Source organism: Sarcophilus harrisii, chromosome 5 (assembly GCF_902635505.1).
Source record: "Sarcophilus harrisii chromosome 5, mSarHar1.11, whole genome shotgun sequence".
NCBI classification, from domain to species: domain Eukaryota; kingdom Metazoa; phylum Chordata; class Mammalia; order Dasyuromorphia; family Dasyuridae; genus Sarcophilus; species Sarcophilus harrisii.
The window spans coordinates 53,437,301-53,581,479 of record NC_045430.1 but is presented as its reverse complement, the minus strand read 5'-3'; the positions used below and the strand labels follow the sequence as shown (position 1 = coordinate 53,581,479).

The following is a 144,179-nucleotide window of genomic DNA, read 5'->3' as shown; positions in this document are numbered from 1 at the left end:
TGAATTGTTTGCATTTTTGTTTTTCTTCCCGGGTTATTTTTACCTTCTGAATCCAATTCTCCCTGTGCAACAAGAAAACTGTTTGGATCTGCACACATACACTGTATCTAGGATACACTACGGCATAGTCAACATATATAGGACTGCTTGCCAATTAGGGGAGGGGGTGGAGGGTGGGAGGGAAAAAACGGAACAGAAGTGAGTGCAAGGGATAATGTTGTAAAAAAATTACCCTGGCATGGGTTCTGTCAATAAAAAGTTACTATAATAAAAAAAAAATTGGTAAAAAAAAAAAAAAGAAAGAAAGAAAGAAAGAAAGAAAATAAAAAAATTTAAAAAAGAACTTATTTGAAACAAAGATGCACAGAGTTAAAATGAGTGACTGGAACAGTATTACTATGTTTTGGATGAATTAAAAAAATAAAAATAGCATTCAGGATCTTGAACAAGAAAACGATAAAAATAGCAACAACAACAACAAAAAACAAAAAACCCATTATACTTAAAGGAATCATAGGTAATGAAATATTAGCACTTAGCATATATGAACTGAATAAGCATGTTAAGGAAAAGTTACTTTAATTACCTGAATAAATACCAAAATTATATTAAGGGCCTCAACAGTTCTTCCATTGAGTCATATGTCAAGACACTATTTTTTTTTCTTTTTCTTTTTTCTTTTTGTATTTTCTTTTATTTTTTATTATTATAGCTTTTTATTTACAAGATATATGCATAGGTAATTTTTCAGCATTGACAGTTGTAAATCCTTTTGTTCCAACTTTTTCCCTCCTTCCCCCCACCCCTTCCCCCAGATGGCAGGTTGGCCAATACATGTTAAATATGTTAAAGTATAAGTTAAATACAATATATGTATACATGTCCAAATAGTTATTTTGCTGTATAAAAAGAATCGACTTTGAAACAGTGTACAATTAGCTTGTGAAGGAAATCAAAAATGCAGGTGGACAAAAATAGAGGGATTGGGAATTCTATGTAGTGGTTCATAGTCATCTCCCAGAGTTCTTTTGCTGGGTGTAGCTAGTTCAGTTCATTACTGCTCTATTGGAACTGATTTGGTTCATCTCATTGTTGAAGAGGGCCAGGTCCATCAGAATTGATCATCAAATAGTATTGTTGTTGAAGTATATAAAGATCTGGTCCTGCTCATTTCACTCAGCATCAGTTCACGTAAGTCTCTCCAGGCCTTTCTGAAATCATCCTTCAAGCCACTATTTTTGATTAGACTTTGTATCAGGTCCAGACTCTGCCCCTTCCCAAATTTTTGCACGGGCTGCATAGCCCAATTTGGTCCTGTCCCTTCTGAAGTATAGGTGATGCCAGATTTTTTATTCTGAATGGACTGCTAGGTAGTAGACTTCATCCTCTATCTCAGTTCCTGTTTTAGTTTCCTAGAGCTACACCATGGGCATTGGTCTTGGTTCATCTCAGCCTCCTTTTCCTTGTATAATTCCCAAATGGGAGTTGGTTTCATCCCCTCCTATAATCAGGTCTTCATCTGGTCTCAGTGCTCCTATGTATTTGTACCAGGTAATGAGTTGGCCCTGTCTTCTTCTATGGTTCCCAGTATTCTAAAGGTTAAGCAGCCGGGTGTTTATCTCTATTTACAATGCTATCTAGGGATTGGTTCTACTTTCCACTTCTATTCTAACAGAAGAGTTAGGATTTGTTTTCAGACTTAATTACTGAGATTGCACTGGTTTATAAAACCCCAGGAGTTTGCTGTTCAAAGCACTTGTGTGAAGGCTTCAGGTCCATTTATCCAGAACTCATGGTGCTTCTCTTGACAGTAACCCTCTCCCAGTCCTGACAGGTGACAGACAGGCTTACTGGAGTATTGACTTCCCTAGTATGACTCTTGGCTTCTATTTAGATAGTTCTGAGGTTGATGAAGGAACTTGCTTGTATTTCTCTTTGGTTTTCCTTATCATTGTTCTACTTAGCATCCTTTTCAGATATTTGTGGTGGCATATATAGAAAAACAGAACTTACTCTGTCTTTTATATTGGTCTCATAACCAAAGTCTGCATATCATACATTTTTTATAAATACTAATTCAATGAATGAACAACGTGATTTCTGGGGACTTTGGATTCACTTTAGGTTATTAATCTATTGGCACCTGAACAGGGATAACAATCAGCAGCGTTTGAGAGCTTTTTGTGAGTAGGATCCTCCCAGAGTTCCTTTGGTAACCCGCTGGGAAAGAAAGGGAGAAGAGACCCAGTAAGAGTTGTGGTAATTAAAAGGCTGAGCCAGTAGACTGATGAGAGACTTAAATGCTTCTTCTCACTATAGTGCTCTTCTCCGTTTGAAAGTTTGCTTCCAGGACATTTCACAAGATCCAATACCTGCTATAGTGCTGTTTGCACTCCCTAGCATGGGAAATTTACTGACCATGCTGTGGGGGGAAAATAATCGCGTTTAAAACAAAAAATGGGAAATTGTTAAGGACCATGCCTAAGTGAAGGGGCAGGTCAATTCTCCAAGAGCCTCCACAGGTATGAACATCTGAAGTCATTGCAAAGCAGCCTTTACTGACACAGTTGTTGCTTGTGGACTAGGAAGAAGTTAAACAACACAATTGCCTCTTAGTCTTCTTGAATCACCATCATCCTCTTACAAGAAGAGAAGAAAAGGTCTACCAGAGGCAAAGCAAAGTCACATATTGTATTCCCAACAATCTATCCATATTTAAAATTTCTCTTGCTTATCAAAAATACTATTACAATTTGCATCCAAAATGGTCTGTCTCTCATCTCTGCAAAGGCTTACACAGTCTCCTAAGCTTCCTATCCATGTTGTTAATATTAACAATGTAAGATAGGTTAGTAGCTACCAGTTGTCTTTACATAGGAGAATATGTACCTCCTTATGGGCAAGAAGACTGATAGAATGTCTGTTTTTTCCTACTTAGGAAAGGATGATGAGAGGTAGAGACTGAAGAGGCCTGAAAAGCTTAAGACATTAGAGCTCAGGGGAGAGTAGAGGAGCCTGGGAATGAAGATATGCCACTGGCATCCAGTTGCAAGTAAAGAACTCTCTGCTACCCTAAATTAAATATAATCATGAGCACTTGGAGCCTTGTACGCCTCTGATCACATAAGGAATAATCTGTTTAGACAGAATTTGGTTGTTTCCTTAACTGTTGCTATTATTGGGATTTGGTGAATTTACTCTCTTTCCACTTACCTTACCTTATCTAACTCTATTGCTGCCCAGAGAACTTGCAAGTTTCTTTTTCTTTTTAAATCATTTTATTTGTTGTCTTTACTTTGCAATAAATTTTGTCTCCAGATAGAAGTTGGTTTTCATTGCATTCTCAGTGAGTGCTTACTATAAATGAATGATGATGATAGTAGCCTATCTCTCAAGGTTGCTGTGAAGATAAAATGAGATAATTTTATGAAGCATTTTGCAAACCTTTAAGTGCTATATAAGTACTAGCTATTATTATGATTGAAATTTTGATTATTGCTACTATTATTGTTGACAACTAGGTGATACAGTGAATAGTTCATTAGACTCAGAGTCAGAAAAACTTGAATTCAGATTTTTCAGACATAAGTTGGATGACTTTGGGTAAATCACTTAATCTGTTTGCCTCAGTTTCCTCATCTTTAAAATGGGGATAATAACCCCTACTTCCCAGGGTTGTTATAAGGATAAAATGAGATTTTTGTAAAGCAATTTGTAAACTTTTAATGTGCTATATAAATGTTAACTACTATCATCATCATCATCATCATCTCAAAGGAAAATAGTGTTGTACGATTATTATAATCCTTATTGATTATGGGCATAATGGGGACTATAAAAACTCACTGCATTAGAAGCTGAAGAAACTTTTATCATCATGGTACAGTGGAAAGATGAATAAATTTGTGGTCATGAGAAAATAGTTCTAATGTCAGCTTTCATCCAAATCTCAGTCTTACCTATTTCAATTAATAAATTGACAAATATTTATTAATGGCCTTCTATATTCCAGACATTGTCCTAGGCTCTGAGAAGGTAAGTACACAGAATAAATAATGCCTGCTCTCTATTAGAAGGAAGTTTATCTTCCAATAGGAGAGAAAATAAGTACATATGAAAATATATGCAACATAAATATAAAGTGAATAAACACAAATATGTAATAATGAGCTAATATTTATATAGTATCTACTATATGCTAGGCACTGTGTTAAGTGTTTTATTATCTTATTTGATCCTCACGGTAACTACTATTATTATCTTCACTTTACAGATGAGGAAACTGAGTAAGAGATTAAGTAACTTGCCCAGAATCACATAGCTAGTAAGAGTCTGAGGCTGGATTAAACTCAGATCTTTCTGACTCCAGGCCCTGCATTTATTTACTGTGCCACTTTGCTGCCTATTAACATGTGTGTATGTGTATATATTCTGCACATATCTAATATATTATGCATAATATATTCTATGCAAATGTAATATGTATAACATATACACATGTAATATAAATACAATATAAATACAAGGTAATTTAGAAGGGAGGCACCAACATTTGGGGGAATCAGGAAAGGCTTCATGAAAAGATGTTGTCTAAGCTATGTCTTAAGTGAAGAGAAGTGATTTATCAGGCAGAGATAAGTGTTTTTCCAGACTTGGAGGCTAGCCACTACAAAACCATGGAGATGAGAGATAGAATGTTATGTGTACAAGAAATGGATGAGGATAAAGAATAGGGAAGGAAAGGCAGAAAGATCTTCAAATGAGGCCATAAAATGTTGTTTGGGACTAGGTTGTATAGGTCTTACAAACTTAAACTGACTTTTGCTTTATTTTTTAAATCTTAGAGTCAGGAGCAATGGTAGTGTACTGGATAGAACATAGGCTCTAAAGTCAGGAGGACGTGAATTCCAATATGACCTCCGACAATAGCCGTGTGACTCCAGGCAAGTCAATCCTGATTGTTTCCCTCATGTCAAAAAAAAAAAAAAAAAAAAAAAAAAAAAGTCTTAAAGGTAATAGGAAGTTAACTGGGTAGGGGAAGTCATATGTTCAGATCTGTACTTAAGAAGGATCCACTGATAACAGTTGTCCACTGACAACAGTTTGGAAGATGGTGAGGATAGATTTGAGGTAGGGAGATTAATTAAGAAGCTGTTAAAAATAAAATACAATAAAATAAAAAAACAAAAGAAGTTGTTGAAATAATCTAGGCAAGAGAGGAAATAAGAGCAAGGGTAGATGTGTGAATGAGGAGGAGAGGTTTGATCTTAGAGACCATAAAGATGTAGACATAGCATCTAATTGTACTTGGTTTGTGAAGAAGAGTGAGGATGATGCAGAGCTTATGAACCCCTGGGAGACAGCCGCCTACCTTCAATTTCCTTATCTAGAATGAGAGACAAAATGGCAGATATTTGTGTTATCTTGTACAAGTTTCTTATGCCTTCCATATTTTAGTTCCCCTCTTTTAATGAGGGAGTTGGATAGGTGACCTCTGGGGGGCCTCATTAGTTTAAAAATATAATTCAATTATATTTATTCTATTTTAGTCTATATTTATAGACTAAAATTTTGACTCATTGAGGTGTATAATTAATCACATTCATGTTTCAAAAGACACTGTTTACCAGTGTCACTTAATTAAGGTCAGAAAGTTGAATTGTAGTGCTATTCAGTTTAGGTCCCACAATTAAAATGAATTGAATTATGTATGATCCCCTCTCACTTGCTTCCTCTGCACTCCCCACTACCAAACCCATGACAGATATTTGAGAATATGGCAGTTTAATAGTTGATGATCTGAAGAGGAATTATGAAATAAATGGCACATTGATTTAATCCTGTATTCCATTTAGTTCATTATGGTCTATGAGATTTCATGTAGAACCAAATTTAAAAGAATGCAGACTTCCTTAGGATAACAATTCAACAATAAAATTTTGGCTTAAAAAGAGTGATATTGTTGAAAAATAAAGAAGGATCCTGGGCTCAGGGGTGACCTAGATCTTTATTTTTAACACTTTTTAGTCAGATAAAACCATCATATAACCTTTCTAGGCCTCAGTTTTCCAATTTGTAAAATGAGAAGACAATTATTGTAGGATAATATTATTCTAATAAGGTTCAAAGAATCAAATGATAATATAATGTATCAAGTATTCCAAGATGTATAAAATTATTTATAAATAAGAGCTATTTCCCAAGAGAGAAGTGATTGAAAGACATGAACAGATATTTAAAAATAAATAAATATAAGCTACCAGCAACCATAAAAAATTATACCAAATATATATATATATATACGTGTGTGTGTGTGTAAAATGAGAAAAAGTGAAATCAAAACAAATCTTAAGATTCTATGTTATATACATCAGATTAATAAAAATGACATAAGGGAAAATAGAACTATTGAAAAGACAAGTGCAATAGTATACTGTTGATGGAGTTTTTAATTGGTTTGACTATTCTGGAAAAGAATTTAGAAATACAGCACAAAAATCACTAAATCACCTTTTCTTTTAAAGGGAGGCATGTTTTACGCCGCCTTTTCTTACTTTAGTAAATACTACTTTACAAAAGTTTTAAAATAATACCCTCAAGATCCAGGACAAGGGAAAAGATCTATGTAAGAATATTTATAGCATTTTTTTTTTGTGGTAGGGAAAAACTGAATCTTAGAAGCCTATCAATTAGGGAATGACAGAACAAATTGTTTACGCAATGGAATTTTATTGTTCTATAAAAAATGACGAGTAAGATTCAAAGAAAAATAGAAAGACTTGCATGAACTGATATAGAACGAAGACAATAGAACTAGGAAAACAGTTTATACTATACCACACAATCTTAAAAGACAAAATTCAGAATTTTTATGAAATCAATGACTTGAACATGACTTCAGAAAGCTGCTGCTAATTATATTATCTATGTTATATATTATATTATATATATTTATAAAATAATAATAGCATTTATATAGCACTTATTCTGTACCTGTGTTACACTATCCTAAGTGCTTTACAAGTAGAATATTGGATCAGCTAGATGGTACATTGGATATAGCACAAAACCTGAGTTCAAATCCACCCTCAGACACAACATTTACTAGCTGTGTGATCCCAAGCAAGTCATTTAACCCCAACTGTCTTGCAAAAACAACCAACAATCCCCACCAAAACAAATATAATATTGTTTGATTCTCACAACAATCCTGAGAAGTAGGTGCTATTATTATCTCTATTTTATGGATGAGAAAATAGAAGCAAACAGAATTTAAGTGACTTGCCCAGGGTCACAAAACTAGTAAATGTCTGATGTAGGAAGATCTTTCTAACTTTCCACCCAAAATTTTATCTAATATTCTGCTGTTAGGAGTAAGCCTGATTCTAGCATCCTATTAGTTTAAATTTGATTTGGGGACTAAATGAGGTATTTGTTGGTTTTTGAATAGTTAATAAGAAAAGGTTTACTTTGCTCTAACATAGCAAAGATATGTTGCAAAGATATGACACAGCTTCTTTAAGCATGGCCTCCTCTACTTCTATATGGAAATGGATCTGTCCAATGGGAAAGACTAATGAATTGCATGGTCTTCAGATATCTACCAAGTTGAAGTTGAAGGGTGCCCAGACTCCATATAGGTGAGACTTGCTCAGGGTCACACAGTTAGGAAGTGTTAAGTGTCTGAGGCCAAATTTCAACTCAGGTTCTCCTGACTTCAGGACTGGTGCTCTACCCACTATTATCACCTAGCTGACCAAGTATTGCTGCTTTTTAGGAACAACTAATCCATGTGGCTGAGAAATGGGGAACCTTAGATCTATTATACTTTATTCTCAAATATAGTTAATATCTTGACTTGTTTTTCTTGCTAAACATATAAGAAAGGATTTCTATTTAGTGGATGTGGATTGGTGGGCAATGATAAATATGGGGGAGAGTATTAATAAACTATTATAAAAGCTGAGAAGAGAAAATGGCATAGTAATATAGAAGAGGTCAAAATGGAGCAATTTACTCTTAACTGTTAAATATATATGCTTTTCAAATAACAAAATCCACATTAGAAATTCATACTTTCTTGTTCCTCCCTATTCTTCATGTCAAAAAATGGTGCTGATTAGCATTTATATAGGAAGGTTCCTTATTGAGTGTTTTCTACCACTTCCCTTCCCCCCCAAAAAAAAATCTTGTTTAGTAAAATAAATATATATATATATATATGTATACAATTATTCTAACAAAATCATTATATAGAACAATATTTACGTAGTGTTGCATAAACCTTCAAGTTCCATCTAAAGATTAATTATTTGTTATTAGCTATGTAAACTCAGACAAGTCATTAACTATTATGAGTCTCAATATTCTGGTCTATAAAGTTGGAACATATAATATTGATAATAACTATTTCACAGGACTGTTGTGAGAAAATTCCTATTAAAAACCTTAAAAAAAAAGATGCATAAGTATAAATTATAGGAAACACATATCAATAAAAGTATCATGGAAAATAGAAGAAAGGGAGGAAATAAGAAAAGAAGGAAGCAAAGAAAGAAAACTGAAAATAAGCACTTATTAAACATGTACTGTGAGTCAGGTACTGTACTAAGTCCTTAATAAATTTTATCTCATTTGAGCCTCACAACAACTCACAACAACCTTGGGGAGGAAGAGGGTAGACGCTTTCATTATTCACAAGAGAGCTTAAGGGACCTACCCCCCAAATTACATAACTCATTAATTATTTTAAGCAAGATCTGAATAGAAACCTGTTGTGATATGGGAGTCACCTGCCAGTGGCTGCTGGAACTCTACCTCAGACCTGTAGAATGGATCTCTTCATGTGAGAGGATGATGATGATACAAGGAGACCGAGAGGCAGTTGCTGTTCTCTGACCTCTCTCCTCTTCCCTCTGCCTCCAATTTATTTCATTCCCAATCCACAAGGAACATATGTGAAGGCTGCTTTGTAACTCCTTCAAGGGTTATGATTCATAGCTGTGGAGGCTCTCAGAGAATTGACCTGTCCCTTTACTTACTCATAGTCCTTAATAGAAACCTTCCTGAGGAAAAGTGAAATAGCATCCAAGGACATCAGACCTCTGATAAATTCAATGACTTTGGAAGATTGATGGTAAAATCCACTTCTCTCATCTTGGCAGAAAAATATTGGACTACAAGTGCAAAATGAAACATATGTTTTAAAACATGGTTGACATCTTGGCTTGTTTCCCTTCCTTGCTTCAAGACAGAACTTTATTGTTGGATCTAGTGGGATATCAGAATGAAGAGAAAGGGAGGAATCATTGGGAAACAATATCTATGTGAAAAAAAGACCTCAATAAAATATTTTCTGAAAAAAAAAAAGATGGGGGCAGCTAAATGATGCAGTGGATAGATTGCTGGTCCTGCAGTCAGGAGGACCTGAGTTCAAATCCAGCCTTAGACAATTCACACTTCTTAGCTGTGTGACCCTGGGCAAGTCACTTAACCACAATTGCCTCAGCAAAAACAAAACAAAACAAAACAAAAAAAGATGATTTTCAATGAGTTTGGAAAAATATGTTTAAGTAGATATCATTAGTCTAACTGAATTTCTGCTGATCTGAAGAATACATTGCACATAGTAACAAATGTATTGATTCAATTCATAAATGAACTAGAGAGTATATAGAAAGTTGACTTAAAAGGTTGGATCTGGGTTCAAGTGCCATTTCTTTTGTCTTCTTTTTTTTTTTATAATAGCTTTTTATTTTCAAAATACATGCAAAAATAGTTTTTGGCATTCACCCCTGCAAAACCCTGTTCCAAATTTTTTCTCCCTTATTTTCCCTATCCTGTCTGCTAGATAGCAAACAATTCAAAATATGTTAAATGTACAATTCTTCTATACAAATCTCCACACTTATTAGATTGCATAAGAAAAATCCGATCAATAAGGGGAAAAATAAAAAACAAAAAGCAAAAAACAACAAAAAAGGTGAAAGTATTATGTCATGTTTAATATTATGTTGTGATCCACATTCAGTCCCTGTAATCCTCTTTCTGGCTGCAGATGGCTCTTCTCATTACAAGTATATTGGAAATGGCCTGAATTACCTCATTGTTGAAAAGTCTCAAGTGCCACTTTTGACATAAATTGGCTATATGACTCAATGTTACTTACCCTCTCAGTGTTCTTTGGCATATGAATTGTAAGTTTGACACCTCCACTTTAGGCAATTATCTAATGCCATAGATTGAAGAGAAAATGCTAGCTTACATTGTTAGAGGGAATTTCCTCATGTGGGAAATCCTTCTACCAATGAAACCATATGTCTATTCCCAATCCTTATATGTTTTGTTATTATTGTTAAATTGTTTCAGTCCTGACTCTTTGTGATCCTAGTTGAGGTTTTTCTTGGCAAAGATACTGGTGTAGTTTGGCATTTTCTTCTCTAACTCATTCTACAGATGAAGAAACTGGTGCAAACAAGGTTAATTGACTTGCCCAGAGTCAAACATCTAATAAGTGTGTGAAGCCAGATTTTAATTCAGAAAGATGAGTCTCCTTGATTCTAGGTCCAGCACTCTACTGGGCCATCTGGATGTCCCTATCCTTATCTGTTTTAATAATAATAATAATAATAGTTAACATTTATATAGATTTTTAAGGTTTGCAAACAGCTTTACAGATATCTCCTTTTTACATTTTATTGTGAAAAAAGTGATCATATTTATTGCAAATTGCATGTAGAGAACACTATGTCTTGCTGAGACTTATACCTTTCTGTGAAAATATTGGCTGAGATTGCCTGACCAAAGCCTGATCAAAGGAATACAATCTGTTCTTGTGAAACTGAGGCATATAATTTGCCAGTGCTAAGTAGCAAGAGCCATAATATATCAGGAATATTTAATGGGTTATGGCAGCAAATGGAATCATGGTTGGTTAATGAACATAGAAGTGATATATTCAGATATGCACTTAAGAAATAACATTTTTGGCAGTTGGATAGAAGACGGATTGGAGAGGCAATGAGATTTGAGATAGGGAGACCAAGTAGAAGGCCACTGAAATAGTATAGATGAAAAATGATGAGAGTTTGTATTAGATCCTCTTTGTTCATGTGCTACATGGTGTAGCCCACCTGTTGACTGCATCACTGTAGGCACTCAGGTTTTAAATTATTCCTCAAATTAGACCCTAAGTATATCCACCTCCAGATGGTTCAGGAGGGGAAAGTGAGATGAGTAACTTTGCATAGCTCTCTTTCACTTAAATCCAAGTCACTTGCATGTCATGGGCATCACCTCCCTGATGTCATGCTCCTCAGCTAGAATGAAGGACAAAAAAGTTCTGTGAGAGAGTTGACCCCCTAAAGACCCAATTGAAACTGCTAACGTAAGGAGTGTTATGTTTCTAGGTAGTTGTATATAGCTACAGATAGTTAAACTGCTCATATTATTGACAAATGACAGACAAATTCCAGGATCATATAATTCAGAGGTAGAAGTCATCAGAAATCATCAAACTCGAAAACTTTGTTTTATTGATAAGGAACCAATAATGTAGATATTAGATGTAGATAAGGAACCTACATCTTAGAAAGGGAAAGTAATTAGCTTTCCTGTGGCAACTAGTAGGCAGTATGATATGGCACTGGATCCCAGTTCAAATCTACCCTCAGACCCTTCACTAGCTATGTGATTTTAAGCAAAGTCACTTCACTTCTCTCTGCTTCAGTTTTCTCTCCTGTATAATGGGAATAGCACCTACCTCCCAGCATTGTGGTGAGGACAAAATTAGATATTATTTGTAAAGTGTTTTGCAAAATTTAAAGTAATATATAAATGCTATTATTAGTAGTATTATCTGTTATCATTAGCCTGAGGTCACCCAGGAAATAGATAGCAGTCCCTATTTCAATCTGAGTTTTTGGAGTCCAAATCTAGTGTATTTATCTCTGCAATGGATTCTCTCTCCAAGAATTTCCACTGAAAATACAAGAAAATCTAAACCAAAAAGTATTTGATATTTTCTAAAAGCCTTTTCAAACCATAGCTAGTATGGGACTACTAGGGACTTTTCCCCTAATAAAGATGGGAATCTTTATTTCAGTTCTTTTTGTTATGCCAAAGTTCCCTTTTAATGGGGTGACCAGTTCCTCCAATTGTCCTATTTCGTAATTCTGCCTTAACTTATAACCATCCCCTCTTAATAGTTGAGATAAATTTTTTATAGACATTCCTTAATGTTTATCCATTTCAGATGTCATTAGAATATCAATAATGTCATTGTTCTTGTTATTCCATAAAAAGCTTGCTGCCCCGATTCTTGGGGCTAGACTCTTTGAGATGATAGTCTCGTCTAGCCCTGGGATCAACATGGATGCATTGGTCCCAGTATTTCTCTCCATTTAATAAATTATTGAATTGGTCTCTAATCTCTCTCTTGCTCACTTTCTTTGGCATTACATTCTTACTTATAATCACCATCCTTGTTCTCTCGTAATGTTAGGAACTGACAGGAGCAGACATGTAGATGATATTTGTAAATTTGCTCCCCTCCTTCCAAGAGCTCCCTATCTTATATCACTCATTTGAATTTGATTCCAGGAGTACCACAATTCCTCGCATATCTATTGTGCCACTGTCCCCCTTTAAGAAAAAAAAAAAAAAAAGCTATATTTCAGGAGTTTTCTGAAACTGTCAGCACTATGCTTATCCTTAATTCAAGATTCAGCAAAGGAACAAAGCAGAGAACAAACAAACAAACAGGCTGATTGAATTAAGGAAAAGATCACTTTAAGCTTAAAATGAGAAACTACTTCCTGACAATAATAATTAATTATTTCAGTAGGAAGGACTCCCTGAGGAAAATAATAGAAAGAATAAGACATTTGAAAAGAAACTAGGAAAAACTTAGAAACTGGTTCTTATCAAATGTTTCAACAAGAGGCATATTTTTTCCTTCCACAACAAAATTAAGTTATCTCTGATTTAAATTTTCAGCCTACACAATCTAATAAGAAAGAGCTATGGTACAGAAATGACCATGAGTCACTGAGTTCCTTGATAAGAGAGTTGCTTAAAGAAAAAAAATTCTTAGTAAAATCACATTATTAAAATCTTATGAATCACTATTTATCCATCAATCATGTAGTAGTCAAATGGGAATTCACCAGACAACCTGGAGACTGTTAGAAATGAGATGTTTTTGAAAGATCTAATTAGATACCAACAATTCTGAAACTAATATATTTATACAACAGCTAATTAACCATGGTTCTAACATGTGCTGGTTTAAACAAGAGCCAGTTGATTATGTATCAATGCCAGGCAACAAATATATAATTTAGCTGTAATAAAGTCACTGATCTAACGTCAAATATGCTGATTAGTGAAACAACAAAATAGCGTATCCAAAAAAAGCTGTTGGTTGCAGTGGGTGGTCCACATAGATTTTTTAAAAATTTATCCAAAACTTTCTTTTTTATATATTTAGTATTTTATTTTTCTCCAGTTACATGTAAAAACAATTTTTAATATTCATTTTTAAAACTCTAAGTTTGAAAATTTCTCCTTCCTTTCCTACTCCCACTCCTCATTTAGAAGGCAAGCAGTTCAATACAGGTTATACATGGATACTCACATAAAATATTTCCATAATAGTCTTGTTGTAAAAAAAGTCATGTTGTAAAAAAAAATAAAATACACCCCCCCCAAAAAAAATCAAGAAAAATTAAGAAAGCAAAAAAATATGCCTCAATCTATATTCAGACACTATCATTTTTCCCCTCCTCAGGGAATAGACGGTATTATCTAAAACATTCAGAGAAGAAGAAAATAAATTTTCAACTACCATCTTTACAGATACCACTTATTTTAGATATAATTTTTCATATGTGTTAATGGAATAATTTATATAAAGTTTATAAATAAAAAGCAACTTAATTTGTATTATTTAGTAAGCTAATGTTTAGTTCTTTATGTTTTAATTTGTTAGTTTATAGTGAACTTAAATAACAAATAGAATAAAATATATATGGTAGAACAGAAAAAAAGGTGGTACATGAAACTTCAAGTTTTTATCAAATGCAATTTTTTTTAAAAAAACATACAATAAGCCAGGCATGGTAGTACATGCTTGTAATCTCAGCTACTAGGGGGCTGAGATTGGCAGATCAGGTGTTTGCAATAAATTGGATATTAATATGGTGATATTAAATATGGATATTAAAATAATTGGCTATTAATATGGTGAGCCTCTAGGAGCAAGTTGTCACCAAACACTTTAAGAAAGGGCAAATTATCCCAGGTTAGAAATGGAGCAGGTCAAAGGTCTCATGCCACACAGCAGTGAAATTGGGCCACTGTTTAAAACATATATATATATATATGTGTGTGTGTGTGTGTGTGTGTGTGTGTGTGTGTGTATAACAGACCTATAGCTTTCAAATCTGTCCTGATTTCTGGCCTTCATTGTTTTTCTATTAAGAAAAAAAGTCTCCATGTCTTCTTTTCTTCTTCCCTAGAAGAATCTCAGAACTATCTCTGAAAGAGGTAGCACAAAAAAGCCTGGAGATAGTGCCTTTTCATCCCTGGATGAGCACAGTCCAACTTTAACATAAAATTCAAAAATCAAAAAATAAGTTAAAAAAATTTTTGTAATATCTGGACTCGCTTTGTGTAAGATTTCTGGCCTTGGTCTTAGTGGAGAAGTGATGAAGACAGGAGAGCCACCACAAGCATGGCAAGGATGAAGTCTGGAGTCTTGAGTCTTCTCTATGTCTGAGTCTCCTCTCTCCTCTCTAGTCCTCTCAGCCCTTAAATACCTTACTAGAATTACATCACTATAACATACTGAGCATGTGCCAACTGTAGAACCATTACATCACCATATCACACTAAGTATATGTGAACTAGAGAACCATTATCTCATCAATCACACTGAATAAACATCCTGCTTTAAGTATCCTTGCTTCAAGTAGAACACAGGTGGTCACACCCTTCTTGACTTCTCAGGAAAAGATGTAAACACCAAGGGAAATTGGGAGCCAAAGAAGATATTGTCAACGGGTTTCCTCTGAGCTAAAGGGTCTTAAACCTTATCCAGAGTTCTCCCACTATCTGTGGCCCAATACAGAATTTGTCCATAAAAGGCTACTTATGTGGAAGGAGAGATCAAGATACAAAATATGAAGAAGACAGTCATGTGAAACCACCTACAAAAAAGCCTCAAATTGTACTCAAAGCCAACAAGAATTCCTGGAAGCATTAAAGAAAAAAGATAAGAGTGGTAGAGGGAAAATTTGAAAAAAAAAAAAAATGAGAATGATGGAATGTAGAGAGCCTGAACTCTGGAGAAGTATACTTGAAACAAGGTGTTAACTTAGTGGAATTGATGAAATAATGGTTGTCTAGTTCACATATATACTTAGTATGGTGATGTAATGGTTCTCTAGTTCACACATATTCAGTATACTCTAATGATGTAATTATAATAGGATATTTAAACTGGGGACAAAAACTGGGAGACTGGTTGAGACTGCCAGATGCCAGACTGCTGGATGAGACTGGGTCAGACTATGATAGTGACAGACTGTGTAAGAGACAACAAAGACTTTGGACTCTATTCTTGTCCATTTTCTTAGTGTTTATCCTGCTGAGACCAAGGCCCTTCCAGAAGAACTCCAGAAAGCTAGCCCAGACATTTCATTTTGGCATCCGACCATGGATGTAAGGACCTACACTCAGCAGTTAGTCTGACACAATTGTGAGTTCAGTGGAAAAGTCCCCTGTATAAAAATAGATAAGCAGGAAACTTTGATAAGGGCTAAACTAGTCACTTTCATTTTTTAGCTGAAATGAGTCTCCCCCATCCCAAGGAAAATATGCAGAATGCATAGTTAGGTTAATAAAGAAACAAAGTTTATTGGTAACTTGGAAGTAGATCAGTGGACTCTTAAATACAGTAGAGTGCACGTCTCCTTGGCTCTCTAAGGAAGAAAAATTAGAGCCAGATATGTGGGAACTAGTGGGAGAGCAACTAATTGAATATTATGAAGCTATGGGTCCTGATTCAATTCCTGAAGAAATATTCCTTATGTACAATATAATACAATTGACTTAAAGAATCCCACAAGTTCTAGCAAAGCAGCTGAAAAGCATGGAGAATTAGACAAGAAAAGCACTGATGAACTTAAGGAGTGTGGTACTTCTTACTTTCACAACTCAGTTACACCCAAGCAGGTGCCATTAGAGGATTCCCCATTTCTTGATCGTCTGTCCTCCCTCAATTTCGCCCTCCTGGGTGGAGGGAGGAGGAGGAGGAGGGTGAAGGGCAGTTACACCCTTAGTATCACTCATACAGCAATTTTCTCCATCTCCTATGACATGATTACAAAGGGCACTAATTAAAGCTAAAGAGGAAGGACAGGATACATCTAATTTAAAAATAAAAGCATACTTTGTGACTGAAGAGTTTGACTCTTCAGATCAAGAAAAAAGAAAATACACTCCATTTAATCTAGAATTTATGAAAGATCTGAAAAAGGCTTGCACTTTTTATGAGTCTACATTGTCTTATGTTAAGATGTTATTAGAGAATTTGGCTTTTGAAGTTTTAACTCCTAATGATTGGAAATCTATAGCAAGGACATATTTAGAACTTGGACAAAACTTGTGGCTTTCTGAGTATAGTGAACTCTGTAGAATACAAGTCCAATGAAATAGGCAACCTGGAGTTAATATACCAGTCATCCCTGATCAAATAGCAGGTTTAGGTCTTTATGCAGACACTTTAGAACAGATTACCCTATAGCAGCATATGAGCAAATTGTTGCTGCTTCTATCAAAGCATTGGGCACCCTCCCAGGAAGACAAGATAGAGGGGACATCTTCACGAAAATAGTGCAAGGTACAAATGAAGCCTTTGCTGATTTTGTGGGACATCTGCAGATAGCTGTTATATGAACTATTGGTGAAAATATAGCAACAGAAATTATGATAAGACAACTTGCTAAGGAAAATGCTAATAAGTTTGTAGAAGAATTATACTAGGACTACACAAGGATGATCCTTTAGATGAGATCATAAGATGCTGTGCCACAGTGGGCACAAATACCTTTTATAACGAGGCTATGATGCAGACTTCTCTTTTTTTTTTTTTTTTAATTTAATAGCCTTTTATTTACAGGATATATACATGGGTAACTTTACAGCATTAACAATTGCCAAACCTCTTGTTCCAATTTTTCACCTCTTATCCCCACCCCTCCCTAAATGGCAGGATGACCAGTAGATGTTAAATATATTAAAATATAACTTAGATACATAATAAGTTTACATGACCAAAACATTATTTTGCTGTACAAAAAGAATCAGACTCTGAATTATTGTACAATTAGCTTGTGAAGGAAATCAAAAATGCAGGTGTGCATAAATATAGGGATTGGGAATTCAATGTAATGGTTTTTAGTCATCTCCCAGAGTTCTTTTTCTGGGTATAGCTGGTTCAGTTCATTACTGCTCCACTAGAAATGATTTGGTTGATCTTGTTGCTGAGGATGGCCTGATCCATCAGAACTGGTCATCATCTAATATTGTTGTTGAAGTATATAATGATCTCCTGGTCCTGCTCATTTCACTCAGCATCAGTTCGTGTAAGTCTCTCCAGGCCTTTCTGAAATCATCCTGTTGGTCATTTCTTACAGAACAGTAATATTCCATAATTTTCATATACCACAATTTATTCAGCCATTCTCCAACTGATGGACATCCATTCAGTTTCCATTTTCTAGCCACTACAAAAAGGGCTGCCACAAACATTCGTGCACATACAGGTCCCTTTCCCTTCTTTATAATCTCTTTGGGATATAATCCCAGTAGTAACACTGCTGGATCAAAGGGTATGCACAGTTTGATAACTTTTTGAGCATAGTTCCAAACTACTCTCCAAAATGGTTGGATTCGTTCACAACTCCACCAACAATGAATCAATGTCCCAGTTTTCCCACATCCCCTCCAACAATCATCATTATTTTTTCCTGTCATCTTAGCCAATCTGACAGGTGTGTAGTGGTATCTTAGAGTTGTCTTAATTTGCATTTCTCTGATTAATAATGACTTGGAGCATCTTCTCATATGACTAGAAATAGTTTCAATTTCTTCATCTGAGAATTGTCTGTTCATATCCTTTGACCATTTTTCAATTGGAGAATGGCTTGATTTTTTATAAATTAGAGTTAATTCTCTATATATTTTGGAAATGAGGCCTTTATCAGAACCTTTGACTGTAAAAATATTTTCCCAGTTTATTGCTTCCCTTCTAATCTTGTCTGCATTAGTTTTGTTTGTACAAAAACTTTTCAGTTTGGTATAATCAAAATTTTCTATTTTGTGATCAGTAATGATCTCTAGTTCTGCTTTGGTCATAAAGACCTTCCCCTTCCACAGGTCTGAGAGGTAAACTATCCTATGTTCCTCTAATTTATTAATGATTTCATTCTTTATGCCTAGGTCATGAACCCATTTTGACCTTATCTTGGTGTATGGCGTTAAGTATGGATCAATGCCTAGTTTCTGCCATATTAGTTTCCAATTTTCCCAGCAATTTTTATCAAACAGTAAGTTCTTATCCCAAAAGCTGGGATCTTTGGGTTTGTCAAAGACTAGGTTGCTATATTTGTTGACTGTTTTATCCCTTGAACCTACTCTATTCCACTGATCAACTAATCTATTCCTTAGCCAATACCAAATAGTTTTGGTAACTGCTGCTCTATAATATAATTTTAGATCTGGTACAGCTAAGCCACCATCATTTAATTTTTTTTCATTAATTCCCTTGAAATTCTTTTTTTTTTTTTTCAGTTTCTTTTTTTTTTTTTTATCCTATAGAAATTTCTTTTTTTTTTTTTTATTATTTTTTTTTATTTAATAGCCTTTTATTTACAGGATATATACATAGGTAACTTTACAGCATTAACAATTGCCAAACCTCTTGTTCCAATTTTTCACCTCTTACCCCCACCCCTCCCTAAATGTCAGGATGACCAGTAGATGTTAAAATATATTAAAATATAACTTAGATACATAATAAGTATACATGACCAAAACATTATTTTGCTGTACAAAAAGAATCAGACTCTGAATTATTGTACAATTAGCTTGTGAAGGAAATCAAAATGCAGGTGTGCATAACTATAGGGATTGGAATTCAATGTAATGGTTTTAGTCATCTCCCAGAGTTCTTTTCTGGGTATAGCTAGTTCAGTTCATTACTGCTCCATTAGAAATGATTTGGTTGATCTCGTTGCTGAGGATGGCCTGATCCATCAGAACTGGTCATCATCTAGTATTGTTAGAAGTATATAATGATCTCCTGGTCCTGCTCATTTCACTCAGCATCAGTTCGTGTAAGTCTCTCCAGGCCTTTCTGAAATCATCCTGTTGGTCATTTCTTACAGAACAGTAATATTCCATAATTTTCATATACCACAATTTATTCAGCCATTCTCCAACTGATGGACATCCATTCAGTTTCCAGTTTCTAGCCACTACAAAAGGGCTGCCACAAACATTCGTGCACATACAGGTCCCTTTCCTTCTTTATAATCTCTTTGGGATATAATCCCAGTAGTAACACTGCTGGATCAAAGGGTATGCACAGTTTGATAACTTTTTGAGCATAGATCCAAACTACTCTCCAAAATGGTTGGATTCGTTCACAACTCCACCAACAATGAATCAATGTCCCAGTTTTCCCACATCCCTCCAACAATCATCATTATTTTTCCTGTCATCTTAGCCAATCTGACAGGTGTGTAGTGGTATCTTAGAGTTGTCTTAATTTGCATTTCTCTGATTTATAATGACTTGGAGCATCTTTTCATATGACTAGAAATAGTTTCATTTTCTTCATCTGAGAATTGTCTGTTCATATCCTTTGTCCATTTTCAATTGGAGAATGGCTTGATTTTTTATAAATTAGAGTTAATTCTCATATATTTTGGAAATGAGGCCTTTATCAGAACCTTTGACTGTAAAAATATTTTCCCAGTTTATTGCTTCCTTCTAATCTTGTCTGCATTAGTTTTGTTTGTACAAAAACTTTTCAGTTTGGTATAATCGAAATTTTCTATTTTGTGATCAGTAATGATCTCTAGTTCTGCTTTGGTCATAAAGACCTTCCCTTCCACAGGTCTGAGAGGTAAACTATCCTATGTTCCTCTAATTTATTAATAATTTCATTCTTTATGCCTAGGTCATGAACCCATTTTGACCTTATCTTGGTGTACGGTGTTAAGTATGGATCAATGCCTAGTTTCTGCCATATTAGTTTCCAATTTTCCCAGCAATTTTTATCAAACAGTAAGTTCTTATCCCAAAAGCTGGGATCTTGGTTTGTCAAAGACTAGGTTGCTATATTTGTTGACTGTTTTATCCTTGAACCTAATCTATTCCACTGATCAACTAATCTATTCCTTAGCCAATACCAAATAGTTTTGGTAACTGCTGCTCTATAATATAATTTTAGATCTGGTACAGCTAAGCCACCATCATTTGATTTTTTTTCATTAATTCCTTGAAATTCTTGACCTTTTGTTTTTCCATATGAACTTTGTTGTTATTTTTTCTAGGTCATTAAAATAGTTTTTTGGGAGTCTGATTGGTATAGCGCTAAATAAATAGATTAGTTTAGGTAATATTGTCATCTTTATTATATTTGCTCGCCCTATCCAAGAGCATTTAATATTTTTCCAATTGGTTAGATCAGACTTAATTTGTGTGAAAAGTGGTCTGTAATTTTGCTCTATGATGCAGACTTCTCAAGATCCGAACATGGGAAGAAAGGGTCTCTTCTGGCAAGGGACTTCCAGGAAGACTCATCAATGCTTTCAATGTGATAAAGTAGGAAATCTGAAAGCTCAGTGTTGGCAGGGAAAACAGGGTAGGAGAACAAGACCCGAAACTCTATGTCCAAAATGCAACAGAGGCTTCCATTGGGCATCAGAATGTAAAAGGACTCAGGAAAAATGGGAAACAGGGCCCAGCTCCAGGGCCCCAGGCAAAAAATACTTGGGACATGATAGCAGCCAATGACCCAGAGAGACTTTAGAAGTTTAGTACTCCAACATGATCAATCAGCCAAGAAGTAACCTAATGGGAGAAAGAGATTACAGTTGGGGAGAAAAGAGTTGTATGTAGCTGGGAATACTGAGATATCCTCTGGAGAGGTGAAATCTGTCCCAGTCCGGCCTATGAATTCTTACCATTTCACCTCCTGAGAGTGCTTACAAAACAGTGTTCATCCATACACTGATTTTGGAAACTAGGGAGATGTGTAGCTAATATGTAGCTAATGTGTCACTAATACAAGTAGACAATGTGACTTATCAACCAGGAGAAGTAGTAACATCAGGTTTACTGATACATACCCCTAATGGACAATTTGGTGATATTTATACAGATTTTGACTCCCAACAATAGAATCCAGGAATATCCTGGACTGCAACTGTTATAACTGACCGATCTATGCTCACTATCTATGTAAATAGAATACCATTGAAAGGATTGGTAGACACAGATGCAGATCATACAGTCATTAGAGGTGATAATTGGCTCAGGCATTGGCCAAAGTTTAAGGCAGACACCTATATGTCTGGTGTAGGAGGATCAATAGCAGCTGAAATTAGTGTTTCCCTTTGAGATGGACATCTGAAGGTGAAACAGGAGCTTTTATTCCTTTTGTAGTTGAAAAAATACCCATCAATCTATGGGAAAGAGACATCTTAACAATAGTTAGGTTTACAAATGAGTACTTGGGCTTTTTAGACAGGTCTGCTGTTGAAGGCCTGCCTGCATTCTCCACCTATTCCCATTCAATGGAAAACTGATACACCAGTGTGGATAGAACAGTGGCCCTTAACAAATGATAAAAATCAGGCCTTATTAGATATAGTACAGGAGCAATTTGACCAAGCACACTTACAACCTTCTCTAAGTCCTTGTAATTCCCCTATATTTGTTGTAAAAAAGAAATCTGGAAAATGGAAGATGTTAACTGATTTAAGAAAAGTAAATGAACAGATGGAAACTATGGGAAGTCTTCAGCCTGGACTTCCATCTCTTACTCAGTTGCCTAGAGAATGGTTTCTTTGGATTATAGACATTAAGGATTGTTTCTATTCTATCTCTCTAGATAAGGAGGATATGAAAAAATTTTCCTTTTCAGTACCCAGTGTTAATTTAGCTGAACATTATAAAAGATATGAATGGATAGTTTTGCCATAGGGAATGAAAAACAGCTCTACTATGTGTCAAATGTATGTTATTGCTGCTCTTACTTCAGTAAGAAAAGCATTTCCAAAAGTTATATTGTTACATTATAAGGATGATATCTTGGGGTGTGCACCTGAGGAGCAAATGTTAGATGCATGTCTATAAAAGACCATTGAAACACTAAGGAACTACAAATTGTGTATAGCTCCAGAAAAAATTTAAAGACATGCTCTTTTTCAATATTTAGGATATGATATATATCCTAAGGTGCTTACAAGTACAAAAGCTTTCTTTAAGAACAGAGAAGTTGAACACCTTAAATGACTTTCAGAAATTGATAGGAGATATCCAATGGATGCGTCCAGTGTTAGGCTTGACTACCTATCAATTACAACCATTATATGACATTTTAAGGGGAGACAATGCTTTAAACTCACTACGCCAGCTTACAAAAGAAGCTCAAGAGGCTTTGAGAGAGGTTGAACTGGCTTTATCCAATGTGGTTGAAAGTTACTCAAAAACCCTTGGAAATATCAGTTTTTGCTACAAAAGAGGTACCCACAGCAGTCCTTCATCAAGGACACAATGTGATAGAGTGGATGAACCTCCCAGAACAACCAGAACAAAGCCTTACTTCTTACCCAGTGCTTGTGGCTAGAATTTTATTAAATATTATAATATAATATATATTAGTACAATTATCTGGAATAAGACCTGACAAGATATAAACCTTTTATAACAATGCACAAATTAATGTATGCTGTGAAACCATCCCAAAATGGCAAATTTTATTGGCCATAGCTCCAAATTTTATACACGAGTTTCCATTAAAGATATCCCAGCTATTACATAATTGGCAATGGATTTTTGAAGAAAAAGTTTCTAAGGTTCCTCTTAAAGGATCTTTACAGATGCACCTAAACATTACATTTGTATACTCTCATGACTAAACCATAAAGAGAGAAGGCAGAACTCCTTTTCAGTCCACTCAGCAGCATGAATTTTATACAATCATGCTAGCTCTTACTTATTATCCAGGAGATGTAAATATAATATCTGATTTAGCCTATTCAGTAGGTGTGGTACAAAGAATTGCCACAGACCAAATAAAATTTGTAGCTTCTAATATATATCAGCTCTTTAAGGAACTTCAAGAGCAAGTGAGAAAGCATCCAGGTAAATTTATATTTTACATGTCTATTCTCATAGTGGACTTTCAGGTCCTATTTTTTTCTTTCTTTCTTTCTTTTTTTTAATTTAATAGCCTTTTATTTACAGTTTATATTTATGGATAACTTTACAGCATTAACAATTGCCAAACCTCTTGTTCCAATTTTTCACCTCTTACCCCCCCACCCCCTCCCCCAGATGGCAGGATGTCAGGTCCTATTTTTCATGGAAATTCAAAGGCAGATAGCTTTCTAACCATGTTAGCCAATACTCCTTTATTTCAGGCAGCCCAAGAATCTCATTCTAAATATCATCAGGCTGCTCGAGTTTTATGTTTATAATTTGGGATAACAAGAGAAAAAACTAGGAGCATAGTATCCTTTCCATGCTCCTACACACCCTCCAGGGAAAAACCCTTGTGCTTTGAGACCCACTGAAATTTGGCAAATAGATGTAACCCATTATAATTTTTTTGGTCCTCTGTCTTGTAGACAAGTTTTCAGGATTTACTTTTGCAATACTAGCAACAAAAGAGACAGCCTGAGTGGTCACTGAATTCTTTATACAAGATTTTACAATCATGGGTATGCCACAAGGATTAAAACAGACAATGGACCTGCATATATTTCTAAACATTTTGCACACTTTTATGCACAGTATCAGATTTTACACACCACTGGCATACCTTTTAATCTTCAAGGACAGGCAATAGTAGAGAGAAGAAACAGAGACATTAAGATGCTCCTCCAAAAACAAAAGAGAGGGGGAGCCACAGGCAACCCTAGAGAACTTTTAAAGTTAGCTCTTTATACTATTAATTTTTTTATTTTTGATAAAGATGCACTGGCTCTGGCTGTGGTGTTCTTCTTCTTTAAAATAAAATGGTGCTCTCTGGGACAGCAGGTTTCTCGGGGAGGTTTTCTGGAGGCAGCCTTAGTTTCAGTTACAAGTAATAATCACTCCAAATGCAGCCAGCTGATAAAAGTTCAAATGTTTATTTTCTCCTTCCTTGGGCCCGGTAGCTTTCTTAGAGGCCTCAGCTTTCTTTGGTTCCAAGAGCTCTCGTTGCTAGTCTTTTGCCTCTAGCTCAACTCCAAATGTCTTCAGTCAGCACAAAGGTAGAAGATGGAATGAATCTGTCTCCACCTCCGAGAGTGGGCTTGTGGGCTTCCTCCCAGAGTCCTCCTTCTGAGGCTTGTCTCCTTGTCTGCGGCTGGGCAGCTTTCTGGAGAGCCTTTCAGAACAGCCTTGGTCTCAGTGGGGGAAGTGCAGGAGGCCAGCCACCACAGTGGTATGAAATGGCATGAATGAATCTGGCTGCGCCTCTGAGAGTGGACTTCTTCTGAACTGACTGACTGATTCACTGAAGCTCTATTTATGCTCGGTGCAAAAGGTTGACTCCTCCTCCAAGAGTGGGATTATGGGATCCGAGAGTGGGATTATGGGTTTCTGACTTGTGAATCTCATATTGAATACTGACTTGTGAATCTCCCAAAAGTGTGAACTCCAATGAGTAGTTAAATACATTAGTGACATAGAGGATTTGCTAAGTACCATGCTAAATTAGATAATTATTGTCTCTATCAACTCTAATGAGTTAACACTTTGTAAAGATTTCAACACTGGCAGGCGGATTTTATAACTCACCAGAAGGGCAGAGTCCAGTGTGAGCAGCTCTACTATCTTTAGATAATCTCCAGGTGTAATGAAGAGATCCAGAAAGTGGTGAATGGAAGGGATCAGATAGGTTAACTGTTTGGGGGAGAGGGTTTGCTTGTATCTCTCCAGATGGAGAAGGAATTAGATGGTTGCCAATGAGCCATATTTGTGTTGTCTATTGGAGAGAGACAGAGAAAACCCTTGAAACAAAGAAAAAGACTTAAGAAACATCAGGTGGTTCCATCGCTCACTGTGCCCACCACTGAAAAAGCATGGCTGTTAACCCAATGTGTATGACAGTTGACTCATGAACATCAAAAATTGTCAATGAGACTTCTGCAAGACTTCAAAATCTACAGGAATCATTGAATTTTCTGACACATGAAGTAATGAACAATAGATTGGGGTTTTGGACTATCTCTAGGACTTAGGGACATGTATAATTCCTTATGTGTTTGTTACATCACTACTAGCCTGTGTTATATTACTATGTGATTGTGTAATACCTTCCATACTGATGGATTTATGTACACCTGTTTCAAGTAAGACCCTTCAGTCCAGAGTCCTGCTAACGATATCTGATTTGGTGTTCTCACCTCCCTGAGAAGTCAAGGAAGGTGTCACTTCTTTTTTTAATGTTTTCACCTCTCTTCCTGAGAAGAAAGGGAAGGAGTGACCACCTGTGTTCTAAAACAAAATAAAGTGGGAGATGTAGAGAGTAGGAACTCTGGAGAAGTATACTTGAAACAAGGTATTAACTCAGTGGAATTGATAAGATAATGGTTCTCTTGTTCACATATATACTTAGTGCTTAGTATGGTGATGTAATGGTTCTCTAATTCATACATATTCAATGCACTGTAATGATGTAATTATAATAGGGTATTTAAATTGGGGACAAAGTCAGACTCAAGGGAAGACTGTTTGAGATTGTCAGACTGTCAGACTGTTGGATGAGACTGGGTCAGACTATGACAGACACAGACTGTAAGAGACAATAAAGATTCTGGATTCAATTCTTGTCCATATTCATGGTGTCTATTCTGCTGAGACCAAGGGCCTTCCAGAGGACCTCCAGAAAGCTAGTCTGGACATTACAATGCAAGAAAATTATGAAAAGAGAATTAATAATTTGGTAAAGGAGGCAAAAAAAATACTGAAGAAAATAATACACTAAAAAGCAATGTTAGTCAAATGGAAAAAGTAGTTCAAAAGCTCACTAAAGAAAATAATTCCTTATAAATTAGAATTGGGCAACTGGAAACGAATGACTCCATAAGACAGCAAGAAACAATAAAACAAAATCAATCATCAGAATGAAAAATGGGAAAAAAAAGTCATGAAGTATCTTATTGGAAAAACAACTGATCTGCAAAATAGATCAAGAGTAGATAACTTAGGAATCATAAGACTACCTGAATATAGAACGCCAGTATTGAATAAGTCCATGTACAAAAAGAGTCCAGTTCAGGTCTTATTTGAGACTTGCTCTCTGTAAAGGCTCACTGTTCAAACATTGACTCTCTGTCTCCCATAACAATAAATGAAAGACATGCTTGAGATAAATTTAAGATAATCTTGGTGAAGAATGCATGTAACAGGAACAAGGTATCATTAATTTATACAAATTGCAATACAATATACAAATTACAACTCTATTATGATAAACTATTTTGCTGCTAATTACTGCTATTTATAACTCTTATTATGATAAGTACATTGTTACTGCTAGTTACTCTTTAAAGTTAATGTCAAATTGGAATGTTGAATATGCCAGGAGTCCTCAAACTTTTAAAATAGGGAGCCAGTTCACTGTCCCTCAGACTGTTGGAGAGTCAGACTATAGTAAAAACAAAAACTTTGTTTTGTGGGCCTTTAAATAAAGAAACTTCATAGCCTTGGATGAGGGGAATAAATATCCTCAGCTGCTGCATCTGGCCCACGGGCTATAGTTTGAGGGCCCCTAGTATACATTGACCCTGGAATGGACCCAGTACCACTTGAGGACAACTGGTGTTAATGCAACACTAGCTTAAAGAGTATAGAAACTCTGGCTCTCAGATTAATAAATGGACTGCTTAGATAAATCCCACCTGGCTCATGTAGTTTTATTTCCACATTTATCCTATTCAGTGGAGCTGGCCTCCATACCTGAAAAAAATAATTTTTTTAAAGAGTTCAGAAATTATATTTCAAAAATTATCAAGGAAAACTGCTCTGATTTCATAGTAAATCCAGAGGTCAAAATAAAAATTGAAAGAATGCATTGATTACCTTCTATTCTATTGATTATAGCTGAATTCCAGAACTCCCACATGAAGGAGAAAATATTATAAACAGTGAGAAAAAAAAATTCAAATATCATGGAGCCACAAGCAAAATCACACCAGATTTAGCAGCTTCCATGTTCAATGAACAGAAGGCTTGGAACATGGTATTCCAGAAGGCAAAAGAATTAGAATTATAAACAAAAATAACCTATCTAACAAAAGTGAATATAATCCTTAGGGAGGAAATATTTAATGAAATTGAAGCCTTTCAAACATTTCTGATGAAAAGATCAGAGCTGACTACAAAATTTAACTTTCAAATACAAGACTCAAGAGAAGCACAAAGAGATAAAAGAGAAAACTTAGGAGATTCATTATGTTGTTGACATACTATATGGGAAGTTAGAAACAATCTACATAGAGAACAGAGGTGTGAGTCAATTACTTTGGGATGAGCTAAAAAAATGAAAAAAAATGAGGAAGAGAGAGACACTGGGAGAAGGGAAAAGGATGAGGGAGAATGGAAAAAAATTATCTCACATAAAAGAGGCATGAAATGTTTGAATTTCACCCTCATCAAAATTGGTTCAAAAAAGGGAAGGAAATAAAACATATATATATATATATACATACATATACATATATATATACACACACACATATATATGTACACAATACATACATACACACACATACACATATAATGGCAAAACTTTTTTATGAAAAGTTTTTATGATAAAAAATTCTTTTCTCAAATATAGAGGAAATTGAATCAAATTATGAGTCATCCTCCAAATGATAAACTGTCAAAGGATATGAACAAGCAGTTTTCAGAAATCAAAACAATTTATAACCATATTAAAAAATGCTCTAAATCACCACTGATTAGAAAAATTCAAATTAAAACAACTCTGAGGTACCACTTCATACCTCTCAGATTGGTTAAAATGACAAGAAAAGATAATGATGAATGTTGGAGGGGATGAAACACTAAATACATTGTTGGTGAAGTTGTAAAAATGATCCAACCAGTCTGGAAAGCAATTTGGAACTATGCCCAATGGACTATAAAACTACATACCCTTTAACCCAGCAATACCACTACTAGGTCTATATCCCAAAGATCATATATGCAAAAATGTTTGTAGCAGCCCTTTTTCTATCAGCAAAGAACTGGAAATTGAGTGGATGCCCCTCAGTTGGAGAGTACCGAATCAATTATAGTATATGAATATAATGGAATATTATTGTTTTATAAAAAATGATGAGCAGGCTGATTTCAAAAAGGCCTGGAAAGACTTAAAAGAACTGATGCTAAATGAAGTAAGCAACATGGAAACATGGTACACAGAAACAAGAAGATTATATGACAATCAACTATGACAAACTTGGCTCTTTTCAACAATGAGGTGATTCATGGCAATTCCAATAGACTTGTGATGGAAAGTGACATCCACATCTACAGAGAGAACTATGGTGTATCAATGCATGTACTGTTATTTGTTTGCTTGATTTTTTTCCCCTCTTGACCTGATTTTATTTTTACAGCATGATAAATATGGAAATATGTTGAAAAGAATTATACATATTTAACCTATATTTGATTATTTGCTGCCTTGGGGAAGAGTGAGAGGGGGAGAGAGGGAGAAAAATTTGGAACACAAGATCTAGCAAAGGTGAATGTTGAAAACTATCTTTGCATATATTTGGAAAAATTCATATATGAAACTGAGTCAAATTAAGTACCAAGCTCATTTGATAAACTGTTAAGTTTTGAAAACAAGCAGTTTTCAGAAGAAATCAAAAGTATTTTTAATCATATGAAAAAAATCTCTAAGTCATTATTGATTAGTAAAATGCAAATTAAAATAACTCTGAGCTATCATTTTACAATTACCAGAGATGACAAATACTAAAAGGGATGACCAAAAATAAGTACACTAAAGAACTAATGGTAGAATGATGAACTGCCCAACCATTTTAGAGAACAATTTGGAACTATGTCCAAAGAGCTATAAAACTGCACATCCTTTTGAGTCAACAATACCATTACTAGGTCTATAACACAAAGAAATAAAAGGGAAAAAAAAGAATTTATTTGTACAAAAATATTTATAGCAGCTCTTTTTGTGGTAAAAAACTGAAAACTGAAAACTCAGGGAATATTTATCAGTTTTACAACTCTGGGCAAAATGCTCTTCAAAATGGTTGGGTCAATTCTTAAGTCCACTAATAGTGTTAGTGTTCCAATCTTTCCATATTCACTCCAACATTTGTTATTTTCTCTTTCAATCATTTTAGCCAATCTGACAGGTATGAGTTGCTATCTCAAAGTTGTTTTAATTTGCATTTCTCTAATCAATAATGATTTAGATTACATTGTTCGTAGAATTGTGAACTGATCCAACCATTCTGGAGAGCAAGGAACTATGCCCAAAAGGCAGTGTCTCTATTGAGCCTGTATCCAGAGATCAAAAAAAAAGGAAATAGACTTATATGTGCAAAAATGTTTGTGGCAACCCTTTTTGTAATGACAAGGTACTAGAAACTGAGTAAATGCCCATCAGTTAGAGAATGGCTAAATAAGTTATGGTATATAAATGTTATGGAATATTATTGTTCTATAAGAAACCATCAGCAGAATGATTTCAGAAAGGCCTGGAGAGACTTACATGAACTGATGCTAAGTGAAGTGAACAGAACCATGAGAACATTGTACACTGCAACAAGAAATTATATGAAGATCAAGGTTTTGCAAAGGTGAATGTCGAAAACTATCTATGCATATGTTTTGAAAATAAAAAGGTTTTTAAAAAATTTTTAAAATGATTTAGAGCATTTTTCCCTATGACAACATAAAGCTTAAATTTAATTTCTTCTTCCTAAAACTGCCTGTTCATATCTTTTGACAATTTATCAAGTAAGGAATGAGTCATATTCTTATAAATCTGACAAAGTTCTCTCTATATTTGAGATATGAAACTTTAATCTGAGAAACTGCCTATATAATTCTCCCCTCCCCCCAATTTTCTGCTTTCCTTCTAACTTTGGCTACATTGGTTTTATTTATACAAATTCTTTTTAATTTAAGGTAATAAAAATTATCCATTTTTTTATCTCACAATGCTATCTCCTATTTATTAATAAATTCTTCTGTCTATAAATCTGATAGGCATTCCATGTTTTTCTAATTTGCTTATGATATCTCCCTGTCTAGGTCACATATCCATTTTGACCTTACCTTGATAAATGGTGTAAGATTTTAGTCTATTTATACTTTCTGTCAGACTGCTTTTCAATTTTTCCACTTACATTTTTAAACCAATAAATAGTGAATTATCATCCCCAAAGCTTAAATCTTTATAATTATCAAACACAAGGTTACTATAATAATTTATTACTGTGTATTTTATATCTACTCTATCCCCCTGATTCACCTTTTTCTTAGCCAGTACCAGAATTTTGATAATTACCACTTTACAGTTTAAAATACAGTACTACTTGAACTCCTTCCTTTATTTACCCTCCCCATTAATTCTTTTGATTTTCTTGACTTTTTAATTCTCCTAATTTTATTTTTTTTCTAGCTCAATAAAATAATTTTTTTAGTAATTTGATGGGAATGGTACCAAACAGAAATTTTGGTAGTTAGTGTCTTTATACTTATGTTCACATACTTCCTGGGTTTCTCTTGGCAGGTATATTCCCAGGTAGTTTATATTGTCTACAATCATTTTAAATGAAGCATCTTTTACTATCTCTTTTTACAGAGCTTAGTTGGTGATATATAAAAATGCTAGTGATTTATATAGGTTTACTTTATATACTGGTACTTTGCTAAATTTGTTTCAATTAACTTTTTAGTTGAATCTTTAGGATTTTCAAGTATGCCATCATATTTTATATATATATAAAAAAGTAGTTTTATTATCTCATTGTCCATTCTAATTCCCACAATTTCTTTTGTGTCTCTTATTGCTATTGCTAGTATTTCTAGTACTATATTGAATTTGGTGATAATGAACCACCTCAAATGCTCTTACTCTCTCTGCTCTCATTAGATTATAAAGTCTTTGAGGGCAGGGACTATATTTTGCTTCATTTTTGTATCTCTAGCTCTTAGCACACTGCTTGAGACATAGTAAATACGAATTTTTATGCATTGAGTGATAGCAGATGAGAGAAATGTTATAGCTAGAGTTTTACTGGATATTTATCCAAGTATTAGATAAAAAAACACCTTATACTATTGTTATGGAACAGATAGAAAAATGCGGACTATATTGTCTTACAGTGAAGTAGATTCACAATTGCTTGAATGTCCTGAATTCAAAAGGATTCATTAAGGGCTTTAGTGTGACTCAGTCCAGGAGATCTCCAGGGTACTGCTCTCCTTGACAATTTTATCAGTGACTTGGATAAAGTTTTATATGGCCTTTATCCAAAACTTGCCAAATTTGAAGTTGTCATAAAACTGAGAGATCTAGCTGCATGACAGGCAAAATTCAGAAATATATTAACAGGCAAGAGCATCACTCTGAATCTATTCTAATGAAACTCAACAGAGCCAAATAAAGTCTTATAGTTGGATTCCAGAAGTCAGTATCACAAATACACGATAGGAGTGACATAGCCAGATGACATTTTTTTCCTCAAGATGATCTGGGTTTTTTAGTAGACTGTTACCTCAATAAGAATGAGCAGTGTGACATGGCAGACAAAAATTTAATATCATCTTGAGCTGTATTAAAGTAGGCATCACTTCCAGGAATAAGGAGGTGACAGTTGTTCTGTACTCTGTCTTGGTTAGACTATAAGAGCCCCAAGGTACAACAGCATCCCCAGATCACCAACTCTGTTTCCAGATTGCTCCCATGTCCCAAAATGTGTGTTCTATTCTTCATTCATCTCTCAGTAGGGAGAAAGGAATGAAGGAAGGAAGTGTGAGGGATAGAAAATCCTATCCAAAAATGACTACTCAGAGACCTCTTGAAGTAAAAAGCAGAAAAGTTGTTTATTTAATTAATTCTCATGAGAATGAGCAATTCCACCGTGAGGAAGGAGACAGAGCTCATGGTAGAAGGGCTAAAGAAGGGGATAAGGTATACAGTCTTTATAGGTTTTTAGATACAAAGGATTACATCATGAGTTGGAGAACATTAAGAGATAGGTGTCCCCCCACCCTTCCCACTTAGTTGGATGTTATTTGTGCCAAAAACACCAGATTCCTAGTTCCGGGAGGAACCATACATCAGGCAACTAACTGGCCAGATGCTGGTAACTTGAACAGTGATAAATGTCATCATTTGAGGTTAAATACATATGTCTAAAATCTAAGTACATGTTGGCTACCACTCAACATACTCACTCAGGTCACAGAGACCTAGAGAAACTAAAAATACAAAAGAGGAAGTTAAATGTCCTTGGAAGTTCAGCTGCTGGAAGTTCTTCACCTTATCTTTACTACATACAGCTGCTGGAAGTTCTTCAACTACACACACACACACACACACACACACACACACACACAAACACAGCTCCCCCCTTCTAATATGTAAGTGATTTTTATCATATTGTCTATGAAGAACTTACACATTGCTCAAAGTCAGTTAACAGACTTACACATTGTTTGTCAAGTTCACTATCAGAATTATCTCCTCCAGCACCCTCCTGTCTCTTTTCTGGAGAATCATCTTAATAGCATCCTCTGGATGCAATAATTTCAATTGGGAGCATTGAACTACTCTGGTTATTAATGTAATTATACAGGGTAAACATAATGGTAACAATATAATACCACTGATTGCAATTAGTCCATACCATAAAAGTTGTTTCCATCAGCTACCATCAAACCAGGACCACAAATTATTAGAAAAAGGGGATTTCCACTCCTGTGCAGGCACATGAACTATTCTGCGAATGCCTTTTGTAATTTCTTTTACCACTTGCCCATTATCATGAATTTGCATGCAACAAGTGGACAAATTTAATTTTCCACAGACTCCTCCTTCATCTGCTAGCAAATAATCTAAAACTAGTTGATGCTGTAAGACAGCTTCTTGTGTTTGAGTGGCTTGATCAGCTAGCAAATCAAAAGCCTGAGCAGTTAGTTGTTATCTCCAAAACTGTTTGTAATCTAATTAACCTATTTAATATATATATTGGTGTCCTATACCCTCAGCCTCTATCCTGACCCACGTGGCTGGCCCATATTCTTTGATGATTCTTTCTGGGGGCCATGTATTTCCCCATCCATTAGCATCGCCTGTTTGAATCAGAGAAGTATCTATGCTAGTTGTATTCCTAATTGTTTGTCACTATCTTCTGGAAGGAAGAAAGACTTGGGCCTTATTGTACTTATATAACAACTCCCAGTCCAATTTCTTGGGAGGTGAGTATATGCCATCTGGCTACAAATCCAATAGTGTCCCCTTAAAGCTGGGTTTTTCTCATGCCAGAAGATAAAAACTCCTGTTGAGGGTGGGAAATATATAATATCCCATGGGCCTAACAGTCCTCTTTTCATCGGTTTTGAATTTTTCAGGCATCCAAGTGCAATTACAGTTATTTTCCCCAGTAAAATCTATATTACTCCAGAAGTTACCAAACATTCTTCTAATAGTTCCATTACTATTTTCCCACTTCCATCCTATTATAGTACTAGTAGTACCTGGCTTTGTCCTGTTTAACCTTAAACATCTCCAGAAATCTCTGGGTATTTGACAAGTTGGTTTCTTTTTAAATTCCTTCAAGCATTCTTTACTACCTTCTACTGCATGTTGATGAGTACATTTAATCACTGACCCATCATCACATATAATACTTGTTTTATTCAATATCTACCTTCTACCTTACTGGTGGGTAAAAGTCCATTTGCATTTATTTTCTCCCATCCAAGGCCCTGTGCCTGTTTGATTTAAACAATGTCCTCCTGAGAAAGCATTAGTTAGTTTCCACTGATATTCCTCCTGATCTGACCAAAATTCTGTACCATCATATACTACTGATCTATTACTCAATATCCAGGCTGGAAATAAAGGGACAGGTACCCAGGGCCACCATGTGAGTTGTTCGGGTCCCCCACATATCCAGCAGTCAGTCAATTTAAAGCTAGTGGCTATTGTTTGGATCAGAGTTTGAAAGGTATTTTCATACCCCACTGCTCTCGAGGTACCAGTACAAAAGGGGTACCTGCATAAAATCATACATGCATATACAAGGCACAGTCTCCAACCCCTTGGGTTTGGTTCACACCCCATTCTTCCTAATGGTATATAATATCCCTAATTCCTAACAATACAGTTCAACAAAATGTAATATCTAGTACAAACAAGAAAAGTCCCAAGAGAGTTCCCCAAATGAGACAAGTCAAAAAGATTTTTACATGCACAATTCATCAATCTTTGCTAAGTTTCCTGTAATTTCAGCCGCACTTTCAAGGTTCCTGGATCAGTCTCTACTGCCCACTTCTTTGGTGCATCCACAGGACCGTTGACTTGAGTGTGATGTGTCCAACCTTTCTCTTTGGTGCGTATTGCTGTATCTGAAGTCAATAGGATCTGGAACAGTCCTTCTCAGCTCAGGGTCAGCTTGTCCTCCTTCCACATCCGAATCAGGACCCAGTCTCCAGGCTAGAACATAAGTTCTAGCACTGTGAATCCTAAGAGAGGAGTCTGAGCAATAAGCCCTTTTAATTGTGAAGTTTTCAGATGTTACAGTAAAGACAGAACATATTTCTTTAAAAACAAATTCTTGGTCTCAAACGTTGGATCCAAGGAAGAATTTTGAATTCCTTTTGAATAAGGGTGACCATACAATACTCATAGGGTGATAATCCCACATCCCTCCGGGGTTTTGTTCTAATTCTTAGTAAGGCAAGGGGAAAGCACTTAGTCCAGGGCAATTGTGTCTCAGCCAATTTAGTCAGTTGCTGTTTAATTTCCTTATCCATCCTTTCCACTTTACCTGATGAGGGCGGATGCCATGGGGTATGTAAGTCCCAGGATATTTCTAGAGCTTGGGCCACAGATCAGAGGATTTTAACTGTGAAATGGGTGCCTTGGTCCGAATCTACCTGCTCCACCATCCCATACCCTGGAATGATATGCTCAAGGAGGACTTTTATGACTACTGAGGCAGTTGCCTGGGCAAGGGGGGGAGGCCTCCACCCATAAGGTCAGATGGTCCACTACGACCAACAGGTATTTGAGATGCCCCACTAATGGCAGCTCAGTAAAGTCCACCTGAATGCTTTGGAAAGGCCTGATACCAGGAGGCCTTCCTCCTTTCTGGACTTATCATTGGGCCGCCCTCTTCACAGGACACCTGCTGGCCAGTTGCCTCCTACTGTGTACAAGCCCGGTGCCATAAACTTAGTCAGCACCATGTCACACAGGTCTTGGACACCTCAATGATTGCCCTGATGTAAATGTTGGAGTACATGTCTCATACCTGCTGTGGTCAGTACCTCTCTGCCATCAGGGAGGAGCGCGCATTTGGATTAAGGTTATGGTCTGGTGAGAGTACCAAATCATCTCTTTCCAGTAAAATTGCCTCATATTTTAAAATCCTTGAATCAGTTAGCCACCTCCTGGCCCTTTGATTCAGAATTGATCAAACTTGGTATGGGACGCTCATTATTAAACTGCCCCCAAAAGTTAACTCCAACTTTCTTCTACCAAAAGTGCCGTGGCTGCCAGTGCTTGAATACAAATAGGCCATCCCTTTGCCACTGGGTCTAACATTTTTGACAAAAAGGCTACTGGGTGTCGCTGCCCTCCCCTTAGTTGTGCCAATACTCCTAAAACCACCCTGTTTACCATATTTACATATAAATGAAAAGGCTTTTCTAACGATGGCAAAAGTAATACAGGGCCTTACATCAACGCCTGTGTAAGTTGTTCAAAACTGTTCTCCTTCTGGATCCCGTTGCACTATATCTGGTTTCTCTTCTAACAAATTAGTATATAAAGACTTGTTAATAATGCATTTTTATCAATCCAGGTTCTACAATACCCCACCAATCCTAGAAATTTTCTGGAGCTCTTTTTCGTCCTAGGCTTAGGAATTCCAAGAATCCCCTCCACCTGTACAGGGTCTAATCTCTTTTTCCCTTCACTTATACAATGACTTAAATATTTTCCCTCCCATTTCACAAATTGCAATTTGTCTTAAGAAATTCTCAGTCCGTGTCCCTAAATAATTTAACAAACTGATAGTGACTTGGACAAGGTCACTCTTTTTCCTCCCTGCCCCAAAAGGATCATCTACATATTGTAACACTTTTAACAATAAGAAATTTATCCCAGAATGCTTACACAATTCTTATATACCCAAGTATGTTCCATAAATTGAATATTATATCAATCATTTTGTCTTTTTTTTAAATACCCAATACATAGAAAAATCCCAAACTATATATTATCCATAACAAAAACATTACCAAAAGGACAGAGGCAAAAACTATTATCCTTGGAGTCCCTTTTAAATAATTGGCATCAATACAGTTAATTAAATCTTCCTATTTTTACATAAAAGAATCTGAAAAGTCCTTAAAAACATCAATTAAACCTTTTTGAAATAATCCTTTCAAAGTATATATCACATTTCTGATTATATTCTTTAAAGACAAAAACTGTTATGTATTTAAAGAAACAAATGTTCAATCAATTAATATCTTGTAAGAGCAGTGTCTCCCCTTTAAATCAGTTTGCTTTCTTCAGTCAAAAGCGGCTGAAGCTTTCCATTGTTGCTCTCCTCCTGCAAAAACACATCCTGTCTCATAGCTGTCTCTCTGTGACCCTTCTGACTAGATGCTCCATTTAAACTATTAATTGCTTTTGTAAATCAATCTATCTTTTCCCTTATCTTTAAATCACCTTTTTTTTAAACTTTGAACTTTAAGATTCACAATTAATTTTGAACCAAATTTCATAAAACTTATAATATAGTTTATAAATTACCCAATACTTTTAAAAAGCAATATACCATTTAAGTAGGGAGATACAAACATGACCTCCCCCCATTAAGGTAAACTACTGGCATTTTGTTTTAATAACAATAATTTTGAATTTCAATTTGAAGTCCAACCAAATAATAAAAAAAAAGAAAAGTTTTTCTCTTCAGTTGTAAAGACCACAATATTCAAACAATTTTTAAGATTTTTACCCAGAATAAATCTAACCTGTGCAAGGCAACAGTAAAATTATTTCCCCCAATTTCAATTTTATTTCAATTTCAAAATTATAATACCTTTTTAAAATATAGTAAGTTCCCAAAACTCTTTTTTTTTAAATTTAATTTAATTTAATTTTTTTATTTTTTTTGTTCCCAAAACTCTTAATCAAATGTTGCAATTACCCAGTTTAGCCTTCTAGAACTTTCTGTTCTCTAATTCCTTGAAGGCAAACTTACTAATAATGATTTTTCTTTCTTCTCCTGGCACAATTTTTTTACAAACACGCTTAGTTTTCCCACAGGTCCAAGAGGTCAGAGAGCCCCCGTGTTCAGCTATTTACCTCTCTTAATCTATTTTTATTCCTTCCTTCCAATATCTACAGTTTCTTGTTTCCAACATACTAATTTAAAATTATTTTAAAATTAACTCATACTTTAGTTCTTGAGATTTCCTGAAATCTACCTAAATATTCCATTCAAACTTCTTTTCTTTAGTAAGCCAGGAAAGAGATAAGCACCAAATCCTTGCTTTACCTTAAACATTTTTTCCCCCCTCACTTCCTCCTCGCCCTTCTTCCCCACAAAGCTGAAGCTGTTAGGTAGAGGTAGAGGGAGAGAGAAAAAGATTTTTCAAACTTCTTTTTCTTACCTAACCCAGTGCCTGCAACACAGAGACTGAATTCTTATCTCTTATGAGCTTGCTAACTTTTAACACAGAACAGAATGCAAAGCAGACAAACAGACACACACAGACAGACCCAGAGCTCTATTTTTCTTGAATTTCCTAGCTAACGTCCTGACATATATCTTTGGACTGCTTCTGTCCCATTTTACAACTTGGTCTCAAACCAAGTTGTCAGCGGAGGTCCTTCGTTACCCTCATGCCCGCTGTCACCCTAGAGAGGCCTCCTTAGAAAGTCCTTTACCGTTGGGTCAATAGCAGTCCACCAAACCAATTTTTAGGAGGACTAGTCCCTCGGGTTTCCCTTGACCCAGCCAATAGACCCCAGACTTTCCAAGCTCACCTTGAGAACACGTGTTTCTTTTCAGACTGCCGCCTTGGCCCATCTGGACTCTATTTCTCCTTTTTGTCTTCAGTTCTGCTTTTCACCGAGTATCTCTGCCTTGGGTCATTTGTCAGAGAGGGAGGGAGGCTACACACTCAGAGCCAGAGACCAAGGAAAAACTAGCTGTGGGCGCGCCTATCCCTGTTCAGGGTGGACAGCCATCTTCCCCAAAGACTTGTCTCGGATGGAGCCCCCCAAAACTGTGAGGGATAGAAAATCCTATCCAAAAATGACTACTCAGAGACCTCTTGAAGTAAAAAGCAGAAAAGTTGTTTATTTAATTAATTCTCATAAGAATGAGCAATTCCACCATGAGGAGGGAAAGAGAGAGAGCTCATGGTAGAAGGGCTAAAGAAGGGGATAAGGTATACAGTCTTTATAGGTTTTTAGATACAAAGGATTACATCATGAGTTGGAGAACATTAAGAGATAGGTGACCCCTCCCCCCCTTAATTAGATGTTATTCGTGCCAAAAACAGCAGATTCCTAGTTCTGGGAGGAACTAATTGGCCAGATGTTGGTAACTTGAACAGTGATAAATGTCATCATTTGAGGTTCAGCTGCTGGAAGTTCTTCACCTTATCTTTACTACACACAGCTACTGGAAGTTCTTCAGCTACACACACACACACACACACACACACACACACAGAAGGAAGGGGAGAGAGGGACGAAGGAAGGAGGAAAAGAGGGAGGGGGAGAGAGATGGAGGAAGGAAGGAAGGAAAGAAAAAAAGAAAGGGAGGAAGTGATGAAAGGAGGGGAAAAGGAAGCAAAGAAGGGATGAAGGAAAGAAGAAAATCTGGTCAAAATGGGAATTCATCTTGTTTGATTATGTATATTTTAAAAAGATTTTTTCTTAAATTTTTAAAAAATTTCTTTAAAATTTTTTCCATCCTCTCCCCTTCCCTCTTTCTCTTCTATCATCCCTTTGTCCTTCTCTCTTATCTGTCCTCTCCTTCCATTCTTCTTTTCTCCTTGATTTTTTTCCTAGCAAATATAAACCCCCTTTCTTTCATATGTTGTTGTCCCTCACTATATGCAAGTTCCTTGAGGGAAGGGGCTATCATCCTGATTGTTTTTGTATTTCCAGCTCTTATCCCTGTACCTAGCACATAATAAATGCTTTAAATGCTTGTTGGCTTGACTAATAGATTGAACTAGTTACCTTCTGAAGTCTCTTTGAATTCTAAAATTCTTTGGTACCAAGATTGTTTAATTGGATTGTGGAAGTGATAGTTTGAATTTTTGAAGGCTAAAAAAACATTTTTGTTTTTGTTTCTTTAAACATGAATATCCTTCTAGTGATGGGATATAGAAACCATTATACTTAAAAGTGAACGGGATTGATTGGATAAAGAATTTCTCATAATTGAGTCACATGATCCCTATTCCTGGAGTTGGGAGATTGAGCTTTGGACTGTGGGTCCAAGGAGGACCCTAGGAAGTCACATGATCTCTAAAAGGTTAGAAAGAAAGTGACAGGATGTTATGGGAAGCGATGTGACCTGTGGGGGGCAGGCAGCATTGGTGACCATTGGTCAAGCATGGCTACATCCATTTAGTCTATGAAATGAAAGGCTTGGGTCTTTTCTTATTTAACTGGCTGTTACTAGCGACTGGCTAGGTTCCAGGGGCACAAGGCAGGAGTTGGGATGGCCCCTAGGTGTGTCTAAGTCTCTCCCTGCAAGGATTAAATAAATGCTTTCTCTTTCTATCTGAAGATGTCTTTGATTAGTTAATTTGGGAAAGGGAGTCTAGCATCCATCTCCACATGAACAAGATGAAGTGAGATCTTTCAAGATAGTTGTGAAAATCGAGTAAGGCTTCATCTGTTTCAAAGTTTGAGTAGGCCTGAAGGACTTTAAGCATTGAGTCAAGGGCATACTTAAGTCCCCTTATTATCCTCCTATGACATCGGTGTCTTTCTGTTTAGGTCAAATATGGGCAACTATGTACTTATTGGTCAAGTTCAATTTCTTGGGTAGTTCCCGAGTTTAGAATGTAAGATCCTCAGCCAATAATGATGAGGGTCAATGGTGGGAGGGGGGATTTGTGTTAGGGATAAAAAGTGTTGACCCTGCCCCCAAAGGTGCCTCCTCCCTTCGATTGTCTGCTCAATGGGTGGGATGCGATTCTTACCAGAACGGATAATAAACTTTGCTTTGTTTCTAGGTATCTCTCCAGCTTTTTTTATTAAATGCTATCTGAACCACACACACATATCTCCACACAAAAGGATCACCATATTTCTACATGGTTGATGTGTGTAAGCTTCCAGGATGTTAAGGACATTTTGCAGGCAAGAAGCATAAAACACATTGGAGAAATGTGAAGGAATTTCAGCTGGTCAAGTAGCAAGAGAGGATAATAGCTAGCCCAAGTATTGCACTGGCATGCATAAAATGAACCAGAGTTAGGTTCCTGATGGATTAAGTACATGCTATATTGAGAATTTAAGGAAGAATATGGATTAGAAAAAAAATGTACAGATAAACTGTGACCTGTTAGCAAGAATGAAAGTCTAGGCCTATGAGATTACATATCCATTGAAATTTATCAATTTCATTTTCTAATAACATTTTCTAAAAATGAGGACATTTTATCTATTTTTATGTCCTTTTAAAAAAAGATCATGATTATATTTCAGAATTCTTCAGGTAAATTTTTTCTTGGCAATTTTTTTCCTATAATGAAAATCTAGACTGATGTCTATAGATGTTCTAAAAAATGCCAATAATTGTTTCATCACTAACCTTTGATGGCTTTGAGAAACCACAGGTAGGTGATTATGAATTGCTCCTTCCTGTAATTAAATAATTTCCTCCATTATATAATAAGCCAGGTCCTTACCTCAGTACTTAGGATACATAAAGGTTTAATTGAGGACTTGAAGGAGAATATAAGATGGTTAAAGGATCTATTAGAATTTTTATAAGATTTAAGAAGAGGATTCAGTAATTAGCATAGGGCCACTTAGTCTGTGTTGGGACCAGGGTTGTATGAAAGAATCCTGTACTAATGGGGCTCCATAAATTGTTACTGGACACATAAAAATGTGAATACAAAAGAATCCTTTGATCTGAAATGTCTTCTGTAGTTTTACTTATTTTGTTTTGATTGGTTGACCTGAATTCAACATTTATAAGGTATCAATCTGTATTGGAAGGGGGAGTTTCCTCACTTAAGAGGTCCCTATACTAATGAAACTACAGGTCCAGGTCCTACCCCTACACACACACACATATCACCAGACTCTATAATTGTCACTAGTGCCTTATCATCATTGAAAATATCTACATATTTTTCCTTTTAGCTATTCCAGCATCTTTCACTTGAGAGACTATTTCTTTTTTTTTTTTTTTTACCACCTCTACTTCCTTTGTATAGGTCACTTTATGTTGAATAAATGCATATGTTGCAAAATCCTTACCTCTCCCTCCCTCATCTCAAGCAATTCCAGCACCTCATGCAAATTCAGCTCAGAATTCTTGGAGAAGGGTGGGAAGAGAGAGTGTTATCCCTTGTCTGCTGTTGCAATGTTAATTGCTATAGTTCTAGGGAATCCTGTGTTAGTAAATCAACATTCATCAAGCTCCTTCTATGTGCCTGGCACTATGTTAAACACTGAGAGTACAAAGGAAGGCAAAAAATAGTCTCTCAAAGAGCCCAGAGTTTAATGGGGAAGACAATATGGAAACAACTATGAACAGGCCATGTAATGCTGTTTTGGCCCTTTGTAAGGCAGCACAACATAAGCAATGTGTATCTGTGATAAAAGTAAAGGACCTGGTGAGAAGGGTGAAGAGTGTGGAGGCTTAGAGTGGGCAAGAGAGCAGGGTCAGAGGACCATAAAGTAGAAATAAATCAGTTATAAGTGGAGGAATAAATGTCTTAAAATGAGATAACAGGATAGCAAAATTGCCAGACTGAGAGTGATGTTCTACCTAAAGACTAACAGGAAAAGCTTCTCATACTTAAGACAGGGAATCACGTTAGGCAAGCCCTGTACATTCCATAAAAGCTGCCCTAGACAATATGGGCAAGGAAAACCACTTCATTCTGGTTGCTTTGTCCTTCATATTGAAGTAGGAGGGAAACTGTTCCCTTTACTGAAGCTGTGTTCCCTTTATTGAAACTGTATTTCCTTTTGATCTGTGATCCCTTTTGGAGTCTAAGCCCCTCCTGGGGAAGGCATATCCCCCCAGATAAGTCAGATAAGTTATCTTTCCAGGATGCCAGAGCCTGGTTTCAATTAGAAATTAGAAATTCAATTAGAAATCCTGGTCAAAAAGCACCCTTTTGAAGTTTTAATTCCAATAGAAGACCTTGGCTGGATACTGATCAGCATTTAAACATGGGAATCTGAGTTCTGAAGTCTTAAGACGCTTTTTGAAGGGCAATTTCTGGACTCACTCCTTGCAGAGGTCCAAGCAATTTGTTAGGACCCTCTGCCCGATGAGAAGGCATTCTCTTCTCAGCACAAGATTCCATTTCTCTAAGAGGGCTTTGCCACTATAGAAATCAGTTTCTTAGCAAATTGGTTTCTATCCAACAATAAAGTTTCATTTCTGCCATTAATAATTTGGGATAAGTGAATTCTATCACTTTAAACCTGCAGCCAACCAAAAGGGGATTTTAACAACTCTCTTATTGCCACTAACCCTTCTCAACACCAGGAATCGAGGGGATACAAACCTCATCAATACTATGAATCCCAACAGAAGGGGATAAGGACATTAGGAGCTACTTTGGAAACTGATTTAGGGCAATCTGGCTTTGTTTATAGGATAGGATCCTAGGGTGAGACTTAAAAAGTGTGGTTCAGTTCAACCTAATGGGAGTAAATAAATGTGGGAATGAAGAGACAATCCTGAAATTCTGACATAATTGGGTCATTTAAGAGGAAGTGGTAGTTTTCTGACATTATATTAACAATTTTCTGTCAAAAGGGAAGAGAACCCTAGAAGTCACTATCCTGAGGTAAAAGTTCACTTTACCTGGGGCTGAAATCATGATTCTTGAACTTCCTCCAAATATACCACTCTATTATTTGTTTTCTCTCTCTTGTTTATGGTTTTTTTCCCCCTATACATCTCTCCTTGTATAGTCTTAGAATTTTCAAGTTGGGAGAGATCACTTATATCACAGCCTAAGGAAACCTCATGGTCCAATGAAACTCAAATAGAAACCACAAAAAGATTTCTTGTGAGCAGCATTGATAATTTTAAATTATAATACATTTGTTTTATTGTATTTTTTGATCTTGTTAAAATTTTATAATTACATATTCTGTAATTACATATTCTTCTGGTTCTTTCAGGGTTGTGGGCCACATGTGGCCCTCCAGCTATGTGTCTTTCACACATGAGGAAACAGTAAAGTCAAGTCAACATTTTTGAGAAAGTATTCATTAAAATGGCTAACTTAGTGATAGAATTAAGTCTAGGACTCAAAATCTCTTGAGTTCTCATCCAGTGGAGACCCTAAATATTTACTGACTTCTTTTTCTCCATTTTCCATTTTGATTTATCTTATTTGGGTTTTTCTTTGCCTCCTCTCAACTCCACTACCCACAAAATCAATAAAGGAATGAAGAATTAAAATTTTTTAAAAAAATATCTCACCTAATTTATATTTGCCTTAAAGTAGAAGTTCTAAAAGACTCTTTTTGTTTAACTCTTGAAATGGACAAAGGATTAGCCTCCCCTCCCCTCTCTCAGTTTTAGGTCAAAGGGCCTCGGCTGGCAGAGAAAAGTCTGCTCAGGTAGATTAAAGGAGGTGTTTTGCACTTCAAAGTGCCTTCGTAGATAGCCCTGAATTCTCTCAAAAAAATCTATGTCAAACATTTGCCATTGTAAGCCCCCTATCGAGTCACTGTTTAATGTCCAATGTAACCCAAGGCTGAACAAGAATGCTTACAAGGCTGTCCCTACTTCGGTTCGACATGGAACTCTGCCAGAGGTCCTTCCCGGTCTTCCCTAACCAGTAAATAAACTCTCTCTAAATTATGAACCACCTTGGCTGTCTTGAATTTTATTGCTTGGGCTATTTCACTCTGACTTATTTGACGAATCATTCAATAAATATTTGTTAAGCACCTACTACATGCCAGGCTATTTAAAAAAAAGTCAAAATTCTCACACTTAAGGAATTTACAACCTACTGCATTAGTAACAAATTATAAAAAAGCATCAAAGTTGAAACAAGATTGAGGCAAAGGTGGCAATAGCTTCAGGAATGTAAAGCTAAGAGCACAGGAAATAAATGATACCTACTATTCCCGTAAGTGTATTATCTTATTAGGATGGAGAGGAGCCCACAATTTCATGTTCTTGACTTGGTAGCAAAATTATCTATGTACAGTGTGGTTTCCTATTTATGTCTAATATGATTAACAAGGTGGTGATGTAATGCCAAAGAAACTGAGCAAGACAGAGATTAGAGACCAATTCAATAACTTATTAAATGGAGAGAAATACTGGGACCAATGGATACATGTTGATCCCAGGGCTAGACGAGACTATAATCTCAAAGAGTCTAGCCCCGAGTATCGAGGCAGCACTTTTTATGGAATAACAAGAACAATGACATAATGCAGAGACCTAGGTGGGGATAACCTAATAGAGGGAAGTTACTGATATTCTAATGACATTAAGGAATATCTATAAAACCTTTATCTCAAACATTAAGTGGGGACGGTTATAACCTAAGGCAGAATTATGAAATAGGACAATTGCAGGAACTGGTCACCCCATTAAAAGGGAACTTTAGCATAACAGTGAAGTGGATATAGTGCTGAGCCTATAGACAGGTAGTAACAAATAGGACAATTGGAGGAACTGGTCACCCCGTTAAAAGGGAACTTTAGCATAACAGTGAAGTGGATACAGTGCTGAGCCTGTAGACTGGAATTCAAATTCAGCCTCAGACCATTCACTAGCTGTGTGACCTTGGGCAGATCATTTTAACTTTGTTTGCCTCAGTTTTTTCATTTGTTAAACGAACTGGAGCAAAATACTCCTATATCTTTGCCAAGAAAACCTCACATGGAGTCAACAAGAGTCTAAAACGATTAAACAACAATTATTAACACGCCAAAGACATAATTTGAGAAGTGGAGGTATATGGATGAGATACCTTACCTTGAAGTTAGGAAGAACTGATTTAAAACCTAACCTGATCCAATGGAGCAGTAATGAACTGAACCAGCTACGCCCAGAGAAAGAACCCTGGGAGATGACTAAAAACCATTACATTGGATTCCCAATCCCTATATTTATGCCCACCTGCATTTTTGATTTCCTTCACAAGCTAATTGTACAATATTTCAGAGTCTGATTCTTTTTGTACAGCAAAATAACGTTTTGGTCATGTATACTTATTGTGTATCTAATTTATATTTTAATGTATTTAACATCTACTGGTCATCCTGCCATCTAGGGGAGGGGGTGGGGGGGGGGTAAGAGGTGAAAAATTGGAACAAGAGGTTTGGCAATTGTTAATGCTGTAAAGTTACCCATGCATATAACCTGTAAATAAAAGGCTATTAAAAAACAAAAACAAACAAACAAAAAAACCTAACCTGAGTAAATCCTAGCTGGAGAAGTCATCCTTGAATTTAGGAAAACTTGGTTTCATCTTCTACCTTGATAATCCTAGTTGGGTAATTGGCTTGGTATCTCTGGAGAGCTAACACAAGTGCCGATATTTATGGACTAAGGCAATTTCAATCCTGTCAATATCTCACCTACAAAATCACTGCTCCGGGGTTTTTTTGTTTGTTTTTTCTCAGGAAGTTGATATGCTTTTAATAAGAGTATTAATAAAATTGTCCCATTGTTGAGGTCTAGATTTGGGGTACCTAAGTGAAATTAGGGTTTAGTTGAGGTCTAGTGGCAGGTTTGGGGTACAGGGAGTCAAACAGAGCTCCCTTGCAACTCCCTTGGATTAGGCGCAAGGATATGGGGTAAATGAGGTCTAGTAGCGGCAGGAGTCCCTAATAAAGTAATTTATTGGCCCAGAGAGCTAGATTGATAAAAGAGGTTTATTATTGGGTTTGGAAGGAAGGAGATAGGTGAAGGTAGAGATAAGGAGGGCACTGGACAGAGGGTCCTCACGTGGCTAGCATATTTGGAATCCCTGCAAAGAGGAGTCCCAGTATGTCCCTTTTATAATGGGAGATATAGCCCGAGGGGCTTTTGGGTGTAGCCCCAAAGTTGGCTCAGAACTGAATGGGGCAGGGACAGGTCCGGATCTTCTATTGGAATTCAAAGGGACCAGGATTTGCGAGTCAAAGGGTAATTACATTCACTAGAGGGGTTTGGGAATCTTTCCCACATCACCATAAGTACCTGGTTACCAACCATTTTTTAAATTATTTTTTCCGTGGTCTGGGAAATTTTATTTTAAATCCATTTCAATTTTAAATCCATTTCAATTTTAATTCCATTTCAGCCTCATGGTTCCAGTTTTGCAATCACTTCCTCGGTTCCATTAGAAAAGTAGATGTGGAGTGTTGTAGCTCAGAAAAAGTTTTCTAGCATTAAAGCTATTCGGTGCACACGGTGACTGCAGTACTAGTGGGGCAGGTGACTGTCCTTTTCCACGCTTTTGGACAGAAGCGTCCTTGCTGGGGATGCTTGGTCAGGTGCTAGGAAAAGCCTGCAGGTTTTCCCTCTAGAAGCGGTCGGTCAGGACAAAGCCATCTGACGCCTGAGGAAGAACCCTTCCCCAGGGTAACCATGGCTGCAGCGCCGTTAAGGGGAGGAAGAGCGCTGAGGGCCCCGCCGGCCAGAAGGTGACCTCTGCACCCCAGGCTCCCGACGGCCTCGGGGGCAGGCCGGCCAAGGTCAGCCCTGCAAATTTTCTAGGTCAAAGCGGTTCCCACGGACTGCAACCCGGCCCTCGCCAGCCTGGGGGTGAGGCAGTTTGCGCTAGCCCGCGGGCACATCCAGACGTCAGCACGGACACCGGCAGACACATCCTCCGGCGCAGTGCAGCAGCAGCTCCGAACGCCCCAGCTCCGAGCCCGGGGAACTGAAGGAGAGGTGAGGGCGGGGGGCGGGGGGCGGGGGGCGGAAAACGGCCGCTGCGCACTGCGGCGCATGCGTACGGCGCGGAAAGCCCTCCGCGCCGGGCGAGGCTGGGGGCACGTCACGAGGCGGGTGGGAGATAGGACGGGGGAAGGGAAAGGGAGCAGGGGGGAGTGAGGCAAGCGCGCGGCGTCTTCGGAAGCTCGCGCCCGCCCTTCCCCCGGCCTCGCGCGCCCCGGGAGGGAGAAACGCTTTCTCCCGGCATGCAGCTGGGGGAGGGATTTAACACCAAGATGGCGGACAGCCCGGATGAGTACGAGAAAGAAGCGGGTTGTGTCCCCATTCTCCATCCCGAGGTGAGGAGCGGCGCTGAAACGGGGGCCTGAGGGAGGGGAGAGGCCCGGCCCGGCTCCCTCGCGGCCTCTTCCTCCCCCAGGCCTCTCTGTTCCCTGGCACTGTAGGAGCGAAGATGCGCGTCGGGGCGCTGGTCCTGGAGGAGGAGGAGGAGGAGGCGGAGAAAGGAGTGGGAGGCTCGGGCCGCGACCGGGACTGGGGGGTGGGGGGAGGGCGGGAAGAAGACGAGAGGGGGCGGCCGGGACCGACGGGGGTTGGGGGAAGCCGCGGGGAGGGAATCCTGGAGGGAAACGGCGGTGGCGAGGGGAAGGGGGAAGCTGGGAAGGAGGTGGGCCTGTTGTTGACAGCGGAGGCAGCTGAAGTCCCTTCGGAGAGGGAGGGGGAGGAGGAAGGAGAGAGAGGAAGAGGAAGGAGGAGGAGGGGGCGAAGAAGAGGAAGGAGGAGCGGAAGCTGCGTCTGGGGCTTTGACTTTTTCTCTCCAGGCCGAATGACAGCCAGACTTTAGGCTGCTGGGGGGCGGGGGGGAGATGTGAGTCGGGAAAAAGAACTTCATCAGCTTCACTTTGGACGGGTTATTCTAGGTAAAAAGGTGTAAATGACTCGTCAACTAGCTTTTATTAGGCTCCTGCTGTGTGTTAAGCGCTGGAAGAACTAAGAAAGGCAGAACTGCCTTCCTGCCCTCCGGTGCCACAATCATTAGTTTGGCACCCACAGTGTTCCAGATGTGGGCACAAAGAACTAGCTTTCCTGCCCTCAAGGTCAAAATGGATTTAATAGGAGGCTGGGCGACGCTTTCCAGTTTACGGGCACTACTGTATGCTAAGAGCTAAGTGCACAAAGGTTAGAAATACAGCCTTCTAGAAGTCGGGCCTAAAAAGCATTTATTAAGATCCAATAGGTGGTTTGCTCAGTACTAAGGGAGTGTGGGGTCCTAAGGAGGCAAGGAAAATTGCAACAGTTTTTGGCTTCCAGCTTTTAAAAACTTGGGGGATTGACTTTTCAGTTTGAGAGTTTGAGTTTGTGAAAAGTGCCCTTTTTAGGAGACCCGCCACATGTTTTTTTTAGATCTTCAACTTGTGAGTGAGCAGGTCCCTCACCCTCCCCTTAAGCCAATACTCTATACTTGTTTACCTCCTGCTGATCTTTATCTGAGCAGAACTTTAGCTGTCAGGAACAAGAATAACGGTAATAACTAAGCATTCATCTAGCTTTGAAGCTTTACAGAGCAATTGCCATAGATTATTTCATTTTTGATTCTCACAACTAGTGACTAATAATAATACATAATAGCTGAGATTTATGTAGAGCTATAAAATTGTTGCAATAACAATTATAGCTTTTATTCACCTAGAATTTTGAGATGGCTAAGTGGCACAATGGATAGAGTGCCTTTCCTGAAATGAGGAAGACTCATTTTCTTGAGTTTAAATCTGACCTCAGACACTTACTAGATGGGTGATTCAGAGCAAGTCACTCTTTGCCTCAGTTTCCCAGTCTGTAAAAGGAAATAATACGTTCCAATATTTCTGCCAAGAAAGCCCCAGTGTTAACACAAAGAGTAGGACACAACTGAAAAAAACACGGCAAATCTTATGTAGAATTAAGGTTTACATATTATTAACAGTAATAACCAGCATTTGTATGGGAGTTTTAGATTTGTAAAGCTTTTGACATATTGGGGAAAAACAATTATAGGAAAAGCATTTGTTTTGTTGACTGAAAAAACTTTAAAGCCTCTACATTTTAGTCTAGAATCATCCATTCTAGTCCAATTCTGCAAATATTAAATGCCTACTATATGCAGAATGTTTGTGCTAGGTATTAAGGATACAACTTCTGGGCCCGAGGAGGTTACCTAATAGTCAATTAAACAGAACGCACATTTATATGTTAAGCTTTAGGAAATAAGGATGACCCTTAAATTGAATTAAATATTTCTTTTCAGATTATTATGTATATTATTATTATGTCACCTCCTTTGGAGCCTAACCACTAACTTGCAATCTTTTAAGTCTTTAAGAAATGCCTAAACCATCATTATATACCTCAACAACGATACTGTATGAGGATGTATTCTGATGGAAGTGGATTTTTTCGACAAAGAGAAGATCTAACTCAGTTTCAATTGATCAAGGATGGATAGAAGCAGCTACACCCAAAGAAAGAACGCTAGGAAATGAATGTAAACTGCTTGCATTTTTGTTCTTCCCGGGTTATTTATACCTTCTAAATCCAATTCTCCCTGAGCAATAAGAGAATTGTTCGGTTCTGCATACATATATCTGAGATCTACTGTAACCTGTTTAACATGTATAGGACTGCTTGCCATCTGGGGGAGGGAGTGGAGGGAGAGAGGGGAAAAAGCAGAACAGAAGTGAGTGCAAGGGATAATGTTGTAAAAAATTACCCTGGAATGGGTTCTGTCAATAAAAAATTATTTAAAAAAAAAAAAAAAAAAAGAAATGCCTAGACCTCTGAGCAATTAAGTGATTTGCCTTTTCTCATACAAAGAGTATGCCTCAATGGTGAGACTTGTGTTCTGGCCTTCTGGCTCAAAGGCTGGCCCTCTACTATCCCAAGCTACCGTAGTCGCACATTCATGTTGTATTCTAGTAGAATACAAACTCCTGGACTATTTCATTCTCTCCCCCTTTCCTGTTATATCACCAGAGAGTAGTAGTGTGCTGTGCACACAGTAGATGCTTAACAAATGTTTGGAGTTTGATCTCAAACAGAAATGATTTGTGAAAAATGAAAATGGTAGCAGAAATTTATATTGTGTTTTAAGCTTTACAAAATACTTTAAATTACTTCATTTGATCCTAGCCACAGCCCAATGAGATAGTTAATACAAATAGTATTCTTACTTTACAGGTATGGAAACAGTCTCAGAGTAGTTATATAATTTGCATCATTAGTGGGATTTGAACCCAAGTTACTCATAACTCCAAGTGCAACATTCTTTTCAGTTTCTTAATGTTACAATTTCACATTTAAACTTTTCAAATAGAGAGCATAGTTCTTTATTAAAAGTTGGTCTTTCGACACTTCCTTGTATTCTTTAAGAAAAACAATAAATAAATGAATTATGGAAATCCAATAGATTCCATGTATCTGAATCTTTTTTAGGCATCTAACAGTCTTTTGTAACATACCATTGTAGACAATAATCAGAAATGGGCACTATATGATAGTATTTTGGGATGGATTCATAGGTGGTAAAATAGTCTTCACCAAAAAATATTGATCAATAGATGTTAAGATAGGAGCAAAGACTCGTCTCAAGTCCTGCCCTGGTGAGCATTTTGTTATTGACTTGGAAGAAAACATAGGAGGCATGCTTACCAAATTTTCAGTTCCCATGGCTGGATGACAGAATATGTTGGGTAACAGAATCCAGATTCACCAAACTATTAAGAAACTAAAATAAGGCCATATTGAATGAGACTGATTTATGCAACAAGTATTTATTACCTACCTTGTGCCAAAACATTCAAAGACAAAAACAATCCCTGCCTTCAAGAAGCTTTTATTACATGAAAGGGAAACATTCATAGAAAATTTAATTTAAAATAAATACAAGAGAATGATAATAAGACACTGGGAATAGTGGGAATCTGGATTGACTTGTAGCATTAGATAACATTTAATCTTACTTAGCTTTGAAGGAAGCTAGGAGTTCTAAGGTGGAAGTGGAGAGGGAGCTTATCATTGTGATTGGTCCCTCATTTTATAGAGGGCTGGTGATATCACTGGTGATGCCTTCACTTGCACAGAATTAGTTTCAAAAGTCTGACATGACTGAAACGATTGAACAACAAAAGGGAGCTAATTACATTCATCAGGGAAAGCCTCTGGAAAATATTCATGTAGGATATCAAAAAGGTTCAACTTGGCAGGAATGTAGAATGCATGAAAAAAAGTAAGGTGAACTAAATCTGGAAAGGTAAGCAAAAATGCAAATTGTGGAGGAAGACCTGAATTCAGTTCTCATCAAAGATTCATGGAATTCTGGGCAAATCATTTAACTTTTCTATAATTCATATTCTTATCCTACATAAGTTTGTATTTGATTCTGAAAGCAAGAGAGATTCTTGAAAAGGGACAGACTTATGTCATAAGATTATCAATTTGACAGATAATTGGGGAATGCATTGAAAAGGGACAGTGGGTGAAAACAGGCAACCTGATTAGGAGAATTTTGCAATAGTCCACACAAGAGATGATTGGGTCCCAAACCAGAAGACTGTGAATCGAGAGGAGGAAATAGAATCTAAAACTTGTCAGCTGTTATGATTGATGAGAAACAGGGAAAAGTAAAAGATGATATTAGTATCTTAGAACATTAGGTTAAGGGGGGCAATTTAGGGCATATAATGTGTTCTGCTTTCGGACATATTTATTTTAAGATCCAGTTAAAGATGCCCAAATGGCAGCTGGTTATATAATACTGAAATTCAAGAGAGATATGGTTTAGATGAGAAATATATGAATGTTTTGCATAAAGATAATTGAACTCAATGGAAATGATTAAGATCACTAGTAAAGAATGTAGAGAGAAAATAGGGATAAATAAATATAAGGGACTGCACTAGGTTTCCTAAATTTTTAGTGCCAAGTACAAGATAGGGGAGGATTGGTTAGAAAATAAGTTTGTGTTTGGGGGGAAAAAAACTTTAAAGATTTTATTTGATGGCAGGATGAGGCTAAGTATGAGTCAGTTGGATTAGAAGAACTTGAGTGTTCAGAGTAAAGGTGATAATTGATTTCTGAGCTGATCACATATCAGAGAACATACAACATTTAACTTCAAAGTATCTCACTGACAAACCAGACTATGTCCATAGATATTCAGCCATCCTATTTAGGGATTCTAATACCTTCTATAGGAATCATTAAAAACAAACAAATCTGTAGATGTTTGATCTAGACATTTAACATTTGCACTAAGGGGCAATCTCTATTAGAGTTACCTTTGAATAATACTCAGGTTCACTTCTTGTCTCTGATATGTGCTGGTTGCGTAACATTGGGAAAACTTTTTAACCTCTTTAGGGTAAGCAGGTAACTCTTTTTAAGTTGTTGATCTTTTTTTGTGAAAGAAATTTTTCTTACTTGGAAGTTGTCTTTGACAGTGAAATCATAAGGTTTGTCCCCTCAAAAAAAGATCGTGGATAGAGAACTGGAGAGGTCCTTAAAGGCCATATAATTCAAATCCATCATTTTACAGAGGAGAAAATAGAAGCCCAGAAAGATTAAGGCACTTTGCCAAGGTTACACAGGTAGTGACAGGGGGCAAGATTTGAGCCCAGGTCCTGTGATTTTAGTACTGGTGCTCTTTCCTCTATGATAATTATTTTACTTCAGTTGTTCTTTTGATTGTAGTTAAATGTTGTTTTCTCCACATTACAAATCAGGAAACTGAGCCTCAGAGAACTTGTCACTTACCCAAAAAAGAAATAAGCAAGTGTGTTAAGTTGACTCAGAAATAGAATCTATAGAGAGTCATTACAGCTGTCTTACGAAAATGGAGAGACTTCATAGGATAGAACTGTCTTAAATTATTTGAAGGGCTGTCATGTTGAAGAGGAATGAGACCTATTTTGGACTATGGACTTATTGAGTGTTGGTACTGAATTTTATCCAAACTTTCTAGCTCTTCCAGACACATAATTCTCTGCTTACATTAAGAACTTAAGAAGTTGATTGAATAATCTATGCTTCTGTAGAACAGCTTGGCATAGTCAATGGGAGAATACTTTGACTTAAGTCTCATGCTTTGTGATTCACAAGCTATATGATCCTCATAGACCAGACCTCCTTTAATTCCACAATGATGATGTTATGTCTTCTCTGGACCTCAGTTTCTTCATCTGTAGAAATGGATTGGGAACTAGTGATTTTGACTACATCTTAACTCTGTCACTTGCTACCTCAGTGATGACTTTGGTCAAGTAACTTCCCCTTTCTCAGTCTCAATTTTTATCTGTAAAGTGAGGGGAGTAAATGAGATGGCCACTAAGGACCTTTCCAACTTTAAATCTGTAACTACTCAAGATAATTAATTAGCCCTTTAATTGTCTTTCCAAGATGTAATAAAGAAAATGAGAACCTGGAAATGAAGCCTAAAGAGTTGAATCCAGCCAATCTGATAAGATCACCAAGAGAGAACCTATAGAGAGAATAGGGATAAATGTAAGATGGAACATTAGCTAAAACTTAGTATATATTTTACCTTTTGATTTGCAGAAGTTTGTTGATAAATAAAAAAGTTAAGGATAGGTAGCTATAAAGTACTTTATTCCATTAAGTCCATTTGGAGGACGAATGGGTGGGCATTCCTTCTTGTTGCCAGTCACCAATCTCTCTTTCTTCAAGGTTCATTTCATCAGTTTAAGCTACCCTATCCAGATCCTTGTTCTTGAACTAACTGATCTTCAAATCATTCTCTTTTCTTTTTGAAGTATGGCAACAAACTTAATCTTTCTTTCCACTCCCTCTCTCTTTCTCTCATACTTGATAACCTTAATATACACATTTTTTATGGTTCTCAGTATCTTGGTAGTTTTCCATTTTCAGAGAGAAGAATACTTTGCTGTTTAATAAATAATTTAATAATTTTCATACTGCTATAAAAAAATAGCCATAAGTATTTGTCTTAAGATAAGAGAATAGTAATATTACAGTAGTATTTGGCATTTATATGTTTAATGTGTGAATATATTGACCAGCTAGATTCGTGGATTTTTTTATCTACTAGAGCAGTACACAAAACTTTTACTATTAAAAGTTAAAACTTATGCACATTTGTTTTATTGGGGCAGTTGGGATTAAGTGACTTACTCAGGGTCACACAGATATTACAGGTCAAGTATCTGAGGCTGAATTTGAATTCAGCTTCTGACTTCTGAGCAGGTGCACTATACACTGCACCACTTACGTGCTTTAAATCTGCATTTTCAGAAAATACTTTTCCTGTTTTTCTTCCTCCCTCTCTCCCACTCACTAGCTTACATTTTAATTAGCTGAGAGATGTGGAGTTTAGGCTGCTAGTATGTGTAGGACAGTGAAACAAATAAGTTAGTCTGTAATATAATTTTGTTTGATAAACAAATCTAGAAAGATTGGAGAAATATCATCTTTTTATAAACATTTGCTTTTCTGTGAATTTACTGGATTGCTAATTTTTTTCTTCCTATTCACTTGTAACATATTTTCCCTAGTAATAGACTATAATTTCCTTGACTTTAGAGACTGTGATACTTTTATAATTATATCTTTGTGTTTAGAATGGTATGTACAGTGGCATTTAAATTAAACTTGTTGATTGATGGATTGTTTGAGTTCTTGGAGGCTGTGCCAATAGAGTAAGAATCTCTGGGGGCTCCTCTGGCAGTTGGAATAGTTTCAGTTACAAATCTAGTGATAGACTAAGTCACATGTTGTCCAAGGGACAGCATCCCTACCTCTCAAGAGGCTTATTTATCAGGTTAAACATGAGTGACATTTTCTTCTTTACTAAGTTATAGAGAATATATATTGGAAAATACTATAGATCTTTGAAGTATTAAAGTATGCATTCAATTATCATCTGTACATAGACGGCTTCTATAGTTGTATATCCAATTGTATTTCTCCTAATACTACTACTAACTTATTAGACCCTTTTAGTGCTCTAATAGCTCTGACAAACTGTTATTAATCAGGGGCAGATTTGAATTGATAGAAAGTTTCCTTAAATAAGTTCCATACACCAATGAAATGACAGGTCCTTCTTACACACACACACACACACACACACACACACACACACTTACTTTCTTTCTTCTGTGGTAGAAAGTAAGCTCCTTGGAAGCAAAGATTGTTTTGTTTTTATTCGTCAAGTATTTATTAAGAATTTAGTATGTGCCAGGCATTGTGCTTAATGTTGGGGATACAAAAATGGGTAAAAACAATGTCTCCACCCATATGTAGCTTACATTCTAATGAGGGAAACAATATGCAAATGATTATGTACATATAAAATTTAGGCAAAGTAGATGGAGAGTAATCTCAACAGGTATTAGTAATGGAGAAACTAGATAAGCACTGGAAGAAGGATGGATTCTAGCAAAGTCTTGAGGTCAGCAGGGTAGGATAGCCAGAGTCAAAGCAAAGGCATGATGGAATCAGAAGGTGAAGTGTGCAAGGAACAGCAACTAGCCCTGTTTAACTTGATAGTATAGTTCTTCATAGAGGAGAGTAAAGTTTAAGAATTGTTGTTGTTTGTCCTTCGTTCTAGAAGAAGACCATGACATCAGGGAGGTGATGCCATGACATGCAAATGAATTGGATTTGAGTGAGAGAGGGCTGGGCAAGGTCACCTGCCTCACATTCCCTTTCAGAGCCATTTGGGTTTTGTGGCAATATACTGATTAAGATGACTGAACATGACCCTAGATGAAATGGGAGATCTTGGCCTTTTTAAGCTAAGATCTTCAATAGATCTCAGTTTCACTGAGACTTTTTCCATTCATTGGTTAACATATATATATATATATATATATATATATATGCTAAAATATGAATCCCAGCATGGTCACAAGTTGGTTGAAGCTATCACAGTCAAGTTGACATTAAGGGTCATAAGATTCCTATTGGTCTGCTCCTATTGGACAGGTGATTAGTCTGGAAGTATAAAAGTATTTTGGGGGGGACTTTCCATGCAGTTGTGATCTCTTCCATGCTGGGCATTGTTATCGTCATAAGACAAAATAAGAATTCTATTCTTATTTTGGGGTTTAGTTAAACTTAGTTAAGCAAGTGAACTTAGAATCTGCAGCTCACAGCTCTGGGGCCTTATATGAGTCTATGAAATTGGTTAATACAGATTGGAATAGAGTAGGGGTCCAAAATAAATCCTCTAGTTCATCTACTGTTATTTCTTTCACCTCCCACCTTGCCTCAGGGCAGATAGGTGATATAGAGTGCTGGAATCAGGAAAACTCGTCTTTCTGAGTTTAAATTTGGCCTGAAACACAGGTCACACAATTACCTGGAGCAAATCACTCAGCTCCGTTCAGTATAGTTTTTTAATCTGTAAAATGAGCTCGAGAAGGAAATCTAAAACCTTTGTCTTTGCCAAGAAAACCCCAAATGGGGTCATGAAGAGTCAGAGAAGAATGAAAAATAACAACAACAAAAACAAAATTGTCTTTCTCAGATAAGATTGTAGTAAGGAAAATGCAAAAAGAGAGCTGAGCAGAACAGGTTTTTTTTGTTTTGCTATTTAGTAAATTTGGCTCTGGAACTTTAGGAAATAATTCTTAGGGTCGATAGGTTGAACCTCTATGCTGTGGAATTATGACATATTTAGCCCTGAAAATGTTAAAAAACTAATGTACTTCCTCCCCCCCCCCTTTTTTTTTTTTTGCATGAGTGAGGGACTGTTGGTATGAATATTATTGCATATATTTTTAGATATAGTTGATGTACTAATGGTTTTACTGAACTACTTTTCTTTTTTCTCTTATATTATTGAATAGTAGAAGGGAAAACTGTATGCTCATTGTATAAAAACCAAAAGTATCAAAAACTTTAAAAAGTGAGGTCAGAATGGCTGGTGAAATTCTTTCAGGATACTGCCAGAGAGAACTCTGAGAAATTTAGAGATTCATAGCCTGGATTTTGTAATGTGGGGATTAAGATTGTCCAACCTACAATAAAAGAAATTGAAGTAGAACCCTGAGCTAGTGGCAATTAAAAGGTCTTTGGTCCCCTTTGGTGATATGGACCTCAAATCTTCGCAATCTGAGATGTCCCCTGCTTTCAGGACCTTGTATTTATAGAGTTTGCAACCAAATATGCAAAAATGCCATGGTAAAATACAGAATCTCATTGATTGACATAGGATGCTAGGTCAGCAGAGAGCTGAATTGAAGTAAGGAATATCTCCATTGATTAAGTGGTTTTAAGATAGATGGGCCTCTTATGTTAGGCAGGAAGAGATGGTATATGCTCCAAGACCAAATCAGGATGTGTGTGGGAGTACTTTCCATACTGTGCCACCATACATGTTTGGTTTTGTTATGGAATATGAGCAAAACAGGATGGAGATATCTTTGTCAGCTCCTTAGTGGTAACAAGTAATGAACATTAATATTAAAATTTGAGGCTTCTTTAAAGCCCATGTGTTAGGATCTATATTCCTATGTTACATATACAAAGAATGGATTAATATATTGCTTCCTTATACCTCTTATTAGATGATTGACTAAATATGTATTACTAGATGACTATATTAAAATAATTATTAACAATCATTAGCCCTTATAAAATCATATTTCACTGACTAATACTGATTGAGTAGGGGTCCTCAATGAATCATTTCTTTCAATACTCTAGAATTTGGGAGGGTGTTGATTGTTGAAGCATTTCTTATGAAGTTGAAGTATAGGAGGAAGACAGTTTATCAGATTGAAGAGAAGGAGTACTTTCATTTTCAGCATTAGTATGTAAAATTCTCTTAGTAGTTATCTCTATTCCCTTTCTCTGGGATCCTTTTCTGGTAGAGCCGCTATAGAAAAAAGTGAGATAGGCATCTTTCTCCAATGGAAAAGCTGCAGCAGCAATTGGATGAGTTTATATAATTATTCAGGACTTATCTTGCATATGTTTGTGATGATTTAGAGAAGTAGTTTAGATTTTCAGAACCTTGTAGAATCTGCATTCAACTATAAATTGAGGAGATTGGGAATAATAGGAGAAAATAGCTGTTTTCTTCATTTTTCCTAGAAAAGTTTGTCAAGGCCAGGGAGAAATGAAAAGATGAGTTAACCAGTTTTGGATTGCCTTTCTTTTCTTTCTTTTCTTTTCTTTCTTTTCTTTCTTTTCTTTCTTTCTTTCTACTTTTTATTGACAGAACCCATGCCAGGGTAATTTTTTACAGCATTATCCCTTGCACTCACTTCTGTTCCGATTTTTCCCCTCCCTCCGTCCACCCTCTCCCCAAGATGGCAAGCAGTCCTCTACATGTTAAATAGGTTACAGTATATCTTAGATACAATATATGTGTGCAGAACTGAACAGTTCTCATTGCTCAGGGAGAATTGGATTTAGAAGGTATAAATAACCCAGGAAGAAAAACAAAAATGCAAGCAGTTTACATTCATTTCTTAGTGTTCTTTTTTTGGATGTAGCTGCTTCTGTCCATCCTTGATCAATTGAAACTGTGTTAGATCTACTCTTTGTTGAAGAAATCCACTTCCATCAGAATACAAACAGGGCTGCCACAAACATTTTGGCACATACAAGTCCCTTTCCCTTCTTTAGTATCTCTTTGGGGTATAAGCCCAGTAGAAACACTGCTGGATCAAAGGGTATGCACAGTTTGATTGCCCATTTTTCTTGGTGACCATGGCTGATTTGGAAGGAAGTGTATGGATGACAACTTGTATGTTGTGCTGGTAGATCCTTTTTCCGGTATGGGTTGAAATAGATGGCCACCAAAGTCTCTTCTAATTCTTAAATTGTGTGATTGATCTTGTGCTTATTGCTGATAATTATGTTTTTTTTTCCCCTCCAAGAAATAACGAAACTTGAATGCCTTATGATTTATGCATTTGGTTCAGTGTTTATTCTCAGAGTAGCCTCACTAAAGGAACAGTTGCTTACAATCCCACCATAATTCTGACCTGCTAATACGAATGTTACATAAATACCATGCAGAGGCACAAGCTGCTTCATCTTGATGTAATCAGTGAATTGTCATTGGAAAAAGGAAGCATTTGGTGTTCCTCACTAGGGAATCCCTCTTCCATTTGTACTTTGCCCTAAATTTCCCCCATGACAGTGGCAGACACCTTAGGCAAACAGATGTCTCCCTGTTTTATGGATTTTAATAATCAAAGGGTTAGGAAACAAAGCTGTCTTTATCGGGCCTTTCAAGAAATCTTTAATATTGGAGGTACCTTGGTAGAGAATTTTTAAGGGCTGTATTTTGTTCTATCAAATCAAAAATTTTGTTAGAACCAACAAACAATTAAAATCTTGTATTTTTTTTTAATTAAAAAAAGGCCTTATGTAATTTTTTAGACACTGAATGTATGATTTCCATGTGAACTAGGGACCTTCTAGTGTTATAAATCCTTTTATCAATGAATATTGATTATTCTGTGATTTTTTTTCATCTTACAAGCCAGATGACTTGCCAAGGTTACAAAGCCAGTATTTGTGAGAGACTGGACTTGAACCAACCAGGTCTTACCCTGTCCAAGGTTGTCTTTGTAATCATTATGCAACTCAAGTCTGAGATTTTGTCTTGTTCTTGTTAACTGACAAAATTTAAAACAGCCAATGCGCTATGCTATTTTGAAAAACTTTTTTTGTTCCTTTTTTAATATTTTCAAGGATAATGTATCATATAAATTCTCATAAAGGTTTTTAAAAATATTAAAATATCACTGACATTCTCCTGGGGAGGGGAAGAGGGCAGAAGGACAGGAGGGGAGTTCAACTGGATGTTATAGCAGCCTATTCAGGGCTACGGTTGCAATTGGGAATCTTGGGTTCTCCTGCCACCTCTACCTGGGCTCCCACTGCTCCTGTTCTTGCTGCTTCTCCTGTTTCTGAGCATGCCAGCCACACTGTGCCTATTTCATTACTACTGTTTTGGGAACTGGCAGACTCCACATTGCAGCCACATTATCCTACAGGAACTGTTTCCATCTGCACACCCTCAATGTTCTTATGCATTTCAGCCTTAGCTGGGGAGTTGCTGCCCATGGCTAAAGCAATAGCAGAGGCAATAGGGACTGGGCACTATACCTGACTGACCTCACATCCCTAGTGCTCAACCAAGACAACAACCCAAACGCAATTAATATAGAGAAAGCATCAAGTGCTGAAGCATTTTTTTTCCCCATTGAAATGCATTGAATACGAAACTAAAAGAGTTTCTAAGCAGACAATTGAGAAGGTTCCAGGCTATTAAAAAACTACTATGTTCCAAGCACTCTGCTATGTATTGGGGATATAATTTAAAAAAAACACTGTTCTGCCTTGGAGTTGCTTATAATCTAACCGGAATGGACAATACAGAAAAGAAAGCTGGAAAGGGGATAGGCAGGATGGGACTCGAGGGGATTTGGCTCTTGTTCAGAGGAGTTGAAACCAAGCAGAGCTTCAGCTGGAAAGTGGAATGAATTGTAAAACTATCCTCTATAAAGCAAAACTTTGAGAAGAATTTAATGTTCCACTTTCCATGTCTGACTTTGTCACTCCCCTTTTCAGTAAACTCCAAAGTCTCCTTGTTAACTCCAACATGTAATACTTGTAATTTAACTTGTAATAAGTAACTTGTTTAAAAAAAAAAAAAAGAAAGCTTGTAACATAATTCCTATATATAATACTTGTTTTGGTGTTCAGAGCCTTTTATGACCAGCTCCCACTCCCCCACCTCACTTTCCTCATACTTTATACATATAAATGCATCATTTATGATTTAGTGACAGTAGTTTTCTTATTACTTGAGCAAGTCACTCCATTTCCCAACTCTAGAAGACTCCCGACTTCCAATTTTGTTTTGTCCCCCCATTTAACATTCACTTAAAAAAAAAATTGAATTACAAATTTTGTCTTCCTGGTCCTTTCCAAGGCAGCCAACATAGGTTATATACACAAATACATTAATACATACACAGACATATTAAAACACATTTCCATGTTAGTTATGTGAAAGAAGAATGAGAATAAAAGGGGAAAACCATGAGAAAGAAAAAAATAACAAAAAATGGAAATAGTATGCTTTGATTTGTAGTCAGATTCTGTAATTCTTTCTTTGGATATGGGTAGCACTTGACATCATGAATCTTTTTGAATTGTCTTGGATCATTGTATCGCTGAGAAGAGCTAAGTCTGTTATAGTTGATCATCACACAATGTTGTTGTTATGGTATGTTTTCTTGCTTCTGGTTACTTTACTCATCATCAGTTTTTGTTAGTCTTTCCAGGGTTTTCTGAAATTGGTCTGTAAACCATTTCTTATACCACAACTTTATCATCCATTCCCCAGTTGATGGATATCCCCTCAATTTCCATTTCTTTACCATTACAAAAAGAACTGCTGTAAATATTTTGTATGTGTGAATCCTTTTGCCTTTTTTATGATCTTTTTGGAATACAGACCTACTAATACTGAATTGAAAGTTATGCACAGTTTGATTCCCCTTTGGGCATAGTTCCAAATTACTCTCCAGAATGGTTGAATCAGCTCCACTAAGAATGGTATTCCAATTTTCCCACATTTTCTCCAACATTGATCATTTTCTTTTCTATCATATTAGCCAATCTATGATTGACATGAGGTGGTACCTCAGAGTTGTTTTAACTTGTATTTGTCTAATCAGTAGTAATTTAGAGCATTTTTTTGTATGACTATTGATAGTTTTAATTGCTTTGTCTGAAAACTGTGTGTTCATATCCTTTTCATGAGGTTAGTGGCAGTCAGAGAGTTTTGGAAATCCCCTTTTGGTTGGAGGTGCAGGTTGTTCTTAAAAGAATTCATGAACCCTAAATATTAATTGGCAAAAATGGAAGTTTATTGTTGGATAGGAAGCCAGTTTTGTTAAGAGACTGACTTCTTTAGTGGCAAAGTCTGTTAGGGAAATGGAGGCTGGCACTGAGAAGAGAATGCATTCTCAGTGGGCAGGATCCTATTTTGGACATTCTGCAAAGAATGAGTTCAGAAATTGCCTTTTAAAAGGGAATCTTGAGGCTCAGGTTTCAGGTTGAAAAGAAAGCCAAAGTCTCCAGGCCTAGGTGCTTATTGGTATCCAGCCCAGATCTCCCATTGGAATTTCCTGAAAAGGTCTGGCATTCCCAAAAGATGAACGGGGTGCTTTTTGACCAAGATTTCTAATTGATCTTGTCTGGGGAGATATGCTTTCCCAGAAGGGCCTGAGACTCCAAGATCACAAGGGAACAGTTTCACAGTGTTAATTTTACAGTTCAAAAGGGAACACAATTTCATACCCCTGGCACTTTGACCATTTATCATTTGGGGAATGACTAGCATTCATATAAATTTGATTCAGTTCTCTGTATATTTTGTAAATGAGCTCTTTATTAGAAACGCTGACTATAAAAGTTATTTCCTAGCTTTCTTCTTTCTTTCTTAATTTTGGTTGTCTTGGCTTTGTTTGTGCAAAAACTTTTGATGTAACCAAAATTATTTATTTTACATTTCATAATGTTCTCTTGATTGTTGTTTGATCATAAATTCTTCCCTTCTGTCAAGCAAACTATGCTTTGCTTTCCTAATTTGTTCATGGTATTATCCTTAATGTCTAAATCATGTACTCATTTTGACCTTCTATTGGTATTTAGTATGAAATGTTGGGTCTTTGCTTAGCTTCTGCCATGCTATTTTCCAGAGTTTTTGTCAAATAGTGAGTTCTCATTCCAGAAGCTTAAATCTTTGGGCTTATTAAACAATAGATTATTAAATGGATTCCCAATTTTCATTGGCTGTCTTCCATGCTTGAAATACTCTCTCCTTTTCTCTGCCTCTCCTGACTTTTTTCCATTTTTAGCAAAATCCCACCATCAACTGGAAGCCTTTCTTAATCTCTCATTGTTCTATTCCCTTCCTTTTGCTTATTATTTACCTGTATATTTCACATGCATGCTCTCTCACATTAGATTTTCAGTGCCTGGCATATAATAAACATTTAAGAAGTGTTTCTTGACTGACACACTGATATATGAGATCTTTCAGTCTTCATCTTCTTGGGGATATATCTAATATTATACTAGTAAATGGTAACAATGGGGAAAATATGTGCTCTGTGGAATAATATATGCTGGACAAACTTTTAAATCTAATTTGCATTATTAGCATTTTTTGTCACTTTTTTTTAAAGTAGTATTTTATTTTTCCAATTACATGTAAAGATAGTTTTCAACATTCTTTTTTTTTTTTTTTTTTTAAAGATTTTGCATTCTCTCTCCTCTTTCCTATCTCTCTTCCTCAAGATGGCAAGCAGTCTGATATAGGTTTTATATGCTATGCCACTTTCTTAATACTAGATAATCAAAAATTAATAAAGCAAGTTTTGACCTATAGGATTTTTGAGATGTAAAGGCACATACTGAAAATTTTACAAACCAGTATGTGCTGCAGTTTTTTATGCTGGAGTGAAATAGAAATTGGAACAGTTCAATCACTTGTCTTTAATTACTTTCTTTTTCCCCCCAAGAATTATTCCATCAGTTCACAGGTCATCCAGTAGTTGTATTAGTGTAGTTTGTAATAGCTCTTCCAACATTACTCATATCTTTGCTAAAAGCTCACTCTTCCATTATTTTTAGTGACCTGGAATATTCTCATAAAGATTTTATATGTATGAGAATACACATAAATATGAATTAGTAGTTAAGTGTCTTGATTTTTTCAGTAGTAAAAATATATAAATTCTTCCTCTCTTCCATGTCTATTAAGACCTAATCCCTTGCTTCCTCCAAATTTTCACCTCCATTAGAAGTTTTATGCCATTCTTGATGTGGTCTAACCTCCCTTTCCATCTTTGGTTTCTTTGGTACCACTTCTAGTTTTTCATGTTTCATATCAATGATTATATAATGTTGAGACCAAATACAGTGACTTGTTGGAGAATATAGTTTGTTGTAAAGATGCTGATATATTTTTCCATTTGGGGCCTTTTTAGTTATTTCTTCAGTTTTTTGTTTTGTTTTGTTTTTTCCTTTAATCCCCCCCCCCCAAAAAAAAAAGAACCATCCAAGAAAAACAAGATTATGGGGGGAAAAGTCAACTAACTAGAAAAGGAGATTCCAGAGTTGTAAAGAAGAAAAAGATTCTTTGAAAATTAGAATTGAATAAGGGGAAGCTAGAATAGACCAAGAAATAATAAAATAAAATAAAATATAAAGAATGAAAAAAATAGAAGAGAATGTGAAGCCGCTTATAAGAAAAATACCAGATCTGGAGAACAGATCAAGAAGAGGAAACAAGAATAATTAGATTACTTGAAAGCTAATGCCAAAAAAGAACCTTTACACAAAAATACAAGAAATAATCAAAGAAAATTGTGCTGAAGTGATTATGTACACATACACACATATAAATATAACTTTGCTTAATTATAGCCTGCTTGGAGGTAGTAGAGGGGATGAAAGAGAAAAAAAGAATAAAAGAAAAATAAAAAGTGCACAACAGAAAACAATAACATATAAGAAAGCAAAGTTATGTATATATGCTTTATTAAAATGGAAATTTATTGTTAGATATTTTGAATACTCCCCGATATTCTATTGTTTTCCTTTTTCTGTCTCTATTTGTTTTTATCTTATTTTGTATTTAGTTTTAAATAAAATTTTAAAAATAATTGACATATAGCTTTTAGGGTTTGCAAAGGTCTTTGCATACAAATAATTATTTATGAAGTATTATTATCTCCTTTCTAGTGGAAACTGAGGTTTGAATAGTTTCAAGTGGAAACTGAGGTATGAATAGTTTTAAGTGGATTCCAGAAGTAAGTTATGAACCTAAATGTTCCAGATTCCTAAAATCCCCTTTCAGCTTCAAATGTGTGATCCTTTGATCTTTTTGCTGAGAAGTTTTAGGTTTAAATGAAGACTCTTCCATGTCATCTTAGTGATTGTAAGTAATTCCTTTCATTTCTCTTGGAGTTAGTGTGCATTTTTGTAAGAGGAAGGAGTTGGAGTGGTTGACATCTAGATTCCATCTTCCTTTTTTGGTTGAGTGTCTGTGTATGGTGCCATCTCCTGGTAAAATATGTTAGGTATCATTGGGGAAAAAATAATTAATGATAAATAATGATTTTCCTTTATTTTCAAATGCTTATATTTCTTTTCTCAGTTCTTGTTTATATGTCTAATTCTCTCCTATAATATCTTTTTTGTATTCCCCTTTTCCTTATCAGTAATAGTCATTTCCTTATCTGAGGAATCCAGATATATTCAGATGTTCTTATTTTGAGGAATACCCTAGTCTAATATATGATTTGAGTTTCTTTTAGAATTATGGAGATTGTGTTTAATTATGGATTGTTTGCTTGATTAATATACAATAATAACTCTTAGAAGAAGATTTTGAAATTGCTATGTATTACAGGGAAGATGTAAATGGGGAAATGTAAATGTAAATAGGGAAAGATATATAGTCTAAATATGTCTTACCTCCCCCAAATGTTTTGACTTATTCATATGATATAGATTAATTCCATATATATTTTTTTCATTTAACTTCCTATTCCTTTCCTTTCTCTCATATTCTCCCTTCCTGCTTTTTGCCATTTAGAGCTACATCTTCATCCATTAATCTGTTAAGCTACTCTATCTGGGAGTGACTCTGCCTGTGTCAACTTCAGGAAAATCCTTTTTTTTTTTTTTTTTTATGTTAACTTCTTAGTTGTTATACTACAATGTAGAAAATCTTAGAGACTTGGTTTTTTGACAATATTTAATCTAAACCCCTCATTTTTACAACAGAAACTGTGGTCTAAACAGTAGGTTAAATGACTTCTCCAGGGCTACAGAAGCTTTTACCAAATGTAAGGGGTGAAGTTGTTAGATACCTGTCTTGACTTAACAGGGAGTTTAGTTTCTAGTGGTTTAGATTATACACAATAGGTATGTGTCTTTATTCCATATTGTAGAGTATCCGGAATATGATTTCATAAATATTCTTCCTTGCCCAACTGGATGAAACTGAGTTTAAGTGACTTCCTCATAGTGAAACTGCTAGAGATATGTCTTCAAATTCAAAAGTTCTGAAAACCCTTTCCATCTCTAAATCTATGATTTGCTAACCTCTCTAATGAGATTTGGTTTTAAGTACAGGCTTTTCCACTTAACCTTTGTCATCACAATGCAGACTGCTACCCTCTTCTGCTGAGTAGATTGATTTCCTGAGTTGCTGTGCTTAAAAAAATTGTACTGGTTGCTATACAGCATTATAGTGAAGAACCTATCTGTATTTAATAAGGTTTTTCCTTAGATGATAGACACCATTAGTGACTCTACTTCTGTTTTAGTTTACAGGAAATAGACCTGTACTATATGCCTTTCCTCCAAAGAAGTACACATGGTAATAGTAGAACAAATACCTACTATACCACAGACATTTTTCAAATATTTAGAAGACATCATTAGTAAATTAATTCCATTTTAATAAGTTATATTTTTCCATTTTAAACTTCTGATACTATATGATTCTCTTATAGGAAATCAAGCCTCAAAGCCATTATAACCATGGATATGGTGAACCTCTTGGACGCAAAAGCCACATTGATGATTACAGTACATGGGACATAGTCAAAGCTACACAGTAAGTATTTATCTGATATTTTGAGTTATAAGATTCTAAATCCTTCTTGAGTTTGTAAACAGCTTAACATTCCTATCATTTGTCAAATTAATGAATACTTATTCCCTTTTATATGTATAAAAAGTTATTTTATTTTATTTTTTATTATAACTTCTTATTGACAAAACATATGCATGGGTAATTTTTCAACACTGACCCTTGTAAAAACTTCTGTTTGAATTTTTCCCCTCCTTCCCTCCACCCTCTCCCCTAGATGGCAGGTAGTCCCATATATGTTGAATATGTTAAATACAATATATGTATACATATTTATACAGTTCTCTTGCTACACAAGAAGAATCGGATTTAGAAAGAAAGTAAAAATAACCTGGGAAGAAAAACAAAAATGCAAGCAAACAATAACAGAAAAAGTGTAAATGCTATGTTGTGGTCCACACTCATTTCCTAGTATTCTTTCACTGGTATTGCTGGTTTCTGTTCATCACTGATCAATTGGAACTGATTTGGATCCTCTCATTGTTGAAGATAGCCATTTTCATCAGAATTGATCCTCATAGATCATTATACACTTCAACAACATACTGTATGAGGGTGTATTCTGATGGAAGTGGCTATCTTCGACAAAGAAATCTAATTCAGTTCCATTTGATCAATGATGGACAGAATCAGCTACACCCAGAGAAGGAACCCTGGGAAATGAATGTGAACTGTATGCATTTTTGTTTTTCTTCCCAGGTTATTTTTACCTTCTGAATCCAATTCTTCTTGTGTAATATGAGAACTGTACGGTTCTACACATCTATAATGTATCTAGGATATACTATAACATATTTAACATGTATAAGACTGCCTGCCATCTAGAAGAGGGGGTAGAGGGAGGGAAGGGAAAAGTCGGAACAGAAGTGAATGCAGGGGATAATGTAAAAAATTACCCATGCATATGTTCTGTCAATAAAAAGTTATTAAAAAAAAAAAAAAGAATTGATCTTCATGTATTATTGTTGTTGAAGTGTATAATGATCTCCTGGTTCTGCTCATTTCATTTAGCATCACTTCTTGTAAGTCTCTCCAAGCCTCTCTGTATTCATCCTGCTGGTCATTTTTTACAGAACAATAATATTCTATAACATTCATATACCACAATTTACTGGGCCATTCTCCAATTGATGAGCGTTCATTCAATTTTCAGTTTCTAGCCACTACAAAAAGGGCTGCTACAAACATTTTTGCACATACAAGTCCCTTTCCCTTCTTTAAGATCTCTTTGGGATATAAGCCCAGTAGTAACACTGTTGGATCAAAGGGTATGCACAGTTTGACAGCTTTTTGAATATAGTTCCAAATTGCTCTTCAGAATGGTTGGATCTGTTCACAACTCCACCAGCAATACACCATTGTCCCAGTTTTCCCACATCCCCTCCAACATTCATCATTATCTTTTCCTGTCATCTTAGCCAATCTGAGAGATGTGTAATAGTATCTCAGAGTTGTCTTAATTTGCATTTCTCTGATCATAATGATTTGGAACACCTTTTCGTATGAGTAGAAATAGATTCAATTTCATCATCTGAAAATTGTCTGTTCACATGCTTTGAACATTTTATATAAAAAGTTTTAAGCATGGTTTCTTCTTAAATCTAAGTCTTTTTACTTAAAAAAAAAAAAAAAACCCAAAGTACCAATAATACTTGATTGAACAAAAAAAGTTTGGTATTTCTTTCCATTTCCTTTTTTATCATTTAGTGATACCCAGACAAGTCTTTGTGTGATACATTGAGAATTGTGACTTTCAGATACATGGAATTTTAGGTAAAGGTAAAGAACTATGTCATCGTCTCATTAAGTATTTTTAAGTACCAAAAAAACTCGAATTGATAAGACAGAAAGTATCCAGAGAAGAGCAGTTGTAATGCTAATGTCCTCAAGATTTTGTCACATGAGGATTGATGAAAGAAATTCAGTGGTGATGTTTGTCCTGAAGAAAATACTCTGAGGCACACAATACTTATCTTCAAGAAAAAGCCTACAGCCTATATTGGTCCTTTGGGGGAATGCTATAAACGCAGTATACTTATAGTTCAACAGAATTTTTTGACAAAGTCTCTAACAATCAATAATTATCAAGTTGCATTTCCCTGGTAATAACTGGTGTGTTGCTTGAAGAAATTTGCCTTGGTTTACCTTGTTAAATTTCACATGCAACAATAGATTTTCTTAAGGAAGAGAGTGCTATACTTGTGAATAAGATGGAGGGATATTGGCTGACTGATACTATATCTTGGAGGAATGTGTCTAATGGAGTAATCTTTGGCTGTGTTCTGTGTAATGTCACTGTTAATAAAGGTATAAATGGCACGTGTACCAAATTTACAAATGACAAGCTTGGAAGGTATAGCTAACATAGGTAATAGTCTTGATCTAATTAGATATCATATGAATCTAATTAATAAGAAATAAGACTGGAAGCCAAAAAAGTTAATGCAGCTCTAGGTCATATTCATAAAGGTATACTGTGAATGAGAGATGATGATTTTGCTATATTCTGCTCTGGTTAGGCCTTTTCTAGAATACCTGAATACTATATTTTAAGAAAACATAGACAAGCTAGGGCAGCTTGGTAGCCAGGATGATGAGATTGGAAGACATGCTATACAAGGAATTATATGTTTTATATTGTAAGTAATAGAGCCATTTGGTTTTCAAGTAGGGAACTAAAAGTCAGAATTCTGCATAAGGTAGTTTGTTGTAAGAGGTGTATGAAGGATGGATTAGAGAGATAACAAAAGAGGCTGAAGACAAAGTGATGGGTAAAGAGGCTATTAAAATATGTTCATACAGGCCCGAACTACATTTATGACAGTATGCATAGAGACATAGATAAGAGAAGAAGTAAGATTGTAGAAATTGAATTGAGGAGACTTGGTGATTTGATTGGTTGGGGGGAAGAAGGGTAAGGGTTAAGTTTTAAAGAATGACTGGGGTTTTGAGGTTAAGCGATTGAATATCATCAACCATAGAATTAGGGAAGTTGACAAGAGAAATGATTTGGAGAATGAGTAGAGATAATAAGTTCAGTTTTGGATATATTCAATTTGAGATGCCAGCAGGACATCCATAAGCCTATGTGTCCATCAGGCAATTGTAAATGTAGAATTGGATGTCAGGAGAAGAATTAAGATTGGTGATACAAATTTGAAAGCCATCTGTGTAAACTTGGTAATTGAAGTCAAATGGCTCATAAAGGGAAGACTGTAGGGTAAGTGAAAAATGATCTTACTGTCTTGGTCGACACTCTTCATAAGAATGAGTAGAGAAACTAGCTTAGAAGCTTAGAAAAAATGCTAAGAAACAATCAGATGATTGGAGGAAACCTAAGGAGGAGAGAAAATAAAGAGAAAAGAATAATCAGCAGTGTCATATTCTACAAAAAGTAAGAGATTCAGTGGGAACTGAGAAAAAGCATCATATGTAAAGCCAAATTTATTTTGTAACCATATTCTATATTCTATGTAACAAGCCCACACTTCTTTTCTGGCTCTGGGTGAAGAAACTCATGCATCCAAAGGTTCAGTTTCTCTCTCTTTGAAGTTAGATAATAAAGGCTTATGCTTTCCCGTAGTCAGTTAGTTTAAAAACAAAATAAAACTCTCTTCTCAGGATTCTCAGAAAACATTATCTTACTGTTTTGAAGCTGAATTAATTGATCTTGTTCTATATTTCAGAAAGGTGGTCTTTTGTAACCCCCCAGTTGCCAGTAAATCCATATACCCGTGTTCCTATTAGCTACTTCAGATTGCAACTGAGGCCTATAAAATTCACAAAAGCATTTTTGAGAGATAGAGATTGTTTTCATTATAAGTGAGTTATGCCCACTTTCTTTGATAAAACTGATTATGATTTCCCAATCTTATGTTTCCAATTATATATCTAATGATATTTTTAATGTGCTCTTTATTCTGTACTATTTTTATAAATAGGTTTCATATTTAGTTCTGGGTCTTTGTATATAAAATCAAACCATTAATTATTCATTAATTATCAAGTTGCATTTTCCTGGTAATAATTGGTGTGTTTCTTGAAGAAATTTGCCTTAGTTTACCTTGTTAAATTTCACACTCAGAAATAGACTTTCTTAAGGAAGTGAGTGCCAATTTTGACTATTTTTTCACTATTTTGAGTGAAAGATTATATGTGGTTAAGATTTTTGAGTGTCATGAGGGTCTTTATATATCTTTTGTAATTTATCTTTCTCTGAAAAGACATTAGATGCTATTATATGCAGAATTTACTTAAATGTGGTTTTGTTTTATTTCCCTTAAAATACAGTACTTATTCTTAGTATAAAATAATATCACTGTTTCTTCTATTAAATTTTAGAATCTGATTTTTGATAGAACATGAGTATTGACTAATAACTTTTTAGTTTACTTATTTCGATTTTTCCACATAATTACTGTAAATTTTTTTACTTTTTATGGTAATAGTCAATCTTATAAATATATATTCAGAGCTGCTGTTTAGTAAAGCAGGAAAGTTTTACTGTGCTGATCTTTTCTTTGTGATTCTATGATTAGCAATGCTAAAAGAGCAGCCAGGAGATTGATTTTTTTGTAGCCTAATTATTTTTACCCTAGGAAATGACTTCATTGTAAATATTAAACATTTCAGACTTTATTATGGATATGAATTTCTAAAAGTAAAAAATTTTTCTCAGAGGTACAGTATGATGTCCAGTAACAACTTTATTTTTTTAAATGCCTGAATTTTTTCTTATTCTTTTTAGTTTAAAATTTCTTCTTCGATATTAATAACATTGTCACTAGAATTTTCTTTTCTTTTAAGATATGGAATATATGAACGCTGCAGAGAGTTGGTGGAAGCAGGTTATGATGTGAGGCAACCAGACAAAGAAAATGTCACGCTTCTCCATTGGGCTGCCATAAATAACCGGTTAGACCTAGTAAAGTATGTGTTTTTGATATTTATGAATGTTTGTTGATTTTATTTTAGCTGTGATTTTCTTTATACAGATTTTGTTGCTTTTAGTTTCTTTTGTTTTTTCATTTGCCTCTGGCCTCATCTTTGTACTTGTTTCCTTTGCGAAAGTTCAAATCGAATAATACATATAAGCAGTTGTTTTTAAAATTGTATTTAAATTTTTCTTTTTCATGGTGAACTTACATATACATAATATTTAAATATATAAAGAACGAGAAAAGATTACATAAGGACAATTTAAATTTTACCTCATTTTTTGCCATTTATATGATTTTATAGACAAAAGGTAAATATATTGTATACATATAAAAATGGTCATATTCTTTCTTATAAAACTGTATAATGATTACTGATGTTAACTAGTACTTTTTAGTAATTTGGCCCTCTAATTGATTTAACCTATTTTATGCTTATAGTTTATGAAAATATAGATAATATAATTTACTGATAACAATAATAATTTGGCAATCTCTTTTTTTTTTTTTTTTTTTTTTTTAAAACATTATTTTGCTGTACAAAAAGAATCAGACTCTAAATTATTGTACAATTAGCTTGTGAAGGAAATCAAAGATGCAGGTGTGCATAAATATAGGGACTGGGAATTCAATGTAATGGTTTTTAGTCATCTCCCAGAGTTCTTTTTCTGGGGTATAGCTAGTTCAGTTCATTACTGCTCCATTAGAAATGATTTGGTTGATCTCGTTGGTGAGGATGGCCTGATCCATCAGGACTGGTCATCATCTAGTATTGTTGTTGAAGTATATAATGTAATTTGGCAATCTCAATGATGTCTAATCTTCTTTTGTTGTTTTTGGAGGAGAGAAGGTCTCTAGTACTCTGTTGAGGACTAATGCAGCCAGCATGCAAAGCAGTTGTAATTATAATATTGACATTTCTGAGGGTGAGACATTTCTGTTGCCGATTTCTCTTGCTTCCCATATGGGCACTGTTTATTCTGGGACAAACAAGACTGAACTTTAAGAGGACTGGGCATGGAAGAAGTCGGGGAGAGAGAGACAAGAGTCAGAGAGAAAGTGTAAATGAGTGTGATTGAGTTCATTCGAAAGCCAATGGAAATCTTATTTATAATGGCCCTCACTGAAAACATTTTCTGGCTTTTTATGTCTTTAGTAATAAGGGTAATAGAGCTTACTGATGCTTGCCAGATACTACTTAGAAAAAAAAGCTAGCTATTTCCTTCAGGATAGCATTTGAAAATTTAGACTTGGAAGGAGAAATGCATTACCATTTAATATAATTTCCTCATTTTACAAATAGGGTAACTAGCAACCCTAGAAAATAAGGGATTTGCCCAAATTCACAAAAAGTAAGTAGATAAATCAGGATTTGTACTCAGGTCCTCCAACTCTTAAGTCCAGTGCTCTTTTTTACTATTCTTCACTGACTTTGCCAGCGACACTTCAGTATAATTAAAGCTTGACTTATAAACTTTATCATTCAGAAAATGTATAATTGGAAAAGGAGGTAAATTGGTCATAGAGCAAGAACCAAAGATAATAGTGGATCAGCTTCATTGCTATACTGGTGAGTATATAGACCTACATTGTGTTGCTACTGTGGTGGATTTTTTTTTTTTTTTTTAAGAATCAATAAATAATAAATAAATAAAAATGTACTTATTAGTCTTTTGCTATGTGCTTAATACTGGACTAAGAGCAGCATATTAATAGAAGAAACTTAGAATTCCTACTCTTAAGGAAAGATGTCTGATTAGAAAAGACAACACATAAAAGTTCAGGGTACATGGAAAGTCCAGGAAGTCTTAAGAGCAAATAGCAAGAACTACAGGACCCTTAGATAATATTAGAGGCCTGATATCAGGCCAGAAATAAAATATTTTTCTGGGGGCTTAATGCCAGAGAGGTAGAACACATGGTCAGGGGTTTATAGAGCACATTGGTAGTCATATGTCTAACCAGAAGCATTAGAAGTATGTGACCCTGCCTCATCCAGGTGATATGAGCAGTCATGATTTTCTTCCTGCCCAACTGCCCATTTTTAAATTGTTTTATCTTTAATTAGATCAATCTGAACTAGGCAAGTCAAAATTTAGGGTTTCAAAAATGAATATGAATATTAATATGAGTGATGCCTGGCTCAATAGTTGATGTGATGGGTATCCAGGAATTTTAGTGGGTTTGACCTTCAAAATGATTCTATACTGTGAGACAGCAGTCAAATAAGTAACATAAATAGAGGCATAATATCTAGAGTGAGAGAGGTAAGATTGAACCATTTGTGGGATATGATGTTGGAAGGATTTTGATAAGCTTGAATCTGCTGACAGAATGGCACCCAGGCTGGTAATTGTATGTAGTTCAGATCATGTAGATCTGTGTAAGCATCTGGGAATGGCTAGCCTGGGGAAGAAGAGTTTCAGGAGCATAAAGTAGCTTTCTCCATTTGAAGAGATGTTATCATAAAAAGACATTAGATGACTTTCTGCTTATCCACAGTGGGCACAATTGAGAGTAATAGATAGAAAGTTTCCACAAGTAAATTTAGGCTTCAGGTAAAGGAAATACCAAAAAATTATGTTCCCAGTATTATGGCAAGCGTAGAATGAATGGTCAGGATTTAACCAATTTCAGCTCCAGGATTTACTAATTAGTATGCAGTGAAAATTGTTTTCTGAGGAAACATTTTGAAGGAAATTAAGTATTCTTCCATAAAGATCTACCCCAAAGTCTATTTGAAGCATAATGAGCTTCAGTTATTAAAATTATGCTAGACAGGTGGCAATGCAGTACACAGAATACTTAGACCTAGTATCAGGAAGGTCTGAGTTGAAAGGTGGCCTCAGACATAACATTAGCTGAATGACCCTCTTTCAGTTAACCTTTTTTCTACCTTATTTTCCTTTTCTGTAAAAGGAATATCTACTTCCCAGGTTTGTTGTGAGAATAGAGAGAGAGAATAATATTTGTGAACTGCTTTATAGACCTTTGTTTTATATAAATGCTAGCTAGCTAGTTGGTAAGTAGTAGTGGTGGCAGCAGCAGCAATAGTAAAATCATTCTATACTCTATGTAATAATTGAAAATGCTTACTTAGGGCCAGTACCAGTCATTTGTATGACTAAATATCATTTACTGTTTGTGATCACAAGTGAGAATTGTTTGGGATTTTTAAAAATTTTCTTTCAAATGTTTTTCTCTCCTAATCTCCCCATTGTAAAGTTTGTGATTGTGGCTCAGATTTTGTCTTTTGAGTGACAAAAACTAGCACATATTAGCAGAAAAGAAAAGGAAATTCTTTGGAGGATGTACTCAAATATCCCAGTACTTAAAATCTCTACCTTCCAGGATTTTGCTTGTTTCTTGTACCTAATAGTCAACAAGTATTTATTAAGCTCTTAAAATGTTCCAGACACTGAACTAAGAGAACCATGGGACATAGCATTCTCACTCTCTCTGTTGTTATTTGCTTGCATTTTGTTTTCTTTCCCAGTTTTTCTTTTTCTTCCTTCTTGATCTGATTTTTCTTGTGCAAAAAGATCACTGTATAAAAATGTATACATATATTGGATCTAACATGTATTTCAACATATTTAACATGTATTTGACTTCCTGCCAGCTTGGGGAGGGGATGGGAGTAAAGAGGGGAAAATTTGGAACAAAAGGTTAGAATCAATGTCATACCCATGCATATGCTTTGTAAATAAAAAGCTTTAATTAAAAAAATAATAATAACAAAATAGTGCATCCAGGTGAGAAATGAGAAGATTGAAAAGAGTGATTGAAGATAGGGGAGGCACTAATAAAGAGGAGAAGGAAAGGCTTCTATGGGCTTTTAGCTGAAATTTGAAGGAAATAGAGAATTTAGGAGTCAGACGAGAGAAGAAAAAGAATTTCAGGTCTGGAGGAGAGCCTATGAAAATGATCAGAATGTCTTAAATGAGGAGGTCAGAATTACTAGATTATAGTGGAAAAGGGAGTAAAGTGTAAGACTAGAAAAGTAGGAAGGAGCCAGTTCAATGAAGGTCTTTAAATCTGAAAGAGAGGATTTTATGTTTGGTCCATTAGAGATTAGGGAGCCTCTGGAGTTTATTGAATAAGAAAATGACATGGTCAGGCTTATACTTTAGGAAGTTAACCTTGACAGCTAAGGTGAGGAGTTGTGGAGAAGTATCCTGGATAGATTTGAGGCAGGCAGGCCAATTAGAGGGCTATTGCCATAGTTAGGCATAAATTGATAAGACTGTACCAAAGCAGTGGTAGTGGCAGAGGAGAGAATGGAGCTAATACAAAAAAATATATATTTTTTATATGGGGAAATCAGAGAGTGAGGAATGTAGATGACATCTAGATTGCAAGCATGGATGACTAGGAGAATAGTGGGCATGACAATAAATTGAGATGTTAGAAAGAAGTGTGGGTTTTAGGAGGAAAAATAACTAATTCAGTTTTGGACATTTTGAGTTCAGAATTTCTATAGGACATCCAGTTTGAAATGTCATTTAGACCAGAGATACAAAACTAAAGGTCAAGAGAGATGCGAAGGCTGTACAAATAGACCTGATAATATTTTGCATAGAGGATAATTAAATCCAAAGAAGCTGATGATATCACCTAGTGAAAAAGTACTAAAGAATAGAAGCCTGCCTAGGATTAGGTCTTGAGGGATACTAGTGATTTGCAAGTATAATATGAATGAAGGTCTGACAAACGAGTTATAAGACAATTGACCAGACAGAGTGGAGGAAAATCAGAAAAGAGTGGTTTTGGTATTGCAAAAGTGGTATTGCAAAAACCTATGTAGAAGAAATTACCAAGAAAGAGAGTGAAAGATCCTATCACTGGTCACAGAAAGGTAAAGAAAAGACTTAGATCTGACAATTCAAAGATCTTTAATAACTTATTAGAGAGCATTTTGTTGAAGGATAAAGTAAAAAGCCAGACTGTAACAATTTTGGAAGAGAGTAAGAAAAAGCACTGATTATAGAGATCTTTCTCAATTTGTTAACTTTATATAAAAAGTGATAACTAGAAAATAGGTATCTGGGAATAATTGGATTAAGTGACGATTGTTAAGGATTGGGAGGCATAGGTGTGTTATGCTACCAAAAAAAAAGCAGCATATAGTAAGTAGGTTCTAAAGATTAATGAAAATGGAAGTGATAGAAGTAACAGTTTTCTTGAGAAGATGAGATGGAACAGGTGTATGCCAGAAGTTTATTTAGCTTGACAAGAATTTCATGTAAAACAGATAAGGGAGATAGATAAGGAAAGGCATCTGAACAGTAAAAAATGAGGAGGGCTGACAAGGAAGCTCTGGGCAAATGACCTCCATTTTTTCAGTAAAATAGGTTCCATATTCTCATTTGAGAGGGTTGTGGGAGGGAGAGCAGAGGGAGGAAAAAGCTTGGAAAAGCCACTGCAATGGGATAGACAGTTGATTAGGGAGGTGTAAAAGTATTAACTTGCCTCAGAGAATCCAGTTGAGTAGTACAAGTAACACAAGTTTGTGGTGAACCCAGTCATCATAGTTTTGTGATTTTCTCCATTTTTATAAATAAGACATGAATAAGAAAAAAGGCAATGCATGGTGGGAGTAATCTTAAGTCTTGTCAGGAAAAGAGTATTAAGAGAAATGATAAGGGGGTAAGAATCTCAAGAGAAGAGACTAGTGTAAGGGTTAAGATGGAAAAAGAAAAAGAGATAGCCAATCCAGGAATGATGTTCTGGGAACTAGTAGAAGGGGAAAGCATTTGAAGGTCACCATGAAAATGAAAAACAGAAGAATTTTAGGATTCTTGACTAGAAAACGTATGGATGATAGCAAGAACAAGCAAAAGGTGGAGGGAATGAGAAAGAAAAAAGATTTAAAGTGAAAGCAGTATGTTACTTAGGCATTCTTGAGGGCTTGGTGAAAAGATGGGTAGATCTCAAGGGGGAAGTTGGTGGGGGTCAACTTGAGGAAAAGGAACAAGAGAGTAGGCAGTGGAGATTGAGGCATGAAGTTTGTACAATAATGACTGGGGAGTTAAAGTTCACTAACGAGGGAAAATTTTGACAGTTTGCTAATAATTGAGGAATAATTATAGACAGATTATTATCATCCTCAGGGGGGTCTAGACACCTGGCATGGAGGTTTGGTTTAGGCGCAATGACCTTCCCATCAAATAGTAGTTCTTGTCAGAGACATAGTAATAATTGGCTTAGTATGGAGTCATCCTAGGCCCTAGGCAGCTATGTGTATGTGGAAAGCTGGAGGAGGAGTGGTTTAACTGTATTAGGGCCCAAAAGATGGTGGGTGTGGGAGAAGAGTGGTGTTCTGAGAAGGTACGGGAAATGTCTGAACCAAGCAAGTATCTTAATACTTTATTGTTTTTCTGTTTGTACTTTTTGACTTAAATTCTTTCATGAGCTTCAAAATAATCTCCATGTATTTCTAGTACACATTGTAGTGATGGGTTATTGGCTTAAATTTGTTAGATACCTGTCATAAAAAGTTCAGGGATAGAAAGAAACATAGGGTCTGGAATAAAACTTTAAAACATTTAATTTTACAATTTTTATGTGTTTATAATAGTAATAAAAGTTGGTTTAAAAAAAAATTTTTTTTCCCTTCATAGATATTACATATCGAAAGGTGCTATCGTGGATCAACTAGGAGGAGACCTAAATTCAACTCCACTTCACTGGGCCACAAGGTTTAAAATAAATTTTCTTTTTCTTTTATTTGTTTATTTCTTGGTTTCTATCTGAGCAGTTGTGTTTGGAGGTATTAGACCTCCAAATTATTAGGAAAATTCATATACTAGTACCTACAAGTTTAATATATGAATGAATTTCTGTCTTTTATTGTCTGCTTTGAAAGCCCATTCTCTTTCCCCACCTTTTTTTCTTAAATGCCCCATGGGAAATTTGTACTATGTTGTTCTGCTTTTACAACTGGCTTATTTTAATCAAGGTGAGCATTTAATAGTAATTAGTTCAACCTAAGTATCAACTGTTAATCTTGATTTAGAAATACTTCACTTTATTTAATTTAAGAAAATTATTCTCTTAAATGAATAATTTAGTCAAGTTTTACAAATTTACAAATTCATGAATGAATATATTCTGATATATTTAAATAAATTTGATTTTATATTCATTATTTTCAGTGATTTGAAAGTTCTGCTTTTTTAGTTTAGAAGTATCTTGATGTTTCTCAATGTTAATTCTTTTTCATTTTAGACAGGGCCACTTATCAATGGTTGTACAACTTATGAAATATGGTGCGGATCCTTCATTAATTGATGGAGAAGGGTGTAGCTGTATTCACCTAGCTGCCCAGTTTGGACATACTTCCATTGTTGCTTATCTGATAGCAAAAGGACAGGTAAGGTATTGTTCAGTCATTTCATTTGTGTCTGACTTCTTATGACCTCATTTGGGGTTTTCTTGGCAAAGATGTTAGAATGCCATTCCTTCTTCAGCTCATTTGAATGAGGAATTGAAGTTAGTAGTTAAGTGACTTGACCAGTGTCACACAGCTAGTGTCTGAGACTGAATTTAAAATCAGGCCTTCTTGATTCCAGATCTGGTATTCTATCTACTGCTTAGCTGCTTCCTTATGTTTTTTTTTTTTTTGTTTTTTTTATTAAATATTTTTAAATAATTCAGTTTTATATGCCTAACATTATTATGGAATTGAGAATTAGTTGGGCTAGTAATTGAAGTTTGTATGAGCATGTCAAAAAAAAACTTTATTGGATAAAAAATTCAGCCTTTGAAAAAAGTATCACATGTGTATTTGAATATAGATGTGTACCTATTTGTCAAGTATTCTATTCTGTCATCTTCACAGTCCTTTCTAATGCCTTATTGTGGAAGTGACACTGTTCTCACCTTTGCCAGAAGAACACTCCCTAACTGTTTAGTGTTCTCTCCACCCTAAATTATATTGTATTTACTTGGTACCTCCTTGAGGGCAGAGATGATATCATTTTTGTCTTTTTACTCCCAAATTTATAATTATGCCTTGTTTGTTGAATTGAGTGGTTTAATAATGTTATATTGCTATATGCCATAATATTGCTATATTGTATTACAATATAATATTATAGTGCTATAATTCAGAATTTTTAAAGACATTGTTGACAGTGTCAAGTGTCAACAATATAAGGAAAGTTGAATATTATACATGAAAAGGTTACAAATTAAACAGATTGCTTAAGGAAGTAATAATGTAATTATTTCTACCCTATCTTTAACTCCCAGACTATCTTAATTTTAGTCAATGTTAATTTTGTTTGCAAGTAGTTTTTAGCACTAGTTTCTAATGTTATAGGTTTATAACATTATATTCCTGTAAATAGAATTGATAATGCTACCAAATGTAATCTTTTAGGTACTAAAGAAAAGTGATTGACCTTTGGGGCAGTGTTTTCTTTATGTAAAAAAGACTATCAAGAATAAATCCATAACACCTTTTTTTGTTGAATTCATTTCAACAAACATTGAATGTTCTTTTGAATTCTGAACTTCCTCCTAGATGTTGGAGTAAAAAACAGTCTCAATTATGTTTCTAGACAGATTTCCTAAAATTAGATCATCCCTGTATGCAATGAAGAATCTTAATGATTTCATGGCAAAACAAACCGTTATTTCAAAAACAAAATTTGAATCCTGAAAAGATAAGCAAAGTCAACGAACTCTTTGCTTGTACCAAAAGAATTGTTAAAAGAGCCTTCGTATTCAAAGGGTAATGATTGGTAATAACTTTTTGTGATTCAAACAATACAATGGAAATGGAGAATGAAAGAACAATAACAGTTGTAGAAACTCTTGTTTCTCTCATCTCTTACCTATGTTTCCAGTCTCCTCCACCTCTCATCAACCCTTCTCCCCATTTTTTTTGTCTCATTCTTCTTTTCTTCCTCTCCCTTTAAAACAACAGACAAACAAAAAAGGCCAAAGCGGATTGTTTTGTGGCAGTGCACATTCTGAAAGTTAAAAAGTAAAAGGGCATTTCTGAGAATTAGTGCTGGGTGGTTAGAAGGTTGCTAAAAGTATGATGTAAAGAACATTGTCTCAAGAGGTTAGATTTGTGGGTTCTGCTGGAGATTCACTACTTAATGGTTGCATGATATGGGCAAATCACTTAACCTTTCAGCTTCATTTTTCATATTTGTAAAGTGAAGATAGTAATCTCTAACACCTCTACTTTGGAGGGTTGTTGTGATGAGCCTCATAGGTAATGATTCTGAAAGCACTTTGGACACTTGTAAAGTGCTTCATAATAACCTTTTAATTTTTGGATTGCACAGGAATAATAAAAATGACTCATGGATTGTAAGGGGGAGGCGGGGAAGCTGATATGAGTAGGGAGAAAGTAAGAGAATACATAGCTTCTTTTGGTGAGTCTGTTTTGCCAGACTCAAAGAAATTGAATCCTCTGTAACTGAACCTGAGGTGAATGTTGAGCTTCTACCAGTGATTTGTGAAAGACTGAAGAAGGGTGGTATCACAAAAGTGGAGGAGTACAAATGTCTTGATTTTCAAAATGAAGAGAACAGCCTAAAGTAGAATCATATGAGCTTGACTTCTTCAGTCCTGGTGAAATTCTGGTATGTATTCTTAAGGTTTCTAGAGGTTAGTGAACGGCGAATGAAGGAACTGATGATTATAAAGATATAAACATTATAAACAACTTGATTTCACTAGAGACAGGTTATGCCAGACTAATTTTTTATGCTTTTTTTGACAGGGTAAGTCAATTGGCAAACTAAAGAAGTACTGTACATAGGGTTTACCTAGGTTTTAGTAGATGATCTGAAAAAGTCAGTCATCCTCTTAGAGACAAGATAGAGAGATGGATGCTAGATGTGAGAGGTAGATGAGAGAGGAGTCAGAACTGGTTAGATGGCATGAATCAAAAATAAGCATAAATGGTCCGTATCAATTTGGAAGGAGGTTTCCAGTGTACTGTCTCATGAATTTGTTCTTGGCTCTGTACTGTTTCACATTTTACGTTACTTTTGTAAAATCATAGATGATGTTTGTCACATTTGTAGATGACATAAAGCTAGAAGAACTAGTTAGCTAGTACATGTTAGGATCCCAAAAGGTGTTTTGATAAATTATATATTTGTTTGTTGTCTTTCCCCGTTAGCTGAATCTGACTGATTTTTGCTTCATTTTGTTTCCCCAGCACTTAGCACAGTTCTTGGCACCTAGTAGATATTTGTTAAATGTTTCTTGATTCAATGATGGACAAATATAAACATTGGATTTTATTTAGTAGTATTAAATTTAATAGGGATAATATAGCTGTAATCATCAAAACAATATGGTACTGGCTAAGAAATAGAAAGTAGTGGATGAGTAGAATAGGTTAGATATACATGACACAACAATCAATTACTATAGTAATCTACTATTTGATAAACCCTAAAATTATAGCTTCTGGGATTAAAAACTCACTATTTCACAAAAATTACTGGGAAAACTGGAAAATAATATCAGAAGCTTGGCATAGACTGACCTACATCTCATATCCCATACCAAAATAAGGTCAAAATGGGTACATGATTTAGGAGTAAAAAATGATACTATAAGTAAATTAGGACAGCAAGGGATTGTTGATCTGTCGGGTCTTTGGAGAACAGAGGAAGTAAAGGCCAAAGAAGAATTAGAGAAATGCAAAATGGACAATTTTTGATCACCTTAAATTAAAAAGAGTTTGCACAAACAAAAACAACACATCCAAGATTAGAAGGGATCAGAAATCTAAGAAAAAATTTTTTACAGAAATGTTTCTGATAAAGTCTTCATTTCTAAAATATATGAAAGATGGAATCAAATTTATAAGAATAAGAATACGTCATTCCCCAATTGATAAATGGCCAAAGGATATGAATAGGCAATTTTCAGATGAAGACAGCCATTTATACTCATATGAAAAAGTGCTCTAAATCACTATTAATTAGAGAAATGCAAATTAAGACAATTGAGGTACCATCTCACATCTCTCAGATTGGCTGACAGGAAAAGATAATGATAAATGTTGGAAGGTATGTGGGAAAATTGGGACATTACTGCATTGTTGATGAAGTTGTGAATCTGTCCAACTATCCTGGAGAGCAATTTGGAAATATGCCCAAAGGGCTATGAAACTGCATACCCTTTGACCCATCAGTGCCATTACTGGATCTATATCCCAAAGAAGTCATAGGAAAAAGGATCCATATTTGCAAAAAATGTTTGTAGTATGGTGACAAAGATTTGGAAAATGAGTAGATGCCCATCAATTGAGGAATGGCTAAATAAATTATGGCATATGAAAGTAATGGACTATTATTCTATTAAAAAATGATGAACAGGCTGATTTTAGAAAAGGCCTGGCAAGATTTAATGAACTGATGCTGAGTGAAACAAGAAGAATCAGGAAAACATTGTGCACAGCAATAGCAAGATTGTGTAGTCATCAACTATGACAAACTTAGTTTTTCTCAGTGGTTCAATGATCCAAGGCAATACCAATAACCTTTGAATGGAAAATGTCATTTGCATCCAGACAGACCTATGGAGACTGAATGTAAATCAATACATGTTATGTTCACTAATTTTTTTCTTTTTTTTTTTCCCTCATGTTCTGATTTTTCTCTCCCAACATGATTCATAAGGAAATATGTTTAAAAAAAAAAAAAAAAAAAAAAAAAAGAATGTACATGTATAACCAAAAAAATTATTTTTTACATATAACTAGGAAGAAATAAACATTTAAAAAAATTACTTCTAATTTCAAAAATAAATTTAATAGGAATAAATAAATTGGAAATCTTATACTGAATTTAAAAAAAATCAATTTTGTAACTATGTGGAAAGCATAGTTAGATAAATCTCTGAAAAAGAAGTGAAGATTTTATTGGCCTGCCCTTCTATAGTTCACCTGTGATGGTGAAACCGTATCTGAACTATTGTTTTCTAAATTCTAAGAATGAAGATAAATTGAAGAGCATCCAGGATGATAAATTAGGACCTTGAGGTGATGCTAGATGATGATTGGTTGAAGGAAGTAGAATTATTTCGTTTAGAGAAGATTAACAGGGGATATTATGTCTGTATTTAAGCATATGGAAAGCTCTCGGTGGGAGGGAGAGGGATGAGGGGGATAGGATTGTTTTTATTCCAAAGAACTGATGTAAAAACAAGGTGGAAGGGGGGGGGGGGGGAACTTCATTATTTCTTATAATTTAGGTTTGATGGAAAAGTCCCAGCATTTATAGCCCTCCAAAGGTTTAGTGCCTATGAAGTTAAAATGAAGAAAGAAGTGAGTAAATAGGAAAAAAATATTTACAGCCAGTTACTGTGATAAAAATCTAATTTTTAGACACACACACACACACACACACACACACACACACACACACACACACGACTAGTTCAAATTTCTAAGATGAAGGACTATTTCCCAATAGGTCAAAGGATGTGATTTGGCAAATTTCAGAAGAAGAAATATTTATTAGTAGTCAGTAAAAAGTAAAACACTGCAAGTTAAAGTAACTCTGAGGTACTACTTCATATTTATTAGATTGACAAAATTGACTAAAAAAGGAAAATAATTAATGCAATAAGGACTGTAGGAGAATAGGGGCATTAATGATCTTGGTAGATCTGTGAACTGGTTCAGTTATTCTGGAAAGAAATTTGGAAACTATTCTAGAAAAACTATTAAACCATTCATACTTTTTGATCTAGTGATGTTGCTACTAGATCTATATTCTTGAAAAATCAAAGAAAGAGGAAAAGAACCTAATAAAAGTAATTATGGTAATTTTTTTATGTGGTGGCAAAGAATTGTTAATTGAGAAGGTTTCCCATAATAGCTGGAATAGCTGAACAAGTTATAGTATATGAATGTTGTTGTACTTTTATTGTGCTATAAGAAATAATGAAGTTCCTGGTATCAGAGAAATCTTTGAAAACTTATATGAACTTTTTTGGAAATCTGATCACAGAAAATAATAAAATCGCATCCTGCTCACCTGCTAATGGAGTGGGGATGTCTCAATATATGGAGACTTTTGAGGGATGGATGGGTGCATGTCCAGTGTGGGAATTTGCTTTTTTTGAACGTGCAGCTTTGTGATAGAAGTTTTGTTTTTTCTTTCTCATGGTGGGGGTAGAGCAGGAGAAAGAAAATGTGGATCTTTTTTGAAATTTTTGTATATGGTGTGGGTGCTGTAGGGCTTGCTCTCCTTTGTAAGAATTGGGCAGGCAGTCTAATGATAATATGAGCTTTGGTTTTACTGTGTTTGGGTTTTTAAAATTCATAGTAGAGGAAGAGAAATTTCACTTATGTCTTTTTTTTTTTGTATGTTATCATATTTTTATTGGTTTTGTTATACCCTAATTACATTTTTTTAATTTAATAGCCTTTTATTTACAGATTACATGTATGCGTAACTTTACAGCATTAACAATTGCCAAACCTCTTGTTCCAATTTTTCACCTCTTATCCCCCACCCCCTCCCCCAGATGGCAGGATGACCAGTAGATGTTAAATATATTAAAATATAAATTAGATCCACAATAAGTATACATGACCAAACTGTTATTTTGCTGTACAGAAAGACTACAATCAGACTCTGAAATATTGTACAGTTAGCTTGTGAAGGAAATCAAAAATGCAGGTGGGCAAAAATATAGGGATTGGGAATTCAATGTAATGGTTTTTAGTCATCTCCCAGAGTTCTTTCTCTGGGCGTAGCTGGTTCAGTAAATTACTGCTCCATTGGAAATGATTTGGTTGATCTCGTTGCTGAGGATGGCCAGGCCATCAGAACTGGTCATCATATAGTATTGTTGTTGAAGTATATAATGATCTCCCGGTCCTGCTCGTTTCACTCAGCATCAGTTCGTGTAAGTCTCTCCAGGCCTTTCTGAAATCATCCTGTTGGTCATTTCTAACAGAACAATAATATTCCATAATATTCATATACCACAATTTATTCAGCCATTCTCCAACTGATGGGCATCCACTCAGTTTCCAGTTTCTAGCCACTACAAAGAGGGCTGCCACAAACATTCGTGCACATACAGGTCCCTTTCTCTTCTTTATGATCTCTTTGGAATATAAGCCTAGTTCACTTATGTCTTTCATTTTCCTTTAAATGACAGTTTCAAGTTCTACATTTTCTTTTTGACAGTAATTACCTTCTTAAATTTGAAAACTAATTGGTTCTCTCTCCCAACTACCCAAAAGATTATTTTTTGACATCTTGTGTTTCTAATTCAAGCTTTTAGGCTTTATGTTGAAAGGAGAGTTGAATTTTCTAGATGAACTTAACTGTCAGGTATATTTTGTCATTCAGTTCTAGTTTTGTAAGGATAAAAACACTTTTTTATACATTAAATTTACACATAAGTTAATGAATCTTCTTACTGTTATTAGAGCAGCTTTTTAAAACTATTCATACTAGAGATGATTTAAAAGAGAAAATACATTGTGTTCTTAGTAATAGATCTTTCTACTCATCTTTTAAAAATGTTTGAGAATGAAAATCAATCATGAAGAAACATTTGTAATAGATAAACTACAGGCTTGAATTAACTAAAAATAATCCTGGATCTCAAATGAAGATAGTCTTATTAATAAAATTTAAAATGTCAAAAAAAATTCAATTAATATCATAAAAGGAGGAACTGAAAAATCATATATTGATAAAATAATTAAAAAATTTAGTGAGGCAAAGTATTTAATTCAGCTGTTTAACAAACAGCAGAACAACTTAATACTAGTTATCTGAATCTAAATTACTTGCTATGTAGGTTTGAACATTGATATAATTCCAAAATAAATTTAGTATATTTTTAGTACCTGACTTGTTTTTCTTTTTATTAGGATGTAGATATGATGGATCAGAATGGAATGACCCCTTTAATGTGGGCAGCTTACAGGACACATAGGTATGTGCTCCTTGTAAAATATTTGTTCAAACCGCTGTCAGGAGTTTTGTATTATGGATAATACTTGTAAAATTTAGTGAAGGGAAAGTAGATTCCAAGGGCCTTAAAGGCAGGGATTGTCTTCTTCATCTTTTCATGCTTTTATAGCATTTAACAGTGCTTTGCACACACAGTAGTTATTCAGTAAAAGCCTATGAAATTTTTGGTTATTTTAAAAAATTAATTACTTTCCCTCACTAAATTGTGTACATACTGTGTTATACGTGCATTTAATACATGTTAAGATGTTTTAATATTTAAAAAACAAAGTTTTCATATTGTTCCATGCAATGCATTTTCAACTTTTTTATAGTTTTTAGGAAAAAAGAAATCATAAATTATCTTTCTTTTAAAAAACTGATTTTTCTTGTATGTCATGAGGGAACCTAATGTGTTACTAATATTTGTTGTTTTAGTTCCTAAAAATCCTGATCCTTAAATAAGAAATGAAAAGTTTTCATGAAATTGTTGTTGTTGCTCATCCTTAGTACTTAAAGATAGTACAATGTTCTGGTAAGGTGGTATTTTGCCACAATATAATGTGTGGGTAAAAGCCATTTACCTAACATATATGTTTTAATGCCTGTATTTCAATTACAGTTTTGTTTTTTTCCCCCCAGTGTGGATCCAACTCGATTGCTTTTAACATTTAATGTTTCAGTTAATCTTGGTGACAAATATCACAAAAACACTGCATTGCATTGGGCGGTACTAGCAGGAAATACTACAGTCATTAGTCTTCTTCTGGATGCTGGAGCCAATGTTGATGCCCAGAATATCAAGGTAAAAATATTTTAAAAATACTTCAGAATATGAAAAATGCATTGTTACGAGCTTTCAAGAAATGTAAGTTTTGAGGTTTTAATGTACTTGGTGTATTATCAGTAACTTTGTAGTTTACTTACATTATTTGAAGTATTTGAAATCATTTTCCTACTTTGATTATGTTTATTAGCATGCTGAACTCTCAGAACATTAAATCATTTTTCTTATTGACTAATTAAATAAAAGTTTCTTTGAGAATTCTAATTTCTTTTGGTAGGTCAGATCCAAGAAAGATAAAGAATAGGAATTTAGAAGAGTTCAATTTGTATGTAAATGGAAAAGGTTATGTTGCTATGTTTGGATTAACTATAGTTCAACTTTACAAGTGTTAATAGTTTTTCCTGAATACACTAAATTTCTGCTATATTTGTATATTAGCTATGTGAAGTTCCTTTACACTCTTATATCATAATGACATCTATCAATAACATATTCATAAATTATTATTCTTAGTGAAAAATATTTACTATTTTGATCTACTTCCTAAGTTATTTTCTGAATCACATTTCTTAAATTTCTAAATGATTTGTTAGAAAACAAATATCATCTAGTTTGAATCATTTAAAGAAAATTCCATTAGCCTGAAGTAGCCAATCAGAAAGTAGGTCATTATCTGCTGGATCAGGGTATCTTTAATGTTCCTATGCATTGAGCTTATGTGTTACTCATTTATTTTAAGAAAAGGGCAACAAAGAATTTGTGAATGATAATTGGTATATAGAAATAAATATGTAAGTATAAAGTCATTGTTGTTATTTACAGATATACCAATTTTAATTCAACTAAGTAGCCCAAACTTACCTAATTATAAGAAATTAATTCATTAAAATAATGTTTGTATATTTAGTCTTTTTAGGGAATTCATTACTTCTCAGTGATTCTGATAAAAAAGATGAGAAAAACTACTTTATTCTTAAGAAAATAAGAACGGAATCATGTTTTGACCTTACAATAATTTTCTTTCTGGATATTCTTTTTGGAAAAAACTTAGAAAGGGAGGTTTGACTTAGGAGCCAGAAACTTTAATTTTGTACTTCTGTATGCCTGTCTAGGTTTATGGCATATTTGAAAAAAGATCTAACATGGAGATTTGATACTAAGTAATGTGACAATTTGGGAATTTTATGGATTTTGGATATTTAGTCACAGATTACAGTTAAAATATGTACTTAACAGAATTTTTGTCTAAATTTTATGGCTTTGCTTTATAGCATATTTAAATATATGATATATAAAATATTTTATGGATGTTTATTTTATCATATAGTGCTCACTTCAAATCTTTATGTTTCCCTAGATATTATATAAAATGGAATAAAAGTAGATTTTTATTATTTAGAGATTTTAGATAGAATTTTTTGAGCAGCTCTTGTTGCAGTTTAGTTGCTTTTGAGTCCTCATTGAAAAATATTGTTGAGCTATTGTCAGCTTCTGAATTAGGCTCTTTTAATTTGAGTAATGAATTATATGGTATTAAAATTTTAGTATTCAAATTTTTGGAATAGGTAAAGCAGTATTTTAATTAGATATTCGAATCTGTGGAAGATAGAATTCTTTGCCTACTTGGTTAAATGGATTTCTTCTTGTCAAAATGATATGATAAAGGGAAGGGAGTTTGCTTTCAAAGGCTCATACTTTTGGCTTAAAGTGACAAAGTCACTCTGGCTTAAAGTAGTTTCTAGGGACTACAGTTAAGGTGAGGAAGGTGAAATTACTAAAGTTTTGTAAAGTATCCAAAACATAAAATGGTGAGATTTTCTCCCAACTATTTTTGCTATCACCACAGTGACTCATGAATGTATTTTTTTATGTAAATAAGTGGAAAATAGGGTTGTACACCAATCAAATTACATTATTATATGAAGTGAAAGTATTTTTTAAGATTTGCACCCAGCTGGCATATTGACTATAATAACAGTTCTAGTAAAACACAAGAATCTGAAATAATTTTCTAGACGACATTAAGAAACGTAACAGTTTTCATATATGGATAGAAATCTATAAAACTGTAGAAGTTTTCTTTAGATAGAATCAGAATGTTAAGAAATCAACATTTGATCAGTTTCTTTATTCTTTTGTCAACCATGCTTGAGATTTTAGAGATATAAGAGAAAATTTTGGTGATATGTTTTAACAAATGAAAGAAGCAAAAATGGAGAAAAGATAGCATTTAACATATATTAGTAGAATAAATAAAACATCACATATATTCTTGAATGTACTTTTCTGAAAGGCCTATAAAATCAAGTATCAAGTTATATTTAAAAAGAGATTAATAACATAATTTACATATATTTCCAACCCTTTCGATTCCTGCCTCCCATGTTCTACACACCTTTCAAGTTATTATTATAATTATAATATATTTATATATAATATAATAATATGCATGTATGTTATTATTAAATGTTAACATTTAATGCTGCAATTATGAGTTTACTATTTGCTTAACAGGATACTTTTTGAAAGGTCTATAAAATCAAGTATCAAGTTATATTTAAAAGAGATTAATAACATAGTTTAAATATATTTCCAACACTTTTGATTCCTGCCTTCCACGTTCTATACACCTTTCAAGTTATCATAGTTATAATATATTTTATTATTATTATCCCATACTATTGAAAGGACTGTAACCTAAAAAATGGACACACTTTTAATTTCCCTCCTTACACTCTGATCAGGGTCTATAATGAATGAAGTCTAAATTTTCTACCATTGTTTAGCTGCATCACCCATACAGTGCCATTAAATAGACATGCCTCAGTGTTGTTTTATTTTCTAAAAGTTTTTGAAATACTTAGATGACCTCTACAACTTTGGAGGAAAATTTGATTTAGATTTTCCTTCACTTTTCTTTATGTTGGAGAGAAAAATTTGATTTTTGTTGTTGTTGTTGTTGTTAGAATGTCTATCCTTTTCTGTATATCACCAGTGTAGGATCTGATATTTCTTAGAAAGATTATCGGTTCATAACCTTGCATTATTATAAAATGTATTTCGAAAATGGTTTACTTAATAGAAATGGCATTAATGATTCCAAGTTCATAGACTCAAAAACCATTATAATTGGGAGGAAATTTTAAGATCATGTAATTCAACTCTTATCTACAGATGATGAAACTGAGACCCTGAAAAGTGAGGTGGTAACTTGTCCAAAAAAATTCAGAATTTGAATCTAGTCACTTTCCTCCTTCCTCAGAATTATTTAGGTTATAAAAAATCTTTTAGAATCAATTTGTTTTGTTTTGTTTTGCTTCTATCTGGATAGAAGTGTCACTGCATTTCCAAATAAAATAGAGCTTAAGTCTTATGAAAATTTCTCTGTCTTTTTCAGTTACGTAAAAAGACTTTTCTGTAAATAATAGCATATATAAAGAATTGATTTATTTTTCCAGTCTTTGTAAATAGTCAGAAGAAAAAAAATGGTAGAAAGTGCAAAAAAGTAAATCTCTATACCAAAATGAAGAGGGAAGGACATAGGAAACAGACATTTAATATGTACCAGGAATTGTGCAAACCATTTTACAGATATCTCACAGGAAGTAATATTTTTAAAGCTGTTGGCATTGAGTAGATAATTTGTTCATAATTGTTTTAAAATTGTATTGTATTGTTACATTTGAGTATTTCAGATTAGAATGGTTCTCAAATATTTATTTAGGATAGATTAAACTTTGAGCTTTACTGAGATGCAAATATTATTTGACTGATATAGTAATTTCAGTATGTAGGATCCCACTTATATGGCTTGGTCTCATGAGTTTTTGGAAAAAAGTAGTGTCCCCTAAGTACATTCATCCCTATATAATGGGATTTTTGCTTTTGTTTCAGTTTTTAAATTTTTCATTGAGGAGCTCTTCATAAATATATTACCTTTTTAAGGAATAAAAGTTTTTTTAGATTATGAAAAAATTATTGTTCTAGCTCTGTTAATATTATAAGCAAATCTTGTTGTGGTTTCTTGGAATAAAATAAGAAACCATTTTCAGAAAAGTTTTCATTACATTTTAAGTTCCTGACCTAGAAGGTCTCCAAAGGAAAACTTTCCCTTGGTTTGAAAGTGAAATTCAACTGTAAGCTAAAGTTCAAGTGATCCACAATGTTTATTAGGCCAAAACTATCAAAAGGATATTTTTCTATTAATTGTTGCATAGTATTTTATAATCTCCATGTTGATTATTTCTTTTCTTGCTGATACATGGAGTGATTATATACATAAATTCAGATTCCTGGTTTCAGTATAACTATTAGAGTTATTCAATTGTTTATTCATACTTCTAGCTGAATATAAAGAATACACTAAAATAGTCAGATAATTAGAAGATTAGTTGAAAGATTTCTTAAAGCTCCCTCAATTTTTTTATCTAGGCAATCCTTAGGTGTCACATGACCCTCTAGTGGAAGGGATGCTCAGATGGACCCCGAGGCAACTGCAGGATATTCTCTGGGAGTTGTACCCCTAAAGGGAATGCTTTTACACAGGTAATTTTTATAGTTTGGGTTAATTAGCTGGTATTAAATTTAGTATCTGGATTTTTTGATTAGGTAAGGTATTTCAAATAGAACCTATATTTGTAGAAGTTAGACTAGCCTGTACCCTATTATGTTGTGACACCTTTTAAAAAAAATTTTACTTGTATTTTGGGGAGCCTTTTAAAAAATTAGATTCCATCCCTCACAAAGATTATATGGTCCATAAAGTTAATAAAATCTCAGTAGTTTTCTTGTCTTTTTTTAATTAATATATTTTTTTTTTTTTTAGAAATGTGAATCTGTGAGAAAAGACTTGAAATTTTCGTTTTGTATTTGAAGTTTAAGTGGGAAATTTTAACTCATTCAAGGCTCTAAAGTATCTTTATAAAAACACATACTTTGATAGAAAGGGTTAAAAGATAAATAGTTAAATCTGGAATGATGACTTATTTCTTATTTCCTTTACACTTTATCACTGTAGAATTCTTTCTCTGTCAGGGTAAAATTACAATTATGAATTTTTCTAGGGGTACAAAAAGGGATTGTTGCCAATCCAACAATGATTAGATGAGTTGGGAACTGACCAAAAATGTTATTTCTCTATTCTTTTTCTTCAGTTTCTTCTTATATCTCTTGGCATAATTGTGGTGAAACTGAGAAAGATTTAATAGAATGTTTTATAGTAATCGTTCTTTCTTGTGACCTCCTCCAAGAATGTGACATAAACATAATTTATGTCTAATAAATACCTATGATCCAGCAAGTATGAAAATACCTACTTTTTGATTTGCACATTAATTTATAATGTTGTCTAGGATGGAATTTTGTAGATTAATTATTGAGTTTTAGATATATTTTTTTTATTCTCAGAAAAGAATAATTATCTTACATTAATGAAATAATTTAAAACCCAACTGAAATAACCATTGTATCTTATAATTAAAGTGATACTGGAAGATATAACTTTGTTTTTTTCTATGAATAGGATGGAAAGTAAAACTTTACTTTTTATTTTTAATATGAAATTCTATTTCTGTCATCCATCAGGGAGAATCACCACTTGATTTGGCAAAGCAAAGAAAAAATGTTTGGATGATCAATCATTTACAAGAGGCAAGACAGGCAAAAGGGTATGACAATCCATCTTTCCTCAAAAAGCTAAAGGCTGATAAGGTAAAACTCACTACTTTGTTTGTTGGCCTTTCTTTTTTAAATTTAAGATTGTTATCCTGCAATTCTAATACAAGCATATCCATTTAAAAATCCTAACATTGTAATGAAATAGGGGTGTTTAGCAAAATTGAATCAACAAGTATTTGTTTTGTGCAAAGCACAAAATACAGGATACTGAGAAGTTTCATTTATGCTTCCTGCCCTCAAAGACCTGATGTTCCAATTGAAGATCAACAAAGTGTTATACAACACATGAAAAATACTTTCTCAAATTCTCAAGGGTCTGTGAAACCATAAGTGTGAGCATTCTCTTGTATGAGAGTAGATGATCTTTGAGAAGTTCAGTGTTTCCTTTATAGCCAGCCTGATGCATTTTTCTTTCCTAGGTTAGTAGAATTAGTCTCTCACTACACTTGTACTCAACCAGCAGAGTCTTTAAAAATCCAGAATCACTACTGTATAAATTGAAGCAACAGAGAAAATTAAATAATGAAAAACTAATCACACAGTTTGAAACAAGAGCTATTATAACAAGACAGGAAATTCATTGTTGTTTTCCAAATGAATTTTTCAGATAATTTGTCTGAGAAGAATCATGGAATCTTAAAATTGGAAAAAAATCATTACAGTAGTCCACTCTTGTCTAGTCCAATGGAAGGATATATCACTCAAGAGGAAGGCATTATTAGAAGAGATTCGATTTCATCTAGTTTGTGAAGGATAGATTACATTTGAATAAGATTACATTGAAAGGTAGAGAGCATTTCATGAATATAATACAATGAATAGTCCAGAAGTATTAGACTACAAAGTTTATTCCTCAGTAATATTTATGTTTCTAGAATTTCAGAACTTCTGGCAAGGAGTTTATGTGAATCATTGAATAATATCAACCCAGAAAGAATGATATCTAGTAAAATTGGGAAAAAATTTTTTTTTTAATTTTTATATAAGGCACTTATTTTTATGATTTAAATAACAAACCATGTTTATTCCAAAATTTCTAAAAGCAGCTTAAAACTGAAATATACTAATTTTTTTTTTAAAATAAGTAAAAAAAAAATCTTTATAGATAACAGTTCCTAATTGGCTGCTTGAATATCCTAAATTACAACAAACTATATTTGTATTTAATTAAATTTTATTTAGTATCATCTATGATTCTTTTTCCCAGTTGCTAGCATTAAAAATTCTTTAAAAATCTCTTTTTTATCATATTTTTTCAATAAAATGGAGATTTCTTCCACTCTGACAGTAGTTTAGGCTTTTGTTGTCTCTTAAGTAATCTTTCTGTAGTTCCATAACTTCTCCTTTGTTCATTGTATTCAACACTCTATTGCCAAATGAAACATACATTCCTAATGATGTGACTCCTCAGACATATTTTAATTTGTTAATTTTTCTTTAATATGTGATGTCCAGGATTGAATACTATGTTGTAGATAATGATCTGAGCATCATAAAGCAATAAAAAACCATTTATTTAAAGTGCCTGTTATATGCCAAGCATTGGGCTTAGGTGCTGTGGATATAAAAACAAAGTAGTCTATGCCTTCAAGTAGGATTTCACTCTTTTTTTCCCCAATATATAGTGTGAGATAATTTTCTGGAGCCAAATAACCCTGTTGACGGTTTATTAAGCAAGCTGTTGACTAAAATTTGCCCTCATCTTTTTTTTTATGTGAACTGACACTTAGTTGGGGTTCTTACAATTTATTTTGTTTACTTGGCAAATTTAATTTTGCAGGTTTTTAGGTTTCATTCCACCCTTTTAAAATAAATTTGAATCTTGAGTCTTCTCTCTCTCTGTTACATAAGCTGTCCTTCTTGATTTTATACCCTCTAATCTGATGGTCTTGTCTTTTTTCTTTTAAATTTGTCAATAAAAATATTAAACAAGACAGATCACTCTATCATTCTATTTAGAGATATATCTTTTGGTTATTAATCTTTTTATCAACAGTCTTGACAAATTTGTTCCAGACTTTTAGACATTCTGCCTTGATTTCATTATCTTATGCTTAAAGTTTATTGTTCATCAGATTTCTTACTAAAATGTAATTATGCTCTATTGCGTTCTTCATTTGTACTAAAGAAACAGCATAATAAAGAAAATGAGGTTAGTTTATGATTTTTCTCTTGAGGGCTCACAGTCCATTTTAATATTCTTTTCTGAAATTTTGCCGGGGATCTACAACAAACCTACTGATTTATTGTTTCTGGAAGCTTACCCTTACTCTTTTAGAAAACTTTAAAAAAAAATTTGCTTAGCTCCAATTTCTTGGGGCTTTTGTTTTCTGATTTCTTTTTCTGACAGTGCTTTGTGGGTCACGTTTTTCCTTTATTTTGACACTGAAATTAGGATTTAAAGACTTTAAATAAATAGTGTCATCTAACTTTTTCCTTTATTTATCTTAGCCTTCAGTGGTTTCTATGTGGTGTTTGTTCTACCCTTTTTATTTACAAAGGACATTATTATTATTCTTTCTCAAGAAGATAGAAGCAAAGTTGAATATGAGTAAACTGACTTCTCTCTATGCTCTATTAGCTTTACAGTATTTCCCCTGGAACTTTTGTATTCTTCTAAGTCTAAGAATAGTTTTAAAGACCTTTTGGGTAATCTTTAGCATTTTCATCTGTTGATTTATTCTGTACTTTAGCCCAAATACTGTTCTTATTGAGGCCATGACACTTTTTTATTCTTAAATGGAATCATATAAAATACTATTTGGTGATGTTATGCTAATTGCGCAATTGTCTGTTGCTCCCCTTTTATATCATCGTTACCCTCAGATAAGAGAATATTTTTACCTTATTTTTTCATGATGTCTCCGTCCCTCAACTACCCAAGCTGTGCACAGAATAGAGTAGCTGATTTTTTCTTTATGATAAGGGAGGGATTTGTTGGGGTGAGGGACATCAGGAAATAAAAACAGACATCAATTTAACTTTTAAAGTAATTAGGGAAGTTTTAGATTGCCACTTTAGGGTGACATTTAATAAATGTCCATTTTCTTAATAGTAATACTGCTTTAAGGAAACCCCTTAATCTTTTTGCTTTTATTTCTTTGAAATTTTATAATTGTTTTGCATTGTCATTTAAAAATGAAAATCATTGTATATTAAAATTTGAAACTACATTATAAATTCAAAATGTTTCATTAGATCATAAATTTATTATTATAGCAACAATTATAACTAAATTTTAGATTATGTGATAAAAGAAAGCCATTCTAAACTAATGAAATGACATGAACAAAATCATGTATGTAGAAAAATATTGTATAGTTGAAATTATTTTAAGCCAAATAGTTTGGATGGAATATAAGGCAGATGTGAAGTAAAACTTAAAAGTTGGTACCACTACCTTCTTTGCCTTGATCTGTTTTCTCAGCAACTTCATTCATAGCCACAACTTCAACCACTACCTTAATGCATTTAACTCCCAAATCTCTATTTTCTTCTCTTCTTAGTCCCAGATTTAATGTTTCTTTTAACAGCCTTGCTGGACATTTCTACCTGAATGGCCTGTTTTTACCTCAGCATATCCAAAATCAAGCTTAATATCTTTCTCTAACTAAATCAGATCCTCTTTTTGGTTCCTTTATTTCTATTACTGATACCTCCCAGACTTTTGTATTAGAAAACTTTGTGTGATTTTTTGATCTACCTTTCTCCTTTGCCATTTGCATCCAAACTATACCAAGTCCTTTTGATCCTACTTTTGCAACATGTCTCACATTCATTTACTATTTTCTGTTTCTGTTGCTACTGTACTAGCATGGGGCTTACTTGTCACCTGCTTAGAAAGTTAAATCAACCTTACAGTTTTCTAATGTTCCTTGGTCTGTTTTGGATGGCAGTCTTGCCTTTTCCAATCCAAGTTTTACACCACTGCCAAACAGTTTTGTGGCTAAGTTTGGTCATGTCATTCTTCTACCCAAAAACATACAAGTAGCTCCCTGTGATCCGCCAAGTAATTATATTCAGACTTCTTTGTCTGGTATTCAGAGCCCTTCAAAACTGAGTGCCATCCTATCTTTCTACCTTTGTCTACTATTCCTCACCAGACAAATTGGATTATTATCTATCCTCTGAGTAAATTCTGGGTCTTTCTACTGCCATTCTTTTGTTCATTATCTGCTATCTCTTTTTCTTTCCTTCTCCCAAATTGTTAGTCAGCCTCAAATGCTACATTCTGTATTGAACTTTTTCTGAGTTCTTCTTTTTTATTTTTGTCAGTACTCACTTTCCCCCAATATATCACTAAGTAATTTTATTTTTGCCTTCATTAAAACACTTATAAATTTGCATTATATATATATATATATATATATATATATATATATATATGATTTCCTTAGAGACTGAGCTCCATGGGAGTAGTCATATATTTATTTTAAACTCTTATTCCTTTTAGCTTGTAGGACACTGCTATCCATACAGAAGGTGACTGATATATGATCATTGAATTTTTAAGTTAATAGATAGATTGGTAGAAGTTAGACACAACACATTTTGATTTTTAGCAAAAGACTTGATTGTATAACATCCTTATGAATAATATGGTAAAAATATGACTCAGATGATCATTATTGGGTGGCTTTCTAGGTCACCAAACAAGAATCTTGGGCTAATAATTGTTAGTATGTAAGTATTCTTACTGTTTTCTCTGATAGTCTATCAGTGAAAAGAGGTATTTACATATAATAATAAATGAAATGTAAAGTTAGGAATTTTTTTTTAAAGAAGCGAAAGTGTATAGGAGAAACTTTTTTTTTCTGAAGCAATTGGGGTTAAGTTACTTGCCCAAGGTCACACAGCTAGGAAGTGTTTGAGACCAAATTTGAACTCAAGTCTTCCTGATTTCGGGGCTGGCTCTATCCACTGTGCTACCTAGCTGCCTGTGTATAGGAGAAACTTAATAGGATATCATATGGAAAAGATCTTAAAGTTTTAGGTGACAGTAAATTCAGCCATGGGCCAATAGTGTGATGCAGCTATTAAGAAATTTAATGTGGCTGTATTGGATTGCTTGCTATCTAGGGGAAGGGGTAAAGAGGAGAAAATCTGAAGCACAAGGCTATGCAAGGGGCAATGTTGTAAAATTATCCATACATATGTTTTGAAAATAAAAAGCTTTATAAAAAAGAAAGAAAAGAAATTTAATGTGGCATGAATTGATGCTAAGTTAAATGTGCAGAACCAGTAGATCAGGGGTCCTCAAACTTTTTAAATGGGGGGCCAGTTCACTATCCCTCAGACTGTTGGAGGGCCAGACTATAGTAAAAACAAAAACTTTGTTTTGTGAGCCTTTAAATAAAGAAACTTCATAGCCCTGGGTGAGGGGGATAAATGTCCTCAGCTGCTACATCTGGCCCACGGCCGTAGTTTGAGGACCCCTGCAGTAGATCATTGTATATGACAACAAGAAGATTATCCAATGATGGACATGACTCTTTCCAACAATGAGATGATTGAAGCCAGTTCCAATGATCTTGGTTGATGAAGAGAGCCATCTACACCCACAGAGAGGACTGTGGAACTGAGTGTGGATCATATTTTAACATAGCATTTTCACTCTTTTGGTTATTTGCTTGCATTTTTTTTTTCCTTTTTGATCTGATTTTTCTTGTGCAGAAAGATAATTGTATAAATATATTGGATTTAATATATATTTTAACATGTTTAACATCTAATGGATTTGGGGGGAAGAAGGGGAAAATTTGGAACACAAGGTTTTGCAAGGGTCAGTGTTGAAAAATTATCCATGCATATGTTTTGAAAATAAAAAGCTTTAATTAAAAAAAAAAAATGTAATGTGGGCTTTGGAGATCCTGTCATAAAAGGAATTAAAGATACTTGTTTAATCCTAGAGCAAAGGGGGAGGTTATTGCATTCTTCAGTTATTTCAAAAATTGTATCCATTTAGTAGAAAGGTTAGAGTTCCTTTATGTTTTTCTTGAAGGCCATGTGATTAGCAGGGATATTCCATAGATAATAGCAACCGGGAAATTTTTGCCTAGAGCCATCCAACAGTAGAGGCACCTTGATGAAACAATTAGTTCCTTATCACTGGGAAAGTTCCAACAGAAATTGGAAAACAAAATCCAAAAGACTATAAATGACCTACAGGGTCTTTTCACTTTTTTATTGCTTCAAAATTATCTTCTGTTTAATGTCCAGGTGTGTTATTTAAAAATAAAATCATAATTTGTTACTACATCTTTAAGTTTTGTAGTTCATTTTTGTCTTTTAAGTTCTCTTCACTACCAGAAAGGAATGGAAGCAATTCTTAGGTCAGCATTGAAACCCCCTGCTCTTCTGAGTAGCAGTATTGTTTAATGGTTTTAGGTTGGATGGAGGTGCAGTCAGGAAGTTTGACTCAGATACTTAGTAGCTATGTGACCCTGGGCTAAATTATTTAACCTGTCTAATCCTAACTTTTTTCATCTGTAAAATGAGATGGTTGGACTTGAAAGCCTCAAAGGCCCTTCAAGTTCCCAATTTGTGATCCTATCATTTTTTATTTTGTTAGAAAGATATGAATAATTTGGTACAATGCTGGTAAACCAGAACATGCTTTAAGAGACCAGAAGAAAGAGACCTTTCTTCCCTACTCACCACCTCTTTGATCAAGTTTTGTTTGCTCTTCTTTTTGCCAGATATTAATGTTTCAATAATAAATGTACATAAAAATGCAAAAAACTGATAACATATTTGTTTTTGTGCAGGAATTTCGACAGAAGGTAATGCTAGGAACTCCTTTCCTAGTTATATGGCTGGTTGGGTTTATAGCAGACCTAGATATTGATTCTTGGCTCATTAAAGGGCTAATGTATGGTGGTGTTTGGGCTATGGTCCAGTTTCTTTCAAAGTAAGTGTTGGTTTTAACGATGTAATATAGCTATAAATGAAGGGATATGAATTTTCTCTCAGGAAAAAAGTCATTTTTTAAAAAAGTATTCTATTACTTAGAAAAAAAGCATAATTTAAAAAGCTTTGATAAAACAAAGATCTATTTTCTATAGTGTTTTAAACAGTATTTATCTTTGGATATTTTAATACTTCTGTGATCATTGGTGTCATTAGTGTACATGTTTTCTATAGCCTTATAAGAATTAACAAGGAAGTTGTCAGTGAGTGAGACCTCAATTATTTTTGTTAATATGTGTGTGTGTTTATACTTATGTGTGTATACACATATATGTGTATGGTTTTATACACTTCACCACATGTGCACATGTATGCACATATTACATATATGTATGTGATTTGGGATATTTTGGTTGAAACCAGGTTGGCCTGATTTGACTGGGTTGGTTTGGTACAAAATACTTTGTTATCCATTTGTATAATACAAATAAATATTTTATTCTTAATAAATGAATGATATGCGAATTTAGAACTTAAAGTGGAGCCATGCTTGTTTATTTGCTATCAGGTTCTGTTATTAAATTTCAGGAGGAAAAACAAAATTAATGAAAGCACTTTTCCTAGGTAAAATAGTGAAGGCAATAAAGTCCTTCTTACCTAGTATCCTACTCTTTCATCAATATTCCCCCTTCTGCTTTCTTTAATCAAGGGGACTCAAATGGATCCTCCAAGGAATCCATTGTCCATTGGCTAAGTCTCTGCTTCAATGGGTCTGCCTTGTATTCTCCTTCCTTCAGTTATCTGCTGGAATTTAAGCAGGAAGATACCTAGTAAAGTAATGCAAATTAAATTATTTTTGGTATGAATGACTGTGATTAGATGATTAGCACCTAACGTTAACAAAAACAGTAACAACAGTAGCTAGTTCAGTGCTTTAAAATCTGCAAAGCCCTTTACAAATATTGCCTTATTTTATCCTTATAACAATCCTGAGAATTTGAGAAATAAGAAAACTGATGCAAATAGAAATTAAGTGGTTTGCCTGGAGTCATACAGCTATCAGGGATTGAAATGAGATTTGAACTTGGATTTTCTTGATTCCACATCAAACTTCATGCTGGTGACATTGTATTGTCTAGTTTATTGATCTCTACTTGGCTTTTTAAAAGTCATTTAATAAGATCTTTTATTTGGGATTGTAATACTGACATTATTACTGTCTACTACATTACTACTACATTATTACTGTCTACTACATTACTACTAATACTGTAGGCTAAACAGGTGTCACTAAATTAGGAATTAATTTTAAATTAAAAGCTTAGCTTTTAAAAATACCTTTGAATATGCCTCAAGTTTTTTGTGGTCTTTAATCTTTCCCTCCTTCATCCACGAGGCTATCCTTGTTATTTTATTAAAGAACAGTGTATGTTTGAGATGGAAAAAAGTTGAATACCGATGTAAAAAATTAGTGTTTTGGGGTTTCTTGAAGTATTTTTAAAAAAAAATTAAGGGTTGCAATAACAGTGGAAAGAGTACTAAATTTGGGGACAGGGAACTGAGATTTTATATCTGAGCTTTATAGTACTATTTGACTTTGAGCAAATCACTTAACCTACTTGGGCCTCAGTTTTTAAGTGACCTAAGTAACCTCTAGGGCTCTCCCTTCTAACTTTAAATCTGTGGTCCTATGATCCTCATTTTATATGTGTGTACAAACATGTAGTATATGTTTACTAAAATGTTGCATTACTTTAACTTTGTTTTAAATAAGTTTAATTAGTATTCATATGACTTTCATTCCATTTGAAGTAATGTACCTAAATCCTAACATTATATAGAGAAGTAAACTTTTCACAGAGCAAAAACTAGAAGTTGCTTTTGGATGTGTAATAGAAAAATGTGTGTGTGTGTGTGTGTGTGTGTGTGTGTGTGTGTGTATGTGTATGTATGTAGGTGTCCAGTGAATAATCAATAATGCTCTAGTTTGCATGGAAAAGTGAACTATTTATCAAAGGTGATTTTGGACTCAATATTTTTTCTTGACTATTTTAGTTGAAGGAATATGATTTTTCTTTTTTTTAAATGAACAGTATCAGTTTTCTTACAGTTAAAAAGATATTAAACATGTTTGGAACAGATGGCTCCAAAACCACTTTGGATTTGGATCCAAATTCACTATGGGATCTTGTGATAAAATGGATTTGTCATTTATATATTTTATTATATATTATATTATTATACTATGTATATAATTTATCAGATTTGTGCTTTTTTTAAGTGCTGTAGGTTTTTTCTTTTTTTATTAAAACCGCTTTGCAATTTAGTAAATCAAATTTCCAAGTTATATTGAGTGAAAAAATTAATCATTCTATGACCAGCCTGGTAATGAGGCCATTTAAATTCAGTGAGGCTGGTCCTGGGGCTTTCACTTAAAAACTCTCATAATCTGAAACTCAGGTTTATCTGCATGCTACAATGAGACAACAGTAACAGGTTTTAGAGAAAGAATCATTGAATATTACCATTTTTAAAATCCTGCTTATTTGGATTCTGGTTAAAGGGTTTACTGTATATTATGTATGTTTAATTTTTATATTTTATCTAGATAAGTAAATTGTATAATTAAATAATAAATAAGTAAAATTGGATTTTAAATTCAAACTAAATAAAATTTGTGTCTTACAGATCATTTTTTGATCACTCAATGCACAGTGCATTGCCACTTGGAATATATTTGGCAACCAAATTCTGGATGTATGTGACGTGGTTCTTCTGGTTTTGGAATGATATCCTTTCTGTCAAAAAGTTGATAGCTTCAGTATTTTTCATTAGTTATTTAGTGACAATTAAAATATAATTAATAGAATTCTACAAAAATTTATCAGGAAAATACTTCGGTAGGAAGTATATTCGTAAGCAGTTATTTTTAATAACAAATTCTTGATGTCTATTTCTTTGAGTATAACTTTATTACTTTAATATGAGAACTTTTATTATATTTCTCTTCTAGAAACTTAATGATTTGTTTGTTATACCTTTAAAAATATATTTTTGCTTCAAATATGTATCAAAAACTTATGTGTGCAGACTCTCTGTACCTATTCATGTCTAGTTTATTTTCTGAGAGCATTGCTTGGGGGAAGCAAGAAAAGCTAGAATGTGAGACCAAGTCTTCCTGATTCCAAGACTGACATTCTGTCTACTTTGGCATATTGCTTTTGATTAGACCCTTTATTTGCCCCCAAACTGTTAAATGTATCTTTAGCTTTAAGACATGACCAGAATTGCTTTATGAAAGGCATGCATTTGCCATACTTTAATTATGTAGAATAATATTTAACTAGAGGTCTATGCAATAATCAATAGGTATTCATTAAATACTTGCTGTATACCAAGCATTGTGCCAAATCCTGGCGATACAAAGAAAAGACAAAAACAGGTCTTATCCTCAAGTTGCTTACATTGTAATGGGGGGGGAGGGGGCAGGAAGAAGGATGACAGCAAATATAAATCCGTACATGCAAGGTAAATATTTAGTAGATGAAAGGTAGCCTTAGAGGAAAAGACCTCGGCCACTAGGGTGTCTAGGAAAAGGTTCTTGGAGGAGATGGTATTTGAATGGAATCTAAAAGAATCCAGGGATTATTAAGTTCTTAAAAACAATAATCAATTAAGTATTGGTTTTAGTTGTTTATATATATATATCCCTTATTTTCTTTTTCTTTTCTTTATTTTTTTTTCCTGAGGCAATTGGGATTAAGTGACTTGCCCAAGGTCACACAGCTAAGGAAGTGTTAAGTGTCTGAGATCAGATTTGAACCCAGATTCTCCTGACTTCAGCGCTGGTGCTCTATCTGCTTTGCCACCTAGCGCCCCAATATCCCTTTTTTCATGAAAATGAGAAAAGGCTGAAAAGATCTAAAATATATTACTTTGTAATTATCTTTATACACAAAGATGATGGTGTGTTTCTATTATGTAGTTCTGGTACAGTTAAAACAAGATCCTAACTTTTCCTTAGCTGTCTTGGGGAGAGAAAAGAATAGCTAATTCAGATTTTTGGCAGCTTATTTATAACGATTAATAGTTGGTGTTTTTTCTTATTTTTTAAAAAATGAAAACCTGTCTAAATTAGGACAATGGCAAGTAAAAAGCTTTTGTCATACTGGTGGTATTCCAGTGATATCAGTCAGCAATTTATATGTATCTGAGAGGGTGCTGCTTAAAGGATATACTTCCATGATAGCTGGAGGAGACACAGTAGACCCCAGATATTTAAAGGCAGCCCCCATTGACTTGTAACATCAAGTCTAAATTTGACATTTTCTTATGAACACTATTTAGCTACCATTCTTCTGAAACTTTACTTAAAATGTTAGTAAGAAGTGTAAATGTAAAGCATGTTAGTAGTAGAGAAAAGACTTAAAATTGAACCTTGTTGATTAAGTACCCCCATCCTTTCCAGGATATTTTAATGGTATTCGACCAAATTTCAAAGAAAAGATGTGGTCTTTCCCTTTTTAATTATTGGTATATTAGATATATTAAAAACTGTGATCTGACTCTTAAACTAAACTGATTTTAGGTTGATAATTCTAATTTGTGGTACATTTTAGTATCTATTGTTCTTGCAATGTATTGAGAAATGCTGTTGTCAATACTTAACACACTGAAGTAAAAACACATACATCAGAGAAATTATGGCAACTTAAAATTTTGACCTTTGCTGACTTCATCATTATTCATGGTAAAGATTTTTAGCATCTAATTAGATTTTTAAAAATTTAGTAAGATAATTTAGACTCAGTATTTTAATAAAGTCAGTTTCATAAATGTGTATCAAATCTTTTGAAAAACTTCACTATAGAAAGGTATGCAAAATAAGTTTTATTTATTGATTGATTTTGTAAGTTCTGGACTAGCTCCCTGGAGACCTCAGAAACAATTGGAGTCAGGATAAGCAAAAGTCCTTGGTCTTTAGAGGGAGAAGTGAAAGGGATGGACAAGACTGCCACAAACTCCCCACCAACCTCCTCCAAAGTGACTCTGGCTTGTCTCACTCCACCCCTAATCCCTCCTATGATTCTCCTCATCCCAAGCATTGAGCTAGCATTAACTATGAGAAGAGAAATTCCAAACATGCTAATAGAGTTATTGTCCAATAGGTAATTAGCCATAAGTGCTTGGTTGTCTGATTCAAGTGCACCTATTCAGAGTTTCAGCCCTTTACTGATTTAATTTTGAGATTGAATCTCTCTTTCTGATCTGGGCTGGAAGTTGTAGCTACTTTTGGGCTCAGTGCCACTGAACTGAACCTTTGATATGTTGTATTTCTGGCCTGCAGTAATTTGCCCCCTTCTCAGGTAGCCTGTTAGCCATCTGCTCTTAGGGAGATAGGGAAGGTTATTGCTTAAATCGCTAGTAAAGGTACCTGGTGAAATTCCTCCATGTGGCAATTTTCACTACCTCATTTTGGTCATGTAGTATACTTGGACATAAAAACTGCCCCTTAAGAATTCATTAAGCCTTAGAATTGTCTTATAGAAACATTTGACTAAAGACTAAAACAGATATGCTTATTTTCATTACCTCATCTACTTAAAATTTGCTTTTTTAAGAGGTGACTGGACCTTTAAAATGACTTCAGTAGACTACAAGTATTTCATAGTTACATAACATTCCGTTACCTAAAGTGGTCATTGAATTTTATACTGAAAAGGGAAAAGTTTATATCTTCCTAAAACAATTCCTTGTTGCCTAATACATGAATTACTTTTCAGCCCTAATTGGAGAAGAGGAAAAAATACTGTTAAATTAACAAATAGTGAAAATGTCATTCTAGGCCAAAGTTTAACCTTTCTTTATTATGAAATCTTTTCAGAGACTGTTGAATATTGGCATTTAGGTACTAAAACAGTTGCATTTAATGCTAGATCTAGAGTCGGGAAGACTTGAGTTAGTCAGGAAGACCCGAGTTAAAATTTGCCCTCAGACACTAGTTGTGTGACTCTAGACAATTCACTTAGCTTGTTTGCCTCAGTTTACTTGATTGTAAAATGGGAATAATAAAAGCACCTGCCCCCTGGATTTGTTAGGATAAAATGAAATAATAATTGCAAAACCCTTAGCATAGTGCTTGGCACATAGTGGGCATTATATAAATGGTAGCTATTATTGATAAGAGTAGTAGCAAAGTAGGTAAATTAAAATTTCTTTTTTCTGAAGAAAAAAAAAATAATTAAATACAAAGAAGTTGGATAGCCTGAAGATTCAGGTCCAGGAAATTCGGCTGAATTTGGCTATAAAATTTAAAATATTCCTGATTTTTATAAATTAAAATAAACTTTCATACTACTCATGTAAAACTTGCTAAGTTAAAATTTTATATATGTGATAGTTCATTTATATTTTTGCTTTAAGTTTTGCATGATGGGATATGTTTAAAATTTATAGCAAGATTGATGTTTTCTATAATCAATTTGAAAGGAAGGGATTGTGCACCAGTTAGCCAAATAGGTAACAAAATTCAAATTCATCAATTTTTTAAAAGTATATTATGTGAATTTTGAAGGACTTGATATTTTTGTTCAGAAGTTTTTTCCCCTCATAATTAAATGATGTTGTAGACCAGTTTTATGTTATTGATTTCCGATTGTTTTTAGTTTATTAACTTAGAGCATCAATTGGAAACTTATATACATTGCTAATACTTGAGTTTTCAGCCTACAGATATAATTAACTAGTTTTTAAATCTTTAATTTTTACATATTTAAATACATATTCAGTGATCTTCTTGTAGGGGAATCCTTATAGTTTCATACCATTAACAGAACTTTAAATTCTAGATCCCTAAGTAAATATGGAAGAGTTCCACTGAACTTTTTTCTACTATAATATAGCCATGTTTCTAGTCTTCATGTCTTCTATTGACCATAATAAAGTTTTAAACTCAGGATATCCTATAAATTAGTAAGAATGATGAATCTAAAGTGCTTACATCATTTGAATTCCACATAGACTACTTCCATTGAGTTAGAACCAGTTAACATATTTTACACAGCTATAACTTCGAATAGTGTGAATATGAACACATGTGACCTCTTCATGATATTCATTATTCATACCACTTGTGATTTATCTTTAATCTGAGGAAATAGGAACATAGGTAGATAGGTGGATGGGTGAGAGAGAGAGTAGAAAAAAAGAAAGAAGGGAGGGAAGAGCTTGCAAATGAGTCATAGATAGAAGAAGTAAATTATAAAGAAGCATGAGATTTTTTATTAGGTTGTAAGACTGTGGAAGAAAAAAAGGGGTAGTAGCTGCCCTAGCTAATTTCTATTGCATCCTTCCTTTTGTTTTTTCTACTATTTCCATACAGATTGGGAAACATATAAATAATCAGATCCTAAATTAGACTAAATATGAGAAGGGGACACTAATTATGATAGAGGGTTTGTTTTTTTTTTTCTCCGATTTGTACTACCTAATTGGGTATTTAATCAATACTTCTGTATTCTAAGTTGTTACATCTGGATGTGACTTTTAGAAATCAAGTCTATCTCTTCTTATGGAGAGGCAGTTTAACTATAACATCTCTTGTTCTACCAGTTTACCAAACATTCTCACATATGATCTCAATGATAATCCAATTTTTTTTTTACTCTGTATTTATTCTTCTGTACATTTACAAAAAAGCTACAGTTTTAAAGGAATAAACCAGAATCTATATTATGTATATTCCAAGGTGAGGATTAGTGTGGCCATCTCTTCGTTTTCATTAGTACATAAACACAAATCCATTGGTGTTAATTATCAATGGCAGTTATTCCATAATGGATAAGCTATTCAGTTTTGAATTATAGGTCCTCAGTTGAGATCCACGATTCACTTATAAAATGCTTTGGCATTTGACTTTGGACAAATAACTTATTCTCTATCTGCCTCAGTTTTCCCTTCATCCAAATAAGATTAATTATAATTGTCCCATGTACTTCACTGACAATTGTACTTAAATACCTATTGAGGATCCTGTTTTGTAACTCATAAAGCTTTATGTGAACATCAGTTATTATTAGTTTGATGTTTGAATAAGAAAGATGGCATGAAATTATGTATAGAAAACTAGTCTTGTTCTACCTCTGAAGAGTTATATGATTCTGGGTTTTGTCAATGCCCCAGGCAATTCTTAAGAATATAAGTTGTAGATCAATTGCTAGTCTGACTTTGTTGAGAGAATACCCATGTTTTTAAGTAATCCTGCACTAATCAAGTCTAGCCCCATCTACTCCCAATTTTTAATACATTTTTCTTGCTACTTTTTGGGAAAGCCACATATGGCAATTAGTATAAAAGCTAAAGACTTTTTATTAGTTTTTAAATATTTTTCCTTCTTTAGTTGCTGATTTCCATCCAGAAACAATATTTTAATTTGTACCAACTGAATTCCATTCTGTTCTTAACTAAGACTTTTATTTAGAAAACAGTTTTTACTTCTTGCTTAATGTATTAAAAATATGGAAGACAGTCTACACATAAAAATGCCTGGCTACTAAATTGGAAAGAAAAATCTTACATATACTTCTGCCAGCATAAAAAGCTTAGAAATAGTTTTCATGAGTATTCCAGATATTTTGGGCTTTAGTGCTGTGTTATTGCTCTGTGTGATTTTGCTTCCATCTGCATAATGTTCAACCAATTAACATGTAGAATTTGACATCAATATTTCCATTCTTATTTTTAATTTTTTTTTAACTTATAACTTTAAAATGTAAAATGTTGCATAAATATCCCATTTTCATTCCTGGATGAAAAGTCTTTTTAAGCTGAAGGGAGTGGGAGGGGAATTATTGTATAGTAAGAATATTTGAGAGCTGCTAAAAGATTTATTTTGTGCCTCCCTATTGAATTTTAGGGCATTTCATTTAAGAAATGCTTCAATACTGCTGAATAAAATTTTAATTTATTTAAAAATATTTGTAGTATGGATGCTAGTCTTATTTTTAGAATATAATAACAATAATTAGCATTTATAAGAATCTTTATGGTTTGTAAAGTCCTTTATATTTTATTTTTATAGTGACCTAGGAAATAGAAGCTATTATTATTCCTGTTTTATAGATAGGAAGCTGAAACAAACAGAATTTGTCTCAGAATGTAAGAATATAAGAATCTGAGACAGAATTTGAACTTAAATCTTCTTGATCCTTGGTCCAGCCTTCTGTCTACTTACTATGCTGCCTAACTGCTTCAAGGCAAAATATACTCTTTGGAAGTTAAGAAGCCAGCTGGTTTACTTTTATGCTTTTTTTGGAGACATAGATTTTTAAATTGATGTAAAGAATTAATTTATGGGGCACCTTATGAAAAATAGTTAACCAACTAGGGGCAGCTAGATGGCACAGTAGATAGAACACCAGCCCTGAAGTCAGGAGGACCTGAATTCAAATGTGGTCTCAGATGTTAAACACTTCCTAGCTGTGTAACCTTGGGCAAGTCATTTAACCCCAATTACCTCAGCCAAAAAAAAAAAATTAATTTACTTATTATAGCTTACTTGAAAACTTACAAAATTGTTGAGATTAATATTTAATATATTCATTACAATATTATATTGTGACTTTTAAGTTGAAAGGTTATGGTAATTATCATTCTACCAATCTTTTTAACTTTCTAGATTTTTGAAAAATGAAAAAGTTTTTGAAAAAAAAACCCTCAGTATTATTGTCTATTTCTTTAGATTCCTTAACTTTAGGCACATCTCAACTTTTTATTCATTCATCTTCCATTCCTTGCCAATAGTGTTGCACTTTTCTACAATTTTGGAAAGTCTTGGAAATCAGACCCAGGAATTATTAAAGCTACAGAAGAGCAGAAGAAAAAGGTAACTGGAGATAAATCCATTTACTTTTTTAAATTACTTACAGTTTAACCACCAAATTCCTGTTAATTACTTGTAGATGGCATGAAAATATAATTAAAGTTATATCATAATTTAATTGCAAATTAAAATTTTTCCTGGGTTTAAAAAATTTATTAATATCTTTTGTTCATCAACTTCTAAATATATTCCTCTGCTTTCACCTCCTTAGATATTAAAAAGAACAAGAAAAAGGGGGAAAGTTCAGTTAAAATAATCAGCACTAGCAGATAATATGTGTAATGTTCTATACTCATAATCTCCCCCATGCCTGCAAAGAAGGGAGGAAGATACATTTATGCCTGATCATTAAAATTATACAGTATTCCATTTTGTATTCCTTTTATTCACATTGTTAACAGTATGTCTATTGTTTCTCTGGTTCTGCTTCATTTTGTATCAGCTAATATGTCTTCTCATCATTCTTTTTACCCTTCGTATTTATTATTTGTTAAAGGACAGTACTATTCTTTTAGTCATATGCCACAGTGTTAGCTATTTTCCAATAAATGGACATTTACTTGCATGTATTTTATGTTTATTATAATGTTAATTTAAACAGAATAGTGAATCTGTGAGTTTATATGCTTTGGGTGAGCATATGTGATATTAATGACTCAAAGTTAAGGACATGACATTTTATTGTCATATTATAAAATTATAATATATGCATACATATATTAAAAAAAAAACTTTAAAAAGTTTTTTTTTTTCCTGACTACTATTTTTGTGGAGTTTCTCCCTTCCTCCAATTAATTATTTTCCTCAAAATTTTTGTCAGCATAAGGGTCTTTCTCTTTTAAAAAAAATAATAGAAATGAGGTATAATCAAAATAAAATTCATTATTAGTAAAATGGCTGTTCATTAAAAGTTCACATGTAATCAGTAAACAAACATTTTTGAAATGTCTACTTTGTACATTGGTATAAGATAAAAAATACAAAAGAAACAGTCCTTGGCATTTAACAGTCCTTGGCATTGGTTACTTAACTCTAGTTTGGGAAGACAATATAGACATTTTAAATGAGTGAGGAAAAGTTTCATGTAGAAGGTGACCCTAGGGTGAGCCTTGCAAGAAGTTTAGGGGAAAACAAAGAAGGAAGGAATTCCAAATGTCAAAGATAACCTGTATTGCTTGGAAGCAGATTGATTGTCATGTGTGAGAAATAATGAGAAATTCTGCCTTCTTGTTTGGATCATAACATGCATGAAATATAAGTGTGTTGTTTACTTATGATGTATTAATAAGCTTGGAAAGATAAGTTTGGGACTAGATAATAGAGAATTTTAAATTCATAACAGAGGGGTTTATATTTAATCCTAGAAGTAAAAGAAAACCACTGAAGTTGATTGTGTAGAGAAGTAACATGTTCAGATCTGTGCATTGAAAAGGTAACTGGTATGTGAAGGATGGAGGAGGTAAACTGAGAGATCCAGTTAAGAGTCCATTATAATATTCTGGGAGAGAGCTTAACTAGGATGATGTCTCTTGTGAGCTAAGATAAGAGGAATAAATAAATGCATGAATGGATTCATGAATCAATGAGTAAAGCATTTATTTAGCACTTATAATGTGTAAACCACTGTGCCTGTGTGGTAGGGATACAAATAAAAAAATAAAACATTCCCTGTATTCAAGGACTCAATATTTAATGGGGGAAATAATACATATAGAAGATTTCAGTGGTAAGTCAGATGGGAAGATCACATAGTTAGGATGTAATGGCAAAGCTTATGATAATGTCTCTTTAATATCATTTCCACTGATAAAATGATATCGGTTTCTGAAACTGAATCATTTGACAGTGCTAAGGACAGTCTCAAGGAGATGTGGTAAAGAGATTTAGCAATTTATTGGATATATGGGATGAAAAGAAATGAAAAGTGAGGATGACACCATGGTTCTAAATCTAGGTGACTAGAAAGAGGGTGGTGCCTCTCAAGAGAAATAGTGGAGAGTTTTTGTTTGTTTTTAAGTGGAGAGCAGTGCTTTTGGACAAATGATAATAAGTTCCATTTTGATTATGATTGAGTTATCATCATGATGATAAATAAATCCAGGTTGTCTGATGAGGTCACTAAAGATGTAATATAAAGAAAAAAGAGATCTATGAGAGAGCATTTAGGGGACACAGATGAATAATGATGACTCAACACAGGAGATTGTAAAGGAGTAATCAGATACCTAAAAGGAGATCCCAGAGAATATATAATACAACCAGCATATGCAAAAAGCATTTGGAAAACATTTTTTAAAAATTTTCTTGGAAAGAAGTTACCTGTAAAGAAATTTTATAAATAAAAATATCTTTCACACTCTTCCAGCTTTTTACTTAAACCCATTGCATTAAAATATCAGTCAAACAGGAAGTATTAATTACTTGCTGGGTCAGAGATCTCTGAATGAATATGAACATGGGAAAAGATCGATGAGGGCTGTGGACAGAAGTTAAATACATGAGCATTAATTTAATACAGTATATACTAGTAACTGGCACTAAAGATTAAGTTAAAACTTCCAGCTTTTTATTGATCTGTTTATTTGTCCCTACCAAATAAATTCAAAACTGCAAGTTAAGGACAAAGCTTAAGGCAAGACACATCCTCTTTGGAAAGCCATGAGTAAAGATGACTCACCAGTTGATAAATTCAGAATTATTAAAGGCGTATTTCAAGTCCATTGTATTCTTGCTTATTTTGCCTTGTAAATATACCTCTTATTGCATTAAGAAATAGTTTGTGGATTGCTTAAGCTAGTTGGCTGATTGCCAGTTCTTCACCACCACATTTATTTTCTTTCTCTCCTTTTCCATTGAACAATAGTAAAAGAAAGATTAAAATCTCTCCATTAAAAAAAAATCTACAAATTTCTGTAGTGGTTTTATAAGTCTATTAGCTTTCTGGCAGAAGATGAGTAACATGCTTCATATTTGGTTTCTGTAATTATGGTTTGTCACTGAACCATTCACTTCTAAAGTATTTCAAAGTTGTTTTTCTGTAGTGTTCTACTTGTGTAAATCATTTTCTTGGTTCTACTTACTTTATTCTGCATCATTTCATAGAGCTCTTTCCAATTTTCTCTGAAGCTCTCCACTTTGCATTTTTTTATTGCACAATAACATTCTATTTATTCATAGACCATAATTTGTTTAGTCACTTCCCAACAGGTAGGGTACTTCTTCATTTCCAGGTTTCTGCTGCTTTGAAAAGAAATGCTTTAAGTACTGTACATATCCTTTTCCTTTTTTTTTTTTTTTAAATATCTTTGTGGTGCAAACTTAGTTGGGGCACCAATGGGTCAAAAGGTAATTCACAGTTTAGTGACTTATGGGACATAGTTTTGAATTGCTATCTAGAATGGCTGGTCCAATTTATAGTTCTATCAGTAGTGCATTAACATGCTTCTTTTCCTACAGCTTCTCCTTTTTGGTCATCTTTGCCATTATGACAGGTATGAGGTAGAACCTCAAAGTTCTTTTAATTTTATATGGTTGTTGATAGCTAGGATTTCTATTTTTGAAAACTGCCTGTTCATATCTTTTGACCTTTTATCAATTGGGGAATTGTTTTGATGCTTATAAATATCTTGGAAATGAGACCCTTATCCAAAAAACAAAACAAAACAAAAACTTGTAGATTTTTTTTCCTTACAGTTAATCTACTTCTTTTTAAATTTTAACTGCTTTAAATTGTGGTACAAAACTTGTATATTTTATAACTATAACTACTATAACTATCCATTTTATTTTCATGTAATCTTTACTATCTCTTTTAGTCAGTTAACTTCTTATATCTGTAGATCAAAAAGGTAATTTTTTGCTTGTTCCTTTAATTTAATTACGATGTCACCTTTTATTTCATGTATCCATTTGGAGAATCCCTGTCCTTCCTCCTCTCCTCCCTTCCTATTTTTCCCTCTTCCTTCCTTCCTCTCTATTAACTCTGCATCTTCTTCCTTCTCCCAATTCCCTCTCTTTCCTTTTTCCCTCTCTTCTTCTTCTGACCCTCTCCCCCATCCCATTTCCATTAAAAAGAGGGATAGGATTCTGATACAAAATACTCTGTCAAGTCTGCCAGCTTTTTACTTATAGGTGTTGCTTCAGAATACCAGCTAAAAAGACAGTAATTTATTAAGTGCTTGCTAGGTCAGAGATCACTTAATGAATATAAATGTGAGAACAGAGGCATTGATATTCCAAAGACTTCTAGACTTTTCCATCAAGGTCATGATAGTAGTTCAGCCTGCCTGACACATAAATCCTAGAAAAGTCCTATCTAGGTGTATCTGATTTATAATAAAGAATATTTTGTTGCTACCATTTATCACTATACCACCTTTTAGTAAATTCCTTAGCTAAAAGCTGCTTAATATCTATTGCTTAATTAAGTAGAAGTACTTGAACTATAGTCATATACTACCACTATCACCATTACTACTATTAACTACTACTGTACAAGCATATATTATAGTAGTATAATGTGACTTTAGTAGCCTTTTGGCTGAGATTAAATACAGCCCCACACATAGAGTAATTCTTAGAAGTCAAAACATTATCTGAGAGTATTCTGTAAAACGTGTATAAATACAAATAATGAAGAACTCCAAAGAAGATATAATATTTAATATATTTTAGAAGTTTATTTGCTTCCCTTTTTTGGTTACTTAAGTGTCTAGATCAGTATTGCATTTTGCTGTAATACAGAGGCTATTGAATTACACAGGGGCTATTTGGACTAACAGTGATCCTGATTTGTTATGCATTTTGAATATTTTCATGTGCTTTCTGTGGATTTTTTGCCTTCTTCATAGTCAGCTTTCACTTTTTATTGTTATTAATAATCCATACTTCTCTCCTGGTTTCTAGTTTTCTGCTTATAATCTAATATGGACTGAGAAACCAGATAAACTAATCTTATTATATATAGTTGTCGTAAATGTAAATTAAATTAGGAGCTTAATAGCTGTTCTTTAAATAAAATATGATCTTCAGAAAACTGAATCTTTGACATCCATTTGAGTAGTCCCAACCCTTGATTCTTGCTCTTAACTTCCCAAACTTTCAGAGAAAAAACACATTCAGAGTCCTTTCTGTCTTTGTTTAATGTTTGTTTCATCATCAGTTCTTCTGAGTCGATTATATTTTTTTAACTTTACAATTACAAGTTAATTTTACAGTTAATCCTAGTTGGGCTACTTTCATTATTTTCATTTATGTTATTGTATTCATTGTGTCTATTGGTCTGCTGATTCTCCTTACTTCTTTTTGTGTAGTTCGTAGAAGTCTAACCATTTTGTCTAAATTCCTCAGGATACAATAATAATCAACTAATTGCATTCATTTACTACCATTTATCCAGCTGATTCCCCAATTGATAGTGCCCCCTTTGTTTCCACTTTTTTGCCATCACAAAAAAGTGTGATAAATATTTTGGTAAACATAGAGCCTTTCTTATTCTCTTTGACCCTAAGATATGTGCATGGTGTTGGGATCATTGGAGCAAAGAGTATGAACAATGTAGTCCCTTTTGCTGCTGTAATTCCAAATTGTTATCCAGAATGGTTAAATAAACCCACAGCTTCACCAGCTAAAATATGGCATTTTAAATGTCAGCATGTCTGTCTTGTCATAGCTTCTCTAACATTGACTCTTTTATCTATCGTCCTTGCCATTTTGTTGGGTATAAAATTGGGTCTCAGAATTGTTTAAATTTACTTTTCTGTAATTTTCAGTGATTTGGAGCATTATTTCATATGGTCATTGATAAAATTATTTTTAAAAAATTGTTCATATTCTTGTACCACTGATCTATTGAAGAATGGCTTTTGATCTTATCAGAAAGAATGGAAAAATAGATATTTGTCCCATTTGACAGTTTCTTTTATTGCTGCTTTGAATTGTTCATTTACAAGCTTTTCTTTTGTCCTTAAGAATCTTCCTGCTAGTCATAATTGTAAAAATTATTTCTTTTCATTTTCATCTAAATTTTTTTTGCCCTTTTCTGTTTATATCCATTTGGAGATTATTATGGCAGTTGATTTAAAATGCTGATCCAAAAATTAATTTCTGCCAAATTGGTTGCTCATTTTCCTAGCAGTGTTGTCCAATAGGAAGATCTTCTTCTAGTAATTTCTGTTCTTCTTTATTCTTTATCAAGTTCTGTACTAATATTTTTAGTTATTTCTTTGTCTTAGTCTCTTGCAGTATTTTCAACCAATAACATATCTTGTTTATTACAGTTTTATACTGCAGTTTTAAGAGGCAGGGTTGTATCATTTATAGAGGATTAGCTTTGGAGTCAAAAAGACCTGAATTTGGGTTCTGCCTTGACCAACATGTGGCCATGTGAGTCCCTTAGTGTCTTAGTGATTTACCTGGCTTTCCAGAACTAAATATTATGAGTTGTGGTCTTCTTTGATGGAGGCAATGTATTCCAGAACTCTCCATGCCAGCAAAATCACATGTATTAAAAAAAAGAACTGATCTCTTTAAACACCATTCTTTGCTTGTGTGTATAAATACATAGTAATACTCTTTATTTTTTTTCTCCAAATGTATTTGCAGTAATTTAACAAAAGTTAAGCATCCATTGCTTGATTAAGTAGATAAGTTTCATCCAGGTGGCAGGCACTCAGTAAGGAATGATAAAAAATGTGGCTAAAATGTCTTCCCTTTTCTGTTGAGATAGGGAAACTATAGATTTAGTATATTATTTTTATGTACAATGTCAGACATGATCATTATGTTATTTGGTTTTGTGGAATTGCTTCTTTTTCTCACAAATCTTAGGAGAAAAAAGGGAAAGTATGTGCAGAAATATGAACAAGAAGTATTGATAAAAAGATACAATATTTTGAAAAATTGGTAAAGTGAATTTCACCATTTTTTCCATTGAAGTTAAAAATATTTTTAATAGCTCTACTTTTAAAAATATCAACTTCTGCTTCTTTAGATATTTTTAACAGCTAGGTGATAGAATAGATAGAATGCTGGACCTGGAGTCAGGAAGACCTGGGTGGGTTCTTATCTGGACTCAGAACTTACAAGCTCTATGATGCCTGATCGAATAGTTTAGCTACTATCTGCTTCAGTTTCCTCGACTGTAAAATGGTTATAATAATGATATCTACTTCCCAGGGTTGTTGTAAAGATCAAATGTAGTGCTTGTAAAACACTTAGCACAAGGTTTGGTCGGTACTTGATAAATACTTGTTCCCTTCCTTTTTCCTTAATTCTTAACTAAGCAGTGCAAAATTTTCACTGGATTTACTGTACTAGTTTTGCATTAATTGCTTTGTGTAGAAGTAAAAGTGTTAATAAAATTGGCTGTGACAAGAAAGCCTACTTTATTAAAATTAGATAGATAGATAGATAGATATAAATCTAGGAGAAGCAACAGTTTGCCAAAGAGAAATAGATCTTTATGGGGCAAGTGTCCTTTTAAATATGGCCCACTTTCCATCATTACTTTTAGAGGGCTGTGTTTTTAGGGAAAGAAATATAAAGATTTCCTGACTTGCTTGCTTATCTGATGTTGACCTCGGGGTCCAAGACAGTTTACCTCTTTCTTTGTCTTGTGCAAGAACAGTTAGGGTAAAGGAAAGGTATACACGGGGCTAGCTGAAACTATCCATTTATAACTAAGAGGTAGTAGGCCTGTTTAAAAAAAACAAAATTCCTTTTAAAGGAAATTGGGGTTAAGTGACTTGCCAAGGTCACACAGCTAGTAAGTGTCTGATGTTGGGTTTGAACTCGGGTTTTCTTGATTCTAGGACTAGTACTTTAGCTGCCCCAGCCTACTCTTTTATGACCATACTAATTTCAAGAAAAGTATAATTCAGAGACTCTCCTCTGCTACCACGGTAGTACTGAGATAGTGCCATGTAGCATATTTGTTTATACAGTTGCGTATTATGTTTTAAAGATATCAGTTCTTGGGGGCAGCCAGGTGGCACAGTGATTGTGTTCTACAAGCCCTGAAGTCAGGAGGACCTGAGTTCAAATCTGGCCTCAGGCATTTAACATTTCCTATCTGTGTCACCTGGGGCAGGTTACTTAACCCCAATTGCCTCAGCCAAAAAAAAAAAAAAAAAAAAGATATCAGTTCTTTTGTTTGGTGTAACATGTGATTTCATTGGTTATGTGGATGTGTACATTGCCTCCACCAAAGTAGACCATAATTCATCTGCAATGTTTAGTCTTGGAGAGACAGGTAAGGCACTGAATCACTAATTGATGTCACACATTGGTCAGAGGCAGAACTCAAATTCAGATTTTCCTGACTCCAAAGCTAATCCTCTACAAATGATACAATTCTTCATCTTAAAACTACCGCATAAAATTAATAACTATGTTATTGGTTGAAAATATAAAAAATAAATCATTGGAACAGACTGAGACTCAAAAATAACTAAAAATATTAGTTCAATGTTTAATAAAATGCAGAGCACAAATTATAAATTACCAGAGGAAGAGCTCTTAATTGGACAAGACTTCTGGAAAAACTAGAAACTAGTTTGGCATGGGGCAGCTAAGTGGCACAATGGATAGAGCACCAGATCTGAAATCAAGAGGACCTGGTCTCAGACACTTACCACTTCCAAACTGTGTGACCCTGGGCAAGTCATTTAACTCCAATTGCCTTAACAAACAAAGAAAGAAAGGAAAGAAAGAAAAAAAGGAAGAAGAAACTAGTTTGGCAGACATTTAAGTTTAGATCAGTTTTAGATGTTTTTTAGATTTCTGGTGCTGAGTTGCATTTTCTCTGAAAAATACTGAGCAATAATTTGAATTGGTCTGCAAGATACAAATATAGTTCTGAGCAATGGATCTCCAACAACTTGGATTTGTATTTCAATCCTTCAACTAATTTTAGTCATGTTGTCAACTCATTACATTTACTAAGTTTTACAACTTATACAACATACTGGCCTTACACAAATTAACTTCATTCTACTGCTTGCTGTGCTTTCTATCTCCCCTCGCCCCCTGTTCTAACTTGCCCCCATAGTTTTTACCTCCAATCTTGCAAAGTTCCTTTTTTTGAAATACTTGGCTCCTAGTGTTGACTCAGTCCCTGAAAAATATGTGGTAGAGGTAGAGAGAGAAAAGTGTGTTGTTTAGGAAGCAGGTAGAGGGGGGTAGGGGATATTCTGGGAAGATGGCAGAGTAGGGGGTAAATTTCAAACTCTCCATATTTCTGCCTCAAATAGAACAAGTTTGCATCACAGGGAGAACATAGACTGGCAAAAAACCAAGAAGACTTGGAGCAGAGCAAGGTACAATTCAAGAAGATCTGAAGAAAGATCAGGGACCTGGATTTAATCCATGTGAAATGCAGATACCTTTCAGCAAGCTCTCAGAAACACTCTGTGGGGAGCTTGGGGCTGACTGGTATGGCTAGAGCCTCAGTAGGAGCCACAGACGCTTTCGCCTCCTGAACTGTGTAGTCAGGTCTGTGTTCGAGAAGACTTAAGTGATCCTCAGCTGATTAGGAGCTCCAGGTCCAGCTGTATGGCCCCTGGTGAGAAGGAACCAGCATACCTGTAAGTGTGGAGGCAGTGGGGCAGGATAGAGTTCTTGGTTTGGGGTTCTAGGTTGGAAGGATGAACTGAAGTAAAGCCAGAGGCACCATTGCCTCACCTCCTCCCTTCTCTCCTCTCCCCCCCCCTCCCCCAGGATTAGAGGGACTTACACTAATACTTCTTATTTTAAAAATGAACCAGCAAAGAATAATCTACCCCACAATAGAAACTAGCTATGGGAATAGGAAAGATCAGGATTCATTTTCAGAAGAGGACACTGAAATAAAAAAGGTTTCTACCCCAAAGAGTAATGTGAAATGGCTCCCTGCCCAGAAAATGTATAGAAGAACTCAAAAATGAATTTAAAAATCAAACGAGAGTTATTGAGGAAAAACAAAATAAAAACCATCAAGAAATCCAAGATTATGGGGAGGGGGGGAAAGTTAACCAACTAGAAGAGGAGATAGTCTCAAAGACAAAAATAACTCTTTGAAAATTAGAATTGGCAACATATATAGGACTGCTTGCCATCTAGGGGAGGAGGTGGAGGGAGAGAGGGGAAAAATCGGAATAGAAGTGAGTGCAAGGGATAATGATGTAAAAAAAATTACCCTGGCATGGGTTCTATCAATAAAAAGTTATTATAATAAATAAAAAAAATAATAAAAAAAAATTAGAATTGGACTGGGACACTGATACATTGTTGGTGGAATTGTGAATACATCCAGCCATTCTGGAGAACAATTTGGAACTCAAATTGGAGCTCAAAAAGTTATCAAACTGTGCATACCCTTTGATCCAGCAGTGTTACTACTGGGCTTATATCCCAAAGAGATCTTAAGGGAAAGGGACCTGTATGTGCAAGAATGTTTGTGACAGCCCTCTTTGTAGTGGCCAGAAACTGGAAACTGAGTGGATGCCCATCATTTGGAGAATGGCTGAATAAATTGTGGTATATGAATGTTATGGAATATTATTGTTCTGTAAGAAATGACCAGCAGGAGGATTTCAGAAAGGCCTGGAGAGACTTATATGAACTGATGCTGTGTAAAATGAGCAGGACCAGAAGATCATATATACTTCAACAATAATACTATATAATGATCAATTCTGATCAACAATAAGAGGAACCAAATCAGTCCCAATTGTTCAGTAAGGAATAAAACCAGCTATACCTAGTGGGAAATGAGTGTGAACTACTACATAGCATTTCCAGTTCCTTTATTTTTGTCTGCCTGCATTTTTTATTGCCTTCACAGGTTAATTGTACATTATTTCAAAGTCCGATTCTTCTTGTACAGCAAAATAACTGTATGAATATGTATATATGTATATATTGTATTTAACATATACTTTAACATATATTGGTCTACCTGCCATCTGGAGGAGGGGTGGAGGGAAGGAGGGGGAAAATTAGAACAAAAGATTTTACAATTGTCAATGCTGAAAAATTACTCATGAATATATCTTGTAAATAAAAAGCTATATTAAAAAAAAAAAGAAAAGAAAAGAAATTAGAATCGGTCAAGGGAAAGCCAGTGAAGCTATGAGAGATCAATAAATAACAAAATAGAAAAGAATAAAAAAAAAAGCAGAATGTACAATATAAGAAAAACAACAGACCTACAGAACACGTCAAGAAGAGAAAATAAAAAAATAATTGAACTGTTTGAAAGCTGTGACCAAAAAAAGAGAACCTTGACTGAATAATGTAAGAAAATTTTAATGTAAGACAATTGTCTTGGAGTGATAGAGCATGAAGGGAAAGTAGAAATAGAAAAAAATTCACTGATCACTGCCTCAGTGAGATCCTTTGTGGAAAACACATAGGAATGTTATTGCCAAATTTTGCAAGAAACAAGAAGAAAATTCAAATATGCTGGAGCTACAATAAGAATTGTTCAGGACTTACCAGCAGCCATAATAAAAGACCTCACTCAGGTCCTAGAATCATATATGTTTAAGATTGACAATAATAGACTAACTCAAAAGAAATACTGAGGCAGAGTTAAGATAAAAATAGTAATCATGTTATACAAATGAGGTGCGGTGGAAGAATAGACACAAAGGCATAGATGGGGGACCAGGGCTTGTAGTTCTAAAACCCTGCTCACATTGGGAATGGGTTAAGTAGGAAACACTACATATATACTATAAAGGGTATAGCACTCTCTAAAATCTATAAAGAAATAAGGGGGGATGGCAGATAGGGAAGCAAATGCTGAGGAAAGAAGATAAGGGAGGGATCTATGGATGGAGACAGATTAAATAGTAATAAAGCAAGTTAAAAAGCAGAATTAAAGCAAAGAGTAGGCAGGAATAGAAAAGAGAAGTAGGGGTGTGTGTATGTGTGTGTCTCAATATATATGCATAAATATATCCTTTCTTAACTGTACCCTGTTTCTTAACTGTTGGTTTGGGTGGTGGAGGTGTGACAGACATCCCTCCACAAAAGTGTATAGCCTCACAAGGTGACTATTTTGACGTCAGCCTTCATTCGCACAAAACCATTAGAGGTGGTTGCAATTAAAATGGAGAGGCTTGTGATTCTCTAGATTAAAATCAAGAGATGTTTGAATTCATTTCATCACTTATTAAACATGTAACATATGCAGATCATAGGCCACTGAAATATAAAGATTAAAATAAAAAATGAGTCTTCTTACAAATAGCTCACATCCAAGAGAAAAATATAGAACATGTACACAAAGTACATACAAAGTAATTTCTAAAAGGAGAAAGCTTTGAGGCTTTCACACTGAGAAGTAACACAATGGCAAATAATCAAAAGAAAGAAAAAGTACAAATAATATTTGAGTTGTCCATTTTTTAAAAGATAAAGGCAAAGATAATAGGCTGACAACAAAGAAGAAAAAGAAAGAAAAAACATGAGTGATTAACAATTTGACCTCTAAAACCCCATGCTGTTGTTCTTCAATTGTTCAGTCATGTCTGATTCTTCTTAACCAACTGGTATACTCTAGTCTACCAGTATTGCCCATGGAATTTTCTTGGCAAAGGTACTAAAGTGGTTTGCCATTTTCTTCTTTGGTGATTTGAGGCAAAGAGAGTTAAGAAACTTGTTCAATGTCACACAGCTAGTAAGAGTCTGTGGTGTTCTCTTCTTTAAAATATAATGGTTCTCTCTGGGAGCAGATTTCTTGGGGAGGTTTTCTGGAGGCAGCCTTAGTTTCGGTTCAGAGTAATAATCACCTCAAATGCAGCCAGGTGTTAAAAGTTCAAATGTTTATTTTCTCCTTCCTTGGGCCCAGGTAGCTTTCTTAGATGCCTCAGCTTTCCTTGGTTCCGAGAGTTCTCGTTGTTAGTCTTTTGCCTCTAGCTCAACTCCAAATGTCTCCAGCCAGCACCAGGGTGAAAGATGGAATGAATCTCTTGTCTCCTTGCCTGGGGCTGGGCAGCTTTCTGGAGAGCCTTTCAGACCAGCCTTGGTCTCAGTGGGGGAAGTACAGGAGGCCAGCCACCACTGTGGTGTGAAATAAAGTAAATGAATCTGACTTCACCTCCGAGAGTGGGCTTGTGGGCTTCCTCCCAGAGTGCTTCTGTGTCTGTCCCAGAGCGCTCTTTGGCCCTGAGAGCTTCTTGCTTATATGAGCTTTCTAAGGTGCGAACACAAGCATTGTTTCTATCAGTTCTACTTAGTACCTTGTTTCAAGTTCTGGCCCATAACATCTCCTTGTAAGATCAGATCATACTGAACCATGCTAAATTAGATAATTATTGTCTTTGTCAATTCTAATGACTTAATAGCTTGTAAGGATTCTAACAAGAGTCTAAGGTTGAATTTGAACTCGGGTCTTCCTGGATCAGAGTTTTACCCACTGAGTCACCTACTTGCTTCCATCCTTATGTTATCACAGGGTTATTTATGTCAGGAGAAAGAAGGTAGTAAAACATTTTTCTAAAAACTATCATTTGCCCTTCTATTCAGACACACCTATGAAAATTTTCCCAAATAAGCCTTGAATTGACAAAGTGGTTCCTTTCTGATTGGTAAAATAAAATCATGCACTAAGAAACACAGGTTTTGCTATCTTGTTCTAAATTCAGATTTATTTATTTGGTTATTATATTATAACCCATTTTAAAAATCCATTTTGCTTTATGAGACTTTAACAATCAATACAAAAAAAAAGGTTAAAAGTGAGCAAAATCTAAGATAAGATGTATTAGACATATACAAAATTTTATACTGTTTAAAAAAATTTGTGAAATTACAGTGGGAAGATGTAGTTAGACATTCCTTTGTAACAATGAAGAAGATTGAGGCTCTGCACAATTTGCCCTCAAAAAGAATTCTCAGTGTCATGTGGCAGGTAAAGAAGTTGGTCTTAAGCCAGACTAATGGAGGTGTAGGAGTCAGGACAAAGGACTTTTGAGTCTTGCCTTTTCTGCCTTGGTCAACCCATAGATAGGCTATTGGCTTTAGTGCAAAGGTCAGATATGAAGCTAGAATGGCAAAACTGATCGGACTAAAAACCATGCCTTGAAAGAATTGAGAATTTTGACAGAAAAGCCATCTACATCCTGAAAAAAGAACTAAGGAGACTGAATAATAAATCAGCATATGATATGTTCACTTTTTTTTTAATCTCCTGTGATTTTTGCCTTTTGCTTTGATTTTTCTCTCCCTACATAATTCATGAAACAATGTGTATTTAAAATAAACAAACATGGAAAGCAAAAAAAAAAAGAATTGGGAATGAGCTGTTAAAGAGGATGTCACAGATTATTGAGACCAGTACCAATGATCTTGTGATGAAGAGAGCCATCTACACCCAGAGAGTGGACTGTGGGAACTGAATGTGGATCACAACTTAGCATTTTCACTCTTTTTGTTGTTTGCTTGGATTTTGTTTTCTTTCTCATTTTTTTCCTTTTTGATCTGATTTTCCTTGTATAGCATGATAATTGTATAAATATGTATACATATATTGGATTTAACTTTTTTTTTTTTTAACATGTTTAACATATATTGGATTACTTGCCATTTAGGGGAGGGGGTTGGGGAGAAGGGGGAGAATTGAGAACACAAGGTTTTGCAAAGGTTATTATTGAAAAATTATCCTTGTATATGTCTTGAAAATAAAAATCTTTATTAATAATTTAAAAAGATGTCATAGTTATCCTGAATTTTTTGAAGAGCCATTTTATAGCAATGGAATTAAACTTTATTTTTTGGGAGTTGAGAGAATAGAACTGAGAACAATAATTATGAACTATAGAAGTAACATTTTGTTTCAATATAAGGAAAACTTGGCTAACATTACAAAAATGCTAAACATTTTGAAAAGGTAGGTGTCTGCCTCATATTTATGTTAGAACCAAAACCATTGGTTTTTTTTTTTCCCCCCTCTGGAGGTTACGTAATGATAAATTTCTTTGTTAATTTGGCCTCAAAATATAGCAAAATCCTATTTTCTTAAACTATTTTCCCCAACATCTTGATGACCTTAGTTTTTCTTATTGCTTTAGTTTCCTATTTTTCTGATTCCAGGCCAGTGGAAATATACAGATTTTTAATAAGAATCACGTTGGAGGATTCATAGTTTATACTAATTGGGATCTGGCAATGCACCCATAAATCCTTTGGAGAGGGGGATTTACTCAAAGTATTGGGAGCTTTCTCTAGGACCCTTAAAATTATGAGGGTACCAGTTCAGCACCATTTAAGTTATCCTTCATTCTCAATACATGTCTAGCCCATTTTCTTTTTTGATGATACATATCTTTTGTGCCACTTCTTGTGTAAAAGTCTGGCTTGGTCATATATCGCAGCCTACTTAAATCCATCATGTGTCTCTCCTTTAGTCTTGGGATGATTTGCAATTTTGATTCTTTGAGGATTGTGATATTCCATGATCTATAGAAATCTATTCAGGACATGAAAAAAATTGCTGAAAATAAGGTAGCTTTTTTGGTTATTGTTTCAAACAAAAAAGCTTAGGATCTTTAGTTTTGTAGTCATTTTAAAAAAATGCACATTATATTCTTGCATAGGAATGTTAGTAGCTCACCATTATATCACTGTTTCAAATACAATATTAGATCCAACTTAAAAAACTTTTGAGTTACCCTGCCAGAACTAAGGACTGCCTTTTTTTTTTTTTTTTAAATAAATAAATGCTCCCTCTTCTTAAAGTACCTAATGTTGTTAACAGAGTTTTTAATCCCCTAAATAATTCCATATGTGTGTGTGTGTAGGTAGATAGCTAGATACAGAGATAGATACTTCTCATATCTTTTGCTTTAAGTTATAACTGAGATTATAACTTTGTTTGCTTTAAGTTATAACATGAAAACACTTTGAAAACTGTAAATTATTACATATTGGTATTAGCGAATAGATACTGAATCTGTCATTTCATTAGTATTAAGGACCTCCCAGATAAGGACACTTCCTCTACTAATGCAGATTGACACATTCTCTACAACTTGAGATCTTAGAAAGTTTCTTGGAGCACTGAAAAGTTAAGTCACTTTCCCAAAATGTCAGGAGTGGAACTTGAACTGCTTCTTCCTGATTCTGAGAACATCATTGTATTCCATAAGGAAACCTTTCATTTATTACTGTTACTCCATCAATCAACTAGTATTTATTAAGTACCTATTATGCCAGACATCTTACTAATCATTGGGGATACAAAGAAAGAGAAAAAGTAGTCCCATTTCTTAAGGGATATTACACAAAGTAAGTACAAAGAGAATAATTTGGTAGTGATGCGCTTAAAATTAAGGAGTTCTGGGATCTTTTTGTTCTAATATGTTTTTACATATTTATGAATGGAATCATGTATAGGGCTGAAGTCTGGGGCAAGAAAACAGTAAACTTATTGATCTGTATGGCAATAGAATTTAACAACCTTAACCTCCCTTGAATCAGCTGAATTTCACTGAAACTCTTTAACATCTTTGAGTTCTTCACAGAGCAAATGAGAACTTGTTGGCACATTTGGCAGGTTTATTATGCATATTATATTTTAGTGTTCTTTAAATGTTGATTTGGTTCAGGTAGTCTAGAAATCAACTTTTGAGTAAATAGAATGTTTACTAAATAAAGTTTCTATCTAAATATTTAGTAAATAAACTGAATAGAAAAGTTCTTTTTTTTACATAAAAAGTACATAAGTACATTTTTTTTTTTACTGTGTCCTGTTTACATATAATGCTAATCTTTTCCTTTTTTTTTTCTTTTCCCCATATAAAGACAATAGTTGAACTTGCAGAGACAGGAAGTCTGGACCTCAGTATATTCTGCAGTACCTGTTTGGTAGTATTCTCTTTCTTTAATCTAGAATGAAACATAGTGTGATGAATATGGAAACATTTTAAAATCGTATTTGAGTTATAGTAAAAAAATATATATATGTATATATAACTTTTTGTAAATATACTTTCTTTTTCAAGCCCATTTGTAAATCAGCCACAAATTGAATAGATAATTTTAACAATAACATTTTCCCAGAATGGGTAAGGTTTGGATGGCATTTTCTTTAACTGCTTACACAGTTTCTATTATTAATATCACAAATCACCATCCAGTCCCATATATGGTTAAACTGTTCAGTTTATCCAGTTTTTTCCTTAGTAAATATGAGAAATATATTGTTGCTGTTTATATAAATTTGACCCAAGTGTTACACAGTAGCTTTTAAAATGATAGTATTTTTTTTTTCATGTTTTAAATTTAAAATGACTTGATCAGTCTGTTTGGTTCTATGTATTCTGAAAAAGACTTCAATTTTTATGTTTAATTTATGATGTTGGCAAGATTCTTTGGTATTTCCAGACATACTTACAAAAGTATTTGTAGACATGCTCATTTCCTCTTTGACTGGACATTTAACAAAGACTGCATTTTAAAAGATTATCTTTTCCTCATCATTTACAATCAGCCTTTCCTGCCCTGCTTTTCATTGGAAATACTTTCTGTCCACAAAAGCAAGAACAGGATGCCAACACAGTTCCCATATAGTGAACAAATTATTTACATAGTATTTCAACATGACTGACTTGAAAAAAATACATATGTATTTAGTGGCAAGAAGGAGACGCTTTGTTGATCATTAAATAGTATATCTTTAATAAGTTTATCTATTTTATAAATTATATTCTTATATATAAATTTTGTCTTAAGAGCATTTCCTTGAGAAGAAAAATAAATTCTTTGGTATTTACTAAGGAGGGGTTTTTTCTTGTTTTTTGTTTTGTTTTTTGGTTTTTTATTTTATCCATTACTCTCAGTAGGTAACAGTCTTCTATGGATGCTTAAATTTGTGTTTTGCTATTACATAAAACTATAACTGAATGGAAAGGATTTCAAACATACTTTTGAGTCCAGTGATTTGTCAGCATTACTCCATAGACTGTCTACCTCACTTTTACTACAGCAAAATAATTTGAGAACTGAATCCAATTTAATAATTTTTATCAGTATTTTTTGATCAAATACTAGTAAGAAGCATCATAAGTACAATTTGTTTCTGACATATAGGAATAAATCTCATTATATTATAAATATTGATACTATCAGAAACCAGTCTTTTCAGAACATGAATTCAGAACAAAGTACATACTTTACTTTGGATATTTGTGATGGCTTCATATTGCCAATGTTCTTAGGAGTACAATATAATTCTAAATATTAAAAAAATAGTTTACTAAATAATGGAATCCTTGCCTTGAGATCTGAGTTTGGGTTTTTAATTTTTTCCCATAAATCAGTAATATCCAAACCTTTTCTAATACCTGAGCATTTTTCCTATACTTTCTTAGGTATTTGGGAGTTTCAACAGGAGAAATGCTGCTTCTTAGGCTAAGGTCTTTAGAGGGCAAATGAAACGGATATGTAAAACATTTTCATTGTAAATATGTAAATTTTTAGAAAGTTGAACTCATAAATTGCTTTTTATATGTACTAATAATTTTTTTGTTTCTTCATCCTTTACTTTTTATTAAGGCATAAACTTAATGTACCCACTTTAAATAAAAAAAGGTGCAAAAAATATTTCAGTGCTAGCTTTCATCAAGAAACAGTTCACAAATTTAGTACATTTTTATCTTTCAAAAGTTGAAAGCTATGAATAAATTGGGGTAATTCAATTACCACTTAATAAAAAGTTTATATGAATTAGAATCTGATGTTACTAGGTGACATTTTTGTTTGGAGAAATTAGAATTTGTAATACCAATTTACATTGATTTTCTTTCCTTTTTGTCAACTATACATCTTGACATCAAAGACATAGTTATAAAATTATTTTTATAATTTGCATTTCTTCAGAGTAAATAACTTGTCCCTCTTTTTAGCTATAGGACTTATAATTCTATTTTAAAATATGCCTTTTCACAGATACGGAAGCCAGTGAGGTCCAAACATTGTGGTGTATGCAATCGATGTATAGCAAAATTTGATCATCATTGCCCATGGGTGGGTAATTGTGTAGGTAAGCATGATGGTGATTGTTTAAATATGTTGCCTATTTTAATTCAATAAGACTTTGAAGAAAAGTATTAGGAATTACCTAAGTTTCTTAGAGATGATCTACTCCAATCCCCTTCTTTATTATCAGATAAACTGGGCTGCTGGGTCCTGCACTTGATAAACTGAGCTACTGGGTCCTGCACTTATCTGTTTCCCTTCCCTTCCCTTCCCTCAGCCATGTACATACGCTTTTCTTGGTTATCCTACCTAAGGCCTCTTACCTGAAAGAGAATTCATTAGATTGAGAGAGAAATCTAAAAGTCAGTGTTCCAATTTGGAGGAGAATTCAAACATTGCTATATCCTCACATGACGCCCAAATTCTCAGTATTTTGCAAAGAATAAAAACACAGTGTTTATTAAAAGAATAATATTCTCAGAGAAGAAGGAAGAAAAGAGTAAAAGAAATAAATTTCTTACCTCTCCAGTATGCCACAGATAGCCACAGTAAAAGAAGACTGATCAAGTAGAAGAATGTGACACAGCAGAGAGAAAGCAATATAGGGAACATGGTATCCAAGAAAGGCACAGAAATGGAAAGAGAAGCTTTTGAAAAATTGACTTAAGAATTCCTTTTAAATATTGTTAATTAGCTTATATCTCTCTCCTCACCCTGAAGAGTAAGAAAGAATCTTTTGTTTTTTTTCTTTGCTTCATTAGGAATATTTTTCCAGTATGGATGTAATAGTTGTATTTTCATATGTGATCATGAAGATTTCTTGCTTTAAGAGCCTTAACTTATCTTCAGCTCATTGTTTAAAAAAAAAAATTGTTATAGTATGACTATGCAATATTTGCTCTGAACTATCTCCATTTTATGTTATGTGTCAGGAAAATGTATCCATCTCTTGGTTGATGTTTGATTTTTTCCTAAGATAGATATTGATTGCTTCTGTATTACTCCCTAGGAGCTGGCAACCATCGCTACTTCATGGGCTATTTGTTCTTCTTGCTTTTTATGATCTGCTGGATGATTTATGGTTGTATTTCTTGTGAGTATAAATACCATCTTACTTTATTAAAAATTAAATTTCCAAGTACTTGCTTAGGTACTATTAGATTGTATGTCCATATCATTAAACTATATGTTCATTGCTAATGCACAAACATTAGTTTGTGCACTATTGTCTTTTAGAGGTTTCATTCACCATGATGCTATAAATAAAGTTTATATTATATATTTAATCATGAAAGGAATATTGTTGATATTGCATAGTAGAAAGCAACAAAAAGGTGACTAGTTATTATTTCTTTTTTGAGTTATTAGAACTAATTTTTGAATGTAATTATGACTAAGCTTAGTCCCAGAGAAAAGTTTAAAAAAATGCAACTCCTCTGGGGCAGGTAATTGGTGTAGTAGATAGAGTATCAGCTCTGCAGTCAGGAGGACCTGAATTAAAATCTGGCCTCAGACACTTAACTCTTCCTAGCTGTGTAACCCTGGGCAAGTCACTTAACCCCATTTGCTTCAGCCAAAAAAAAAAAAAAAGAGAAAGAGAGAGAGAGAAAATGTACCTCCCTCCATGGGAATGGACTATCATAAATAAATGCTATTAAATACAAATTGATGGCTCTACTTGATTTTGCTGAACACTCCAGCTTTATGAGTAATGACTTAATGGTTGGAGGCAGAATATATTTGGAAATAACAACCAAAGGTTGAATAAAAGAAAATAAAACAGGTATTCTTTGATGTGACAAAAAACCAAAAAACTTCCACATAGACTTGATGTTTTTCATTATCTTTATTGGAAAAAAAAAAAAAGTTTTGCCAAGATAGTAGGTAAACAAGATATTTATAAATCTTGAAATGTTTTCAAAAAATGAGACATGAGTTATTTTTTTAAGGTATTTTAAAATTTATTAGGATAAAGGAAGAGTTTTTTTTTTTTTTTTGGTATCAGTTTTAATTCATCTGATAATATGGGTAACTGTCAGGAGAGTGGGTCATTTTGCCTTCTGAAAATCATTTGAAAGAGGATTAAATAAAGAAGTTAGGATACTTCAGAATGATAGATATCAACGTTTGATAGCAACTGGCATAGAAAGCTGTATTTCTAAACAAGTAGGCATAATTGAGATACAATTGAGACACAGTCCCAATATGTAGTTCAAGAAATTGTAAAAGCTTTAATTAGAAGTGGTTACTATAATGAGCAAGTTAAAATTTCTCCACTCCTCTTTATAATGAGCTACCAGGCCCCTAGCCAAACCTGAAGCATCTTCTGGTTATAAAAAGAAAATAATTGCCAAAAAAAAATTTTTTTTTTCCCCCAAGGGACAAAGATTTTATTATGCTGCTAAGAGCATGCTAACTGCACAGGATTGTTTTGTTTTTTTAAATTAAGGGAAGGGATTTTAGCAATTAACATGGGAGAAGAAAGTTCCCTAGAAGTAACTAGGAAGACACCATTAAGGAAAAGATGCTATGAGGAGGGATTATACCATTGACTGACAGGCTAACCATAAAAGCACCCCAGAAAGAGTTAGCAAAATAATTACCATGGACTAGATCTTTTTTAGGGGAAATATAACCTCAGGGTTTGACATCATAATACTGCTTTATGATTTGAAACTATAACTGGAGTTATGATGGTTTGGTCAATACAAAGAATTCAGCTAAGAATTCAATCTGAGACTTCCACCTGCGTTAGTAAAAGTTCACTTGAACAAAAGGCCTAATCAAAATTTAAAAAAAAAAAAAAAAAAAGGTCTATTTATAATCCTAACAGTACTCCTCTCTAATTGCCTGAAGGAATAGCTAGGCTTCCAGATTGTTTACAATAATTCAGACTCTTTTGTAGCACTCTTTGGGCATGTGGGACAGAAGATCTCTTTCTTCTGAAACTACTTGCTAAAATGGAGTGTTGAGTTATCCCTGACTTAGAGGTCCCACTCAAAGAGGTGATGACTCTAGGACCTAGAAACTGGTCAATGCAGTATCCGGTGGATGCCTTGTTGTCTCAGGCCAGTGTTGACAATCATTTAAAGATTAGCTACAGATTAGAGGATATTATAGGGTGACCAAGGGCACATGTGCTAAAATACATTGGGTAGACAGAATGAGGGGCTGAGGGAGCTTCCATGGAAACATGAGTAAAAAATTGACTTTACTCCAATTATACTTACTTAAAATGGTCCAAGCCACACTTATATATCTAGTAACAATCAGATGACTAGGTCAGATATCCATTTACCTAGTTGTTAAAGATATAGAATAGATTTAAACATTTTGTTATGCCACAGTTTCCTTTGATTATTCTACCTCAGTTTCCCTAATTGCTCTACCTCAATTTCCCTGAATTGTTCTGCCTGGTTGCAACACCCCTCCCCCCAATCATCATGATCCATAAAAGGAGAAAGACCTTCTATCTTAGACATCATGACTCCAGATTTTCCTTATTTATCAGAATGTCTGGTGCCTCCCCCCATCCTGTCAGAACCAGATTGATAGTCCATTCCCTCTCACAGTGCTCTGACTCTGCCCCTGCCTTGATCTACTCCCTGGTAGCTTGGACCCATGTGCATATATTTATTTCAAGGGAAGCATACATTGATAACTGGATGCTGGATTCTTGGAGATGATAGTCTCATTCGTCCCTGGGACCAAATCATGGAACCATTTGGTCCCAGTAAATCTCTCCCTTTCAAATAAAATATTAAAAACTCTCTAATCTCTATCTTGCCTCAGTTTCTCCGGCATTACAATTTCAGATTGAAAACAGCAAAATCTTACATGCTTGCATTGTTCTCATCTCTTATGCTGATCACTTGCTCTGACTATAGAAATTTGATATAAGAAAAAAAAGCAGGGACATGATTATTGGCAAGCTAAAAGCATCCTTAGCTCTGTTTGAATTCAGGTAAGACCCATAACCAATCAAGTTGACAACCAATCATACAGTAACAATTCTACTTCATACCCAAACTCAAGAATAATTAGGTGTGAAACCCAGGAAATTGAGTCAGAAGGATCCCATTTTAAGGGAAGCTTAAGGTTGTCATGTCAGCTTTATTGCAAATTTTGCATATAATATTTTTGCACATAATATTTGCACATGAAATATTATGTATGCACCTCCAATTAAAACTATCATTGCATGACAAAGAGGAGTAATTTTAATACTTTTTTCATGACTATATCACACTATTTTTTATTAGTAATAGACATACATTGTTTATGAAAAAGTTGGTTTAAAAAAACTTTTTTAATAGTATCTTCAAAACTAGCAACTTCTGCTTCTGCTTTGGTTATAGATTGGGGTATCCATTGTGAGACAACTTACACAAAGGATGGATTTTGGACATATATTACTCAGATTGCCACATGTTCACCTTGGATGTTTTGGATGTTCCTGAACAGTATTTTTCACTTCATGTGGGTAGCTGTATTACTCATGTGCCAGATGTATCAGGTATGAGAAAGCCATTTGTTGTGTTTAAATGATATGCTACTTGGAAATTGTTTATGATTATTTTAGTCATCTAATAATAATTCATCCTTATATACGTCTGGTTTACAAAACCTTTTTCTCACAACAGATTTGTGAGTGAGGAATGAATGAAACGAAATGCTTACCATTTGCAAAGCATTCCATTAGAATTAGGCCAAGTAGAAAAGCAAAGTCTGTCCTTCTCAGAAATTCACATTTGATGCAACAGGAAATTCATCTATTGCTGCCCCAGTGGTTACACATAAGGAAACTGAATCTTAATGAGATTAAGTGACTGGCTAACACAGAAAACTGCTGAGTGTCCAAGTTTGAATTGTAACCCAGGTCCTCTGATTTCATCATTCATCATCCATTTCATATTATGCTTGCTTCTGTGCCATGTTTCTTAATAGACTCAAAATTCTTCCTATTCCAATCCTGAAACCCCATCCTGTAAGCCTCATTGTTATATTTTCTTCCTCTTTTAATTTTACTATTACTAGTAATAAAAATTTTAAGGTTAATTTTTAAAAAATTTTTTATTTAGAAAGAAACACATATTTGTACCTGTCTGATTCTTTTGAATCCATTTGAAGGAAAAAACATGATGTTGGATTATTTATTACTTAATTTTGTGCGTTTATTTTTTTTATTCTCTAGTAATTAAGAATCATTTATATCTAAGTATAATGTAAAGTGGTTATGGCGGAATCTGTATTATCCAAATGTAGGTTAATATCACATTCAATGGAACAGGAAATTTCATTGTTAAAATAACTAGATAGACAAACTTCTGTGAATGATTTTAACTAGAAAAGTTTATCTATGTATAAATGCTTTATTTTCTTTTTCTCCCTTGACTCAAAAAAATTCTCTTATTCTTTTGACTCAAAGAGTTTCTTAGAAAATAATTAACCTCTCTCCCACAATTTCTTCTCATCTTTTTAAGTTGTTTTTTTATTTCTGAGAATTTGTTTTCTTACTGTTAAAGGCAAGAATTGTATTTTTTCTTTTTATATTGTGTAGTACTATATAATAGATTTGGATGAATCGATGAACAAAAGAGCCTTTCACTTTTAACATTGTCCTAGGTGGTAATTATGTAGATTCAGAATGAATTGCCTAAGTTTACTATCCTGTTGCTTCACTAACTAGATTTTTTTTCTTGAAGTAGGATTCTAATTGAGAGAGAAACCTTGCTGTTTGACCCCTATAGTTTGCTGGGTAGTTGTAGCAAAAGCACAGTCAATAGAGATTTAAAAGAAACTCAGTGGGCATATAGAATTCTCGTTTAAGAGGTTGAGATTCCTAAGTAGTCCTTTAGTCTAGTCCTCCTCATTCTACCTATGAAGTCAGAGAAGTAAAATAACTTGCCCAAGTTATTTAAGTAGTAAGAGAGAAAGGATTGGAATCCAGCTCCTATGATTCCAAGGCCAGGGGTCCTGATCCCCTATTTCATTTTCATCCAATCTGAATGACTCTCTTAATTCAAATCAACCATGATTTTATCATGATATAAGGAAAGTAGATTTAGAACTAAAAGATCTTATGGGATGGAAGCAATCAAAAGCAAAATTAAAATCATAATAAGTAATAAATTTAAATAACTCTTTTTTCCTTTAGTCTTTATTATCTTGGATATTAATTTTTGAAAGTATTTACTTAATTGTTCTCCTTTCCTTGTCAATTATTTCTCCTCTCTAATCTTTCCTCTACTTAGCTGCTAAAATGATATTCTTAAAGCACAAATTAGAATACATCACTTCTATATTTAGGCCATTTGATGAGTTCTCTCTTTTCCTATCTCAAAATACCACATCATTCTCCCAGCTCATTCCCTCTTTCTCCTCAATTTCTAATAAAGAAGTCATTTTTCTCCTTGCAAAGACCACCCTCTCTAAAAGGTTTACCTAATCTTCTCCTCTTGTAACTTTTTCAGTAGATTGGAACTAAATCATCTCTCCACATATCTCTAAATCTTCAACCTGTCTTAGGATTTTTTCCTTTCTTCATTCAGATATGTTCAGGTCTTCTTATCCTTTAAGAAGCAAAAGGAAAAAATCCATCATTGGACTTTTCTTTTTCCTGATGCTGTCATTCTAAATCCTCCTTTCAATTTATCTAGAAATTTTTATTCTTTACATTCTTCTGAGTTTTTGTGTTTCCTGATTCTTCCCTTGCCTATCTGATTACTCCTTCTCAGTCTTATTTGCTGGCTTGTCACTATTATTATTCTGCCTAACAGTAGATCCATCTCTCTTCTCTCTCGGTAACCTCATCTCTGTGTGTATGACTTACAGATTTCCATATTCATTCCCAATCTCCTTCCTGATTTCAGTCTCACCATTTGCCCATTGGACATTTCAAATTGGACATGATACAGACATCTCAAACAAACATTATTCCAATCTGAAAGGCACCCTCATCATTCTTCTACTCTCCAAAATTTGTAACCTTGGTATTATCCTGCAGTTCCCATTCTCTCTCACTCCGTGACCAGTCATTTGCTAAATCTTGCCATTTGTCCTTCCACCACATCTTTCACATCTGATCCCTTTCTCTGTTCACACATCCCTCACTTCTTGTGTAAATTATTGCATCAATCTCTAGGTTGCGCTCATTACCTCAAAAGTCTCCTCTTTGTTTCATCCTACATACTGGTTTTCCTCAAGCACAGGGTGACCATGCCACTCACCAACTAATCCATTCCCAATGACTTCTTTTTGTCTCTAGGATTAAATGTATACTCTGTTTAGCTTTTTAAACCCATCAAAAGCTTGCTCTAATATTGATTAATAGCTCAGATTAATTGCTATCTTTAACAAGAAACTTATTCCAGTTTCTCCCTAATTACTTCTGTACTTTTCCTGTAACATTATTATGTTTTATCTAAATTTTTGTTGAGGTCAAAGTTTAGCTTTTGTGTATCTGCATCTAATCCAGTGCCTCCCCTGTAATATAAGGGAATGTAATATCAGTACTTAAGAAATGCTTTTTCATTGATCAAAAAATTATTTATATGTTCAGATGTATTAATAGTTTACTTTTTCTTTCTCACAGATATCATGTTTAGGTATTACTACAAATGAAAGGATGAATGCCAGAAGATATAAGCACTTTAAAGTTACAACAACATCTATTGAAAGTCCTTTTAAGTAAGCAAATATTAGTCTGTTTTTTGTTTTCCTTTACTTTGCTAGATAATTGTAAGATTTTTTTTGACCATTTCACAGATTTCCTGTAGATAATCAAGTAATTTAGCATTTAGAAATTTATGACTGAAGCCAAGTTATAATATTGGAAATTTGTTTTTTCATGAGAATATTTCTTTTTGCACATGTATTTTAGTTTTAAAATTTCTTGCAGAAATACCAGTAATATTCTGGATTAATTTCCCCTCAGAATTATTTGCATTTAATTTAATGGTACCTAATGGCAGAAGGAAAATCAAATTTGATAATCCTGTCAATAATATATTTGGGTGTCTGAATAAAAGTGAATAACTTCCATTATGTCCCTGAATGTTAGTTTGGGCATTTTGCATTCAGGTCTGCTCTTTACATTCCCATCTGTATCTTCCTTTAAAATAAAATAAAAGCTAGCAGACAGACCTTGGAAAGGAAAATTGAGATAAGATAAGATTTCTTTTCTGAGGAGAATGATTTTGGAAATAAATCAACCTCTGGCAGAGTTGTAATTGAGATGTTGAACTTCTGTGTTCTTATAATTTTTCACTATTATTTATTTTCATTGTTATTCTTTTAGCTATCTGCCAGGTGCATGTTTCTGTGTATTTTCTTATACATTTTCTTAGAGGGAGGGTTTTTTTTGTTTTTTGTTTTTTTTTTTGGTGAGGCACTTGTAAGTTAAATGACTTGCCCAGGATCACACAGCTAGGAAGTATTAAGTATCTGAGATCAGATTTGAACTTAGGTCCCCCTGAAGGAAATGGTAAACCACTTTAGTAGCTTTGTCAAGAAAACCCCCCCAAATGGGATCATGAAGAGTTGAAACAACTAAAACAACTGAAATGATTGAACAACAAAAACCATTTAACAGCATATCAACAAATTATCCATTTTGATAGATCTAGTTTAGCGATTGCTTTTTGATAGACTAGATCTTCCAAGAAAGAAAGAAAAAGAAAAACAAGAACTTAAAATTACATAATTGTTGGTATTTTTACATTATCTCACTTGAGTTTTACCAAGTTTGTGGGATAACTGGTAAGAATATAGTTCTGGGGGCAGCTAGGTAGCACAACGGATAGAGCACTAGCCATGAAATCAGGAGGATCTGAGTTCAAATATGGCCCTGAGGCCATACACTTCACACTTTCTAGCTATGTGACCCTGGGCAAGTCACTTAACTCCAATTGCCTAAGCAAAAAAAAAAATATATATATATATGTAGTTCTGTTTTTACAGTTAAGGAAATTGAAACTTAGTTTAAATAATCTGTTCAGTGTCACCCATGCAGAAAAGGGCTCCAACCTAGGATTCCAACCTAAATCCAAGAGCCCTTTCCATTATACCCTATTGCCTCCCTCCCAGAATGGCATGCAACTAAATGCCTCTCTATTTTGAAAGCAACTAAAAGACCTGCCTGAATTTTTTTTTTTAACCAAAGAGTTCTCTTTCATCAATATATCTATCTTTGAATAGTTACCATCACTAGCTGTTGAGAGTAAGGAAATTTATTTTTAAGAGTTATAACAAAAGATATATTTTTTAAATTAATAACTTTAATTTATATATAACCTTCAATCCCACATTTACTTCTTCCCTTCCCCAAAGAACCATTCATTGTGGCAATTTAAAAAAAATAAGGGGAAATAAGAAAGTAGTTCAGGAAAACTGATCAACACATCACCAAAATTTGGTAATTTATGCCATGTTACACAACCCTATTCCCCCAAGTTTTCCTTCCGTTTTTCTCTTTGGGCCCATTCTTGGTCATTGTAATTATCTGTCTTAAAGGTTGCAAAAGATGCTTTTGGCTTTGGGATCCTGCAGTGAAATATTACACTAATGGACATTTTGTGCTTTTGCTTCCTAGCCATGGATGTCTAAGAAACATTATAGACTTCTTTGAATTCCGATGCTGTGGCCTCTTTCGTCCTGTCATTGTGGACTGGACTAGACAGTATACGATAGAATATGACCAAATTTCAGGATCTGGCTACCAGCTCGTGTAGCGCACCCCTTTTATCCTGTGATCGAGTCTTCTCTGAATGACGCCTGGAAATTGTGTCTGTTTTTCTCTCACTCGAATCCACACCCTTTGAACAATAGCATGCTCTGTGTAGGGCTAACCCTGAATCTTACAGCACTTTCTCTTCATCAGCTTTATTGATAAAAGCCAGCGTGGACAGAACACACTGCCACTGCTGAAAAAGGAGAAAGACCATCAACAGATCAGGACTTGTCTTAATGTGGGATTTTACCGCGTCCTCCTCACCTTTTGGATTTTCTTTCTTGTTTTACTCCACACAAGAAGCAACATTTAATTAAAAAGTTGGTGGATGCTACACAGATGAAAAATACTCAATTCAAGTGAAGTTAAGATTTATAGTAAAACACTGTATTTGATGATGCAAGTTGATATTAATAACATTGCATTTTGTTTTAGTGCTGGGTCTTAATTCACTTGAGTATTTTGTGCATTGAAAAATGTACATTTGAAGACTGATGAAAATCATGTCATTTTATTTGGGATCCACTGTAAGACTGCTATTGAAGAATGAAAGACAGGAAAATAATGTTCACAAGAATGCTGCATAAGATTTATTCCTGTCAGCTGATATAGAGCTGATCTATTACAGTACAGTGAAATAATTGTAAACACTTTTTTCTGAGGTTGTGTGGTTTGAAAATACTTTGCAGTAAATTCGTTTCCTTTGTTTAAGCTTAAAAAGCCCCTACACAGTGCATGATACACCTTTGAATATGTATGTTAGAAGATATGATCCAGTGAACAATAAATTGGAATTTAATTTGGTATTTTGAATATCATAGAAAGTTTTCAAAATTATGTTATTTGAACACTAGGAAATAGTCCAAATACAAAAACACATTAAAAAAACTCCCCCCAAAACAAAAGAAAGGTGACACTTTCAAGGAAAACCATCAAAGTAGAATCAAAGAAGTGAGTGAAAAAGCTCAGTGACCTAAAGAAATGACTTTCTTTCCTTAGTTCTATGTTGCAGTATAAATTATAGGCATAATAATGAAAGAGAAAGAGAGAGAGAGAGAGAGAATATATGAATGAATATGCCTTCAGATAGCATATGTGAATAACAGAAAACCTAGTGGTTCATTCTGATCACAATGACTTGTCAGCAAGTGGAATTTAGCCCCTAAATATAGCTAAATGTTCACAAATTGTTTTTTGAAATTTTTTAAGCTATCTGAAAGAATTTCAGAAAGGCTTTTTACTTCTTGATATGATGCACTGATCATTTTTGGTTACAGCATTTCATTATACCATGGTGAAATTTAATTCACTTTCTTAACTATTGTTTACAGAGTGAGACTTGGTTGAGTCCTCTTAAGTGCTGTAGCAAACTAGTGGTTCGAGAAACCTGTGAGAAGAAACAAGGGAGGGGTGGGAGGGAAGGGAAGCTGATAACAGATCCTAGACCAGTGTAAAGAATGTGTATCTGTACATAAATAATTTATCAAATAGTTTTCTCTTTGTGAGTGTGTGTGGTAGTATATTTAAAATTGCTCATTTCATTTTATCCAACCAAAAAGAATAGGAAAATATCTAATGAGCTTCTAGTGATGTTCAGTATTGCTGTGAATAGGCATTATACCCTGCAAGTTCACTGCATGTCTTATGCTTGGTAAAAATAGCATTTCCTGTAATATGGAAATTACAGGTATTAAAGCAATCTAGAGGTATTCCCGCCCCTTGCCTTAGTAAGAGGAGCAGTGAAATTGTAAATAGTTAATGTTCAGTATTTCCAAGTACGATTTTTTTTTCCTAGCTGTTTCTTTTATCAAAAAGACACACAGCAAAAATGCAATCTTAAAACCTGAACATTTTAATATTGGAAAATTGACATCTATATTTTATTTTTAGAAAGGGAAGAGATGCATTAAAGGGGTGGCAACGGAGCTGTATCATTTTGTCATAGAAGGAAGGTCAAACAACTGATAAATTTTAAAAATGTCTCTGCTGTTTTTAATTATTCATTGGGGGGAAACCTCAGATAATTTTTTTAATTCAAAAGTTATTTATAAAATGCTAGAATTTATTATTTTAACTTTTTATATTTTGAGTCAATTCACATAAAGACTCAGTTGCAATTTTTACATTTTTATCAATGGTTGAGAAACAGTGTATAAATGTAAGTGGTTTGACCAAATTTGGATGAATATTGTCATCATGATCTTTCTCTGTGGTGCAATATTCTTTCTATATGTTTAAAAAAATAAAAAGACTAGATGAGTTCATCTTTCAGAATAATAGAAATGCCCGTGGAATTCACAGGTACCTAGAAACAGGTACCTGGATTTTAGGGCAAATGCTGACATTTATCTTTCATCTCACAGTACAGAGAGATCTCTAATCCTGAAATGGTTAGAAGGCCAAGGGCAAACTATGCAGCAGTGTACCGTCCATATAATTATTTTAAGGGCCTTATTTGTAGGGAATCCACTTACCCACTTCAAAAGATTTCGTGTGAAGTTGACCCAGACGAAGAACAGTTCATATCATTGGACACATTTTAAGTAAGTAGGAATTTAGTCAGTCTCAGCCCTGAGTGTATATCATTTCTTTGAAAGTTTTCATGTTTTTGTGCCCACCCAAATTAATTTGAAATACTAATGTGCACAATACTGCATCACTACATCTTAGCTATGGATATTTTGGTTTTATATTTTGTTTATTTATAACTGTGCCAAGTATTATTTTTACTACTGTCAGGATCTTGTGTTACATTGTGGAACAAAAACCCTGTAAAATGTTTAATAAATTAGCTCTCCTTACATAAATTAAATCTGTCAGATTTTTGTAAATTATTAATCAAAATAAATATTGACTATTAAATACGCCTTTTTCTTGTATTCTTTCCCATCCCCAACTTAATATGGTTTCTTTGGCCAAGCAAAATGAAGAGTGGATCTAAAAGGACAAACATGTGTGATTCTCATGTTCATATATTTATGTAGCTGAGAATAAATTTGTATGTGAGGAATTCTGAATCATTCATAACCCTTGACTTTTCCAACTTAAGTCTCAGTAATTCAGCTCAGGTTCAATATGTAGTTTTTTTCCAGATGTGATTAAAAGCTTATTTTCTGTTTCTTGGGAAAGTATATATTCCTTCCCTGCCCATTCCCTCCACAGAAGGCATCTTGAGTCAATGGGAACATGCTAGAAATAGTGAAAGTGAAAGTACAATCTTAAGCCTTATGTGGTAACTAGCTAATCAGTTGTTAATGAAGGCAGAAACAGCTACATTGTTAAGTGCTTTCTAGTATCGGGTTCCAAGAATACAAACGAGATAAAAGACGATTCCCCACCCCCAAAGAATTTTGTATGGTGTCATACAAAAAAGTTACATACAAGATAAATAGGGACTAAGAGGGAAGATAATTAAGAATTAAGAGGATTTGAGGGAGAATTTGTACAAGATACAATTTCAATTTTAATTGAGATCTAAAAGAAGCTGGGTAAGATCAATATTTGGAGCAGGGAAAAAACCATCCAAGCATGGGGGATACCCAAAACCAAGAAATGTTTTGTTCATGGACCAGCAAGGCGGCCAGTGTTCCTAGATCTAAGATTGCAAGGTTTAAGAAGTGTAAGAAGATGAAAAGGAGACTAGGTTTTGAAGGACTTTGAATGTCAAAAGTATTTTGTATTTGCTGTTATGGGCAATCAAAAGCCACTGTAGCAGATAAGATCAGACCTATATTTGAGGAAAATCACTTTGGTAACTTAATGGAGCCATATATTGGAGCAGGGAGAGATCTGAGGCATGATCTATTAAAGCAGCAGATAGAAGTGGTTCAGCTTCCCAACCTTGCTCCTGAGTTGTCTTAGAGGGTCAGTAAAAACCCTCACTTGCATTTTTTATTGCTAATAATGTTGCTGAACGAAACTAAAGGAAATGACTAGGTCCACAATAAATTTCTATCAAGACAGTCCTATACCCTCCCTAACTGGTTTTCTATCTCACCACAGAGGTTATATTTTCTATCTTGTCTCCCTTTATCAGCTGAAAACTTTGCTTGCCTTAAAATATATATATATATTCTTACCCCCCTGACTATTTTTTCCTCTAAACTCTGTGAAGACAAAAATAAGACCAATCTTATATATACCCTTAATCCTCCCTTTTTCTTAGGATGAGACTGATCCTATCTCCACTGCCTTAAAAATGCCCATCTTCTTATCTTTAACAGTCACTGTCTTTTCTAAAATTCCTCTAAGAGAAAAAAAAAATCAGTACTTACATTTCGCCTCCTTTCACTCTGATAAAATCTGCTGAAATCTATCTTTTATCCTCAGAATCAAAATATTCAATTGAAATTGATCTTTCCAAACTTATTGATGTCTTAACTACCAAATCTAGTGATTTTTTCTCAGTCTTCTTATCTTCTTCGCATTTCACATTATTGATCTTCTCAGCCTTAATACATTCTCAGGATCTTCATTGACTCTGTCCTCTTGGTTCTCCTTTCAGTATTTTGCTGGGTTTTCATCCATGCACACCTAATAAATTTGGGTATACCTGAAGACAGGATTGACTCTCTTCTCTTTCTCTTCCCCTTGGCGATCTCAAGCTATCACAAATTCTCAGAGGACTGCCAGATTTATAAACCTAAACCTTCTCTTTCAAGATTCCAAGTCTCATATTACCAATTTACTATTAGACACTACTGTCATATCATGACTCAAACCGGTCTAAAACAGAATTACCTTTCCCCCAAATCCCATGCCTCTTCTAAACTTCTCAAATACTATTTTGGATATCACTATCCTCCTTACTCCTTTCTTTTCACACATCAGCCCCTTCTGTGAAACTTAAGAGTCTCACCCTTTTGTCCCACTTGCATTCCTAACATGGTCTCCTGTCCTTGAATTGTTTTCCATTCTACTACCTGCCTGTTAGAATCTCTGTCTTCCTTCAGGA

The 144,179-nt window shown here is 34.4% G+C and overlaps 1 protein-coding gene across 2 annotated transcripts; it reads left to right on the top strand.

The window, feature by feature from the left end:
• Positions 1-47,761: 47,761 nt before the first annotated feature.
• ZDHHC17 (zinc finger DHHC-type palmitoyltransferase 17) lies at positions 47,762-142,092 on the top strand. 2 transcript variants are annotated; one of them, XM_031941250.1, is made up of 17 exons: positions 47,763-47,998; positions 67,238-67,341; positions 72,184-72,306; positions 78,938-79,015; positions 79,545-79,689; positions 87,199-87,263; positions 87,923-88,085; positions 93,651-93,776; positions 100,511-100,653; positions 103,341-103,441; positions 110,411-110,535; positions 127,321-127,383; positions 129,466-129,559; positions 130,505-130,588; positions 133,854-134,011; positions 137,090-137,184; positions 139,088-142,092. In XM_031941250.1, the coding sequence occupies exons 1-17, from the start codon at positions 47,906-47,908 to the stop codon at positions 139,224-139,226; spliced, it is 1,899 nt and encodes a 632-aa protein (XP_031797110.1). In that variant the 5' UTR covers positions 47,763-47,905; the 3' UTR covers positions 139,227-142,092. The 2 variants fall into 2 exon arrangements, with proteins under 2 accessions (XP_012405938.3, XP_031797110.1); XM_012550484.3 differs by lacking the exons at positions 100,511-100,653; positions 103,341-103,441; positions 110,411-110,535 and having other exon boundaries at positions 47,762-47,998; positions 139,088-139,411.
• The last annotated feature ends 2,087 nt before the right edge of the window (positions 142,093-144,179 follow it).

What these genes read in the sequence shown, in the direction of transcription:
- ZDHHC17 (XM_031941250.1), top strand. Translation starts at nt 47,906, where the DNA reads ATGCAGCTGGGGGAGGGATTTAACACCAAGATGGCGGACAGCCCGGAT. An exon ending in TCCCCATTCTCCATCCCGAG is followed by an intron (nt 47,999 to 67,237) that starts GTGAGGAGCGGC and finishes ATTCTCTTATAG; the next exon opens with GAAATCAAGCCTCAAAGCCA. An exon ending in TCATGTGCCAGATGTATCAG is followed by an intron (nt 134,012 to 137,089) that starts GTATGAGAAAGC and finishes TCTTTCTCACAG; the next exon opens with ATATCATGTTTAGGTATTAC.